The sequence below is a fragment of the Vanessa tameamea genome, chromosome 6, assembly GCF_037043105.1.
Source record: "Vanessa tameamea isolate UH-Manoa-2023 chromosome 6, ilVanTame1 primary haplotype, whole genome shotgun sequence".
NCBI classification, from domain to species: Eukaryota; Metazoa; Arthropoda; class Insecta; order Lepidoptera; family Nymphalidae; genus Vanessa; species Vanessa tameamea.
In genome coordinates this window covers 2,191,522-2,314,801 of record NC_087314.1, presented here as the reverse complement: position 1 = coordinate 2,314,801, position 123,280 = coordinate 2,191,522, and the positions used below count along the sequence as shown (strand labels likewise).

The following is a 123,280-nucleotide window of genomic DNA, read 5'->3' as shown; positions in this document are numbered from 1 at the left end:
TAAATAATATATTAACAATTATGTATTTCAGGAAATCCTCAAGAAGAATCCTTTGAATCAATAAATAATCAAGGCTATTTCCGAAATACGATTGCACATTTAATATTTTAAATATAATTCACTTGCTTGATAAAACATAGATAGAGAAGATATACCATAAATAAAAAACAGAAATATATTTTAATTGCTTTTTTATGTGAAAATAGCAACACTTCAATTTATATGAAATCGTTTCGGCTGGCACTGGTTCCTTGGAAATAGAGACGGGTCTATTGTTGGATGTTAAATGTGTTAACACATTGGCCCCATAATCAGGAACGCATAAACTTAGACTTTGTAGCAATAGTACAAAAGCATTTCTAAAACATATTATTATCATCTGTATATTTTCATTTTCAACCAAAATAATAAAAATTGCGATTCAAATGCTGCTAGCATTTTGTCTAACATACCACGCAGTCATTTGTTCGGTAGATATTTATCTCAACTTAAATAATTCTTATGTAAATAAACGGTAATGTTTCAATAAACAACTAAACTAAACTTTTAAAATGTATTATACTTACATAATTAGAAACGAATATGTGCCTTTTATAGAAAATAATTAATATAATAATTTCGTTAATTGATGTTTGAAGGCAATTAGATAGCTTGGCAATAAAAACGACACAAAAAGACATTCGGTTAAAAAAATGACTGAATGTTATCATCTATTAAATATATAAATATAGCTTCTGATTTACACTCCACCAAAGACAATGTCAGATAACAATAGATTTAAGGAAATAATAAAATATCGTAACATAATATACGATCTAATCACATAGTTAAATATTGATATAAGTACCTATATCGGATCAACACGAACCCGCCCTGCATATTTAACGGCATATCCTGGACTATTGAGACGAAATGGATATTTAGTTTTGTTTCACGAGGAATATATTAATATCTCCGATTAATAATAGAATCCGTTCTATTCTTATTCCATTTTCAAATCGATGGCCGATGTGATTGGTGCTGTCAAACGCTTGTTAAGCTACTATATATTATGAATGGAAAGTTATTGAATATCAATTGCACCTTATGTTAGTCGATATGGTGGAGTTAAATCTCTATAAAAGGTGATCATTCATATAATCTGTTGGTGCTCTCTAGAATCCTGTGCATCAGAAAAGCTGAATTTTTACACACGATGGCATAAAAATCGTTCTACCCTTGCATTGGCAAACATGCACAACATTATATAAACATTATCAATATCAATATTTATCAATATTCTTCTGCTCATGGATGTAATACTATTCGATTCATTAATTATCTAACCAACAGCAGCCACTTTGTTTTTTGTTCTCTCTCTCGTTTTCCCAAATGTGACCTTCATTCCGTAAATTATCTTCTGCATTAGGCATAGATTCTATGACACAGCTTGCCCCATCTACCACTTCTTGTATTGCCACAGTCTTACCAATACTGGTAGTGTTTGCGCAACTTTGGTTTATCAATTCTTTTTCTTTAAATTGTAATTCTTTTATCAAATCATCTAAATTCTGACTACAATTCTTAAGAGAAAATCCGAGTACTTAGTTATCGGCAGTACCCAAAAGAATATTTTGTATAGTTTAAGCAGCTTCCAGCGAGAAGAACCTGCAAGAGACTCGCATAGTTGCTCTTTTCAAATAAACAAATTTACAATGCTGTTTTTTACAATAATTAGTGTCCTATGATGGAACCCGAGTCTAAATCCAGGCGTTTTTTTTTTCTAAAAAGTACTCTTTTAATGAATAATAAGATTTATTTATTAATTTAGTCTTAATAAACTTTTTAAATTTTGTAAATGGTAAATTGATTACATTTCCCGGTATCTTATTATATATGCGTATGCAAACGGAAAGTAACGGAAAATACAAGGTTAATATTATGTATATCAATTTTTATGGAATACTTTTCTTCTGTATAAACATTATACGTATGACAAAGATGTATTTATAACGCTTTCTTTAGCCAAATATTGTTTAACAGAACTGAAGGGTGTGACAAGCTTTTAGGTTCATTAGATAAATTTATCAAGTCAACTTGCTTTATATCAGGACTTAAATAATTTTATTGGTCACTTGATATATATAAATAAATATTTAAAAAAATCAAGATGTGCCGGTGGATAGAAATCGAATCTTAACCGATTTCAGGTTCGAATCTGAGTAAACACTATTTTTTCATGTGCTATTAATTCCACTTGCTCTAAGAATGTGATTATAATTCAAGGCAAACATAGTAAGGAAACTTACATGTGAGAAAAAAATTAATTCTCAATAAACATATTACCAAAGGTAAAAACATCTTTACCCAATGAAGATGCTGTAATACAGGTAAAACCGCGTCACATCGCGAGTATAGTCCTATTATATTAATTATGGTGACACTCCTCGAAATGCAATTTCAAACTATTCCTCTGAAAGAAACTTCGTAAGTCGACCGAGTGACAAGCATACGTGACTGACAATTGTTATATAATAACAGAATCGGTCCGTTATTCTGTACGTTTACGACATCAAAGATATTCATACTACTTTCTTTTGTACATAATTTTATATGGGGACGATGACCTCTTTAACTTTTTTAATAAAATACACAATAGAATGGTCATGTCGTGTTAGCCTACATCCAAATATTCACTTGTTTATAAAAGAGAAAACATAAAACAAAAATTGCCGTTGTTTCTAATCCCAATTTCCAATTTACATATTGTTTTCCTTCCTTCGTCATATTATACGATACTAATAAAATAAGAAATAAAATTAATTAGATTATCAAGACTAAATATATTTAATGTTAGAAACATTAATTATATAGTAATCGCTTTTTTTTTTTTAATTTGCACTAATTAATCAATACAATTTTCATTTTCAGGATAATATAAGCTTAATTTGACTTTATTGATATGGATTCTGTGATTAAAATAAAAGAGTAAGTAATGAGATTTTTGGCGACTCGGTTCGGTCTGATGAACCAGTTTTTGCGTTGATTTTCCGAACCGTTTCGATTAGACTTCCTTCAAGAAAACAGCCTGCACACTTCCTTAAGACCGGCAATGCCCCTGCAAGCAGTATTGTAGCTGTACGGTGGCGGTGGTAGTCACTTTCCATCACGTGGCCCTCCTGCTCGTTTGCCCCTACACCAAAAAAAAAGAATTATACTAAAATTAGTGGTCTTTCGCATTCATTCAATAATGTAACATGATGATTTAAGAATGGTTTTATGAGCATATTTGAATAAAGAGTATTTTGATTTAAAATAAATTAAAATGTACATAGCAAGCATACATGGGAAATATGACATAAAATAAAAGTTGGTGTTCAATTTCGATTCTGACTACGATGCTGTGCGAACCAATGCCGAGAGATGACGTGATAACCAACCAATCAGACGTTGTGCGGAGAAAGTCATTATAACCAAAACTCACACCTCGTGTTGGTTGTAAGAGATTGCTATCAGCGATAAGACTACCTAAAAGTACAATTTCACAGCATTTATTTATAAAATTAATCCTTTTTATAAAATTAATTGCTTTAGAACTTAATGCAATCGATTCTTTGTTTTTAAACATTAATTATATTGTCAACGTATTTATTTATATTCGTATGTCTCTATGAACGATTCCTGCTGAAGTAATAAGTATGAATACAAAAAGTTACATAAACTTTCAAGTCAATCGCGAAGTATTGAGTCCGTCAGAAGTCAATGAATGGATTTATATGATCTCGTGTAGAACTTCTGTGATTTATAAGGTTCTTCTATTGATTAGAATGTCCAGTGATAGAAAGTCCAGTGACTTAAACGTATGATTCTGAACCGATTGCGATCTTGCACCAGGGCACGCTGAGTTTTTATAGGTTTAATTTCTTTCCTGGACGCCTTCCTTTTTCTGGACAAAGAAGGTCGGGACTGGTTATAAAAGATTATATATCTATTTCATACAAATAAAATTGTCGCTCGGTGAAGGACAACATTACGAGGAAAAGTCATGTGGCTGAAATTATGTCAGATCTTGCACAATCACCCAATATACGGCAGAGCAGCGTGGTACCTCCATCCAAACTTTATCTTACCTAGAAAGAGGAATGACAGTATTCTATCAGTAGTTGAACTTTTATCTAAAGACTATTATATATGTATGAGTTTTATAATGTTTTTTTATTAAAGATAATAATAAAGAATACTTTAAGAAAAAATATTGATGTATTTAATACTTCATCAAAATACTTATTTTCTTAAAAAAAACAAGTCAATCGAAATATAAAGTATACACTGATAAATCTACGTCGAACGCCGCAAGTAGTAGAAATCGGTTGAACAAAATGAAAAGAGCATTTTCTGCGTACCAAAATTTAATAGTAAGAAGTCTTTTGAGTGTAACAATTACGAAGTTTAATATTTTATCTGTGATTACGCTTTTTGTTTTTTTTTTTTTTGTAATTCGTGCTTAAGCTGCAATTATTTGGTAATATGAAATTTATTAGCAACATAAAATCAAAATATTCATAAATCATATCTAGTAAAATAAATCTGTCTGATATTTGACGATATTAAGTTTATGAATAAGTTGAAATCCGAAGAATATCAAAGTTAAAAAATTGAGGCATCAAAAATAATAATTAATATTATAATTTTCATACGTGCAGATGTTAAATTTGGGTTTATGATTATATAGTCAAGGTTATTATTATAAGGATTTTATTAGTTATTGCCCTAATATCAAGTCACATCCCAAACAACCATTACCAAATATATAAACTTAAATTTAAAACTTAACACAAAATTGCACTCATATTTGTTTATGGAAAGAACCCATACAAATGGTTATAAAATGGGAACTTATTTATAAACTAAAGAATTGGCAGGCAAAGTTACGGGTCATAACGTAGTCCACAAAATTCATATTTTTCCCATAAAACTGGTAACTGCTCTCTAAAGGTAAAGATTGTAGAAAGTATCAGATAACCTTCACGATGATATCGGGCTTAGAAGTATTTCAGAATTTCATCGTCCACGGACGGAAATCACCGTACTTTATGATTAACCTTCGTGATTAAATCCGTCACTTTTAAAGCACTTCTGATTCGTATATAAGTGAATTTTTCAACTGGTGGATGTCCAAGTCTGAAACTATGAGAAATAGCTAAAAATACTCAAAAGAGGATCCGGCCCAATTTTGATGAATTCTAAAACCGCATCATTGTGTTAGAAAAAAAAATATGCCGCTACATTTATATTATAATTACACATTTAATAAACTCATATTTTGTTATTGTATTCGATTTCATAAAAATATGTGTAATGGATTTCACAACGTCATTCGTATGGCTTTAAAAATAATATAAGATGTTTTCCCGCGCAAAATTAGAATTAAAAAAATTACGATCACTCATGTAATGTGAATAGGAGATTTTTGTCAATTTAGTTTTTATTTTAACTTCAGGATTAAGTATATGATTTATAAAATTTAACAAAATAATAAAAAAAAATATAAATTAGTATTCATAATTTGTTTTTTAGGAAAATCAATATTCCTCAATCAATCAACATTTTGAAAAAATAAAACATGACATGTTTATAATACTCATATATTCGGCAATGTCGCTTATAAGGATCAAATTCTGGAACGTAATAACATAGGCGATACTTAAGAGCATAGTTTGTCAAGCTGGGAATTTATTTTAGAACACACACATAGGTACTTTCCAATAATACACTTGCATTGAGATCTATCTATTAAGATACTGAATGTTTTTTTTCATCCATAATCAATGCTCCAGTTTTAAGATATTTCGAAAACAGTAAGCGCTATTTAGGCGTTCCGCAAGGACTGTCCTCTTAACGAAAATAATGTTTTTTAATGTAAAATGTCTTTGATTCATGCGTTGCCGGTATCTTCTTCGAAATGATAATTTGTATTCATTCCTTTTTTTATTATTTAGTTTTTGTTATTTTTAATTCATTGTTTTGTTATTACTTTTACATGTTATCTATCAAAACTCTGTGTTGCTACTTCTATTAACTAATTAAGTTTCCATAATTCAATGGAAAACAGTAATTGGCTCTATTCTCTGTATACTGTATTATATGTTTATATTTTTCATAATGTGCTGTTGTTTTCCTAAAATAAATAAATAAACGATGCTCAATTATTTTAACACATGCCCGCCGCGCTGTATTCTTTACAAAATTATACTGTTCCAAATTCAAATTTTTATTATTTCTTCACGATCAACGGCAAAGTTCAAATAATAATTAAAAAATATATAAAGAAACTGTCTTAGACTAAAATATTGGATAAAAATATTTATAGTTGTTGTTGATTTTTGTAATTAGTTGTTTATCTAGTTGCAAAAATTAAAAGGTTAATATACCTTTTAATTTTTGTTTATGGGTTGGTTGTATTTTTTATTTCATCAAATTCGGTTAAGCGGTTAGGCCGTGAAAGAATAACAGACAGACAGACATTACGATATGAACAGTCCCTTCCACCAGTTTTTTTTTTTTATTTACGCATATTTGAAAAATCTTCGTTAAAAGTATTTTCAAGTTTTAAAGATAGCGTTGAGAGTCATTACTCCAAGTTCCTACGTCTGCAATAAAAAAAAAACATCCACTTGAGTGTGGGTGTAGTGTCGAAATGGGACTTCACTGTTCAACGTTTACTTGTGATGTTCCTTTTTTAAAAATCTGTCTTTAAAAATTCTTTCTTACGTTTTTTTTTTATTTACATTGAAAAAAGGTTTTGATTTCAATATATTTTATTCAAATGTTATTCGGTTTTCACTCTTAGTGCATTTTTTGATATGGTTGAAATTTAATTTAAAAGCTCTTTTTTAATATCTGAGGAATTAACTATTAATTTAAACTGTTGGTTTTAGGTCTCCTTCCTCTCCATTTTGAAAGACCATTTGAAGATTTATATACTGAACGAGTCAGTGTAACTAGAGGTACGAGGGACATAAGATTGGTCCCAAGGTTGGTGGCGAATTGGAGATATAGGAAATGGTTAATATTTATTACAGCGCCAATGACTTTGGACAGTGGTAACTATTTGACAAATTTATATAGTTTATATTGTATATATATATGTATAATCCCTGGTTCATATTTATAAAAGAAATATATTTATGTAATGTAAAGATTATAATAGTAGTTTAGTGAGAATGTATAATGAATAAGTGTAATATTATAAGGCGTATGAAACGACATACATATTTCAAGCGAGAGAAAATACTAAACACAGATAGTTTCTTCTAAGCCTTATAAAATTTCAAAACAGAACTAATCAGATTTGTTTAAAAAAAATAATCAAGTGAGTTTGTGGCCAGTGTTAATATAAAAAAGTTTGTATATTTGTTAAGATGGGCATGAAGGTCTCTTTCCGCATTACAAACACTGACTGGCTGAGTATCTTCCTTCCGCATGTGTGCTTACAAGCGTGTGACAAGTGAAGTGTGATCCGAAATTGATGAGAGAAATAACAGGATTCATACCAATGTTTTTCTTTAAATTAAATACATATGTGAACGCAAGACTGGGTCACCTGACGGTAAATGATTACAACCGTCCACGGACAACGACAGTGTAAGAAATATTCACCTTCACCAACGCCCACTCACCACCGACTTAGAAATTTTATTGGTAGTCGGACGGGCAAATTTGTCACCTGATGGTAAGTGTCACCACCGTCCGTAGAAATTGGAACTAAAAAAAATATTAACTCATTCCTTACATCGCTAATGCACAACCCACTTTGGGCACTAAAACTGTATTTTTAATACATTTTTTTTTAAGTATAAAGTTCTTTTTAATTTTAAACTGATAAACATTTTTTTAAATTACTGAATCTTTTCATTTAAAAAACAAAAGTGTTTTTAAGCACCATAAATGATGATAATCGCCCACAACAATCAATTTTAAACGAAAATTCCATACCCTTGGTACAAAGACATTAATATCGAAATCCTTTGCTTTACTTCATAGGAACGAGTATATTTTTGGAAGATTCCGTGCAAGGAATATCAATGGCAAGGCACTGCGTGTTTTCCGGCTCAAAATTTTTGGTGAATTTCGCTCTATTTTTAGAGCGTGAAATGCGTTTGGGTATCTTCGACCCATTCTCGCCTTTGTTACATACACAATGCTGTTTAATATGTGCAATGAAAATTTGATTGCAAATATGTTTGTGATCTTTAGAAGAGGCGGGATTATCATTCAAACATTAATTTGTTGCGTCATAATATAGTTTTTAATAACTAGAACTTTTATATTAATTTATTTACAATTTTGACAAAGATATAATTTTGATTGATCGCATTGTCCACATAATGGTTTTTTGCAAATTTTATTGGATTTATTCTTACAGTTAGAAGTAGAACAGTGGCGTCTTTTTCTAGTAGCTACGGCTGACTGCCGCGGTATTGCTGGTTATATTGAACCAATTGTAGAAGAGTCCTCCGACACATTGCCGAGTTCTAAAGCTGGCTGGAGTATAAAATCTCTATATTGTAAGTATAAATATTGTGCTGTGCTCGTCGACCTACTTGACACAGCTCAGTTCGAGAGATTTTTTCCACAATACTCCTCCTGACGACACCATACTGTTATCATCCGCATTATCCGTTGCTTGCATTTCGTGAATCCCACGCACTTGCCTCCTTCGTCCTCTTCCTCTAAATGATCATTGACGTTTTACAGTAGCCGAAAAGACAACGAAAAATATTTAAATGGAATTGTATAATATATCAAATCATCTACGTTGGTAATTCTAGTAATCGATAGATGCAAATATTGTTATCGAATAAGTAAAGAAAAAATACAATAATTACCTAGCGGCATGTTGTCATTTGAGTCGTCACTGCTTGAAGAACTCGTTTCGGATGGAATTATCTCTTCTGAATCGCATTTACTTTCCACATCTTCACCCTCACCGTCTGACTGGTCCTCAGGCAATGATTGTAACGATAATAATATTTGATGGTCGCTCAGCCTAGACATTGTAAATAACATAAAACATAATCAGCCTGTAAATTTCCCACTGCTGGGCTAAGGCCTCCTCTCCCGTTGAGGAGAAGGTATGGAGCATATTCCACCACGCTGCTCCAATGCGGGTTGGTGGAATACACATGTGGCAGAATTTCGTTGAAATTAGACACATGCAGGTTTCCTCACGATGTTTTCCTTCACCGCCGAGCACGAGATGAATTATAAACAAATTAAGCACATGTCAATTCAGTGGTGCCTGCCTGGGTTTGAACCCGAAATCATCGGTTAAGATGCACGCGTTCTAACCACTGGGCCATCTCGGCTCTCAGACATTGTAAAATAACTAAATAACACTGTTTGCTCCAGGAAAGTAACAGTTGGTATGATTCTATACAATTAGTTTCACATGTAACATCCACAGCTATAAACGAATAATGTAAATATTACGACCTGCCTTCAAATGGATACTGTTTATCTTAATAGATGCCGCTTGGGTCAAATGACCCGGCGCCGTCTTTGTAGGTAAATGTTATGTTTATTTAATTCAGGATGATAATATAACAATAACATAAACAGTACATTGAAATATAAACTATTTCGTTAAAAGTCACGGGAGGACGAAGCACCAAAACTAATAGTTTCGAAATTATCGAACGATAAACTTCAAAATGGGTCAAAAAACTCCTGCCCGTCTTTCTAGTGTTAATAGCTATTCTATATATACACATGTATATAAATAGTACATAAAATATAGATTCTGTATATTCGACTAGTACCTATGTACCTACCTATTCAGCGTAATTAAATTACAAACATCTGAATTCTAAACACACCATTTTTTTTTCCTTACCAAGGAAAGCAGTGGAAAGCAGTGAGCCGAGATGGCCCAATGGTTAGAACGCGTGCATCTTAACCGATGATTTCGGGTTCAAGCCCAGGTAAGCGCCACTGAATTTTCATGTGCTTAATTTGTGTTTATAATTCATCTCGTGCTCGGTGGTGAAGGAAAACATCATGAGGAAACCTGCATGTGTCTAATTTCAACTAAATTTTGCCATATGTGTATTCCACGACACACGAACACAACATTAATAATTATTGATGTTTAGCAGTAAAATAAATGATGAGTGGGTAGCACCAATATAAAATTTCACCATTTCATCCACCACACCGCAATAGAGTATCGTGGTGGAGTAAGCACCAAATCTGCCTCTGTAGAAAAATAAAGTCACCTACCATATATACATGAATTTATACGAATATTATGTATGCGACGAAAAGGTGATTAAATATTTATTTATCTTATGTTTCTAATCAATTATAAATTGTCATTAAAAAAACCATTAAAAGCTTAAAGCTATGACGTGAAGCGTGACGCTACATCCTGTATGAGTTGAGATTAGTTCAAAGAGTTACCACTAAGCTAGCCGCCTCATTTTCATAATGCAAAATAGTATCGTATAGTATTGTATAGCGATTTGAGTGTATCTAAACAGATAATTGCGGGTTCAAACCCAGGCAGGCATATTTTTATCTTGGGTTCGGCGGTGACTGCGAGGAAACCTGAATGTATGTAATTTCAATTAAATTCTGCCCCATGTGTATCCAGCAAAGCGCATTGTAGCTGCGCGGTGAAATAAACTAAACCTTGCCCCCCAAAGGAAGCCTTAGCCCAGCAATGGGATATTTATTTGCTGTTACTTTTACCCATATATTCCAATTTGCTTAGAAATGTTAAATTCAGCATACGGATAAGCTTTTTTTCGGTAATTTAATAAATACATACAAACATAAATACATAAATAATTATATACACAAACTCACTATAAAACAGATTCCAACTTAATGGACCTCACAACATACATAATATGTTGATTTTTTGTTAACTTTTATTTATGAAATCCTTAAAAAGATAGAAAGCGAAAACTTAAATTAATTTTGTAAAGAGTAATTACTATCTATGAAAATCTTTTTAATAGACTAATTATGAAAAAAAATGTAAATGCTCCTCGTTTTTTTCCCTTTGTTACGTAGCTAAGGCTAAACTTAAGGGTCTGAAACTTAGTTTCATAAATTCGTGTGATATTGTAGTAAAAATGATAATTTCGTAGCTAATCTACTGATCGAGTCTCAGCTCAACCCTAAGACAATCAACAATCCCGCGGTGTGATACCACGATGCCGGAGGTTAAATTCCGGCAAAGTGCAGTTCGTACAGCACTTCTTTCCTTGGATATTCATAAGTCGAGTGAACCCGATGACATCTCTCCAATCGTGCTACGGACTTGTGCTCCCGAGTTGGCGCCGGTCTTAACGCGTCTTTTCCGGCAATCCTATGCATTCGGCGTCGTCCCGAACTCCTGGAAGACTGCTTTGGTGCATCCGATCCCTTCTAGCATTTGATCAAAGTCGTGATGCAAACTCGTGTATGCTCCGATTTAAAATTCGTCGATGCTGGTGTTCCACAAGGCTGCGTTCTATCACCCACTCTGTTTCTTCTGCATATTAATGACTTGTTGCAAATCCGTAACATTCACTGCTATGCAGACGATAGCACCGTAGACACCCCATACACCGGCCGTGCTAATATTTCTCGGGAAAACGTCGAAGAAAACCGGAACAAACTTGTGTCTGAAATCGAGTCTTCGTTAAACAAAATCTCGAACTGGGGCCGGCTAAACGCCCAAATGGACTAGCCATTTCAACCCCAAAAAGACGCAAGTTTGCGCGTTAACTGCTAAGAAAACACCAATTGACGTATCTCCACGATTTGAGAACATTCCGTTAGCCGCTACAGCTAGTATCGGAATACTTGGCGTCGATATTTCGAGCCTCGTTCAATTGGAAGGCAAAGCCAAATTGGCATCAAAAAAAGCTCGGTGTGCTCAGCAAGGCAAGACAGAATTTCACGTCGGCCCATCGTCTAAGACTCTACAAGGCACAAATTCGGCCACACATGGAGTACTGCTCTCACCTCTGGGCCGGTGCTCCCCAGTACCAGCTCCTTCCATTTGACCGTATCCAACGTAGAGCGTTTAGAATTGTCGACGATTAATCCCTTTCCGATCTGCTTGATCCTTTGGCTTTGCGTAGAGATGTTGGATCGCTCTGCATCTTCTATAGAATTTATCACGGGGAATGTTCGGAGGAATTGTTCGGATTAATCCCGGCTGCTGAATTTCACCTTCGGACATCTCGTCAATACTCCAAATATCACCCGCACCACCTAGATGTCCGAAAATCCACAACAGCGCAATTTTTAAGACATTTTTTGCCTCGCACAACCACTCTGTGGAACCAGCTTTCGCCGGCGGTTTTGCGAACCGATACGACTTGGGAACCTTCAAGAAAAGAGCGTACTCCTTCCTGAAAGGCCGGCAACGCACCTGCAAGCCCCCCAGTGTTGCAGATGTCCATGGGCGGTGGTAGTCACTTTCCATCATGTGAGCCTCCTGCTCGTTTGCCAGCTCTAACATAAAAAAAAAGTGCGAACCTCAAACATCTGTAAACGTATAGTGCAATTGGTGGTGCCTTACGCAAGCCTAGAGGGTAGGTACCATCCACCTATCAGATCTTCTGGCGCCAAATAACAACACTTAATATTGTTGTGTTCCGGTTTGAAGGGTGAGTTAGCCAGTGTAACAACAAATATATGAGGCACAACATCTGCTCCAATGCGGGTTGGTGGATACACATGTAGCAGAATTTCGTTGAAATTAGACACATGCAGGTTTCCTCACGTTTTCCTTCGCCGTCGAGCACGAGGTGAATTATAAACACAAATTAAGCACGTGAAAATTCTCAATCGTCGGTTAAGATTTAGAGAGGCACGCGTTCTAACCACTGGGCCATCTCGGCTTAGTTGTTATTTATTTGGAGGTAGAATATATGATGAGTTGGTGATACCTACCCAGACGACTTACACAAAGCCCTACCACGAAATGTAGTAAGTGTACATACCTATATAAACATGTTTTTTTTGTAGGAATAATTAAATGCAGACGAAATTTTATTAATAGAATTTCGATAGAATTACATTACGGTAAATGGTTTAAATAAATCCAATGTTTGGAATCACTTAAAATCGCAACGATATAAAACATCATTTCCATAAATCTCAGTTAAAGATATTACTCGCTTACGGAATCTCAAGTCGTTTGAATCACTGGAGTAAGGACTGCTCAGACGATGCTCAAACTATTAAGGGCTCGCTGAATTAATTCTGCGCGTTCGATACGACAACGACACGACAAGTCGCTTCCTTTTCGATACAAATTGAACAGTTTTAGTTAATTTCATAATTTTATTTTACAAAAAAAAGAGAAACTATTCACGACATTCCTTAATTACAATACGATTGTGCCGCGTGCGTGTCGTAATGATGTTGGATCAAATATTGTGTCTTATGACAAAAATATGTAGAAAAAAAGATAAATTGCTTGATGTTTTATATATATAGATTATATATAACCTTATTTTTCTTACATATAATATTCCGTACTCCTTAACATTTTGGGGAATCGTAACGGTTTTATGTGATCGTACGAAGAGGTGAAATAAATACATCATAATATTTGTATTCTAAATTCAGTAATTTGGAATAGTAAACTTTCTTCAGGTCAGCGATTCATTTGGTTGGGGGGGAGCCCTACGCTGTGTTTACCGATCCGCGGTCTCCACTTTAGGACTCATCTGCTCCAGCGGTCATGAGTCTTTCGATATTCCTGTCCACTGCCAATTCAGTCTGTTAATATTGTAAGCTGTATACCTAACTACTGATAACTCCGGTTCTTATGCGGATAACCTCACTTCTGTTTTTTTTTTTTCAAAAATATTCCAAGCGGTCAATTCCAATATTCCAATAGCTCATTTCATAGCAAGCTGAGCCCTTCATTTGTGGACTAGTTTTACGCAGTTAATTTTGACGTTTCGGCATCGTATCAAGATTTATTTGTAATTATAATATTATGGTTATATATAATTTATTTATTGGCATAGATTTTATTCTAGCATCTATAATGAATACGTTATACAATTCATGCATTGATGTCGCAAAACTAAAAGGTCTTTATTCAGAGAAAATACGCTGAATCAATTACCTTTATTGATATTGAATCAGAATAACCATTACGTTTATAAACTTCAGATCGAAGATCATAATTTTGCACTCTACCATTGGATTAAAGCTATCGGGGTGATTGAACTCTGACATATATAAAATCACTTTGTTCTCAGTCAGCTAAAGTCAATCTGCACTTCCTATTATTACAAGTCGGTTAATAAAATTGACCAATAAACAATTTTCGCATAATGCTAGATTAAGTAACAACCGGAAATAGTATTTTCGCAAAATAAGAGTTAACGCAATAAATGTAAAACTCATTTCCAAAAAGTACTATTTTAGCACTAAAGATATTAAAGATATTCTACCGCTAAACAGCAGTACCTGGTATTGTTTTGTTCCGGTTTGAAGGGTGAGTGAGCCAGTGTAACTACAGGCACAGGGGACATAACATCTTGGTTCCCAAGGTTGGTGGCACATTGTCTATGGGCGGTGGTGACGACTTAACAGCAGGCCTATTTGCTTGTCCCCCTACCTAAATAATAAAAAAAAAACTTCGTCATATGTTGTTTTTTTATTAAATGTATATTTAAAAGCCAAGTAAATTAGCAGCCTGTAAATCACATGACACGTGACAGACTATCATTCGACGGATGCAGTTTCCTCACGATGCGTTACGTTTTATTTTTACTACACCCCTAAACACAAGATGAATTTTATCAATACGTTAAGTAGATATTTGTTTATTGGTACTATTCATTTGAACCCGCAATAATAATAAGATTTACATGTTCAAACCACTGAACCGTATGAACTCATAAAAATGTTTATCCCGATCAAGTAAATCACCGTAATAATATACAAACAAACGTACATATATAGAACACTCACTTAAAAATCGTATTATCGTATCTCTAAACATAATTCACTCAATAAATAAAATTTAATGTTATAAAGAATAAGAAATGCTCTTACCATTTTTATGACCGTTGCTAGAAATATTAGGATAAGTAAATACGTGTAGAATGTAAATTCGAAGAGATGTCCGTCACTTGGTGTTTTGGATTTCATATATTTCACCTTTATTTTAACAATAAACCTTCTTCGTAAAACTTAAACGATCACCAAAGTATAAAGAAAACTAACTTTTTTATACGTATATTTTCGTAATTTACCTTTACTGGACTGGGCGCTTACTCTTAAACCGTTTGATATTTTCGCTTTATTTAATCTATGTTTTTTTTTTTTTCTAGTGATATATTTTACATTTGTTATTTATTATTATTCACGTGTGTATCCAGCATTTAAACGGCGCGGTGGAACTCCTAGCCTTCAAAAGTTTTTACTTTTTGGTAGGGCTTTGTGCCTGGGTTTGTGTCTGGGTAGGTACCACCCACTCATCAGATATTCTACCGCCAAACAGCAGTACTCAGTATTGTTGTGTTCCGGTTTGAAAGGTGAGTGAGCCAGTGTAACTACAGGCACAAGGGACATAGACATCTTGTCTATGGGCGGTGGTGACCACTTACCATCAGATGGCCCATTTGCTCGTCCGCCGACCTACACCATAAAAATAAATAAATAGAGGAGGCCTTAGCCCAGTAGTGGAATATTTACAGCTATTAGTCGACTAAGTAAACAAAAAGAAAAAGTTACCTCAAATAAACAAGTCTCCTTATACCTACCAAAAAACTCATAATTTCAGCTTATATGCAACAGAATGTACTTAATTTTTTTTCATTTTGAATGAATCTGAATATAATTTTTAGATCTTTGGATATACGCAAATACAAAGCGTATTAACGGATACGATTCGTTTAATTTATATGGTCGTTACAAAGCAATAGTTAACAATTTATCATGGCCAGTATTCGAATTTGCGTTCAATTCTAAATCGACGTTGAGATATGACATGTACATTTTCGTTGCACGAAAATCGTATTGAAAAAGGAACTCATTCTATTGGAACAAAAAAATTGAGGACACTTTACGAAAAGTCCACTATAATATCAGATTTTAGAACTCAATTTAAATTCTACTGTATAATAATAACGCATGAATTATACGTTTATTAATTAATTGTGTAATTAATGAAGTTAAAAACGAAATTAAATATATTTTTATCAGATTTTTTCAAATTATACTTATATTATTGTAAACGTTGTTATAATACAAGCATTTATAAATTGAAAAAAAAAATCCATAAGGAATTACATATTAAACCTATTAGTAAATGCAATTTTTAATTCATTAGAAGGTATAAACCTTCTCCTCAAAAGGAGAGGAGGCCTTAGCCCAGCATTGGGAAATTTACAGGCTGCTAATGTATAGACGAAGATCATGATTACAATATAGTTATAAACAATTTTTAACGGTTAACGGCCCAGTGGTTAGAACGCATACATCTTAACCGATGATTGCGGGTTCAAACCCAGGCAAGCACTACAGAATTTTCATGTGCTTGATTTGTGCTTATAATTCATCTTGTGCTCGGTGAATTAAAACAGTGTGAGTAAACCTGCATGTGTCTAATTTCAAGGAAATTCTGCCACATATGTAAACAACCCAAATTGGAGTAGGGTGGAGAAAATGCTGCAAACCTTCTCCTCAAAGGGAGAGGAGGCCTTAGCCCAGCGATGAGAAATTTACAGGCTGTTACTATGGACGGATAGATGGAGGTTAGTAACTCAATCACACCACTCAATAAAGACCCCCCCCCCCCGTCCATTACACATGAGTGAAGAGTGTTCGATCGTGCTCTTCGCCAATTTCCGAGATTGTTTTTACAGAAAAACTCCACAACCCGACTTTAATAAAGTTCACGGACGAAAGAGCGAGTTAAAAAATTACAGTGATACAATTTAATGTACAATATATTAAATAAACGATGTAAGCGCCGAACAAAAGTAATTTAATTTACTTCTTCTTTTGTCTTTTTTCTTTTTTTGTTATAAAGGCTGTGAAAGTTTTAGATAGTGCTAGATGGAGGCGGAAGGCAACATCTGCTAGCAATTCCCTCAGAAAATTCTAGAACTTTCATAATGTTTTATTTCATAATATAAATTTTATTTATAACTAGCAGAATCCGCGACTTTAACCGCGTGAAAATTGTGAAACCATATAGCTCTCAAACTTTCATACCAAATCTTAATACAACTAAGATTGAACTTAAAAAATACACTATAACCTTTCTTAGGGTTGAAGCTTACTACGTACGAAATTTCATCAAAATCAGTTCAGTAGTTTAGCTGTGAAAGCGAAACAGACAGACAGACAATGTTAGATTCACTTTTATAATTCTACTAAGTATGGATATAAATATTGGATTATTATCATAAATTACAAACGCATTAAAATAACTAGATATTATATATTCATGCGGAAAAATATTTTAATTAATAATTATTAATAAAATCTTAGATAATCGAGTCGAATTCCCATAGCAATGACTTCCTGCCAAATTCCAAACTAACATACAAAAAATTGGTAATCTTTCGTATCTATAAAGCTTTATTTCGCTTGCCTATCTTTATGTCACACCGACTCCAAAATATAACGAATTAGATATTGTAAATATTCAAAGTCTGGAAGGATTAAAAGACTGAGAGAATTAAAATTGATTTTTAAATTAAAAAAAAAATCTTTCACACTTATATATAAATACTGCTCAAATGAGACAGCGACGCTCATATAAACTACGCTTGGTGGTGGAAATCGACATTCTAATTTACATAGATCCTAATAACGTATATTCATTAAAAAATAACATACGATAAATATGAAGGACTCTCGAGCTATAAATCTGTAAAATTATTAATCAAATCAAATAAAATCAAATTCTATTTCATTATAGAAGCATTGAACTTACCTTTTGATTATCAAATTAAACACTGCTTCCGGTTCGAAGAGAAAATACCCTGACCTGAGAATAACCGGCGGTAGATACTCAACGGGTATTTTTTTAATTGTTAAATAAATAATTATTGTTATTTAAGTTATGAAAAACAAAAATTACCAATAATAAATATTTAAATATTAGTTTTTAAACGTTGATATATATATATATATATTATGTCAAATATGTATAAAACATCTCGCAAAAGATTTTATTCGTATGGCAATTTCAATTACTGACAGTTTCCGAAGAAGGGGGGGGGGTGATTTAGGCCCTTGTTACCTTGGTTGTCCTATCGTGTAACAAATCCACCCTTTTAATAAAACATTGTGTTACATAACCTTATTCTACATAAACAATATCACTTTCTATATAATATTATGTCCACAGATTAATAATATTCTGTTATTCGCTATGTCATGATTATATATTGGTATACCTTAGAAATCATCCACCATAATAATATTCTTAGAATATCTATTTATATACTTATTCCGCGATGTGATAAGATTATCATATTTCAATCTATATTTATAAATGGTTGCCTGTAGGTATATGTTTGTTCACCATAAAAGTTCGGACATATAACTATCATTTTTTACGAATAAGGTTTTTTATACTATCCATTTTGTTGTTACTCGCCACTAGATGGCGCTGTAATATAGCAAAGCATTTTTAAAAGCAGGCATATTTTTCCATATTTATTAATTGATTTTGTTTTTATTATAAATTCTGTCTTACAATAACCATAAATGTTCATCTATCCAACCAGTATAATTACTACATACATTTTCTGTCAGCGAAATTATATTTATTATTCCTTAATAATAATATATGTTTTAATAAGAAGCGAGTATATAAGAGGAAGTCTGAAAGTAGCGCCAATAACAGAGAAACCGTTCACTAACCGTTTGAGTCAATATGGACCTGTGAAGCGCAAAAAGGATATGCACATTACTAAAAGAGTGATGATCATGAGCGTAGAGCGGTGGGGAGAAAGAGGATGACCTAAAAAGACATGGATGGAGTTTTTGAAGATGGATGTGAACGAATAAATGACGTGTAACGGAGAAGAATGGAAATGAATGAATCCCAAATAGTTTGGGACAAGGGCAGAGAAAATAATGATATATGTTTTATTTTCATTTCTTTTCATAATATGTCAAAACTCCCCCTTTTGATTGATTGAGTTAGCCGTAGTAATTTGTTGTGAGCAATTGTACCAGTATAAGTAGAAATAAAATAAATCAAATAACGTATTTTTATATATTATATATGTACTTACATTCTTTTGTTTTCACATTTGAATCCAATTAACATTAATCTTAATTGAAATTTTACCTTCTATTGTGGCCAATTCAATCGAATAGATAATTTCTATAGATTTCTACATAAAGACTTACGAAATAGTCGTGAATTTTGAATTTTAGTATAATGAATAACATTTACACTAATTCCAAACTCAAATGATTCGAATAATTTTATGCTTTCGTTGAATTATTAAACACTAATGAAAATAGTATGAAATTTTAATAACCATACGTACTAATAATATTGCTATGTAAAGATATTATATTACGCCTACATCAAACATAATATAAGACTGTATAACGCCTTCGAAATTCGTGAAACTTTCTCTGAATCTAGAGAAATAGTCTTAATTTAACAAAAGTAGCATGAAGTAATTTATTATTTACCTTCATCATCAGCCTACATTCGTCCACTGCTGGACATAGGCCTCTCCAAATGCACGCCACTGTGGTCTTTCTTCGGCAACTCGCATCCAGCTCCTGCTACTATTTACCTATTAGGAACTTATTTTTATATATTTACATGTAAGAATGTTTTGAATTTTCTAAAGTTGTAAGCCTTATAAAGCCAGCCATTTATATTGTTTTTGCAATAGAGTGTAAATAACTCTTGTCTATGAAAATTAATCTGTATTCAGTTACTCTAAGATCAGTCACGTCACTGTAAATATTATAATCATGCACTCGGTAATACAACAATACGCCAGTACAATCAATCATAATCAACTGTGAATTTTTCAATAAAGTAAATAATATTATGGACCGATTTATCAATAACAAGTTAAATTTTATAGTACTCGTATTAGTAATCGTAGTAGTAATATTATATATATATTGATTACAATACAAGTAAATATTTTAATCCAGATTAACTGATTAAGTTACTATTTGTTGAATTTGTTTGTAATAGTTTAATTTTGTAATTTGTTAATTTTTAATTCTATTGTGTATTTGTGTATATATATACATATACATATTATATATATATATATATATTTTTTTTTTTTTTTTCTTTAATTAACATGTGCAATTTAAATGTTTTAAAAAAGAGAGCAATGTCGCTTTATGGGCTGGCCTTAATAACTGAACCACAGTTTTACACTAAAGCAGTTACTATCATTCACATTTTGGTAATTATATAATATGATGCTTAAATAAATTATTATTCTTATTAAAAATACGAGAAACCCTCATGTGCTGGTGAAAGTCTCAAAATCAATTCTCTTTTAATTCGTTATATTTTCGTCATACTTTTTTTTTACTTCGTTTTTTCCCCTATTTTATAGGCCAACATTATCATTAATTCGGTCGACATAATATTCCGCCTAACGCACATCTTGTAGCAGTTACTTATAAAAAAATTACGCTGTTCTTAACAATTTTTACATTGACAGTAATGTTATGATAAATATGTTATTTTTAATTGTGTAATATTATAACAGCAATTATTATATTCCCTGTTTTTAATATACTTTTGAATGACAGTTAGACTTTTGACCTTTGCCCATAGGCACTATAAGACTGAAACAGAAGAATGAAAGAATAATAACAAAATAATTCTTCATATTAAAGAAAACCCATAAAACAAAAAAATTAATGAAACCAAACGTATGTGCAAGGTTTCAAATCAATCGGCTAAGCTAAATAAGATCTCGTAACATTTTTGTTTTCAAGCATTTGAAAGAATTAACACAGATAAATTTCGCGTTATAAATTATTCTGTCGTAACGGGAATAATTATATCATTGTAGTGAAGGGTTTACGAAGATTTATGCGAATTTGTAACAACCAATAGCTGTTATCAACATTAAACTAACCCTTATACTCGTAAATTAAGGTTCTTCTTGCGTTATAAGCAGCCAGTTAACATAGATTATAATTATCTTTCGATTTCCTTCTTGATTCTTATGTAATCAATTCAAATTATAATAGAAAATATATCTTCAAAAACACACTTGAATCAAGTAAAATTTCGATGGTAGTTTTATTAAGCATCATTGGCCATAAAAATTACCTACGTACTATATTAATAATTAATTTAATATTAATGATTCATATAATTTCATCTGCATGAAATTATATGAATCTTCTATTAAGTATATAATCTTATATTGTAAATATTTATTGAACAATGTTAATTAGCTTTTGCCCCAGAAAGAATGTTAACCAGGTTTTTCAAACTTGAAAAGTTGAATGGCGTAGGTATTATTAATATAATTCTTTACATTGAGATCTTAATTATACACAAATATCTAACATTTTATACTGAGTGCGAAATTAAGTGGGCATTTGTACATTTTAATACATCAGTACAAACATACTTATTACATATTTATTTACGCAGAGAATATGGAATTTAACATCATAATATTGACTTCATAAATAAATCTATCGCATTGTACCCGCCATATAAATATTAGGTATACATATAGCCTGAGCAATAAAATAATCATCATTCAGGGTATTTCAAATAAATATATTGAAATGTTATTATGTTTCATTTAATCAAAATACTGAAATTATCGAAGATTTCATGTCTTGAGAGTCTTTCGCATGGTATATTAATTCCAACGTATTTTTTACCAGAATTTTGCCAGTAGATAATATTTTGTATGTAGTACTTAAGTACCTAATGTATTTTTTTAATACAGAGTTATCAAGCTTATGAAATTTGCATTTCAGCCATTTCAAACAATTTACTTTTCCTATTCAGCTTATATTGTCTATGGCACCAATCTAAAAAATACTGTTTATATAAATAATATGTCTTTAAAAATATGAAGTTTAAGTTCAGTAGAGCGATTATGTAAGAAAAAACTAGAAAATCACCGCGAAAAATCGTGTAAGGTCTGAAAGTAGTAAGAGATACTTACTGCAATAATTATAATGTTAAAGGATATAGTTACTGTAGTAATATTTAACCTCCTTGTTTTTATATCATTTTATAACTTATGTCATATGTCACTCTTAAGAACTATGTACTTTTATTATGTAGAATAAAACCGTCTATACGAGGTGTTATCTTATTACAATTTATTCTACATAATATTTTAATGTGTTTACAAGATGGATAAATACTTGAGACCTGATCGCTTAGATATTGATCCCTCCAATAGTTCTGCAGCGAAACATTGGGAACATTGGAAAAGGACATTCGAGAGTTTTCTATCGGCTTCTGATTTTTCTCACATGTCAGAAAAAGTACTGACTTCTTATAAAAAACTTGATTTACTTATAAATCATGTATCTTCTAATATATATACATACATCAGTGAATGTTCCACGTATGAAACAGCAATAGCTATATTGGATAAAATATTTATAAAACCCAAAAATATAATTTTTGCAAGACATGCTCTAGCAACAAGAAAACAACAAATTGAAGAGTCGATAGACAATTATTTACAGGCATTAAAACAATTAGCAAAAGACTGTGATTTTAAAAATGTTGATGCAGAAACAAATAGAAACGATAACATACGCGATGCATTTATTTCTGGAATACAATCTAATAAAATAAGACAACGTCTCCTTGAAAATTTAGACTTATCACTCGATGACGCTTACAATCAAGCCTTGTCTCTAGAGGGAGCAGAAATTAGTTCTCAGCAGTATAATATCAGCGTTAATGCTATTGAAAATAATAAATCTAGAGATAATAGTATGTTTGTACGACCAGAATCATCTGAATATGATAGTAGAAAAAGTTCTTCAGAAGCAACTAATTATAAACGGAAATGCTTTTTTTGTGGTGACCGTATTCATATTCGCAAAAATTGCCCTGCACTAGATGTAACTTGCCAAATGTGTGGTAAGAAAGGCCACTTTGCTAACGTTTGTCGCAGTAAAATATGTAATAATGCGGCAACAATTAAACAATTCGAATCATCTGCATGCATAGTAGCTGCTTCTCCAAGCTCGTTAAAAAAAGCAACGTTGCCTGCCTACATAAAGGGAATTCGAGCACACGCGTTAATTGATACTGGAAGCTCAGTGAGCTTTATTAATGATAATTTTTTTAAGCTTTGCGGATTAAAGAAATTGCCTAGTAATCAAACTATTTCTATGGCATCGACTAATTTCACATCACTAGTTGATGGAAAAACTATTGTATCAGCAAAAATAGGAAATCACGATTACGATGACTTAAATTTATTGATTGTAAAAAACCTTTGTGCTGATTTAATTATAGGTCACGATATACTGGAAAAACATTCATTTTTAGAATTTTCTTTTGGAGGGCCTAAAGAGCCGATAATAGTTTGTAATGTAGCAGAAGCGTCAATTCCTGCCGTTCCTTTATTTGCAAATATATCTGCCGACTGTAAGCCGATAGCAATAAAGTCTCGCCGATTTAGTCAAGATGACAAACAATTTATTATTCAAGAAATTAGAAAGCTTTTAGCTGAGGGTATAATTGAAGAGAGTTCTTCGCCCTGGCGAGCTCAGGTCTTAATAACAAAAAATGAAAATCATAAAAAACGTCTTGTTATAGACTATTCACAAACAATAAATAAATATACGCAATTAGATGCATATCCGCTTCCTAATATAGAAGAAATGATTTCTCAAGTATCGAAATATTTTTTCTTTAGCACAATAGATTTACAGAATGCCTATCACCAAATACCGATACTTGCTAAAGAAAAACAATATACAGCTTTCGAAGCAGATGGAAATCTGTATCAATTTCGACGTATTCCCTTTGGAGTTACTAATGGCGTTTCCAGCTTTCAAAGAATCATTGACTGGGTGTTAAAAGAAGAAAAACTCAAAGATACATTTGCCTACTTAGATGACATTACTGTTTGTGGTAAGACATTAACCGAACATAATGAAAATTTAGAAAATTTTTTAGCTGCAGCTAGAAAGTATTGTCTCACTATTAACAAGGATAAAAGCAAATTCTCTCAAACAACGATAAATATTTTAGGATATAATATTAAAGATCAAGTTATAAGACCCGATGCTGATCGCCTTCGACCTCTAACGTCTTTACCACCACCAAACGATTTACCATCCCAACGTCGGATCGTTGGAATGTTTGCCCATTACAGTCGATGGATACCTAATTTCTCTGAAAGAATTCATGCTATATCTCATAATAAAATATTTCCATTTTCTGAAGAATTAGTACAAAGATTTCAATCATTAAAATCAGACATAATTAAATCAGCTGTGTATGCAATTGATTATAGTCTTCCACTTACTGTCGAGACCGATGCCTCTGACCATTCTATTGCTGCTGTTTTATCTCAAGATGGTCGACCTGTCGCATTCTTTTCTAAAACATTAAATCTAACAGAACAAAATCATTCAGCCATTGAGAAAGAAGCTTATGCCATAGTAGAAGCTTTAAAAAAATGGAAACATTATCTTATTGGTAAACCTTTTCGACTAATAACCGATCAAAGATCCGTATCATTTATGTTTAATAACAAATTGACAAATAAAATTAAAAACGAAAAAATACAGAGATGGCGTTTAGAACTGGCACCATTTAAGTACGATATAATTTACAGGCCAGGTAAGCAAAATGACATTGCAGATGCATTATCACGTATTTGTTCCTCAGCTCAAGTACAACACACAAAATTGATTTCATTACATGAAGCTTTATGTCATCCTGGAGTTACAAGAATGGCTCATTGGATTAAAACAAAGAATCTACCATACACTATAGAAGAAATAAGAAACATGATAAAATCTTGTCGTGTTTGTTCAGAAATAAAGCCTAATTACGTACGGAATCCTATTCCTAGACTTAACTTAATTAAAGCAACAGCTCCATTTGAAAGATTAAGTCTAGACTTCAAAGGACCAATTCCAAGCAATACGAAAAACAAATATATACTAACAATAATTGACGAATTTTCGCGTTTCCCATTTGCATTTCCATGTGCCGATATCTCTTCAAAAACAGTTATTAAAAATCTAAACGAAATATTTCTTACATTCGGTATGCCATCTTTCATACATTCTGATCGTGGTACAGCATTCATGTCTTCTGATTTAAAAGAATTTCTTTATAATCGTGGCATTGCAACGAGTCGAACTACACCATACAATCCGCGAGGTAATGGTCAAGTAGAACGCCTTAATGCTACTTTATGGAAAGCTGTACAATTAGCATTACGTTCGAAAAACATGTCTATTGAGAATTGGGAACTCGCTCTGCCTCAAGCATTACATTCTATCCGCTCTCTTCTCTGTACTGCTACAAATTGCACGCCACACGAAAGAATGTTCACACACACAAGAAAATCAGCAAACGGTGTATCAGTACCTAGTTGGTTGATAAATTCGGAGCATGCACTTATGCGAAAATGCAATCGCACTAATAAATATCAACCACTAGTTGAAGAGGTGGAATTAATACACGTTAATCCAAATTATTCCCACATACGTTTATCGGATGGTAGAGAAACTACCGTTTCAAATCGTAATTTAGCACCTTTAGGCCAAAGTCAAAGAGAATTTGATGTTTTAAGTGAAAATGAGGTACCGATTGATGAAGAACAAAATTCACCAAGGGAAGATAATACATCAGATTCTAATTATGAATCCACCGAAGAGCTGCCATCTGAAGGAAATCGATCCAATTCTATGGAAGAGGAAGCAACTTTGCGTAGATCAAATAGAGAGCACAGACTTCCTACACGACTGCAAGACTATGTTTTAAATTAAAGTGTGGGTGAATGTAGTAATATTTAACCTCCTTGTTTTTATATCATTTTATAACTTATGTCATATGTCACTCTTAAGAACTATGTACTTTTATTATGTAGAATAAAACCGTCTATACGAGGTGTTATCTTATTACAGTTACACATAAATAGCATGAGTTTTTACAGAGTAACATCGCAAAAAATATAGTTTAGTGTACGGTTGTTTTATTATTATATTTATGATGTAAAAAAAACAAAAGTTTGTAATTTTTTTGTTCCAGATATTTTCTATTAATTATATCATTATTTATTGAAGTGGTTTGATTGCGTAGTAGGTACCTAATACCTATATTATATTGTGTACCCCTTAACCGTACACTACAAGCAACAACAATTATTTCAGAAATTACATATCCAATAATTAACTGTCCCTTCTCAACTTCAACTCCTCTATTACTCACGCGGCCACAAGTTATACTGAAGGAATTATTTGAACGTCAACATACTAAGACGCAATTTGTTAATATTCGAGTTGAAACAGTTTCAAGCCATATATCTATAAACTAACCAAATCATGAAGACTTACCATCCTCAGGGCGCGCATTAGAACATACTTATAATTAGTATGCAAGACGAAGATATATTTATGTGAAATTTTGAATCATCATTAAGAACGTAAATGCGTTCTGCAAAAGAGCTAAAATAAAGATTTTAAAAATATTACGACATAATCAATGGAGCAAAGTGGATAAAAAAAATTAGAATATCCATCGCAATAGATACGCAGATCGAAGGCTTAAATTTAGACACACACCGCTGTGGTTTCATTAACGCTTAATGTGTGTTTTTAATTTTTCCTCTGTGAAATAAGTAGGCATCGAGCTATAATAAAATACTAATCTGCAATGGGTAAAGGGGTCTCTTAATACAGTAGTACAAATGTGTGAGTACTAATATTTTAAATATATAATAATGTTTGCAACAGTGACATAAAATAATCTAATTTAAATACTATATTTGGAATAATTATTTATTATATAATTGAGATAATCTTCAAATAAAAAAATATTACGGCACAATCAATACAAATAAAAAAAAAATCTCGAAAAGTGAAGTATAAAATGAAAGGTTATAATACTAAAAGTCATATGTAACTATAGAATAAACTGAGTTTTATTTTTATATGTATGATTCATTAATTTATTAGATGCAAAAGAAACAACTCACAAAAATAATACTTATTTTTGATGTTGATGCAATTTGATGCAACTTGATGCACCTTTGCCAAAAATTGATAATTAAATAAAAAAAGAAAACTTACTGTCAAGTGTCAATGTCACTTGCTCATAGCAAACAGCAACTGTCAGATAATCAAAAAAATATTTCTCTGTTTTGAAAACAATACTATGTCTACCATTAAATAAACCAACAAAATGTGATTGTTAGTGGGTATTGGGTGTTTCATTTTTGAAACATTTTTATATACAGATGTTGTATCCCATTTAAATTTCACAATGAAACACCAAAGCCGATATAAATACAGATATTCGCTTTTGCCATTTGAAAATGGGTAAGTTTTCCTTTAATATTTTACTTATACAATGTTATTAATTTAATATAATCTTATACTGGCTGCTTAAATCCCTACAAATTATACATTTGTACTAATAAATATCAATCTAAGATAAAATTTACTAAGCTGAAAAAAAATGTAAATATATTATTATTGGCTTGTGGCATATGTTATACAACTAAATATTTATCTAAATAGTAAAATTTAATCAAATCTAACTACTACAAAAAATTAAAATTAAATGTATAAATAAATCAACTAAAATTATAACATCAATAAGATTAGTATTTGACATAACATGAAATAATTTAAAAACTAAAATCAAAGTATTATTAACTCAAACAGAGTTTTACAAGATTACTTAAAAGTTAAGGTACCATCGGATCAGAAACTAAAAGTAAAAAATGCTAAAAAGAACATTAAAAAATTCATAAGAATTAGTATTCCAACCATAACAGGAAAAAAGCCAAATAAACAACATTTGACAGCAAATTGGCATGATATCATTGGTCGAGAGCTTGATTAATCTATGATATTCACTATGGATTTGTGAAAAAATAGTGTTTTGTATGTCAAAAAAAACTGTTATTGGAATTTGAAATTTTTGGATGTGCCAAAAAACCCAGGCAAGTTACTGCTGATGGTCAAATCTTGTACCACATGTGAGACGGCCCAGAATTTCTCTTATAAATTGTTTCAAAGTCAATATTTTTATGACAAGAGATAAATAACTTGTTCATCCTGTTAAAATCTCATTACCGCACACACAATTTTGTTTTAAATAACATTCAAACATACAAAGTGCTTGTACATAATACATATGTATATGAGTTCCAGTTACCTATATTTCCATTCTTTTATATATTCTTATAGAGTCTTAAGCTTTAATAACATGTTTAAGTTATCTTAGTGGAAATTCAATTATGATTTTAATGACTTTGTAGGTTTTGAGACAAGTTTAAGGATGTCAAAATAATAGTTTGTACAAACTCATAGCTGGGTATCTCGAATTCCAAGATGCTTACCTAATTCTGACTAAGATGACTGGACTGTTAAACTACAGCACATATTCCATTTAAGAATACATTGCCGTAATGATCACAACCCAGAGTTACATGACCGTAACTACGATTGATGAAAAAAAATTAAAAAAACCAAACTCGTAAATGTTGGGTAATATCGCGTGAAGATTTAGCAACAGTACAAATAATACTAATAATATTAATATTTGGTGAAACCGAAGGATTTGTCTGTGCAATTATGGACGAAGTTATCATGACGAACAATTACCGGAAGTATATTGTGAGGGATGGCACGGTGGACATATGTCGGGCGTGTCACACTCCGGGCGAATCCCTTAGACATATTATTTCCGGTTGTTCTCGTCTTGCTAACGGAGAGTATTTGCACAGACATAATCAAGTGGCCAAGATTATCCATCAACAACTTGCACTTCGATAGGGTCTTGTGGTATCAGAGGTACCCTACTACAGGTATGTGCCCGACCCAGTTCTCGAGAATGGTTGTATCACACTGTACTGGGACCGATCTATAATCACTGACAGGACTGTTGTCGCCAACAAGCCTGATATAGTGGTGATAGATCGGTCAGAGCGCCGCACGATAATTGTTGACGTCACCATCCCTCATGACGAGAATCTCGTGAAGGCTGAGAAGGATAAGCAAATAAAATATCTTGACTTAGCTCACGAGGTTGTCGACATGTGGGATGTGGATACAGCAGTTGTTGTGCCGATAGTCGTTTCAGCGAATGGCCTAATGGCCAAGAGCCTCGATCAACACCTTAAGAGGCTCTCGTTAGGCAGCTGGGTCAAGGGCCTGATGCAGAAGGCAGTACTCCTCGGCACGGCGCGTATTGTGAGGAAGTTCCTCTCTCTGGGGCCCTGACCACTGGTGGCTTGGACCTTGTTCCCGCCACTGGTTGGCCTCTGTATTTTATATTTTTAAATATATTTTATATATTTTGTATTTTATATTTAAAAATCTATTATGCATGAGTGTAAATAAATAAAGAAAATTAATAATTATATTTTTATTGTTGTCGACGTGACCGCTCAGTTATGGAAATTGTAATCTACCCGAAACATGTCGAGCACTTCTCGATAAATAACGATATGACATCGGAATAATTACTTATATTATCAACTTTATTTAATAGTTTATATTATTATGGGCTACAATGTAACTGTAATACTAATAAAAACTTAAGTACAATAGTATTATGTTACAATAATTACCTTTTGAACTGAATAACAGTTGTACTTGTAATCCTAAATATCTACTCTAAAGTATGTATGTTTTGAATCTAATATAGTGAGCGGTGGATAATATATTAAATAGTAGAACCTCATTACTGCAACAATATCAATATTTCTTATCGAGCAAAATATACAAAGAAACTAGGCTGAATTGATAACCTCCCTCACTTTAGATTCGGCTAAAAATAACTCATACTCAAATACGGAAAAAAAGAAAACAATTTATATTTCGAGATATTTTGTAAGATAAAGTTTCGTTACAGTAATAATAAAAAACGTTTGCACCTCGGGACGCCCGACAGGAGTGATAACGTAAACTAATCTAATTAGGTATAACTATTTAATATTGAAATTTAAAGTTACACAGACTGGCGCCGTAACGCGTTACGTAAAGCGGTTTAACCCTCCCATAAGAAGTTATTACTTCAATAAATTGTAAAATTACCTTTTCGTATAATGTATTTTTTATAGTGTATATTTGTCTTAGTTTTACTAGGCTATAAAATAACTTTCAAATTGCCTTATCAACTTGAACATAGTAATTATTTTATACAGTAAATATTTGTAAAGATATAGTGAAACGGTTTTGTGCAAAGCCTGGTTGGGGTATATTTATTTATTTTTTTGTCGCCAAACGTCAATACGCGGAGTATTGAGCCAATGAATTTAGACGCAAGGGGACATAATCTCTTAAATCGTGATCGTAATTGGAGGCATTGATGATATATGTAGTTGTTTATACTTACACTGCTAATGTCTATGTGTGACTATATATATCAATCACGAAGAAAAAAAAGAAAATAATCAACCCTTGACTCGTTGGCTCCCATGAAAAGAAAAACTATAATTGTGTAACGCTATGGTTAATTAACTACCTACTTATATTTTCTAGACAACCTGAGGTTGACTGAAGGTATTAAATCCAATTTGTCTTATTCAAGTAGGCTTTTACAACCTTTGAATCGTCTTTAAAGAATTGTATTAAAACGTGAATCTACCTAACCAAGAAGAACCGACAATAAACTCAGTAGTACCTTTTTTCCAACTTTGAAATACAAACTTATGTTAGTAAAATACAATTATTTATAGTCAATCTTGCCTAAAAGAAAACAAGTGTTCGTTCTATGATTTTTATCGTCTGTATTAAATCTTATGTTAAATTATATGCCTTATTTATTAATGCGTTTGTTTTAAACGATTGGAATTTGTTAAAGTTAAATATAAACGTACTCAGTTTCGTATAATATGGTTGTTTAAAAAAAAAAAACAGAACATTTGCGTTATGTATTTTTATTTAAATGTTTGTATGTGTGTTTATGTTTATGTTTATATGTTGGTGTGCGTATGAGTGTAGTATCGATTTTGACTGTTGAATTCGGCTTCAACGAATTAATTATTTGTAATTGTAAGATGTAGTTACATCCTTTATTTATCCCTCATACATTATCTATATATCTATCCATATATTGCTTAAGATGGCATCTTATCATCGAATTATAAAACGTGTTCTATATTTCTCTGCGATTGTTATGATTATTTATTAGTGAGCACTAATAAATAATCAATAACAATGTATGATTCTCTTTTTAGTTTAATTTAATAATTTGTGTAATTTTTCAGTCATGCCAAGAGTCATTATTTTTCTCTAAAGCTGCGGATTTACTCGCTCGAAATCTGTAAAACATTAAAGTCCAAAACCCTCACTTCCAATTTTGCCCCAAGGAGTGTATTAAACAAGTAGCCTATGTCCTTCCCGGGGACTCAAACTATCCCCATACCATATTTCACCTAAATCGGTTTAGCTGTTTAAGCATGAAGAGGTAACAGACAGATCTACAGTCGTATAAATTATAATATTAATAGTAACAACTTGTAAATTTCCTTCTCCTCCCCCTTTGAGGAGAAGGTTAGGAGCATATTCCACCACGCTGCTCTAATTCAGGTTGGTGGATTCACATGTGGCAGAATTTCGTTGAAATTATACACATGTAGATTTCCTCACGATGCTTTCCTTCACCGCCGAGCTCGAGATTAATTATAAACATAAACTAAGCACATGAAAATTCAGTGGTGCTTGCCTGGGCTTTAACCCGCAATCATCGGTTAAGATGTACGCGTTCTAACCATTGGGCCATCTCGGCTCATTAATAATATTTGTAGGGATTTTATGTTTTTTTGTTTTTATTACTACCTAATACGGTCCAGTTTCACTCCAACAAGTGTATTCTTTCCTCCATACTGTTTCCTATCACCGCCGTGATCACGATCTGACTCATACACCATGTAAGTTACGATATTAATATTGGTTATGTCGTTAAGGGCAGATGTATCGGCATAAAGATCGTTTCAATTGTCTGTTATGTTTTTACGTTTTCCGATGCGATATCGTTGAAAATATCCTTAAAATTATCGAATAATGTATTTTTTTTTTATTAAAAGTATACAGAATGGTAACTGGGCCACATATTAAATGGTCACCGATGCCCAAAAACATGACATCGTAAGAAATCCAGCCTAACATCGCCCACGTGCCTTGGGAACCTTGGGAAACAACCAACCTTGGGAATATGCACCTACATTCACACTCAACCTTCAAACTAACACAACAGTACTAAGTATTGCAGTTTGGTTGTAGAATATGTGATGTGTACTGATATCTACCCAGTCGACCTTGCACAGAACCCTAACCATTTTATATAATCTATTCAAACTTTGTAAAGAAAAAAAATATTTGCAAGATTTTGTTAATGTTCAAGGAGGAACTAGGAAAAGTACCACCCATGCAATTGACTCGAACATTTGATCATGCAAATAACAAGTAAATTCTTTGTTCATTGAATTTTAATTGTATCAACAATGTACATTATTTCACGGAGGATGGTGATAACACGAACGAGAGATCGATGCGCTCGTTAGTCCAGAATGAAATAACAAACATTTTAGTTGGATAATAATCCTATACCTATTTACTTGGTGGTAGGGCTTTGTGCAAGCCCGTCTGGGTAGGTACCACCCACTCATCAGATATTCTATCGCCAAATGACAGTACTCTGTATTGTTGTGTTCTGGTTGAAGGGTGAGTGAGCCAGTGTAATCACAGGCACAAGGGACATAATATCTTAGTTCCCAAGGTTGGTGGCGCATAGGTGATGTAAGCAATGGTTAATATTTCTTACAGCGCCTTTGTCTATGGGCGGTGGTGACCACTTAGCATCAGTTGGCCCATATGCTCGTCCGCCAAACAATGCCATAAAAAAAAAAAACCTGAACTGAAAGTTGAAATTAAAATAACACGTATACATAAAACTGTTAAGTATGATTAAAGGTTATTGGTAAAACGATATGGCCCTTTGGTTAGTACACGTGAATCTTGACCGATCTTAATGATCACTTCATTTTAATGTGTTTGTGTTTATAATTCGAAACATCGTGGCATGTCAAACGAAATTCTTCCGTGTTCTTACGTGTGTCCACTAACCAGTTAAAGAGCAGGGTATTGGAGTAAGCTATAAACCTTCAAGAAGACGCCTTAGCTAACAAGACTGCTCACAAACTGCTAATTTTATTTAAGTTATAGTATATTAAAAAATCTACAGACTAAGAAAAATTAAAAAAATATACATAAGTACCTACGTCCGTATAAACGCATTTGAATTGTCATTGTATAAATTAATATAATATGTACCGGTATACGTCGATTCTACGGAGAAGAACCGACATGAAACTCGGTAAATAACCGTTTTTTTTTTTTTTTCAAATATAAACAAAATAATCATCTGACTTGACACAAACCTATAGTAACTCTTTCACTGTGAAAAAACTCTAAATCCATGCCCATCTTTAAGAATCGTTTTAGAAACTTTATCTATACATATCTAAATAATGTAGTTTATAATTATGTATATATATACATTCAATATATACATTTAATTTTGATATATATTAAAAATGTTATATGTGTATTATTGAGATGTAGTTATGTGTAGTTTATAATTATACTTTAGTATAAATATTATTTTATTATAGTTTTTATCTATTTTCTCTATCTATTTCTGCACTTATCTGTTTTCGTTCTAAGCTTCTATCACCAAAGGTTGTCTGTGCGAGATCGCTATAAACGATAAGACCGCCTCTGCGCACCATTTACCTAATTTTTTTTTTTTTTACTTTTTTTTCTCTTATGTATTCATGTGTTGTGCAATAAAGTAATTAAAAAAAAATGATCGTTGTCTACCTTACGATAAATGCCTTTGTCGTATCATTATATCGCGTAATGCGTAATGTTACTCTTAGAAGTATTAGAAAGCCGTAGTATATAATTCGCGTATCAACAATGCCTGCATAGTGGGGATAAATCGCATGAGTGGTGATTCTAGTTAGTAATACTAACTTAGTATAGTGAGAGGCGCGAGCGTCGAGAGACTGGCCAGCCATACTGAAAATTATACGCAAAATCAAAAGTCAACGCAAAATCAACTCAGTGTCGCCGCGTATAAAACCTCATTCGTATAAACTTTATAGTGGTTGAGAAATAGTGACCCCAGTGTAGTGTAACAATGAATGAAGATAACTCTGTTAGTGATGACTTAAAACGCCAAGCGGCTATGTTTTATAACTCAACGGAAAGGTTTGTTTTATAACGTTTTTTCTTTTTTTAATTATTAACCTAAACGGAAACGGTTTGTGTATCATTCGATATTCATAACATTTTTCTGCTCTGTTTAACTTACGCAATGTTTGATTTATGTCGAAATTATAAATGTATAATGAAGTACAGGTTTATTTTGAACACGTTTTAAGATTGATTAAAAAATAAGTTACTTTCGCTTGAAATTGAAATTGCAGTATACGCTGTTTTTTTAAACATTTATTGATACGTGACATTGGCGAAATAATACAGGCACGGGCACGAATAAAAGTTACAAAAAAAAAACATTTATACAAAGTCATCTATGTTATATCTCGTTCTGGAATCGTACAAACAAAGCATTGTTTAGCTCACATAGATTAAAAAATAATTACCTTAATTGCAATTGACGTTTGAAAAATGCAGATAAAATAATATAGATTAATTAGAAGTTTCTGAATTATGTTATTTATATATATATATATTTATAAATAATAGGTAAGTAAGTTTTATACGGTTACCGAACGTTCGTATTAATGACGAAGTCGTGAGCCGCGTACGAAAACATTAACAACTACGTGAGGAATATGATATGAACATATAAATTACATTAAATAAATAATTATAAACAATGTGTTTTTATATAAGTGCATAACAATTTTTTAGCTTACGCCGTCAAAGCTTCGTTCGAAAACGAGGAACTCGTTACAAGGCCGTCGTCTTTTCATTCTACATAATTTGAATATTTTAATTTTATCTGTGTTCGATTTTTAATTTTATCATTCATTTAATAAATAATATAACCTTAACCATTCAGATCACGAATACAACGCAACTAAAGCACCGATATGAGTATATAAATACAAAATTGTTTGACATTACATTAGGACGAACGGAAATTGTCATATTGTATAACACGATATAGGAACACCGCTGGTTTAGGGTGTCTACGTAATATGTATTTGTTTATCTGTATTTTATTACCTGTTCGGCGATGATGCCAAATTGTCAACTCGATATGATGTCACCGGATCCTCTCGACATTTTATGCTACCCTAGTACAAGCAACCTTTATTTTAGTCGAAAATATGAATATTAGCAATCATTATGTATCCGCAATAATATTAGAAAATGTTTGCTTTTAAATATTATATTAACGCATCGTGATACAATAACGTGGTTAATTGAATTACAAAATCTCCTTTGATATTTTATCAGTACATATTCATTTTGTTTTTATTTAAAAAAAAATACCTCAATTGATATTTCACCATGATTTTATTAAATGAAATTTTAATTTAAACAAAACTAAATTAACTGTGTATTACCTGTATTGTATTTGAGATAACGTCACGGCTTTGTCGTCCACAACAGTTGTTATCGGGGTATATAAAAAGATAGACGGTACAATTTCTAATATGAACATTGATTTAAGTCATCAGTCTCGATGAAATAAAAAAGTCAAAACAAACCCAAACGATTTAAGTTTAGATATGACATAGTAACTGACAGACGCGCTAAAGATTATACTAAAGGTATACTAAAATAGAAGTGTTACAGAAACTTGACTAAGGTTTTCCTTAGTAAAATGAGTCACTATTAAATCTGACAGTTTGTTACAGACTTGATCGTTATAAACAAAAAAATAACAATTGTTTCTTTTTTCAAAGTTATAATCAAGTTTTTATACAACAACCGTGTATTTGATAATTTTCCCAAAACCAACTTCCGTTTCATATTTCAATTACAGTTCACATACTATAATAATAAAATACACGTTTTTGTGGCCGGTTGATTAATTAAAAATGACGTTATGACTCAAAGTATTAATTACACATTTGTTTTTAGTATAATAAAACTTACTTAAGAAATACTACACTTTGCATTCGGGATTAAAATAACATACGTTGTCCAATACCATTTTAATTACTGGTTTAAACTCAGAGGTAGATCTTTGTTGAAACCCGTATGGGTATGTACCACCCACTCATCGGCAATTATACCGCCAAACAGCAATACGTAGTATTTTTGTGTTCCGGCTTAAATGGTGAGCCAATGTAACAGACACAAGGGACACGACACAGCTCAGCTCAGCTTAGTGCATTGGCGATTTAAGGAATCGCAAATCACGTCTTCGAGAAACATAGCATTCGATAACAATAACAACATACATCACAACTGGGTACTATCAATACTAGTATTGTTACTATGTATATGTATAATACATACTGACTACTGCACCAATTTCTCTTATATATATATTTATATATTATATTATAGCGTATGTAAATAATAAATATGTCCTTAAGTACATATTGATTGTATGAATATTAACACAACCAGTCAAACGACCTATCTGCCGTACTATGCTAATCAGCCATAACATAGATATACATTTAACATCTTATAGAGTTATAACCCAAACGAAGAATTTTGATCGCTTACTCGCTAATCAATACAGTTTGACGAGGTATTTTTTTTATGGCATTGGTTGGCGGACGAGCATATGGGCCACCTGATGCTAAGTGGTCACCACTGCCCATAGACAAAGGCGCTGTAAGAAATATTAACCATTCCTTACATCACCTATGCGCCACCAACCTTGGGAACGAAGATGTTATGTCCCTTGTGTCTGTGATTACACTGGCTCACTCACCCTTCTAACCGGAACACAACAATCCAGAGTATTTACTGTTATTTGGCGGTAGAATATCTGTTGAGTGGGTGGTACCTACCCAGACGGGCTTGCACAAAGCCCTGCCACCAGTATATTTTGTTAATTAAATTACTTATTCCTATTAATATAATTTCTTGTGTGATATATAGATTAAAAAAAATTAAATATCAGTTCTCAATCCTCGAAGCTATCTAAGGAACATACATAAATAAATCGAACTGGTCCTTGTTTTTGAACTTTTGAAGTTAGGTATAGTAATAAAAGAAATACGAAGAAATTTATGTACACAACTACTATTACATAAAGTAGTATAATAATATATTTCGGATAATCAATTTACCAGCCTCCCACGGAAGCCCCTGTCGTCAATTATTGCGGACAATTACTTTTCAATCCAGCCACAAATGACTTTAGCGATACAGGGACGGAGGCTACAGACACATTTTATTTCAACAAATCTCTACAATTATTGCTATTTTCTACGCCTTAAGTCATTACTCAGGTTTTAATTTAAGTAGCAGACATTTTGAAAATGAAATCTAGATTTAAATTTTGATATTTACTTCAATGACAAAAACTAACGATGTTTAAATATATAATATGAGTTCGGGGTCGGATAGAACTTTATGCAAAATACACACAAATTTTGTAGTTTATCTAGGAACTTCATATGTAGTACTGCATGTTCGTGCTACATATAAAGTTACATGTTAGTTAAATGTTACTAATTTTAAACTATTATGAATCTACATTATCATCTATTATGATTCATAATAGTTTAAAATTAGTAACATTTAAATAACATGTAACATTTTGAAATTATTTTAAGGGGACTACATGAGCTAAATGCAAGTTTTATAATGCAAAAAAGTATAAGATCCGATGCAGTAAACCAAATGAAAAAAATATATGATAATCTTCAGGATACATGCTAGTTATTTGCTATTTTGAAAACATGATGTAATTAATTTGGTACGATAGAAAAAAATCACAAAGTTACCTCTAAAAAAATCTTTTAATAAATAAAAACTATACTTATATACATTTAATAATTCTGGTTTTTTGTCAGATTATTCTACAAGCAATATATTATTTAACCTCTGCGTCACTTTTTTAATAACTTCAATAGATTTTTTTTAAATCAGATATTCTTATTTTCGAACAAAATTCGTACGCATGTGTGCGTAAACGCCGTGTACAGACATTGCCGGCCGAGGCCTGATGCTATACAGACGTGTCGATCTTTTCGTTACGAGCCTCATTACGTAACGAAATATTTTTTTGTAATTTTAATTGTAAATTCATTGTTTCATGTTTTCTTATAATAAATATTATTCTTTCTTGTAGATAAATATATTAAGTTAAAATAATGTAGTAGTAATTAGGCATTTGTTTTTTATTATATTATTTGTCATAAATTTTAATTGTGTAAATATGGGAAATGAAGTGAAACGCGTGAGGAAAACTAAAAAACGTTTATATAAATTAAGCGCCGAACATACTTATGAACGATATTAAAAGGTAAGAGTATTTTTTTAGTAAACATATTTTTTTTTTATAAATTATGAATATTGAAAACATCTATTAGAAATAATGTGCAATCAGTTCGCATAGAATCAGATTTTTCGAGCTGTTCTTCAAATATTATGATAGAGTATTTGGTGAAAGTAAGGATAAAATCAATTGAGAGTGACTACGTTCGATCCCCATGATCTCGAAGCAATTTGATATTTTTCATTAAAAGTACTATGGGGCATATTTAGATACATATTTTTTAAATACATAATTTTATAATTAATAAAAATATAATTACTAACATATATTTATTTTTTACAGAATAAAGAAAGTCGAAAACAATAACACGGAAGCTATTTATATTGCGTAAGAGTTTAATTTTATCGATTTTGTTTATAATAGGAATTAAAGTTATGTATGAACTAATTTTAATAATAAAAAAAATAATGTAATTGTTGTGAACCAGAGAACTAGAATATTTAGAAGTGTCATTTGTACGTAATTCAAAAATTGTAATTTTTAGTAACGTCCGCCATATTAGATTGAAAATGGAAGCCATTCATGAATCGTGGATTGTCATCGAGACTAAATATGTGTGCCAACTTTCAGCTCCATAGCTTCAATGGAAGTAGGTGTAATATTGATTGCAAGATTTCAGGACATACGTACATACATTCATACATACAAGTGAAATTAAATAAAATATTTTAATAAAAAAATTAACACTAAATGTTTTTTTTTTGTAGTACCAAATCCAAATATTTTAAGTTTAATTAAATCAGTTTTATTATTTAATCATTTTCGAATAACAGTCCAAAGCAAAACAAATAATTCTAATATCCTATCTATTTTTATGAGATTTATAATGAAACCTAGTATGATTAACCTAGTTAACCAATGATTCAACCAAATCGACTTGACGACATTTTTTTCTTGTAAATATTTAGATGTTTTTGTTTTAATTGAATTTTTTTTTTCTTTGTGAACCGATATTAATAAAACGAACAAACACTACGCTATAGGTTACCCCACGGTTACTACACTACAGGTTTCGAACACTTACGATTTTATTATATAAATAGATTATCAAACTTTTATAAAAATATTAAAAATTGGTATGTTTTAATATTTAGTATAAGAACTAATTGTGGTAGGTATAATAATATAAATAAAAGAAAAAAAGGTTAAAACTAACTGTCTATTTTATTGTGTACAAAATATAAATAAAAATATTGTAAGTTTAATTGAATCAGTTTTTTTTATAATCATTCGTTAACTAACATCGAAAGAAATAAAAACAATTCTGTTGTCCTATCTATTTTTTATGAGATTTATGATTGATCTTACTTAGCTCGGTTTGGCGCCATCTATTAGAATATTTGGGCGTAACCTCGTTACCTCGCTTAACCCTTAGTTCACGGGCTTGCCGTTTTTGTCGATTTTGTAAGTGTGTGCGTGCAATTCTCAAGGGCACTTAGCTCTTGTAGTCCCCTTAAATGGCCTTATATTCTGCTTCACTCGTGTGAATGTTTGTGACAAAAAGTTTTTTCTGTGCTTTGATGCAAGGTCAATTCTACTGCCAAATTAACACTCGCAAACGGTTCGAAACGTCATCGTTGCTGTTCAACTGTTTTTCTTTTCTACTAACACAACAATCAAAGTCGAAGTCAAAAATCTTTATTCAATATAGTAAGTGTTGTACTTGCTTATCGATAGTCAAAAATCTACCACCTTTTCGGAAATGAACACCTCGGACCTGAGAAGAATCGAAAGAAACTCGGCGGGATATTTTTTTGTTTTTTAAATGTCAATTGTTCAATTAATGTTTTCATGCACTAACAATAAATATATTTTCGTTACTTGAAACAATGCAATTGTGGTTCGGTCGAATTTGAACTAAAATATAAGCGAAATAAATAAGTAATATTGACTCACAGTTACGATTTAGCTGAGTTTTATTTTTGTGTGAAATTTCGAAATCGAAGTTGGATCGAAAAAGAAACAGGAGCGTATCATAACCGTAATATGATAGTAGAATTAACGCCAGGACGTCATTGCTTATAAACTGTAATAATAATAATTGAATAAGACCATTTAGTATTATTTATATAGAAAAAATGTTGGTGATCACGTTTCATATATATTTTAACATTATTGAAGTTATACTTGTTAATGCGCGTTATGAAAAAACATGCGGACAGCACATGTGATGCAATAACGTGAACAGTCAAACTCTCGCCAAACCGCCAATAAAGTCAAAAGTTAATTCTCTCGAAAAAGTAACTTCATACAAGATCTTATTTTACAACGTTTATTATAACTAAAAAATAAGAAATTACATAATATTATTGTTATTAATAAATTTGCATGCAATTAAAAAAAAAAAAAATTATAATTACGCAGAAGTAAAACTTCTCATGTACCTTATATTATTATTAATTATCAATTTACTTCACTTATTAATCAAAATACCTACATTTTCATAGTCCTAATTACTAATAAAATTAACTTAAGTTATACTTATTTTATGTTCGTTTTAAGGTGGAACCGCATCTGCTTGTTAAGTTTCATAGATTACTAACAGCACCGTCAACACCTCGCTTGGCTATGTTATACGTGGAATTATATTGCATGACATTTTTCCACTAAAAACCGTTGAGACATGCTGAATATAATGGTACAAAGTTCATGTCAAAATATTCAGCGGTTTTTGCGTAACGTGCCTTCAAAAAAAAGCGATCTTTTTATAGATATAATAGATAGACTAGCGTCCCGTCCCGATAATGAGGATTCACTCACGAAGGCGCGCCCCTCCTCGCTAAATTGTCGGTGTGCTTTAATGATGCTCGTGTTCACGAGTTATCTTAGTGTTGATGAGATGACTCATGTCAGAATAACAAATTATATTACTATAAAATAAGAATTTCAATACATTTCTAACAACTAGTATGTTAATTGATAGCACTTATGTTTTAAATACAGTAATGGCAAGAGGACAATTCAATAAATTATTCTGACATCGTAATAACTTCCCTTTTAATGAAATACATATATACCTATGTGCAAATTATATCTTTACAAAAATAAAATACCTAATATGTATTTCAAAATATTAAAGTCATGTTTTAGGTCTATATATATTTATTGAATTACTGACGCGATGAGAATACATTTCTTCATATGTATGTACATATAAATAATCTATGCTAATCAGAGTCGGTTCCTGAAAAAATAGCGCCTTGACTTTCGACGAAATTCTAATCAAAAATTCGCAGGTGAAACGAAACTTGATATAAATATAGCGGCACACATAGCACACAAACCATCAACCACTTTCTACCCCCTCGAGGGATACATTTAAAAAAAATAAACCTTTAAACTATATCCATAAAAAATGTTCATGTAAATCAGTTCAGCGGTTTGGGTGAGAAGAATTAACAGAGTTCCTATAGATTAAGAATCGTCTGTACGGCATACAGCAGATCTATTAGGAAATCTCTTTAACCTTCCTTTGTTCTCCTTAACCGTAAATCAAGATTGCTATATTACTTATAATGTACCAGGAAATCGAATGGACGTCATAATCCTTTTAAGCTATTTACTGACCCAACGAGGCAGCAACGGAATGATCATTGACCATGCGTATAAAATACAATTTATTACTTTCAAACAATCGTTGCATCAACCCATTCGTGCCACCGATGTTGAATGTCAAACGTTTATGTAACAACTCGTAACTGCTTCATTCACTATAAAGGTTTTACATTGTTTAAAATATTTGAGTGTTTTATTTTAAACCAAACGCTTCAACGAGAAATGTTATCAAATATATATTATACGACATACGGCATTGTTCGAGTGGAATTCTGTTTTTGACGAAAATCTTTAATAAACTTATATAACATAAAGAGCCTGTAAATTTCCCACTGCTGGGCTAAGGCCTCCTCTGTCTTTGAGGAGAAGATTTGGAGTATATTCCACCACGCTGCTCCAATGCGGGTTGGTGGAATACACATGTCACATACATGCAGGTTTCCACACACGTGAATTATAAACACAAATTAAGCACATGAAAATTCATGTATTCATGTAGTCAGCTCAAACTTATATACAACCTTACATTTACAACATTACCCCATTGAAGGGTAAAAACAGTTACCTGTCTATCTTTTGATTTCAAACTTGTTTCGTACTTTACTTCTTCAACATTGGTTAATTAGTTTAGACAGACAGAGGTACTTTCGCATTTATAATATTGATCGAGATTTCCATGTTCTAAGTATATGTAATGTGTTAATTGCTTAGGTAAAGCACAGAGACAACATTCTAAAAACAAAAGCGTGATTCTGTGATAATTATCTTTTTATCTCATTCGTGAAATTTTGACATCCAACTTACGGTGATACGCCATTTTGATACGTGTATGCTGTAAATTTTATAATCATTATAGTCAGTATCGCATATCACATTCTGACATTCCACGCTCGTGTTCTGAGGTGAGTTTCGAGTTTCTTCTTACATAATACGTCTAAATCTGCCTATCCATTTTTCATAAATAAAATGTAAGTATTTGTAACCATAATATATTTACCGACTCGTACAGATCAAGTAAAGTTCTACATTAACAAAAGACAAATTACAAGTCGATTGACTTGAAGAATTGGTATTTGTCATATAAATTCGAAGACTCGTAATCTAAATCAAAGTACAGCCATATGTGTACACTGACTGTGAGCACCGTAATGTAATACTAAGCACATATTTAAATAATGATTAACAATTGTTCCACTAATTACCTTAATATATAGTATCTAGTAGTATATAGTATATAGTATCTAGTACTAAAATTTCATCGAAGAATATAAAATTAGTTGTGATAATTATAGGTATGCTTGAGTCTTCTATGATTTTTGTTATGGATCGTAGAACAGGATGATGTTAATCAGCAGTTGTGAAAATTTACCACGTGGTGACCCAGATAAAACTAAATTCTTCAGTTTAATAAAGCCTTTTAACCTTTGACTGAGAATAATTTCGTAATTTAAAAAAAAACAAAGCATATTCCTTATTTAAAATTTCCATATTGTCAACATGATTTTTGACCTAATTCCTCTCGTACAGCCTGTAGATAAGCAACGTCAACTAGAGTTATAGCAGGATTAAACAGGATAAAAAGGGACCGGACCGAAATGGTAGCCCATTCTGTGTGCCAATCGTAAGAGGATGACTAAAAATACTACTGCTTAAATAATATCTGTGTATGGATTAAGTTTACTCTGTTATAAAGGAATTTGGTGTGAGCCGCTACGAATGAGATTTTTTCCTTTTATTTTAAGTAGCGGGACTCTCTCGCTCTTCTTTCTTATCTGCATCGTTTTATTTTTTATTATTAAGGTAAAATAACTCTTAACGCTATAATTTTAAGCTACAATTATATTTCTACCACGAAATTTGAGTCCCTGACTTTTTGATTTACATATTTTTTGTCATATGACGTTTCTTTCTTCAGTTTTAGTTCCAGTTAAATTCTTATTTACTAATTATTATACATACATACATAATTTCAATACTATTTCACAATCACTGTCCTAATAATTACTGGATCGCGTTAGTTAGACCGATAGTTCCGCCAACGACGCTTATTCTAAGAAACATGGCTAACAGTTGCAAGCCTCGATTTGGTCAAATCTATGAACAGGGCGATGTCGACAATATTAATTCTTATAATAAATAACAAATACCTTCACATATGGATATTATGAGAATTTTGAATGAACGCATTAGAAAAATGATGCAGTGTGCGTCATGAGATGTATTAACACATTAAGATCAAAATGTTCACGCATGATTCTATAAAATGTATATAGTAGGTACTAACTTTTACCCACGTTTTCGTTTGCGTAAGAGTTCACAATATTTTTTTGAGAGAGCCAAGATGGCCTAGTGGTTAGAACGAGTGCATCTTAACCGGTGATTGCGGGTTCAAATCCAAGCAAGCTTGTTGTATGTTGTTCAAAATATTTGCAAAGTTTAAGAACGCTAAGGACCGTTTTTGGTACATGCATAATATCAGTAAGAGTGGAACTTCAGAACGTTGGGTAAAAGTACTGGGTCTTATAATATCATTGTATATACTCAATATTTAAAATTTTTTAGACTTTTTAAAGAGGATGTCATACATGATTGTTGCGAGTCTCTAACTGTTTACGCAGCGCACGCAATCTCTCAAAATGAATAATTTTCATCCGTTTTTGCAACATTTTTCATTGATACTCCGCGCCTATTAGTCGCAACGTGATAGTAAGTATTATAGTTTCTTCGATAAATGGACGATTTAACACTGACGAATTGATTTTTCTTGAAAAAATTATTCACATGAGCGTGTTCCACCAACCGTACAAACTCTTTCAAGCTTTCTAATATTAGTATAGATTTTTAGGGCAATTGACTCTGGCCGCCATAACCTAGATTGGTTAGTAGGATATCACCGTCATTAATGTATTGACTTAACCTTAAAATATAATCAGAGAATGGAATGAGTGCGTAGTTACAAGTATACGTTGAAACAGCTTCTGTTCTATATGTATTTCCGCATTTCTATACATACCTTTAATAACATATTCTTTGTCGGGAAATGTTCTATTTACAAAGCCTTGAATACATACAATGACGTATTATATAAATTTATTTTACCAAAAAAATAAAAATAAATAAATGACAGTAACTAGCTAATAATGTGAATATTATAATATTTCGTGATATATATATATATGGATAGATTTCTTAACGTTTGAATATAGTAAACATACTCAGGATACTATAGTATTATCTATTATTATTGACTGACCAACTTCTCTTTGTACTTAATTTTAAGATTATTTGGTAGGACTACAACAAACCTGCGTCAACCTAGTCTAGACAAAGTTGCATATCGATACCTTTCTGTTTTTCCTGACGTTTTGACGAACGCCCTTTTGGTGCGTTTTCTTTTCATCGTCTACCTTATATCTGGTATGGGAGGTTTAACAAATACAATATTTATTTATTCTTTATATAACTCCTATTAATAAAACGGAATTGATGTTGTACATGCAGAAATTTGAAGTCTATAAGTAACGTCATTATTTAAGATTTGAAGCGAACCACAATGTAATTTTCTTCAAGTATTGTCCTTGACTACTGCAGATGCACTAAGATAAGTTTTTATATTTCCTTTACCGAGAAAATTCAAAGAAAGCTTTGGCGGTGCAGTCGTTTTGTTATGGCTTTGGTTGTTTGCCTTGGACAATTTATTTTCTAAGAGTAAATTAAATAAATAAAATATATTTTTTAAATTTCATGTCGACAGGTGGTTTAGTGGGACACCTGATGATAACCGCCCCTGCCCATAGACATTGGTACTGTGAAAAATATTAATCAGTCCTCAAATCACCAGTGCGCCAACAATCTTGAGACTATGATGTTATGTCCATTATGCCTTTACCTACACTGGTTCATTCAACTTTCAAACAGGAACACACAAATATGTATAATCAACTTATAACATTCGTTCTGAAAGTTCTTGGTGGTAGGGCTTTGTGCAAGCCCGTCTGGGTAGGTACCACCCACTCATCAAATATTCTAACGTTAAACAACAGTAGTTAGTATTGTTGTGTTCTGGTATGAAGGGTGAGTGAGCCAGTGTAACTACAGGCACAAGAGACATAACATCTTAGTTCCCAAGATTGGTGGCGCATTGGCGATGTAAGGAATAGTTAATATTTCTTACAGCGCCATTATCTATGGGCGGTGGTGACCTCTTACCATCAGGTGGTCCATGTGCTCGTCCACTAACGTATGCCAAAAAAAGAAGTATAAGCCAATTATCGGCTTGAAACTCAAACAATTTGCTTACAATTTCATTGTTACAGTATTCTCACAATTCGGATCAATACGATTGTATGACGTTCAAATTAAAACCATCGATTGTGATTGTAATTCCTCGTGCGTTGAAATAATATTGATTAATTACCCATAATACGTATTGTGACTAATACAGTCAGTATTTCATATGCTTTATACGAATACAACACAACTGTTGCATGTGGAATATTTTTAGAGCCAAAATTACAACCGACTTTGTCCCGAATATTGATCAATGAACTCGCGTCAGTCTCGACGAAAAAGCGGGATGAACTGCATTGCTTCTATAAGAACTGGTCTTGCATGGCAGAGAAGTAAAAAGTTTTGAAAATACTTTTGCCCAACTATGGAACGCACCAGATTATGATATTTTATTTCTATTTAGGCATCGGCACTGTAAGAAATATTAATACATTGCCTCACGTCAGTGCACCACTAACCTTGGGATCGAAAATATTTTTTCCCTTTTATTTGTACTTACACTGGCTTACTCAGCCTTCAAACCAGAACACATCTATACTAAGTAATTCTGTTTGTATCTACCACCAACTAAAGTAATAATACGAACAGTAAAATATTATTGATTGTTTTTATCATTAGATAAAAAATACTTTTAGTTCACAATGATACGAAAGCCACATCGTACCCATCATAAAATTAACGAGGATTAGTGTCGGGTTATCATTCTGTAGGTATTGAAGTGTTCCAGTTTGAATAGTTTAAAAACCAGAGTTTTTACGAACAAGTGACAAAATCTTTAGGACAACTTAATCATAGCTAAAAAAACCTTTGAGCTGAGCCCATCTGAATAAGTGCCACTCATTCATCATATTCTACCACCAAACAACAATGCTTAGCATTGTTGTGTTCCGGTTTGAAGGGTGAGGGAGGCAAAAAGGACAGGACATCTTAGTTCCCAACGTTGTTGCCGCAGGAATTTTTATATAAACTTAGCAGTGAAATTATATAAATATAATAATGAATAACTCTTAAATACAAAAGCAGTTTTATTGCTATAAGAAACATTATTAATTATGATCGATCAACACTGTATGATAACACGGTCTTGACAAGTTAGGAATAAATAAAGCCATTCTATCACCAAACACCAATAATTAGTATTGTTGCGTTTTATTTTGAAGGGTGCTTGGGCAGGTGTTGACTGCCTCATTGGTTTAGTGGCTAGACATAAGGACGCAGAAGCACCAGGTCGGGCCAATTAAAAGTTATTGGATGTTTTTACCGAAAAATTCTCGATAACAGTCCGGAGGCTGGAAGTAGGAACTGTGTACACTCCCGTGCCTCGGTAAGTACGTGAAGCCCTTGGTCCTGCGCCGAATCTCTTTCTGGTCGTGTTGGATTTACCGTCCCATTGGATTATGATAGTTGGGAATAGATACCTGTGTTTGTGCTCACAATTATGCACTGTTATATGTCCTGCGTAGTGCGGCTGGTCTGGCCGATAGTGACTTCCGGCCGGAATCGGTCAGGACGACATCATCATAACAATATTTTTTTGCAGCTGTATTTTTCTTTCACTCTCTTGGTGTCTAATAAGGCATATATATCTATTCCATTATAAACTAATTAAAAACAAAAATGACCATTAAGAACAATCGAGGCATGCCGAAGATATCACGAAATCATTGCTTCGTTTTATTGCGTCGTTAACTAAACTCCCGATGGTATCATTACGTTGATGGCAACCGTGGGATGGATGTGGATGGTGTCAGCTGACCTAATTAGCCTTTGACCCAATTACGTTTTTAAGAGGTCTATAGGATATTTCAATCTATCAATTTAACTGATCGTTGAAACGATAAAGACTTTCATCGTTTATTTCTGAGCCGAGATGCTCACTGGATCTGAAATGGTTAGATGTGAATCTTGAACCGAAGAACGAGTATTCCAACCTGCCTTCATTATTATTTTCATATATCTTATGTAGTTAGAAGAATTGGTTATTGGGAGAACCAATGGTACTTGGTCACCCATAGACATTGGCGCTGTAAGAAATATTGACCACTCCTTACATTGCTAATGCGCCACCAGACTTGAAAATTAAGATGTTATGTCCCTTGTGCCCGAAGTTACACTGGGTCACTCTCACTTCAAACTTGAACACAATAATACTAAGTTTTGCTGTTTGATGGAAGATATCTCAGACGGGCTTGAGCAAAGCCCTACCACGAAGAAACTGATGAATTTGATATGGAGTGTTAAGGGCATAATGGGATTTGTTTCTTGCCACTGCATTACGCAATCTTGCACCGTTCAACCAATCTCCATAACAATCGGTATAAATACTTATATAAATATAGATACAGGGAAACGTCTGCAGAGTTGTAGGATAATAATATATAAATATAAAGAAACATAAAAAATTATGAAGGCTTACGTTGCTGTTATTCTATTTGTAATAATAATAATAGATTTAACTATTCAATGAAATCACTATGCATTTTGGAAAATGTATCACAAGACAGCTAACAAAATTGAATGTCTAAATTTATGAACCTGTCCTTGCTTTTGTACATAAATGACTTTTGATAATTTCGAACTAAATAATAATTATAGTTACTGAACGTGCAATGTTTAATATATTTCGTATATTTAATATATTGTCGTATTTAAAAAAAATGGTCGGTTGTTGATGTATAACAACGATATAATATAGTTAAATATATAATAAATTATAAAATTAAAATTATTAAAATATAGAAAAATGTAATCAACAAGATTGAGGCTTGAGCCTTTTTTTAGAAACCTCGACCGTATGAAAAAGTTGATTACTAAATTGATGGTCAGTCGTTCAAAGCAAAAAAGTTGACATTACGTTGAAGAATAGAAAATAATTTGCAGGCGATTATTCTGTTCAAATTGACGAGAATTCGTGTAATCGATATAAAAAAAATTTAGATTGAGAATAGGAAAATCTTTCGAAATATGCAAATTCATATAATACTAGTTTACGACCGCGACTTTGTATGCGTGTTAGTGGGAGGGATCGAATCTTTTAGGTATGTAAAATATGCCCATGCCTTTTCTCAGGGTTCAAGCTAGCTTCATGCCAAATTATATCAAATTCGGTTTTGGTTCGGTCAGTAAAGCGTTACGGACAGACAGAGTTACTTTCGTATTTGTAATATCATATAAGTATTTATGTAAGTTGGTCGATTTTCGATCACAGGGGCCAACAATTATATTTATAAAAGGCCTTATTTGATTTAAATGACCCTAATAATAGTTCATTTTAATATAATATTTATTCATAACGTAAGCCGATTTTTGTCCCAGTGATTATGGGACGATAGCTGCACATACAAATTTGGTTACGGTCTCATTTTAAAAAGCTCCAGCCGTAGATGTGCAGAAAAATAAAGAGGATTCTTGATTGCAATTTAGTAATAAATTATTACGATTTAATAAAGAATTAATTTTAGAGAGCGAAAAAAGTTACTGGCCGGATAGAGAGTATGGCAGTACATAAAAAAAAAAAAATTAACGTAAAACGTGCGAACAGGCGTCGTCACCTTAGAATGAAATTAAATCAAAACAAAACTTGACATTCACAGGAGATAGCTGATGTAATAAGGAGTAACTTAGGCTACAACAACAACTTTTTTGTTAAATTCAAACGCGCACGAAGTCGCGGGCCCAGCTATTATTGAATATAAATTATTAAAAAAACAAAAACAAATGAAAACGAGTTACAAAGTAGTCACTGAAATTAAAGGTTTGAAATGTCATGAACACTAATGAAAATGACTGTAATGATCATGACTACAATGGCAGTGTATGACAGGTAAACGCAATATCAAGATTTATTATCGACACACCGCTCATACGGTCGAATATGATAAAAATAAGAATATTCAACTAACATAACTTTGGATTTAGAACTTTATCGAAAGCAAGTAAATTTCACTTTCAAATTTGTAATTAATCAAGTTTAATTAAACCACGCTGTTATTTTTATCTCCGTAGCTAATCGCGTCGATTATTGTACGAATGCCGACGAAACGCTGCGACAATGGACGTATTTGATATAATGTAAGTACTTATAAAACAGTTTAGTTGTGGTTTGCAGGTGTTAGGCAAACAAAACGTTTATACCAAATCTCATCAAAATCGGTTAAGTGGTTTGGTCCTGAAAGATCAACAGAGAGACAGAGTTAATTTCGCATATATAATACTAGCTGTTACCCGCGGCTTTGCTCGCGTAGAATATAAATATATTTATGTAAAACCTCTTTGTATACCATATTGGTGTGTATTTCAGCCCTTCGGGTAGAATATCCAGAAACACTTAAATACGTATCTACTCATTTTTAATCGGTAGCCCAAAAATTAAGTTTCATATTTTTAGTTTAAAAAATGATGAATTTTCAACCCTTATTTCACCCATTTTAGTTAGTTAATTTATAAGTGTACAACCTAAAATATAAGGTTTATGCTTCTAGTCCTAAAATTGACAATACTTTCAACAACTTACAACCCTTCATCCCCCTTTTCAACCCTTTACAGAACTTTTATCCAAATAAAAAAATAGCCTATGTCCTTTCTCAGGCTCTAGACTATTTGTGTACCAAATTTCATTTAAATCGGTCCAGTAGTTTTGGCGTGAAAGCGAGACAGACAGAAAACAGACAGAGTTACATTCGCATTTATAATATTAGTATGGAAGTATGGATTAGTTTAAAAATAGACAGCACTCAGGTATAATGTAGTTTTCTAACAGTGAAAAAATAGAAACTAACAAATTTTACCTTTTCATAATATTAGTATATATCTGTTCCTTTAATCTTTATATATCTTAATTAGTAAAGAGAAAACTAATGCTATTAAATAACAATGAATATTATAAACTTTGAAATAGTATGCGTAACACTATAGTTATACAAATACATTCATAATTTAATAGATTTACTATAACTAAATGGTTTTCTATTATAAATTATAACAGCTTTTATTATATATTATACAAAAAAAAAAAACAAGTTTTACCAGTTTATATTATTAGTATATATATTAAATATAATCTATATTACTTCTGGTTGAAGTAGTATATACTGTATGTGGACAAGTCTCTTTTGGTTGAAAGAATTGTTAACATCGATCCGTTAGTTTCAGAGCTTATGAAAATCAAATCAAAGTATTCTTTATTATAGTAGGCTTTTACAAGCACTTTTGAATCGTCATTTAACAAACTATATTAAGTGAAGCTACCATCTGCATCGGTTCGGAATGTAAATTCTACCGAGAATAACCTTCAAGAAATTCAGTAACTCTTTTTCAACATTTAAAAATACAAAGCAATGTTAGTTAAATACTCATAAAAACATGTTTTGAATTTCTTTTAAATCATCGTGATACAGTGTTGAATCAAATATAAAGCTACCGCCGGTTCGGAAAGTAAATTCTACCGAGAAGAGATGTCAAGAAATTCAGTAGTTACTCTTTTCCACCATTCCAATAATATGGGTATATCAATAAAGTTTATTTAAATTTATGTATGTATATACCCCAAAAAGGATGTGTATAACTTTACTTAATCAATTAGAAACAAACATTTTACATTTTAGTAATATAGATAGAATTGATAGATAGATTACTTATCACTGACAAATGGTCGTAAATACCTAATTTAACAGAGCACATTAAAATTTCGAAAGGATCCCAAAGTGGAAGCGAATTTCACAACAGCGTCTGCTATTTTACTTGGCTCGTTAAACATTATCAAGATGGCAGGAAACATTTAAGTGTAAAGATGTTAAGTATTTCAGAGATTTGTGCCTGTATAAAGTATGTCATATATTAAAACCTTAAGTCATATAGTATGTATAAATATCAGGGTTCGAAAAAATCCGATTTTTATAATAAATATCAAAAATCCGATTTTAAAGAGCCGAGATGGCCCAGTGGTTAGAACGCGTGCATCTTAACCAATGATTTCGGGTTCAAACTCAGGCAGGCACCACTGAACTTTCATGTGCTTAATTTGTGTTTATAATTCATCTCGTGCTTGGCGGTGAAGGAAAACATCGTGAGGAAACCTGCATGTGTCTAATTTCAACGAAATTCTGCCACATGTGTATTCCACCAACCCGCATTGGAGCAGCGTGGTGGAATATGCTCCAAAAATCTTCTCCTCAAAGGGAGAGAAGGCCTTTAGCTCAGCAGTGGGAAATTTACAGGCTGCTAATGCTAAAATACGATTTTTTTATATATGTATATCCGATATATATCTGATATATATCCAGCCTAAGAAAACGAAGCGAATTTCATTCTGTAAACACTTAAAAATGTGAAAGGAATTTGTAAAATAATACAAGTGTCGAAATACACCATTTTTTATTAAAAAAAAAGTCACAAAGGAAAGTGTCTATCTATTTGAAAAAGAAATTTTTAATGAACACTTAAAAAACCTTTTATTATAATACCTTTTATTATTATATCTTCATTTGTTTGTGAGATAAATCAAGTAATTTTCTTTTAATATTAATTTGTAATCGACTAATCATAAAAAGTAATCATTCATAGTCAGGCCTTAAGCATAGATCTATGAGTGTTGTTCAGAAGATAGGAAAAAATCAATTGAAATATATCATGATATATATCCGCGAACCCTGATAAATATAATTAATTTTACTGAGTGGTGGGGCTTTGTGCAAGCCTGTCTGGATGGTACCATACACTCATTAGATATTATACCGCCAAACAGCAATACTTAGTATTGTTGTGTTCCGGTTTGAAGATTGAGTGCGCCATTGTATCAGGCACAAGGGATATAACACCTTAGTTCCCAAGGATAGTGGCGCGTTGGCGATGTTAGGAATGGTTAATATTTGTAACAACGCCAATGTCTTTGATTTAAAATTAAAATGAATTGAGGCGGTTCACGAAAAATTCACGAACGGCCCGATGATTGCGGGTTCAAACCCACGTTAACCACCACGAAGCTTTTATGCACTCAGACGACAATACCTAAAGGAAATCATCTTTGGAAAACCGGGGGTATCGGTTTTTTATCAGCAGAGAGTCATTAATATTACATTTCTATTAAAGTTTTATTTTATAAATAGTTACGAGACAAACTGACCTAAATTTCTCGGTAATCGCATTAAAAACGTTACCTTAACCCTTATGCCGTGTTCAAACCAAACGTATAGTCAGCCGCCGAATGTGAGCAGGCTCACTGTGAGCCCCAATGTAAACGTTCACAATATGCTGACAATACGCTGTAGCCTACAATACTATAGCTATATTAATAGGCCGCCGAATGTCAGCGTCTACGCATAGCGTAAAAACGTATTGTCGGTTAGATGTGTAGAAAAAGTGAATATGTTTGGAAATACAATAAACTTCGTAACGCTCGCTCACTTTCGGCGGCTGACAGTCAGTTTGGTGTGACCGCAGCCTTACGCTACGGACACACGTGGTAGTCCTTATAATAGTTGTAATTAAACTCTTCAAAAATATTAAACGTGACTAGTAATTAAACTGTTTTTACAAGTAAAGCCTTTAGTATTCTATTCGTAAATAAAAAAATGGAACCATAAAAAACTGGCACAAGGGATATTAGTTGAAATGGCCCGAAGGTGATCGCTGTATTCCCAAGGTATGGTATCACCTTGTCATTCGTTTCATTATATCGCTTGCCACACGAACTTTTTGTAACTCTTTTTTTTAAAATAACAATTTTTTAAACGTTTGATAACTTATAGTAAAATAAATTTGGAAGACCGTAGTTTCTCACTCCGTCAGCCCCGACGCCCATGTACCTTTCTGAAAATTTCCATTACGTGAACGAAAACTATATACTGTGTACATGCGCATAAATATAGTCAAGTAGTAAATATCAGTTGTTTCGTTAAATTGATATGAAACTATGTATATGTAGCAGCCAACTGGTTAAATTAGCCATCCAATTAAACGTTTAGCCACTTTACTAAACGGTGCTGTTCAAACAGGGGCCAGCGGCATATTCCGTTCACTCGAGTGTTGTCTCATGTTTTCATGTAAATAAAAATATTTATATGATGAATTCGCTGAGTGTCATTCAGGCCGGTGCTTGAACAGTACCTTTTAATAAAGTGGCTATGCGTTTAATTGGATGGCTAATTAAGCCAGTTGCCTGCGACACATACCTATAACATAATCAAAATGATAATAATACTAGTTTAAGATACGAACTAACGGATATTTAACCTTTTCCATCATTAGATTGACGAAGTGGTCATCAGTGTTTGAATTTATTTCTTCAACTAATTTTACTTATTTATTTACAGCCTTGACAAGAAAACATCGTATTTAACACTTCACGAAAGTAAACCAATATATTTAACATTACATTATAATTTAATTCGTGGAAAAAGTACGGAGTTTCTTTCCGGTTCTTAGCAAAATCTAATTTGCGCACCGCTAGTAGCTTATTTGATAATAATCCTGTTAAATTACGATGCAAAAATGCTCGTAAAAGTATATTTTGCTTGGAACCAACAAATTTTCATAATCAAACAAAGTTTTAAAGAAAACAATGTAGGTAAGAACCTACATTGTTTTCTTTAAAACGGTTTCAAATTTGATATTTATATGCACTTAAATAATATTGTATCAGTGCTATTGCCCCTTATTTACATTATAAGGGAAAAGGCAGTTCGTGTATTCCTGACAAATGTATATACATTTCAACAAAATTTGCTTCTCAAAGAAAAATGTTAATATATTGAAATAAATTTGAAAATCTATCTTTACGTCGAAATTTTTTGTCAATTTTTATGGAGATTATTTAAAAGCGTTTCTAAGAGCCAACATACAAAAGCCGAGATGGCGCAGTGGTTAGAACGCGTGCATCTTAATCGATGATTGCAGGTTCAGACCCAAGCAAGCACCACTGAATTTTCATGTGCTTAATTTGTGTTTTTAACTCGGCGGTGAAGGAAAACAACGTGAGGAAACCTGCATGTGTCTAATTTCAATGAAATTCTGCCACATGTGTATCCACCGCTCCCCATTGCGTGGTGGAATATGCTCCAAACCTTCTCCTAAAAGGTGAAGAGGCCTTAGCACAGCAGTGGGAAATTTACAGGTTGTTTATGTAATGTATGTATGTATGTAACATACAAAAAAGTAGATATCTAATTATACGATCGAATTTAAATACCTTATATGATAGTTTTCTCTTCCGAAAATCGTTACGTTTTTACAAACTTCTAGTTTTTGTATTGAATGATTTCATTATGTACTTATAAAAAATATATATATCTACAAACTCGCTTTAATTATACTTAGTGTAATGTATGACAAACAAACCAAATTATTGACGACCTCCGTGGTCGAGTAGTGTGTACACCGGTTATCATGGGTACGCCACTCCGAGGTCCCGGGTCCGATTCCCGGCCGAGTCGATGTAGGAAAAGTTCATTAGTTTTCTATGTTATCTTGGGTCTGGGTGTTGGCGGTACCGTCGTTACTTCTGATTTTCCATAACACAAGCGGTTTAGCTACTTACATTGGGATCAGAGTAATTTATGTGATGTTGTCCAATATTTATTTATTTATTTATTGAAGTACGAGTTCCACTATAACATGTTAATTGTCCACAATTTTTATGCTTCTATAGATAAAATAGCCTTTTATTTGCGGGGCGTTACGGTATTGTTTATTTGCGCATACTACCATGAAGTCACTATCGATATCAGCTCCGACTAGAAATTTTAATTCTAAATCGATATTCTATACTAATATTATAAAGAGGAAAACTTTGTTTGTTTGGTTGTAATGAATAGGCTCAAAAACAACTGGATCAATTTAAACAAATCTTTCAGCATTCGAAAGCTACATTATCCACGAGTAGGTAACATAGGCTAAATTTTATTTTGGAAAAAATAGGGTTCCGTAAGATATTTGGGTTTTTCGAAAAATTCAAACAAAAAAGTTACTTATTTTGCGTACGCTGCCTAAACTATAAAAGATAGAACCATAAAATGTTCAAATTAATTGTAGATCTTATAAATATCTACAGAAAAGTCCGCGACGTATAGTGATACCTATCTATGTCGAGTGAGGCACAACAACCATTTTTTTAATTAAAAATCTTGAATTTTTTTTGGACTACATTTAAACGCATTTATTTTACTCATGCTATTAATCCTTATCAAAATAATTTCTCCCAGGAATGAAACAGTCAACGAAATACAAAAATTTAATTATGCAGAAAGTACCGGGTGAAGTTAAGTGCTATAAATCCATAGACACCGTCACTAACATCGAGTACGCAGTGCACTACCCCCCGGAATTTTTAAATTATCTCAACCCCGCTGGGCTATAACCTTATGAACTGTCGTTAAAACTTGGCACGCCGATAATGCTTCTCAGAAATTTAAGCCCCCCAACATGTGTAATACAACACGAGACTTCTTATAAAGGAGCTAAAAGATAATTTAATAGTAGCGAAGATTATTATCACCGGCCCTGCAGTTGGTGAATTAGCTCATATACAAAGAATACCTATGATTCCTACTGATTTGCCTATACCCTTCAAAAGGCTACAATTTCCAGTAAAAATTTCTTTCGCACTAACGATAAAAAAATCCCAGGGCCAAACATTCAAATTAGGAATTGATTTACGAAAAGAATGTTTTACGCATGGGCAACTTTACGTTGTCCTATCACGGGTCGGATCAGTATATTTTGTTACCTGAAAATAATTTAACGTCAAATGTTGTTTATAGAGAAGCTCTACAATAATCGCTTTAGTTATCTATCCTAAAACAACGGGTTGCAATCCGGCACTGCCGGCAGAAGTGAAAACTTAGTATTAATTACATTTAAATATTTTCATCATTAACAACTTTAACACCCACATAAAGACAATCTATGCAGCTTGCGGATAATGACTGCGTCGTCGATGTTAGTGTCGGTGTCTGTGAATTGACCTGGGAATCATTTTGCTGACCGTGTCTTTCCGGGGTAAGCTTTTTGCAGCGGTAACCGATATCCACGCGGGCGACCGCTATTAAACATATAAAAATATAATAAGCTTTGAATTTTCAAAAAATATTCAATGTACATCTACAGATTCGGTCGATTTACTCCTTAACTCTATTTATAGAAAAAAGTTGTCGGTAAATAAGTTTACAAAATCAAAAATCAAGTCATAATATAACTATTTACATCACATCCGTGATCTGTATAGTGTTATAAACTTTTCATAATTTTCGCAAAGTTTAAAAAATTCATCTTCTTCTATTTATTTAAAAAAAAAATGATTTTGTAGCTTTATGGGTTACTTTGATTTCCGTTTGAGATACGCAATCCTGTCACTAATCCGAAATCTACGTGGACGAAGTCGCGGGCAGAAGCTAGTTTATTATATAGGAGGGCGGAATAGGCCACTTGGTGATACATGGTCATAACTCATAGACGTTGGCTCTGTAAGAAATATTAACCACTCCTTACATCGCCAATGCGCCACCAACCTTGGAACTAAGATGTAATGTCCCTTGTGCATATAGTTACACTGGCTCAGTCACCCTTCAAACTGGAACATAACAATACTAAGTATGGCTGTTTGACGTTAGAATATCTGATGACTGGGTAGTAGCTACCCAGACGGGCTTGCACAAAGCCATACCAGTAAGTATGATTGTACTCTCAGCAATATTTTATATAAATGCATAGTTTGAAATTAATACGATAATTAAAAGATCTATTTATACACTGATATTGTTATTTACATAGAAGTGGAGCTAATAACCGTATTATTACTAAATGCTATTCGTCTGTAATTAAATTTTACATCAAATATATAATATCGTATAAATAATTAAAAAATATCAAAATCAAATATCTTATGAATAGTTCAGCCTTTTAGGCACCAATGCGCGATGAATTCTAAATTTAAAATTATATTGTTTGTAACTTTCCAAAACTTAAATAATAAAAGAAAATTATTAATGAATTAGCTGTGCGCGCGACTTCGTGCGCGTTTGTATTTAACAAGAAAGTTATTGTTGTAGCAAAAAAAAATATTTTATAAATAATTCTTAAATAAAAGTAGCCTAAGTTATTACAGTCCTTATAACATCAGCTATCGGCCTGTGAAAGTCAAGTCAAAATCGGTCCAACCATTCTAGAGATTAGCCGGAACAAACAGACGGACAGACAAAAATTTTAATTATGTTATTTTGGTATATGTACCGTGTATAAATACATATGCATTTAGTAAAAAGCGGTTATTTAATTATTACAAATAGACACGTCAATTTTATTATATGTATATAGATTGAACGAATTGGAGATGGGCGCTGTTATAAGAAAAATAACTACTTACATCGGTAAACACCGTTTCCTTTGTGATTAATTACACCGGCTCACCATTCAAACCGCAATACAATTGACTGTTGGCTGTAGAAGCCCCATTGAAATGAATTTCATCCGGTTCAATATCCTTATATTACTTTGGAAATTTACTTTGGGACGCGGTTCTTTTACGCAGCTCAGGTACAACAGTAGAGCGAACTGGCAGAAATCTTCACGTAAGGAAAAGCGTTATAATTTTACCTTTTCTTCTCTTTCTGTTGTATACGATTTTAAATAAAATTATTTAAATTTATATTTTGTTATTGTTTTTTAATTTAATAGCGAAAACAACTTCGTAGCGACCAGATGTCAAACGACACATCTCACTTGACAGGCCTGCAAAAAGTCCTACCGCTAAGTTAATCCAATTAAAATAATGAATATATGTATAATATAAAAAAAAAACTTCCGCATGTTGTAGAGAATAGATGGCAAATTGTTAAATATGTGCGTGACATGTTTATTACAAGCGTCCGTACTTAATAGCCCAGTTCATCGTCTACCGGAGACCTTTGTCGACTATTAGGTTCTTATTTACATAATAGAGTGGATGAATATCCGTTTGTATGAGCCTATTATCTAAGTAATGGACGTTTAATATATATTATTCGTACAAATAGACGCTATGTCCGTGTCATTTTCTCAGATTTCAATCTAATTAATTGCAGTCGTTGCAATATTTCTAGGTTATTGTTGGGAATTATTAACAAAGCTTAGTTTCTTGTCAGTATTTTTTTTCAAGGGAGATAAAATGCAATGCAATATTAGATAAAGGAATTTTGCAAGAAAAATACAGCTATGCTGACGATACCTGTAACAGTGCGACCACATCTACGTGAAAATGTCGGAGACTGTTCCCAATAACGCTATAACATAATTGAAATTGCTATAAAATAGAAACAGCACCAAAAAAAATATGTATTTTTTTTTAATTAAACCAATTTGTAAAACAAATTTCAAAAAAATGTTCAGCATTATCGCAAAACTGAAAGCAAGCAATTAAAGTTGATACTGTTATTATCTGGGGAATTTGTAATCAACGCCAGTGGATAAGTGCCATGATAGATCACATCGCTAAACATCCGTATGCGAATGATTTATTCAGGAGATTGATGTTTGACTATATTATATTACAAAATCATACGTTAGGTCTTTCCACGAGTCGAACTCGTGGGGAACAAAATAATCGCACCTCATTGGTCAATGCACTCGGCTAGATATAAGCGAAGACGAATTCTGAAAAAATCATCTATTGAATGTCACGCGTATTAAACAATGAGCTTTCAATGGCAATTTCCTTTGGTAGCTCGTTTCGTGGAATTGACTTTAGTTTCAATATTCTGGGTAAGAAAAGCCGACACTTATTACCGTTTCTTTGCTTATAATAGTGTTAATATTATGTTTTTATATTACATTGTTAAATACGAGAGAATATAATTGACGATATCTTTATGCAGAGCAATCAGCGACCATTCACTATCGGAACTAGTCCACTGCACAGCATTGAAGTGTACAGGTTTGTGCGCAAACATAGGTTCATTGTTTATTTCCTAACTCTAATTTTGAGATATAAGGTGCAAGACCCGGCTTTACGTGAAATGAAATACGGCTTCATATCTCCGGGCTGCTAATAAGAATTTATTGACAGAAAAATCCAATAACAATTGTTGGCTCGACCTGCTATTATAACCAAAGACGTCGGGACTGCAGCCATATAGCCTTGGTTAGACCATCATAATAGCCATTTCAGCAATAAAACGTGTATTGATCCTTCGAAGATAATTCCATATAAACAATAAATTAATGAGCCGAGACGACTCGTTAGAACGCGTGTATTTTTACTGATGATTGCGGGTTCAAGCCCAGACAAGCACCACTGAATTTTCATGTGCTTGATTTTTGTTTGAAATTCATTCCGTGCTTAGTGAAAGAAAACATCGTAAGTTACCCTACTGGATAGTAGGGTAGCTTATTCAACCAACACGCGCTGGAGCATTGTGGTGGAATAGGCTTCAAAACCTCCTCAAAAAGGGAGAAGAGGTCTTAGCCCAGAATTGGGACATTTACAGGCTGTTACTATATACATATAGTCCATCATAATATATTCAAAGAGACAGTTTGAATACCCCTTGTTAGAATTAAACTAGAGTCCGCCACGTAGCACAGGTAAGATAAGATTACTGAAACATTGGAGACTGTAGGCGTTGATTGGAACGTCTATTGATATTCAGACACGTCTTGAATATACGTTGAAATACTATTAAGATGAGGGATAGAGTTCTAACTAAACTGATATAATAGCTAGGCCATTTTGTTCGGCGATTTTAATAAACAGTACCTTCTTCGTACGCGTAGAATATCGACTCAGTGTTATTGCCTCTTATTTACATTGACAGGAAAAAAGTGTGTTCCTAATAAAAGTATATCTTTTAGAAAAAAAATTGCTTTTCAAAGACAAATGTTAATAAATTTAAAAATCTATTGTATTACAATAAATTTAAAAACCTATCTTCAAGTCGAATTGTTTTTAGAATTTTTATGGAGGTTATTTAAAAGCGCTTTAATGCATTTTGCATATTAGATAGCTAATTATGGTACAGCGTTTAAATAAATGTTACGATAGATTTTTTCTTTAACTCTAAAATTCAAAATGTATATATAAATACTAGGTGCGCAGGTACTAGAAGAAGAAAAGAATAATACACAAATCGTCACAATACAGCCTAATGTTGACGAGGTCCTATTGAACGGTTTCTGCTAAAGAATATAATCAGAACGTAGTCAAGTACAACGGCGTAAAGTATGCGACACACGCTCGCAGACCGATGAGGCTGCGATCCGTCATGCGACACGACCGAGAAAATATAAAGCGTATAGCTAACGGATTTACATGATTCCAAGTTATGAGAGTGAAACATGAAACTTCACATCTATCCAGGTCCAGGATGTTCCTGAAAAAAACTAAATAACTTTTGCTGATTTTGATTCCAATTCTCATTATGTTTAGTTACACAGTCCAGCCACTAGATCAACGAGGTTGTACTTATATTTAGTACTAGCTGTCGCCTGCAGCTTCGCTTGTATTTTAGGGGGTTAGACGTCAGGTATTATCGATAAAAAATAGCCTATGTCCTACCTTGGAGTTTAAGCTTGCTTCACACCAAATTTCATTAAACTCGGCTCAGTGGTTTAGCTGTTTCTGGACAAAGATAGAGTTAATTTCTTCTTCATTTATAATATTAAGTATAAATTATACAAAGCTGAATTGTTTGTTTGCGTTAGACAGGACGTTTATTTAAAAAGGTTACAATCCATGTTACGATCGACGGAGCTTGAGCAGTAACATTTAACCTAGGTAAGGCCATACAAAGGCGGCTTTAATCTTTTCTAGGCTGTATTTGTAAAAACATAACTTTAAAAAATATAGGATATTGTAAAAATAGATAGTAAACGAATATTTCTTATAGTAAATAATGTGAAGGAAAAAGTAAAGAGTGCCCAAATAATATCTCTGTATTGTCATAACTGTAGATTTCTCTCTATTATTACGTGAGCAGAATAAATTCATTTTCGACAACTACTGGCGTTCTCCTTCAAGCCCACAACATACACATATAGGCCAGTGTTCATATTTCCGCTGCTGCACGTGCTGCGTATTTCATAGTACACATACGAATGTATATTTATATCTTTCCGCTGGTCGAAATAAACGAACAAAAAAATGTTACCAGAAAAAATTGGTACATATGCCATTTAAATAAATCATGAGTGGAGTTGGATGGGATAAAATATTTGGGTCTCATCAGGAGACTACGGATTCAAATATGGATTTTGTAATTCATTTGTGTATTTTAGGGTTCCGTACCCACTAAGACTACGCTGTCCGGCCGTTCGTCTGTCTCATGACCCGTGATAGTTAAACACTTGAAATTTTCATAGATGATGTACTTATGTTGCCGCTATATAAACAAAAATACTAAAAAACAGAATAAAATAAATATTTAAGGGGGCTCCCATACGACAGACATGTTTTTTTTGCCGTTTTTATCGATAATGGTATGGAACCATTCGTACGCTAGTTCTACTCACACTTGGCCGTTTTTTTATAGTATTGGTCAGAAGAACGGACACATAAGCCACCTGACGGTAAGTGGGCACGATAAACATAGACACTAGGTTCTTTTCGGCAATAACTTGTTTCGTATGATTATAATATTTTATTTCGGTTTCATTCAAAAATTACAATTTATATTGATATGCAACTTTCATTTTTAGATATACATAGATATATTTTAGGTCGGTTTATAAACGTCAATATCTCATTGATTACTAATGTATAAAAATATAATTTTACTCGTACAAAGACTCGCAGGTAGTGGTTGATAAAATCGTAGGAGTTACTATTCTTTGATTTTCACACACTTTATATAAATTAAATTCTACGAGTATATTGATTGTTCCTAAACTTGTATGATTTATTAACAATAATATAAAATAGTAACACAAAACCAACTCAACTTTATTTGCTTTCAATTAAAATGACACGAAAACCTCAAACAAAAAAAAAACTTTCAAATCGGTTCATAAACGATGGGATGTTGAAAAGACTGAATCGATATTATAAGTATAAAGTTAATTTAACCCGAGCGCAACCACAAGACATTGGTAGTTTATAATATGTTGCCACATAAAAATTATGAGAGCGTAGCGTATAAGATAGCCATGAGACCGATTGTAATTAGTGTTAAAGTTTTTATCAATTAAATATATACTCTATGCCATACTGATATGGATTTCTATTGATAGATTATTGTAATTGAGTTTCAAATCCGTTGAAAATTCACATTTTCTACGCTTTTCCCGGTTCCGTTGTTTCATACACATTCTATTGTAAATTTCTACAACGTTTTTAATTTTATATTTCCCTTGAAAATTTTTTAACGAAATATGTAATTGAAAATTATATATTAGCGATCGATGTTGGTTTCGCTCGAAAAGATTTTTTTTTTATATATCTTGTACCGAAGAAAAATACGTACTAATACTACGATACAAGCCGAAAGATGGAACTCCACTGTCTTAGTACGACGTCGTCGTTAGGAATTTAAACTACAGGGACAGACAGTTCCCAAGATTGGTGGCGCTTTGACGACGTAAGGAATGGTTAATATTTCTTACAGCCCCTTGTCTATGGACGGTGGTGATCACTTACCATTCGAAGGCCCATTTGCTCGTCCTCCTATTAATATCATTAAAAAAAATGTTCGAAATTATCATCCACGTTTATTTCAACCATTTTGTAACCATTTCTAGTCCATAAAAGACCCAAGTTAAAAGTGACCTAACGTTAAAATTAATAAGTAACGTATATGTATCACGTAACTGATCACTTTTTTAAATAATACACATTTCAAAACAATACCTATAGTAAAAGATTAATAAATAATATGTAATTCATTAATTAAAGTCAGAAAGACACACTTGATTAAGGTAATAATCGCCATTTGCTAATCCTTAGGGTCAACACAGTGTAACTGCATGACAGATAACCTCTTTGGAAATGATTTTGCTGACGTAATTTCCCGCCATAATATTCGTGGCAAAGGCGCTTCGTTGCTCAATCAAAGGATGTGTTTAACTAACACTCTATAGCTAGCCACTGTCAGAGTGTGTTTGGAATGCTATATAGCATGGAATATTTCCTCATGGAAGTTCCAGACTAAAAGCATTAGCATTAGCAGCCTGTAAATTTCCCACTGCTGGGCTAAAGGCCTCCTCTCCCTTTGAGGAGAAGGTTTGGAGCATATTCCACCACGCTGCTCCAATGCGGGTTGGCGGAATACACATGTGGCAGAATTTCGTTGAAATTAGACACATGCAGGTTTCCTCACGATGTTTTCCTTCACCGCCGAGCACGAGATGAATTATAAACACAAATTAAGCACATGAAAATTCAGTGGTGCCTGCCTGGGTTTGAACCCGAAATCATCGGTTAAGATGCACGCGTTCTAACCACTGGGCCATCTCTGCTCACAGACTAAAAGCACATTGACTATACCTCCATTTGGACGTATGCGCCGCTATTCCTCCCGTTCGTGACCAATAATGTACCGCCTCAACGCCAGAGCATAAGCTGAGACAAAACTCACCAAAAATGGACGCGGTTTTGTCCATTCATTACAAATGGCGTGGCCCACGTTTTTGACATTGACAGTCGGCCGCGAATCCACTTCGATTGTATGAATTCCAAGCTGGACGATATATGTTGTTCTTTATTTTATTTATTATGTAATAGGTATGGGTCACCTGATGTTAAGTGGTCACCACTAATGGTAATTTTCATTCGTATTTAATTTTGTATTCGCTTTAGTTGCTTTACTTTAATTTTCGGTGCAATCCATCTGCGTTTTCATAATCTTAGCTATTATGATCAGAATAACATTTTTTATTACTAATAAAAATTTATTATAACACGAATAACAATATTAAAGGTATATATTATCGTTTCAAAAGTAATTGTATGCAGACACTACATTCGAAACCTTCAAGAAATAATTAGACACGCAGTCAATTTTAACTCTCCCAAATGATTTTTGAGGGTCGCAATAGTTACTTTATTTCACCCTGAGTTCATTGTTACAAATAATGGTTTTTTTTTCTTTATTATTTATTATATCAAAACGTATATTATATGCACTCCAAATTTAAAAATAGTCTAAAATGAAAGCTTTGAATTGATTATATCAATTCTCTATTGACTAAGCTTACCTTAAACTGTTTTTTGCGCGCGACTCTGTTCGGTTTTAATAATACCTATGTCTTCAATCCATGGCTCTTAATATATCTTCAGGCAAATAATTACGTCAAACCGTTGTTACATTTCTGCATGAAAGGACAAACCAACGAACACACTTTCGCAAATATAATAAAAGGTTTGAAAATGGAAGAGAAGATCAAAGATAGTTCAGCGAATGAACAGACGAAGATAGAAAAACTTTCACTAAACACATGCACAGCATTACACACCTACCAGCTGTTATCATCTATATGTCTAGATAGACTTAGAGCTGAAAATGCATCGATAAGTACACGCACACTAGTAAAGATGGAGGCATTTGGCGAGTGTCGAGCGTAGCTGTCACGCACACCAAGATAATAATGGCTCGTTTGTTTTAGTTTTATTGTAGTGCGACACTCTCACTTGATACTTGTATAAATAATCTAGGAAATAAGAATAAATTATATAGTGATTAGTCTATATCAATAAAACTAATATTTATTTATATTATCATGTTATAAACCAATCGATTTATTGGGGATAAAACGGATACATAAAATAACGAAAGATAACTAAGTACATATGTATTTATAAAAAACTTTTTTGGTTGGTGGACTAGCAATAGGCCACCTGATGGTAAGTGGTCATCACAGCCCATACATTAGTGCTGTAAGAAATTTGAATCATTCCTTACGCCGCCAATGCCACTAAACTTGAGAACTACGGTATTATGTCCCGTGTGTCTATAGTTACACCGGCTCACTCATCCTTCAGACCGGAACACATGAATAGTAAATATTGCAGCTTGGCGGTAGAATATATGCTGAGCGGAGATTAACTAACCCTACTTATAGTCTAATTCAATCGAAGTAGGAAAGTAAAAACGCAAACCTTAGATGTATTTCATGCGATTTGTTATAAACTCAGCTATATTGTGCACTACTATAGTTTGTGATTAATATATCTTTATTTATAATACAACACTATTACACTTCAAAAATTATATCCACTTTAATTTTACTTCCATAATTCCGATAACAGTTTCGTCGATGTTTAAAACATTTTTTCGAAAATCCATAGTGAAAATCATAGATTAAACAAGCTCTCGACCAATGATATCGCGTCAAATTGCTGTCAAAAGTTGTTTATTGTGGTATAGTATACCCAGACGGACTAGCACATGGCCCTACCAAGTGCATATCCCTTAAATAAAAAGCAGACACGTACAATCAAACATAAGCCGAAATAGAATAAAGGTTATTTGTTAATAATTATAAGTTTGTTTACAATTACCAGTATTATAACTAAGTCCATATTAAAATATATATTGTTGAAATGATAATGAATCAATTATGACTTCAAGGCATTTTTAATAAGAGCCTATTTCTATATCATATATTATTATGATTGCGTTTAGGTACTTTTTCTTGAGCTTATTAACTTTGACATTTTTAAATATTCACTGTGTTATTTATGTAACGTGGTAATTTCGCGGAACGTTCGCTTTTACCTTCGAGAGCGACCCGCCTTGTTCAAACTTCGGGAGGCCTTGATGTTAAAAAAGAAAATAGTCCACCAGGTGAAATAAATTTACTGCAACAATATACTTCTCCGTTATAATAAATTACATTACTCCTAAGGGATAGCTGAAAATGTCAACGTTAGCGAAAATTCACTCCCTACGTACAACGTATACAATATACGGAATAAGTTAATTTTAATGTGATTTCTTGCAAGGCAACTGGGTCACGTGACCCTTTTAACGGGTCAGAGAAAATCTCATAAGATACGAAGCATTCTTTTTTCGAATGAAAATTCTTTTACAGACCGTACCTTAGTTGCATATCAAAAATCACTCATTACCTTTTTTTTTTTTTTTTTGATAAATATATTATTTTTAACTATTTATCCGTCCCGGGTTCACACGGGAACAATAAGGGTCTATATACAATTTTTAGTTTGAAGAACGATCATAAAAAGAATAATAATTTTTTTTTTTTCCAGATAGGTACGTTAAAATTATTGGCTATTTTCTACTATGATATACAAATCTTATATCGGTTATATTTTTCTTGAATAGCTCTGTTTATTGATGAAAACCGCATTAAAATCCGTTGCGTAGTTTAAAAGATCTAAAGGTACAGACAGCGGGAAGCGACTTTATCTTATACTATGTAGATATTCGTCAAACGAACGAAATCATGCAAATGGGCTACAATACTGGTGAAGGTCATTACCCTGTAATATCTGTATATATTCGACGATTCGCATGTTTTTAAAAACCTTATGTAGAAATGTTATTTAAATTTTAAATAATGCTTTAAATACACTATAAAAACTATCTTACCAAACGAACATTTTATATAACACAAAGCTTTCAACTTCTGCATCCTCAAAATTATTCTTATGATGTTTCAGAGAACGAATACAAGAACCCAGAAAACACAAGACATCATGGCGGTTTTGGGAGCAACGAAGATTGGTGGTCGCTCTGCTGGCTTTCTTCGGCTTCTTCAACGTATACGCCCTGAGAGTAAACTTATCCGTCGCCGTGGTGGCGATGACAGAACCCATGGAAGTCGCACTGGAAAATGGAACCATTGTTTATGTACGTAAAGTTGATTCTTCCCGGCGTTAGTGGGTGTTGCGATGTGGTGATGGTCCAGGCTGTTCAAATTTCTGGGGGCGCCAAGGTCTGATGTCTCCGACTCCCGAGATCATACCCTCAGTACTGTGACCTACATATAGTAGAATTACAGCCCAAAGTTAGGACATTGAACACTTAAGGTCGTAGGACTAATCTGTCTTCGGCGGTGTTGTGTTTCCGTCTCGACTAATTATAGAAGTTAGAAAAGGCTGCGTGATACCACATACTCATAACTTTTGCCACATTAGAAAATAAACAATAATGACACTTAATTTAAATAATTAATAAAAATCTAAGATTCCACAACACAGGTTTAAAACCAAAAACGGACAGAGTAACCGAAACTTAGCTTGCCACTACTAGCAGAGGACTGCATAGCCGATTCACACGAGTCGATTTTATTTGAATATCTCGCTTATTTTAAATCGATTAGAATTTTTCAAACAAATTGAAACAATAAAAGTTTATTCTATGTAACTTTGCCATCTTAAAAGAAATCGATTAAATATGTCTCTTATTTTTATGAATAATGTTCAAACAAAAGAAAAACAAAGCAAACTCTTGTAGCAATGAGATAATTTAACGATGGATGGATAAAAATTAAAATAGTTTTCGGTTAAGCAGATAATCGACTAAATTATTATTATTTTATATTCGAAAAATTCTCGTCACTCATAATGCGTTTCCTACTTCGACAAACGACGAATTGTCTGTCGTACGAAATGTGTTATTTTTATACAGTGTAATCCTGTTTATTAACAAAATTGAAACTGTTAAAGAGCACATGTAAAAATTAATCAAATTGTAAATAAAAAACAATATCTGGCTGCTTTGAATGCAGTGTTGCTATAATAGAAAATTAATATATTTTCCCAACCACAAGTTTTAACTAACATTGTATGTCAAATTCTGCAAAATGTGGTATTATATATGCTTACTTCCTTATTTCTTTGGGATAGTAATTGTAGATGTGATATTATAATTCAATTAATCGAAATAAAACCGCAGTAAAGTGTACCTTCGTTACATCAAAACCCAGAAAATTTAATTAAAGTACTTAAATATAAAATTCAACTTGTTATTCTTATAGGTAAAAATTCTGTTCAGCAAAATTCTTCATGATGTCATAAAGTTTTACGAACTTTGAAGATTTCGTCCCGGACAGACATAAATACATATTAAATGTATTAAAAAATCCCGCAATCGCCTTACGCGGTTTGAAATTAAACTCTATACTTCAGTGCTAAGGGTCACACCACACTTTAGATACTCGTAATCAAATAACCGGTTCCGTCGGATTAAAAACGGAAAGCTCTAAATCGTTGGCATAAAGTCGAAAATTACATGATGTCTAATCGATTTTATATAAGTAACTATTAGAGGGATTATTACTCGTAAAACGATCCGTCGTAATCTTACACATCTATTTTATTAGGTTCGTTTCATAAATGCAGTATTATCTTTGCTATAAATGAAATATATGTTTATTTATTACATGCGAGATAAAAATATAATTATAAAAGTTGTCATGTACGTCTCTTTCTATTTTTTGTTTAACGTTCGTTCTCTATTTTGTACCGTTGAGTTCAGTTTTACCAATACATCCATTGCCATTCATACAGGAGAGGTCCGTGATATTTCAGATCGAATAGTTTGCGGTTAATTGTTAACGGTTACATACATTACATTTACATTAGCAGCCTGTAAATTTCCCACTGCTGGGCTAAGGCCTCCTCTCCCTTTGAGGAGAAGGTTTGGAGCATGCGGGTTGGCGGAATACACATGTGGCAGAATTTCGTTGAAATTAGACACATGCAGGTTTCCTCACGATGTTTTCCTTCAATGCCGAGCATGAGATGAATTTTAAACACAAATTAAGCACATGAAAATTCAGTGGTGCCTGCCTGGGCTTGGACTCGAAATCATCGGTTAAGATGCACGCGTTCTATCCACTGGGCCATCTCGGCTCTTTAAGTGCTATAGTCTATGGGCTTAGGTGATTTTATTTGGTGGTGACCGAATGTTTGTAATTTACAACTGAATTTTCATATACGACCTTCTTACTAGCAGTATCGTAAGAAAGATAAAGTTCCAAGCTGACCTTTAAACATCAACAATAATATTTTCGCCTAAAATGTTTTTAAGTTTTATTTGTTCCTATTAATTTTTTCTCTTTTTATTTTTGTTCTGTTTTATTGGAAGATATTTTTTTTCTTTGCTCTATGAATTTCTAATTTCATTTTACAACGAAACATTTTCTTTTTTCAAAGTCAATATCTTTATTTAATATAAAGGTATCACTTACATATTCAATGTTAATATAACTTCCACGTACATTACCCAATAAAGTTTAAAAAAAAAATATATATATATATATATATATAATTCAATAAGACACCCAAGCATATTTATCTATCCTATTTTCTATTTATTCCAATGTTTTATTTCGGAAATTTAAATGAATTATATTATTGTGTAAATAATACCCGACAACCAACCCCTAAAACTTTATTTCTTGTTTTACAATAGTTGGTAATATTACAACGAAAATAAATAAATTCAAAAATCATTTTTATTAACAAGATTATCTTAGATTATGTTAATAATATATATTTTAAAATATTTCTAAATTAACAGTGTAACCCCGGCTTGGGTAAAGGTCTCCTCCAAAGATGTCCAATTTTATATTATACAATATTCAAACTTCTTAAAATTGATTTATGATTAAGATTTGATGTTTACGTAGCTGACCCAATTTATAGACAAGCCGTAATTACCTATATTTGAATGTGCATTCTATAAGTAAGTGCATGAAATTGTAATTGTTATTTTTGTTGGCAATAATATGGCAACAATATCGATGATGGGTTTTTCATCATCAAAAGGGTCCGATTAACCCACGTGTCTCGTAAACCATTAGCTGATGATGACGATGTTACAGGTTCCTGAATTCGACTGGTCGTATCAAACAAAAGGGCTCGTGTTGAGTTCATTCTTCTATGGCTACATCATCACTCAGCTACCCGGCGGCTGGCTGGCTGCTAAAATAGGAGGTAACAGGTTCGTTCCTTTTTATAGCACAACAAATAAATTATACATGCTCTGTTTTGACGTTGTACTTTACCGTAGGTAAATCACAAATATAAATATAATTCAACACACGCATACGCGCAGATACGTAAACGCATGTACGCACGCACGCACGCACACACTTACACGTATAGAGTAGTCTTAAAACGAGCGAAAATAAATTCAAATTAAAGTTGTCAAAATTACTGAATATGAAATGACTTAGTGAAGGAGGCCAGTTAAAAATGATATAGATATGATCTTAGTCAAACATAATCAATCGTAATCCCTCATATCGTATTTCATTAGTAATACAGATACATTGTCAGAGCCCGTCACGGCTACAAAGCGTACCATTGAAAATCAGCGTTGGGTTATGGAACTTGGAGGCTGATATTTGCGATACGATTGCTGCAATTGTTTTTAATTTTTTTTTCTTTTTTTTTTTTGCTTAGATTGAGTAATGTATACTTTGTATATTTTTGTGTCAGGTGTGTAAGTTTTTTTTTTTATTTTTTATTGTAAAATATTCGTGTCTCAAATAAACTTCTTCTAATTCTTAATTTTTATTTGCACGTCGTATTTGTTTATTTTTTTACTTAGAATAGTAATTACTGTTAAGATTTATAATTTACCATAATTAAAAATCGATTTTAATTAATCATTATTATGACCGGTTGTGTTATTTTTTCTGTTGTGTCATTGGAATTGACTACGAGTATAAATATCATATCATCTTACGTCGGTCTTTGACATTTAAGGGGTAGGTTTATCGGATAGAGCATCGAGTCCATTTTTTGCTCAGAGAATGAGTTTATAAGTGTTTGTATTTATTTATACAGGATGTTCGCGATAGGAGTCGGCGCTACATCCCTTTTGACGCTCTTCACTCCACCACTGGCGCACACCAGCACCGCGTTACTGATCGCAGTGCGTGTTATGGAAGGGTTGTTTGAGGTATTCGAGTCAGTAAATTTAATTATAATAAAAATAGCGTTAGCACAAAAAACCAAGGTTTAGTAAATGAAAAAAAAATGATTTAGAGAGTGTGTTTATATGTTTTTTTTTTTTTTGTTTTGTATCTTACCTTGAACTGTCAAAGTGATTACTGGTTATTACAGCGGAATTCAGTAAGAGACGAAAATAAATCTGAAAACAGCATGGTACCACTTTGTATGGGTTGTTGTAGTTATACTATTTGACATACAAACGTCTATGTGTGAGTTCTGAATGACGGCAATGATACTACGCTAGGGGATCCGCGAGCGCAATGCGTCATCACTAGCTGATGTTACGCCTTTTTTTTTTTTTTTCTCGCTGGAAAAACGCGTTACGCGCTTCCCCCACGTGATGGAAGGTGGGGGGGTGTGGGACTCCCCGGAGCCCTGGACGCCGAGTGCGCCCAGGTACGCCGGGTTTACCCACTAAAAAACCAGCGGTACCCTCTCCGTCTTTCGGTGGGCGCCACGGGATCGCTTGCGCATGCTACCGTGACGCCCTGACGGTCGGCCCGCCTATGCGGGCCTCCAACACCTAGAGGGGGTTGTCGGGGTACTGAGACCCCCCCTAGAGCTGATGTTACGCCTACACTGAAGCACAACTGGAGGCAAAATTCTATTAACGTATAAAGGTTCCGATCCGACCTCTTCTATTCCAACACAAAAAAAATACTCAGATTAATTGTAACTGAGAGCCAATTCTACTTATTTATATAAATTATAGGGTTTATATTCGGATCAAACTACGAGCGAACCGCAACTGGATTGCTGGATCGCCTTTCCTGAACCTTTCAATTCGGTTGCGACAAAGAGATCATTTGTGAGCAGAATTGGTGCCCTGGATGTGTTCTGCCAGCGACGGGATATTAAGTATAATAAAATGTTCGCAGGGCGTGACGTACCCGTGCATCCACGCAGTGTGGTCCCGCTGGGCTCCGAGCGAGGAACGCGCTCGACTCGCGACGTTCGCGTTCAGCGGCAGTTACGTCGGCACCGTTGTTGCGATGCCCATAAGTTCCACGCTAACGCATTACACCGGCTGGCCGGGTATTTTTTATGTCTTCGGTGAGTACAATTTGATTGTTTTTGGTGGGACGACCCATTCGTAATATATATTTACCGCCAAACAGCAGTACTTAGTATTATGTTCCGGTTTGAAGGTTTAGTGAGACAGTGTACCAGCAGGTCCCACCTGTTCCTGCAGGACACCAGGCAAGTGGATGTAAATTCAATATATATCATATAGTTTTCTATAATAAAAAGTTGCATCCGTGTGAAGCCGGGGCGGGTCGCTAGTGATTAATAAATAAGGCTATTTTATTCGTCTCCCAAATTTTTTTTTTTTTGTAAAACTTCTGGCGATTCGATTGTCTTTATGAGGACGAATTGGGAGTAAAATTTTAAGGCCTCGCCTCGCGTAGGCTGTTTCGTTACACGAGCGAGAAGAAAGATATGAGATGGCATAGTAGGGAGAAAGAGAACGAAATATTCCGACACCAATGAATGAAATGGAACGACGTAAAGAGCGATAGAAAAGATCACTTAGTAGGGCTTTGTGCAAGCCCGTCTGGGTAGGTAACAGCAGTGGCTGTTCTTGTGGCTGTGTATCAGGTTGATCTTTACCGATGTAATCAAAATCAAGATATACTTTACTCAAGTAGACTTTTACAAGCACTTTTGAATCGTTATTTAACAAACTATTTAAAGTAAAGCTACCACCGGTTCGGAATGTAGATTCTATCGAGAAGAACCGGCAAGAAACTCAGTAGTTACTCTTTTTCAATATCTAAAAACACAGTCATGTTAGTTAAATACAATTATATATGTATGTTATGTCTCCTGCCTGGAAGTCAACAAGCATAAAAATATAGCTGAGGTAACACGCATCCGTTGTGTTATTTAAAAAATCATTTCTGTCACGTGTACGGTGCAAGCGTGCGATTATTTTCCTCTCATTGTAAATGTTAAAACTGAAATTATTCCAGGTATATTGGGTTTGGTGTGGACGACTATATGGTGGCTCGTTGTCAAGGAATCTCCGGAAAAAGATCCCCATATAACGGCCTCTGAACTGAAATATATACAGGTAACTTACTTTTAGTATATAAACATACCAAATGAATTGGATTCAACTTTACTTAAGCCATTCAGAAAGACATACAAGGTTAAATACCCAGAGTAAAACATTTCAGAAGTTCTTTGAAAGCCTAATTGAATAAAGTTTGTTTTTATTCGATTTGATCTATTTCCAGGAGTCCCGGGGAGCTCTAGCAGTGGAGGGGACACAAATTCGACACCCGTGGAAAGCGATGTTGACTTCTGGACCTGTCTGGGCTATAGTTATGGCCCACTTCAGCGAGAATTGGGGCTTTTATACGCTGCTCACATTCCTCCCTACATTTATGCAAGGTACTGACTAAATATATCAACAAAAGTGTAGGGTGCACTTTGGATTTGTGTCAATATGTTAAGTGTATTTCAATCGAAGGATAAACAAATCTTAGATATACATATTCTAGATCTCTTGTTAGAGATAAGTTATCCTTTGTACACGTCTTTTGTTTATGTAATTGTCTATATATTTGTTGGTACATAAATAAATAAATAAATAAATAAATAAATAAACATATTCCATGATATTTTCTGTATATGTTGATCTATAATGCTAATATTATATATGCGAAAGTAACTCCGTCTGTTACCTCTTCACGCTTAAACTGTTGTACCGATTTATAAGTGAAGTGAATTTTTGTGTGAAGATCGTTTGAGTCCCGGGATAGAAAATGAGTTGCTTTTAATTCACCCCTCGAGGGGGTAAAATTTGGCGTGACGGTTTATGTGCTATCTTATCTTTCACGAATCCATAATGAATATCTACTATATATTATGATTCGAGATCTACGATGACACCGGGTCAGTACTGTGATCGGAATAGATATTGTAACATGGTTATAATTGTAAACATATGAATTTGTTTAAGCCTTGGTGAATAATGTCTTAAATGTTTTGAGTATGTTAAATATACCTGTATTTTCTTCTAACTGTACATTTTATTACATTTTTTTTTGCGAACGGTACCTTCATGTCATAAATTACGGTCATAAAGAGACTATCTTTAATATATTGTATGTGGAAATAGTACTTAATATTTGATAAAATAATAATAATAATAATAAAGTATGAAAAAAACTATTCATTGATTTTAGGCAGAATATACAAAACCATTTAACGTAATATAATCTGTATTAACTATTCCGTCAGCTTATGCCAGCATCATTTACATACTCAAATTTTAGTAGATTTGTATTTAACTAATTATGCGATAATTATTCATAATTGTTATATCCTACATCGTTTATTTTAATTTTAAGTTAACATTTTACACTAAGGTCCACTTTTGAATGTATCATTGCATAAACTGTGACGTCATATTAATTGAATTCATTTTTGTTCTCAGATGTATTTAAGTTTCAAACGTCACAAACCGGTTGGCTATCGGCTGTTCCGTACTTAGCAATGGCGGTGGTACTGCAAGTGGCTGGTCACATGGCGGATTGGCTGCTGAAAATGGAGATTTTGTCGAGAACCAACATCAGGAAATTGTTCAACTGCGGTGCCTTTCTAGCTCAGGTAACATTGTCCTTCAATATAAACTGATTAATTTAAACGCAATTTAAACATAATAAAAATTTACTATAATAAATAACCTAAACTAAAAATATTAGCTCGTAGTATTCTTAAATGTATTTTGGTTGAATGGAACTGGCTTACAAATAACAATGTTATGTTTTTGCGTACTGTCAAATAAAATCAAATATATTTATTGTTAATACATCAAATTACATATATCAAAGAAGCCCTGTACTGCTAAACTAGGAGTCCCCGTATCTTGGGGAGCAGTGACTCTCCAACCAGTGTTTACATCTATTGTACTTATTATGAAGTATAAATTTTATGTATAAATATATTAACTATAATATTATCGTATATATATTGAGACACGACAGTCATTACTTAAAATCGTTTAAACTTATATCTTAATGAATATAGTTTTATATTTTCAGACGATTTTCATGGTAGCGGCTGCGTATGCTCCCTCGGTGTCGGGCTGTGTCGTATGTCTCACAATTGCCGTCGGACTCGGAGGCTTCGCTTGGTCTGGTTTCAGGTTAATATTATATTCAACTTTGTCATCGAAGTTAATTTGTTTTTATCATATTCAATTGAATTTAACGCAATGTGTAAAGTCTAATAAGTTTTTGTAGACTTTTACGGGCTGGCGGTATATTCGACGCTAAATCTTCGTTGATCCTTTGAAAGATTGTACACTTTATAATTAAAATTTACTGTATTGTACATTTTTAATTTATTACTGTGAGTGAGTTTCGACGAACAGAACTGAATTATAACCAAATTGCAACAAACTGTCAAATTGATTGTAATTTTTGATCAAATTTCAATTTATTTCAATCGTTTGAATATATTCAAATTATATGATGTCTTCTGCGGCTTCGCTCGTGGTATAGGGGTTGTTCGTTAGGTGTTAGGTATAAAAAAATTTTTAGGCTATGTCCTTCGTTGGGGCTCAAACTTGTTTCAGACAAGCAAATTTGGCCGTAAAAGCGTAACATACAGATAGATAAATAAACAGATACGAAAGTAATCGTATTTGTAACATTAGTATAGATGTCGCATGAAACCGCAGCAATAACTTTGCTAATGTGATTTTGTAGTTTGTTTTGAGATTTTTGTTTACAAAGAACTTTCCTAGAAATTTACTTAAATGGGTATTATAGTAATATATAAAATTATAAATATTTGAATACCTATCAGTTCTAATATTTGACACCGATTGAGTTTTGCAGGATTCATAAAAATAACAATTTCCATATTTCACGGATAGATGGCGCTATTTAATTATATTTCAATTATTGTAAAAATTACATAATAATAAAATTACATTTAATATTACTAAGAGAGTCAACGAGGCACCGCAATAAAAAAGTATTTTTAGTCGAAACATATGTGTTAATATACATTTTCAGTGTTAACCACCTGGACATCGCCCCCCCACACGCTAGTGTACTGATGGGACTTTCAAATACTATCGCCACGCTTCCTGGCATTATCAGCCCACCATTAGCCGGTTCCATAGTAACAGATAGGGTAAGCACTATATGAAAACGAAACTATTATCAATGATACTCTTAAGTCTAATCATGCGACATAATTTTATTTATTGATGCATTTCAAAGGGAAAATTCTACTAGCACGAACCTAGGTTTGGTTTTTACAATATTTTTTATTCAAATTTACTACTAAGTGAGTCTTCTTTTGTTTTTTTATGATACGTGCAGGCGGACGAGCAAATGGGCCACCTGTTGGTAAGTGGTCACCACCACCCATAGACTATGGTACGGTAATAAATATGAACTATTTCTTACATAGCCAATGCACCACCAACCTTGGGAACTATGATGTTATGCCTTTTGCCTGTAGTTTCACTGGCTGACTCACTCTTCAAACCGGAACACAAATTTACTGCGCACTGCTATTTGGCGCTAGAATATCGGATGAGTAATATGTGGTACCTACCCAGACGGGCTTGTACAAAGTCCTACCACCAAGTGTAGGTGTATAAGTCAATAGTATAATTAATATAAAATATTCCTGTTTATTAACGTTACTTGTCGAGAAATTATGATTTTTTTTTATATTACTTAAAATAAAACTTATATAATTTTAATTTTTATTAACATTATTGAAAATAAAAATCATATAACACAAAGTTAATTAATAACATCTCTACTTTGTTTTTTTTTATAGTATTTACTTAATAAATAATTTTGAAAGTGCCACTTGATAAGTTTTTTAATAATATTTCAGACGGCCGAACAATGGCGAATCGTATTCTTCATATCCAGCGCAATATATCTGCTGGGTGCAATTATATACGGCGTGTTTTGCTCCGGTAACAAACAGCCGTGGGTTGTGGAAGTTGACAGCGACGCAAGCTTCGATACAGATGGCGCCTCCGTCACAACAGCAAGAGGCTACGATAATAAAGCCATGGATAGAAGTTCCGAAATGTAGAATATAATTTCGTGTGATGAAATTTTAACGTAATGATTTGTGGATCTTTTTTATAGCATAAATTGTATTTAGTGTTAACTGTAAGTTGTTGTGCTCAAATGTAAAGAATCTAGAAATATTTCACAAGCACGTGAGAAGCGAATAATAGAAGTCTAGACTTTTTTTTATTTTAGATCGTTTTTTTTTTATTTCTGACTCAAAATGTATGACAAATATTAATGATGGACTATGATCCTCAAGAGCTCGAAATAAAAGGGTTGAATTATTTAAATGCAAGAATAAATGTATTCCTAGCGTCATAAATGACGCAAACTCGTACGAAAATTCTTTGTATTGTAAACGTCAATGTTAATCTGATATATTATTATTTTTTGTATATTAATATTGATAGTGATTTTTTTGAATAAGACAATTTTTATATTAGATATATTTTATAATTATGACACACAATAGCGCAAACATTTTAAATATCTGATGACGCAATTCGGCACATGTGCGAATGCGATAGCAATATTATTGTATTGTACGCAAATGACAGAGATAAGTAGCAAATGACAGCTACACGTACGAAATTCTTCTCGTTCGGAATATATTTAATGAACCTCAAATTTTGATTTAATATGATTAACTTATATGTAAGATTTGTCAATTGACCTATTTGTCTACATACCTTATTAATTCCAAGGAGTATGCAATTGAAAGAATATTATGAACATAATTATTTCTTACTAATATTGGTCTGGTGCTAAAAGGGCCAAAGTACATTATTGAGTAAAATATAAACCACTGTATGACATTTGCCAAATCATTTTAAAAATAGTAAATTTATTTGTACTAAAACGGCACTTAACGTTAACAACATTACTAATACCAAGAATATTACGCAGAAATATGTTATATGAAACAAAAGACAACTATTATTTTTTTATTACCAAAAGTAAATGTAATTGATACTGGCCATTTTAGCACGAGACCACAGGTAATATGTAAAATTGTATAGTTTGAATTTAAATTTGTTTTTTTGTGATATTTATTATTTTAGCCGTCCTTTACTTTATTATTTATGACATAGTTATTGTGTTGGTGTCATAACAAATATATTTTATCTTGCTATGCTTAAGTAAAAGTGATTTATAGGTAATATTTATAATTTTTAATATTTATTTTAATGTGAAATTAAATTAAAAATATTATAAAGGAATTATTTTAAATTTATTATATATCATAAGGCATACAGCAAAGTGTTTTGTATAATTGAAATTGGTCACTGGATACATCAATTCTATTCGTAAAATATGTTTGCTTTACATAACCCGCTTATAGAGAAAAACTACATAACTATAGTCTATTCCAACCACAAGAGGACAAAAGTCAAATAAACAATATTTGACATCGAATCCACGCGATATCATTGGTCGAGAGCTTGAATAATCTGTGTTATTCAATTTATCACAGATTATTTTTGATCTTATACAATGTTATGTCAATGTCAACTCGAGATACTTGATGACCAAGTATCGCGTAATGTACGAAGTAACAATAATTGTCAACCAATGTGTCTTTAATATATGAACATTTTATTTATTATTATAAATTAAACGCGAGTAAAACCGTGAGGCATGTCTATTTATAAAGTTGCTTGTTATAATCAACGGCATTTTAAGTACTTACAACACCGAAATCGTCCAAGCCCGATGGGTAATTATTTATAAGTGAAATTTTGCTAATATAATATTACATACAAATGGATTATATACAGTTAAATCAATTATTTATATGCAATTCTGTAAATTTATATATGATTATTAATGTTATCGATAAATAAAAACTCTATTTCTTGTCTATGTAAACGCTTATTGTATTTAGTGAGTATTTATATGTGCTGTAATTTTTATCAACTGTGATTATTAAATAAATATATTTGAACTCATACATACTATTAATATTATTGAAAATATATATTAAATTAACAATATGAGAATCTGTAGGTTTCGAACATTCTTTTTTATAAGCTATTCTTTGTTGTTTTTGGAACGAAGTTACTTTTCAGCTTACACTAGAGGGAACTGGTACAAATCTTCATGTGAGCAAAAAGCGTTACGCCTCCTTCGGGTGACCTTTCGCAGTCTTTCTCTATCTCTCTGACTCTTCCTATTTAATATACAGTTTTATTTAATATTACTAAAACTTATTTTGAGTTATTTAATTTTTAATAATAATTTTGTCATTGTCATTTCATTATTCTCATACTTGTAAATTTATTTCATGACTGTTATTTAATACATAATATACGGCGAATTCAACTTCGTTCCAATCGGCTCTCACGGCACGTCTCGTTTTTTTTTTTTTTTACTTAAAATACTTAAAATCTTCAGTAGCTACATAATAAAAGAAAATCGATTGACAAATAAAGTAAATAAAGGTACTAAATTGTTCTGCATTTTGTACCGTAATGCATGAACTGTCAAGAAAAATACTAACATTACATATGGCAAAAATATATTCACAATCGTTTTCATACTGATTGATACGATTTGAATGAAAACTCAATAGCCTCATGGGTCTACTGGTTAAATTATAAAGGCTGATCTCAAAGTCCTAGAACGAACCAATAAAGAGTTCTTTTCAGTCAATATTTTCTAAGCCGCTGACCGGTGCTTGGAATTAGCTAGTATTCTATCCTTGTGCCTCAAATCTATACTAATGTTATGAAGAGGTAAAACTTGTGTTTTTGTATGCAGGTGTGATCACAGGAACTAATGACTCAATTATTAAAAAATCCTGTTTGTTATATGATATAAATTATATTGATCGATACGATAATTTCCTCTATTAATAAACCAACCCGGGGCGGTTTGTTAGTTGCATATAAAGTCAGCGCCTGAACACAACAGTCATGTGGAATGGCTGTCCCATTGTATAACGATTGTGTGGGACCACGGAATGGAATGTGCATATACTTGTGGAATATAATATATTCTATGCAGTTGATTAGTCTTTGAAGATCGCCGCCATGACTGAAATAGGTCAGGAAGGTATCGTGATCTTTAAATCATCAAATGAGTTTCAAATATTATTATTCCAAATTTAAGTACCTAAAATGCGATAAGTATTATAATTCAAATCAGATGTCTACATCGATTATTGGTAATGAGTTCAAACACTGGCGCCATCTATGCTTTACAGATGGTCTTTATTTTGGAACTTTGTCAAAACAAGAATATTTAAATTTAATACAAATTTCAAAAGATTATTTCATTTGAATGATTAATTAAAATTCATATTTATAATAATTAAATGCATATAGAATGTCTGCGTAACATTTGGAAATATTAAAGATATGAAACTTATGCTAAATGATTATTGATGCTTTACAAATTTCAATTATTTACAGGTTTTAGTACAATATTATATATTTAATATAAAGTTTAAAATTAAACAATTAAGGTCGTTGTTTGTTTTACTTATGAAAAGCTGAGGTTCATTAAATAAAGCTAATGAAATATTTTTTTCGAAAAGAAATAAATATCGACAAATATAGTTACATAAACATATCAATTATATTTAGAAACTAATTAGAAAATATTAGTTTTTTTTTAATATTCATTAACTTTCATTAATTTTCCACGTAATTCTTTTTGTAAAAAATAATTTGACTAATCCTAATAGAACGATCTTTACTCAAAGAACTATCTATTTTAATATGGTTTTTTAAATAATTAAATTAATTGATTTTAAAAATCACTAAAGAAGTTCTAATTGAAAAATAAGGGTAATGTTTTTAATGCATATTTGTATAAATTAAAATTACTCCTTTACTAACTTTTAAATTTTTTGACGTCATAACCGCCGGTACATTTGTCGGCAAGTATAAAGAGGTAGGCCGCTTTGAATCGCCGCTCTAGTTCTGTTGTTTGATTATAAGCGAACGTTCGTTGAGATATTTGTGATCAAGTTAATTTGAATTAAATCATGGCTGAACAGAGTAACCAAATGACGTACAAGTTGCTGGAGCTGATGCAGAATACGGGGTATTCCATTGTCCAGCAGAACGGCCAACGGAAATTCGGTCCACCGCCAGATTGGGTTGGCCCGCCTCCACAAAAGGGATGCGAAGTATTTATTGGAAAGCTACCTCGGGAAATTTTTGAAGACGAGCTCGTCCCTCTTTTCTCCCGTGTTGGTCAAATATACGAAATGCGACTAATGATGGACTTTTCGGGATCCAATCGTGGATATGCCTTCGTCACCTATGCCACACGGTCCGAGGCAGCTGCTGCGGTGAGGCAACTTAATGGTTACGAGATTAGACCGCGAAGGCAAATTGGTGTCGTAAAATCTGTGGATAACTGTCGGCTTTTCGTTGGAAACATCCCCAAGACGAAAACTAAGAATGAAGTGATGGAAGAACTTTCGAAGAGGGTCACTGGAATCGTAGACGTGATCTTATATGAATATTGTTTTGATCGTAAACTTAATCGAGGGTTTGCGTTTGTGGAGTTCACATCACATAGGGCTGCTGCGATGGCTAGGCGCGCGTTGGTACCGGGCTGCGTCAAGCTGTGGGATCGGGAAGTTATGGTAGATTGGGCGGAACCTGAACCAGATATTGACGATGATCAGATGAAAAGGGTGAGTATCCATCTCCTACATAGCTTGCGAAATCTAAACTTTTTACTATGTTTCATATTTATGGCTGGTTTGTTTATTTAATTCAACATGCGACTGTTATCATTATCGTAATTGAATACGTAAATATTTATAACTCGTTGTGTTCATTTATTGTTTAGATGGTATTGTAAATAAAGGTGCTTTCTCTGTATTACAGGTTAAAGTGCTTTATGTACGTAATTTTGAAATACGGACTACTCCAGATACAATTCAAAAAGTATTTGAAAACGCAATAAATAATAAAGTTGAACGTGTTAAAAAGATTTATGACTATGCTTTTATTCATTTTTATGAAAGGGAACATGCTGAGCTTGCTATGTCTAAGTTACAAAATGCTGACATCGATGGTAGTAATATTGAGATACGCTGGGCGAAACCTGTTGACCGTGATCTATATCGGATACAAAAGTTAAATAGAGGCAATGCGAAATTTAATAACAGCTTGGATTTGACACAAACACTGTTACTTTATAAACAGCACCTTGAAAAGAAAGAGTATGCCAACAGTCCAAAAGATGAAGGCATTGGATCGGCATGTGCTGGGGAAAGTCCATGCTACTCACCATCTGATTTAAAATCTCCTGCTTACTCGTACTCTGCACTGCAAGTAAATTACACTTTGGCTCCAGCTAAGCTTGAATCAATGTGTAAGAGGTAAGTATTCTTCACAATTAAATTCATACATATCAGTTCTTACTATAAATCAATCATAAACATTAATAATTGATAAATTATTTAATTTTAGATATATGTGGCCACAACCAACATATCATTTCTTGAAGTATGAAGATCCGACTGGAGCAGAATTATGGGTGTGCAATGTAGAGCTGCCGCAAGTTGGACTTCCCTTGCTGACTGTACCACGTCGCATTGGCCCTCTTTCTACGAGGGCTTGCTTCTCAGACCAACAAGCTCATGTAGAAGCAGCCGAAATTGCTCTGCATACACTTAAGGTATTACCAAAGTCAAAGTCTTAAGATTGAATGTTAATAAATAAAATTTAATTGCCAAAAATTATACATTTTGTTTTACAGATGTTAAGAGTAGACCTGATTCAACAATCTACCCCTGCTCAACCTATTTACTCCTCCATGCCACCGATGCAGAGCTGCGTGAGATTGCCTTATGACTATCCTACTATATATCCTCAAACACAGCCAGTTGTGCCAATGCCCACAGTCTGGCGTACAGTTTAAACACAATAACAATTTTCTGTTAACTTTTTAAAGAAAAAATCTGTTCTTTATTGTTGAGCCAAAGAGATATGATTTTTTATAAACATGTTAAGACTTAAGAACTATATTTCTGTTGTGTTAGTTTTAAGCTGGTAATGACAACACTTTGAAACAATATTTCTATTGCGATAGTGTTGTCGTCATTGGCATAGTTTATTCTCTAGTTGTTCAATTGTTTCTTTTTTGTAATTGTTTCATTTTAAATTTGCATTTGTGACTCTTGTTTACTACTCAGACTTTATCCTTAATATTGACTATATAGTATGTAAAGTATTTTGACTAATAGAGTATGAGACAATCATTTTGTTTGTAATAAGACTTAACTATTAAACTAATTAACGTAGCTAGTGACTTATATTTTCTCTTGATATTCTTATTTCAAAATATGATTATTTACTTGTAATATTTGGTGGCATAGTTTACAGAGAAATGTAAAGCCACATTACAGTGCTTCCTTGTGCTTATATTTTAGTATATTCAGAGAGAATGCACTGTATATTAGAGTACAATTTTGTTAAAAAATAAATAATAAATACACATAATTATTAAAATATGCTTTCTTTTTTTAATACCTTTATTTTTAATCTTAATTTCAAAATACACGTTTTAGTTGAAATCTGGCGAATTTGCCAATTCTGGACATAGATTAATTGCCATACATGGTTTGTCGAATTTCTTTCGTAAATAGCCAGACTTACAAACGCATCCTGGTGCACATGCTGCGTTGCTGTCACATTTAAACTTGGCTACTAGTGATAAGCAAGTATCTGGTGGACAGGTTCGTTTACACTCTTGATATTCTTCATGTTCCTCGCACAAAGTATCTTTGAAAGTAAAAAACATTTAAAAAATGGAACCGACGCCATCCGTTTTCAAATAATAGGACTATACTTTCTACTATATAATAAAAAAAATAATAACACCTAGGGTTACTCATCAAATACGTCGCATCTACCCGCGCTTTTTAATTTGACCGCGCATCTCGAAATGCAAGAATGGTCATTCTTGATGCCTATATCCAAATATGGACTTTAATTATTGCAGTTTACGTTAATTTGGGTTGTGTAAAATGCATTTGTCGGTGCTTTAGATTTTAATCTTATGAATAGTGTGTGCATGGCCCTGCCATGATAAAACACGATGTTTAAAAGTGTTTGAAATCAGATGATTGATTGGTTCGAAACTTGTTACTTGATAAAGCACTACTTTAACTGAAATAATGCTAATTACTTAATAATACATTTTATAAACTATAAATGTTGTAACCTGTCTACGGCTCTAGAAGGAAGACGATTTAGGGGGGGAGGGGGGGTCGACCATGTTTTATGTTTTCTTACAAGGACCCCCGTTGTTTAGAGAAGGAAGTTTGGGAAGGAGTTTCGATAGTTCTTACGTAAGATCAAAAAAAATTTGAATTATTGAAAAAATGCGGAAAATCGCGCGATTGCTGAGGTTCGCTCGGATGTGTACTTTTAGAACCTTTGAAATTACAAATAAACACATTTCAAAAGTTGTTACATTGTAAAATAAACAGTGAAATAAACCAAACTTGTATTCATTTTCTTCTTTAGATTCTTACGTTATAAATATTAAACAGCGAGGGAGGGGGTCGGCCAGTTCTTATATTAGGGGGGAGGGGTTCAAAACCTAGCGAAAACAGTCTTACGTAATAAATGAATGGTCCCTATTCGTCCTAAACTTTATCGTGAAGTTATTGTGATTCATCGACAACTATTTATTTAGCATGATTATTAATTATTAAAAAAAAAATTAAGGCACTCAAATCGTACATAGTGCATTTAATAAGTGGTTTTCCAAGGTAATAAATAGGAAGAACAAAGGCGTCGCAACAACAAATAACCCCAGATACATACATAGCTTTTCGGTCATTGAGGTCTGTTATCGACTAAAGGGGAGATGAGTGAAAATCAATTTATTTTTTATTATTAATTACTTACGTAATAATTATATTTAAATGTTTACTCACGACACTTATTGAAAGGAACGCAAACGTTATTTTTATTCCTTGCATAGCCTTCTTTACAATAACACTTTTCGTTACATTTTATGTTTCTAATAGGACAATGTGTTTGGTTTTGCTTATGTAAATCTGCACACACATTATCACAGGCACCGCCACAGCTATAATATTCGTTGGCTTCAGGACATTTATCTAGAAGTAAACATCGTATTAGGGAAGCGTTGATATTAAAGTTAAATTGTATTACTACTTATTATATCACATTTTGATAGTTGCTGTTCAATTTATTATATGTATTATATATATATTATATATATCTGCTTCTAAGGGAACCGAAACAGAAAAAATGGTAAAATCTTTGCTTAAAACAGTATCTCTGCCTAATCATTTTAAACAATAGAAGTACAGTTCGATTGATATTAAACTCTGATTTAATAATTAATATATTTTTATTCGTTAGTTTATTAATATTATTAATACGACATTGGGTTAGTTGGTTAATATTTCTTATATGTAGCGTAAGAGCGTAAAAAAATTGCTATCAAGCGGTCTTAGACCGTTGAAAAATATACATTATACCGTTTTTCTCCAAAATATTAGCGGCTCCCATGATATTCTTGTAAAAATGACTCGATAAGATAATAATTTTTAGTTTATTTTATTCCCAGCAAAACAGACAAATTTATTATTATTATATACAGGTTACATTAAAATAATATAAAATTAAACTCACCACATAATTCACTAGCTATACATTGTCCTATTAAATTTCTATAAAAACCTTTTTTACAGACGCATTTCATTTGACATCTTTTATTATTTAGTAAACAATTAAATTGTATGTCTTTCGTTTTGCAAGTTTTCTCAGGAGGACAATCTCCAACACAGTCAATCATTTCATTTGGGCCGGAACATTGTAAATCTAAAACATTTCATTTTGAGATAGCAACATTTTGTCGAAGACAGGTTATATGTACATTCTGCTGATTGTCAATAATTGTCATTGTCATTTGTCACTGCCAAATGATGTAAATACTAAATAGTTAAATACAAAGATTGCAAATTTGCAAACTACAGAGTTCATTAAACTATACAAAAAAATATAAATGTAAATAGGACATTTTAAAAGAATAATTTTCACTGTTTAATATATTGTAAAGTTTTTAATATTAATAGATAGTTTCAAAATGTGGAGAAGAAACTTTATGCATTTATTAAATTCAATAGAATTAAGGACTTGTAGATATATCTCGTCTGTAAGTACATCCTATACTAGACATTGTTTCTTACTAAATAATAAACAAAAATTCCATCATCAATGGCTGCTTAGTGCAAAAAAACATGAAACGAAAAGTAAGCACGTTAATGACCTAGATATAGTTGATCAAAACACCTTTAGTTATAGAACCCATACCTGTGGAGAGTTGAGATCAAATAATGTCGGACAGAAGGTTTTACTTTGTGGGTGGGTGCAATTTGTGCGTTTATCGAAATTTTTGCTTATCAGAGATTCATACGGACAGACACAATGTATAGTAAATAATTCTGATATTAATATTAGTGATATACCATTAGAAACTATAGTTATGATAAATGGTACAGTAGCAGCAAGGCCGAAAAGTATGTATAACCCTGAAATGGAAACTGGAGAAATTGAGGTTATTATTGACAAAATAGATATCTTAAATGAAGTTGATAAGTTACCATTTAATTTAAGAAATTACCAGAAACCAAAGGAGCAATTAAGACTCCAGTATCGGTATATAGATTTACGATTTCCGCAGATGCAAAGTAACTTAAGGCAACGATCATTATTGTTGCATAACATGAGAAAATTTCTTGTCGAAAAACATAGATTTGTTGAAGTGGAAACACCTACTTTATTTTGTCGGACACCAGGAGGAGCTAGAGAATTTATTGTACCGACTCATTACTCCGGTTTATTCTATTCTTTAGTACAAAGTCCACAACAGTTCAAGCAAATGCTCATGGTTGGTGGTATAGATAGGTATTTCCAAGTTGCTAGATGTTATAGAGATGAAAGTACAAGACCAGACAGACAACCGGAATTCACACAACTTGATATTGAACTGTCATTCACTAATTTAGACTGTATCATTAACATGATCGAGCAATTACTCCAAGAAACATTTTTGGAAGATCTACCAAAATCTCCATTTAAAAGAATAACATACAAAGAAGCCTTAGAAAACTATGGTTCAGACAAGCCAAATTTGACTTATGAATGGAAGTTAAATAATATTAGTCATTTATTGGAACAACATTCTGCAGACCCCAATTTTGGAGCATTTTCTTTAGCATATTCCAGTTCATTAGGTAAGCTCACCACTAAATATAAAGAAACAATAAATTCCTTAAGAAAGAAGTATAATGTAAGAATAATACTCAATGAAAATATATCAAGAGATATCGGCCAAGATATAAATAATCAACTAAAAGGCATCACTGGTGAAGAAAATGACAATATTTTAGCTTTAGGTGATAAGGACAATGCATGCCTATGTTTAGGTGATATACGTGAATTGCTTGCTCCTCTATTAAAATCAAAAAATCTTTTATCATGGAAGGATACCATCGAACCATTGTGGGTGGTAGACTTTCCCCTATTTGTTGAAGGAGAAAATGGTTTACAAACGTGTCATCATCCATTCACAGCTCCACATCCTGAAGATTTGCATTTATTGGATAGTGATCCCCTGAAAGTTAGGTCACTGGCCTATGATATTGTTTTCAATGGTAATGAAGTAGGTGGAGGCTCAGTGAGAATTCATAATGCAGAATTACAGAAAAAAATACTAAACATTTTAAATATAGATTCAAATAATTTGTTACATTTTATTAATGCTTTAAAAAGTGGATGTCCTCCACATGGGGGAATAGCTTTAGGCATAGATAGACTTATGGCTATTGCCTGTAGAGCTGAGTCTATTCGGGACGTTATAGCATTTCCGAAAACTCACGAAGGTAAGGATCCATTGTCAGGTGCACCAAATGAAGTAAATGATGAAGACAAGAAGTATTATTACATAAGAAGTATTGAATAAAAATAGTCATATTTTCATGTGCAAATTGTTTACATATTTTTATATAAGGAAACTTAATATACAATTTCTACATAAAACTAAGTACTTTTTATTTATTTCGTTTTAGTTATATGAAAAATTACGTTTTGAACGTCGACGAAACTGCTATCGAAATTTTGGAAGTAAAATTAAAGTCGAAAGAAGTAGTTAAGTGTAATAGTGTTGTATTATAAATAAAGATATATTAATCATAAACTCTTAGTAGTGTACAATATAGCTGAGTTATTAACAAATCGCATGAAATACGTAAATCTAAGGTTTGTTTATCTTTTTTCCTATTTCCATTGGCATAGGCTATAGAATTTTTTTCTGTATCTCTATCTAAAATTAATTGTTATTATTTTAAGCAGTATGATAAGGTACAAATAAATTTTATTTAATATCAAAATACAGTATTAATATAAATAGGTTAATTGACTTCTATTACAGTTTGAATGCTGATTAAACTAACTTTAAACACTAATTTCATAACATAAGGTAAGTATCAAATAAACTTTTTACCTTTTTATTTTTTTAAAAAGCTTGAGCAATTTTTGTTTTATTTTGCCGTTCTTGTAATTGATAAATATATAATTTAAAAAAAAAAACACCAATGAATTAAAACTTACCAGATTCACACATGCACAGGAAAATAAAATACGAAAAAAACAAAATGAAGGTCTTCATGTTCACAAACTAACAATGAGCCTCCACTGCGTTTGAGATATTATTTATACCCTGTATGACGAGTGCGTGTGAAGAGGGGGATTTCTAGAGCGAGTTTATTATAATTGCGAATATTCATATGTTATAATAGGTTAGATTTGGATAGGTTAGGTTGGAAGTACATTTTTCTAAATTTTATTCGCATTCTCGCTCCCAAAATTCTGGAAAAAAATACTTTATTAGTTCCTGCCATTACAAATATTTTATTCATAGTACACTTTCTTCTATCTCCCGGTTTTGCCTGTTTTTTAGCTATTTTTTACGTTTTTCTTTGTTATTTTATTCATTTCTGTTCCTATCTTTTTTCCGTGTTCGACGCAATTGTGGGGCCCTCTGCCCTGCATCCGTTGACGCTTCAATCTCCCGGATCGGCCTCCCCGTTCGGGAGTTATTGGTGAAAAACCGAAAATTTTCGTTCGCATTTTTCCTTATATTTTTCTGTTTTTTATTTTTAACTCGCTCATTTTTTATCGTATCTTGTTTCGCTCTTTGGCACAATTGTAGGGCCTTCTGCCCTGCATCCGTCAAGGCATCTCACTCCCGGATCGGCGTCTCCGTTCCGGAGTTATTAATTTTTTAAACCAAATCTGTATCGATTATTCGTTAAAAGAATCGGATCGCCCTTGAAAGTCTTCTTAAGCGATTTGAAACTTAAAATAATCGAAGTACATTTTTCTAAATTTTATTCGCATTTTCGCTCCTAAAATTCTGGAAAAAAAATGCTTTATTAGTTCCTGCCATTACAAATATTTTATTCATAGTACACTTTCTTCTATCTCCCGGTTTTGTCTGTTTTTTTAGCTATTTTTTACGTTTTTCTTCGTTATTTTATTCATTTCTGTTCCTATCTTTTTTCCGTGTTCGACGCGATTGTGGGGCCCTCTGCCCTGCATCTGTTGACGCTTCAATCTCCCGGATCGGCCTCTCCGTTCGGGAGTTATTGGTGAAAAAACGAAAATTTTCGCGTCAATTTCAACGAAAAATTTTTTATCGACTTACCTGAGTGCCCGGGCTCTGAGGATCATAAATACTGCCTTAGAGCCACCCTCAGCCACGTACTTCCTGAGGGAAGGGCGTGTTCTGTGCGACGCACTGGAATTCCTCGGTGCAAGGCTTCGGGAGCTGTTCGACGAGTGTCTGTGCAGCGGGCAGTTTCCGAAGCCTTGGAAAGAGGGTAAATTGGTCCTGTTGCCGAAGGAAGGTCGGCCGATGGATTCCCCTTCGGCATACAGGCCAATAGTGCTGCTGAACGAGACGGGCAAACTCTTCGAGAAGGTCCTCGCAGCCCGTCTCGTTCAGCATCTCGAGGAGGTCGGTCCGGGTCTCTCAGAGGCTCAGTACGGGTTCAGGGCGGGCCGGTCGACGGTCGACGCCCTGGACGCCCTGAAGACTCGGACGACAAAAGCGGGGGCCCGGGGGAAAGTCGTCCTGGCGGTGTCGCTCGACGTGGCGAACGCCTTCAACAGTCTCCCTTTCGAGACGATACGGGAGGCACTCCGATACCATGGGGTGCCGACCTATCTGAGGAGGCTGCTGGAGGCGTACTTCCAGAACAGGGAGATTCTCTGGGCGGGGGTCGATGGGAGACTGGTCCGGCGTCGGGTAGGCTGCGGCGTTCCACAGGGTTCGGTTCTCGGCCCAATTCTGTGTAACGTCGGTTTCGACTGGCTCCTGCGAGCTCCCATCCTTCCCGGGATGGGGGTGTTGTGTTACGCTGACGACACCCTCGTCACGGCGACTGGGCGGGACTTTCGGAGGCGGCTCGCCTCGCCGAGGTCGGAACGGCTCTCACCGTGGACCGTATGGGCATGCTGGGCTTGAGGGTCTCCATATCCAAAACGGAGGCCCTCCTCTTCCACGGTCCACGGAAGGGACCCCCACGAGGGGCGAGTATCACCGTCCAGGGGACGGTGATCAAGGTGCAGGCCCAGATGAAGTATCTGGGCCTGATCCTGGACGGACGATGGAGCTTCGGGCAGCACTTTGAACATCTCGGCCCGAGGCTCCTTAACGCCGCCGCCGCCCTCGGTCGCCTCCTTCCGAATGTGGGGGGGCCAGGGTCGCTATGCCGGCGTCTATATTCCGGCGTAGTGAGGTCGATGGCGCTGTACGGTGCCCCGATCTGGGTCCACGCCCTCACCGCTGACAATCGGGCCCTGCTGCGGAAGCCGCAGAGGGTCATAGCGGTGAGAGGCATCAGAGGGTACCGTACGGTGTCGTGGACTGCGGCGACACTTCTCGCGGGCGATCCGCCCTGGGAGCTCCAGGTGGAGGTGCTCGCGGAGGTGTACCGGTTCCGGGTCGAGGCGAGGAACCGCGGCGACCTTCCAGGGTCGGCGGAGGTCGGGCGGATCAGGGCTCTAGCCCAGCAAGCCCTGATCGCCCGATGGCAGGAGGATCTGAGGATCCGTCCCCACTTGAGTCGCTGGGTCGAAAGGATGAAGGGCACACTCACCTTCAGGATGACACAGGTACTTACCGGGCACGGATGCTTCGGTAAGTACCTGCACGGAATAGCGCGGCGGGAGGTGTCACCCTCCTGCCACGAGTGTGGTGCGCCAGTCGACACAGCGCACCACACCCTGAGTGAGTGTGCTGCGTGGGGGCCCCAGAGGCACACCCTGGCGGCGACTATGGGCGGAGACCTCTCGCTGCCGAGCATCGTCAACGAAATGCTCGGTAGCGAGACGTGCTGGTCGGAGATGCGCTCCTTCTGCGAAAACGTGATGTCGCAGAAGGAAGCCGCGGAGCGGGAGCGGGAAAAGGATGCCGCTGCAGACCCGCTCCGCCGAAGATGACCGGAGAGGAGGAAAAAGCGCTACGCGCACCTTCTCCCTCCGCCTCGATAGGCGTCGCAGGGACTAGGGGGGGTCTCAGTACCCCGAGAACCCCCTCTAGGTGTTGGAGGCCCGCATAGGCGGGCCGACCGTCAGGGCGTCACGGTAGCATGCGCAAGCGATCCCGTGGCGTCCGCCGAAAGACGGAGAGGGTACCGCTGGTTTTTTAGTGGGTAAACTCGGCCTCCAGGGCTCCGGGGAGTCCCACACACCCCCCCACCTTCCATCACGTGGGGGAAGAGCGTAAAACGTTTATCAAGCGAGAAAAAAAAAATTATAGGTTAGGTTAGGTAGGTGCTACTGTAGGTGCCTACTTGGGGTACATGTCAGTCACCTCCTCGTGGTGTACCCTGGGCAACGGGGCCGGCTTGAGCTTGCTCGTCGGCCACGGCTAAGACTGGCGGAAGGGATGCCGCGGGGCCGCTCCTGGTACGTCCCTGATCGGCGTCAGGGCGGACCATGTGAGTGGCCTCGTTGGCTGGGAGGGAGTGGGAGGGCTCGCTACTCGAGCCTCCCTGGTGTTTTACACCGGCGGTCAGCGGCGGAGCCTACCATCTTATCCGCCGCAGGGCGTCAGCTTCGTTGACGCCCAGCCTCCAGTGGCGGACTCGGGGGAGTTCGTCACATTCACACGTGGAGGATGAGGGGGAAGGCGCGCACTAGGCGCGCTTTCCATGTATATTCAGCCGCCTTACGGCGGCTGCCGCTGGTGGGGTCGCGGTTGCATGCCCTTGGCGATCCCGTTGCCTCACCACTCGGCGGCATGGTGGAAACCCGAGGATGGTTTTAGTGGGTAGGACAGGGCATTAGCATCAGCGTGCCCTGGCACGGGGCATTAGGCCCCGGTTGAGTCCCACATACCCGTCCCGGTCCCCCGACCGGGCGGCATGCGTAAATGCATTTCCTCCTCGTTAAACAAAAAAAAAAAAAAGGTAGGTGCCTACTTATTTTGTAGTTATACTTTTAAAACTAACTAAAAAAAGATACTGTCTTATTCTATGAGATGGCCCAGTGGTTAGAACGCTTGCATCTTAACTGGTGATTGCGGGATCCAACCCAGGCAAGCAGCACTGAATTTGTATGTATGCATTATTTGTTTATAATTCATATCCTGCTCGGTAGTAAAGGAAAGCATCGTGAGGAAACCTGCATGTGTCTAATTTCAATTAAATTCTGCCACATGTGTATCCACCAACCCGTATTGGAGCAGCGTGGTGGAATTAGTTCCAACCTTCCCCTCCAAGGGAGAAAAGACTAGCTCATTAATGGGACGTTTAAAGGCTGCTATACTTTACTTTTTTATTATTCCATAAGAAACTATAAGTACCATACTTACCTATTAATATAATAAATAAAAATATGGAGTTGCTTTTAATTTTTAATAATTATTAACTTAAAAATTAACTTAAAATTTTAAATATTATTAACAAATCAAAGATTTAGACAAAAAATGTGTTTTACTTGGGGGTAGGGCTTTGTGCAAGCCTGTCTGGGTAGATACTACCCACTCATCAGATATTCTACCGCCAAACAGCAGTACTCAGTATTGTTGTATTCCGGTTTGAAGGGTGACTAAGCCAGTGTAACTACGAGCATAAAGGACATAACATCTTAGTTCCCGAGGTTGGTGGCCCATTGGTGATGTAAGGAATGGTTAATATTTCTTACAGCGCCATTGTCTATGGGCAGTAGTGGCCACTTACCACCAGGTGATCTATTTGCTCGTCCGCCTACAGATATCATAAAAAAAAATGTGACTCAAGAAGTAAAGCCGTTAATTCTGCATCGATCTCATCCTGGTCGTGCAACTATTTTAGTGTATCTACTAGTTGTTGTTTTCTTGTTTTGCACTATTATATTATATTCTGCACACAGTAGACAACTTCATGAAACTTGCTGCCGTAGCCAGATTCTGTCAGAAGACTTCATTTCTATTTGCTAAGAAAAGTGCAACGAACCATGACCAAATTTCAACTCTCACGCTTATAATTATGTAATAAGTATGACCTTCATTTTATTATTAATAATTAGAAATTTTGTAATAACCTAAGAAAAATATTTAACACATTTCGCTCCATGGAATTCAATGTGAACCATTGCGAGCATAATCAAATTCAATGAGCAAATATGTAAACCACGTAACTAACTAGGTACCTAGTATTTTTATTCAATTATATTATACCTACGTATAAATGAAATGAATGTATTGAAAGTTTATATTTGTATTCTATCCATCTATCTATATCCGCATGAAAACACACCAAAATGAAAAGATATAGAAACTAAGTATATAATATAGTGCAATGTATTGAGTCAATACACGATAAGTATCAGGGTATTCCCCGTTTCCGTAGATAACGTCTATGAGCAAATCGGTGATGTTTATTTATAAATGCCACAAATAATAAATTTACACAATATTAATATTTTGTTTTGTTTTTTATGAGACATTCAAAAGTTGTTTTTTTTTGTGGACACAGTACCTAAACACAGGTAGGTGAACTTTTAAATAACATAAGTTTATTTACACTTCTAATAAAATAAGTATAAAAAATTGTACGAAATAAAATAAATATTTTTCGATATTTAAATATTTATACATAAATTTCAAATAAGGAGTCGCAATGAAACCATAGCACCACAGTGGGTCTATTACGGTTATAACATAACAACTGTTGCTATCAAATATTTGTTGTGGATTGATGAATGTTGTAGTCGACAAATCAGTATTATGGAGTATTATAATTTTTTGATTTGATTTGATATCAATCTACCCGCAACAAATATTTGATATCAACAGTTAACTAACCTAACCGTAATAGCACCACAATTCACCAACACTTCATGCATGAAGGAATCTGTATGTGTTGGATCAAAATATTCAGTCTGTGTCACCGACCTGCATTAAATTCCGAACCTTGTCAAAAAATGTATCCTTAGCTCAGAAGATTATTGATAGGTTATGTTTAAGTTTATAATTTTTTTTGTTGTATTATATTACATAGCATTATTGGTGTAGTTGTGGTGGGTATTTCATACTCCTAAGTTTAATTATTTATTATCAGTGAGGCTATCATTAAAATCGAAATAAATTTGTGTTTCATCAATCTGCAATCATGTTTTTTAATACTGCGACTTGAAATTTTCAAGGAAAAAGGAAAAATAACACTGTTTTAAATTCTTATTCAATGTATTTCAGTGTAGTCAACTAAATACCATTAAATAATAAGAGACCAGTCATTAAAGGTCAAGAAATGCAAATGAACCGATAAGGCTTTTAAGGATTTTTGGACGGTGTTGTAGGAGGGGCTTAGAAAAGTTTAATTTGAAATTGTCGACCACGGTTTCCAAAAAACCTTCGAGTGAAGTTATTTATGTTTTGCCTTTATGTCCCGTTGTGATGTAATGAAAGGCAATTGAGTATAGATATATGTATTGTAATACAATTTACAATGTTTAATTGTTACGACGATATTACAGTGCGAAGTTAGAATGGCGACTGGCGACAGAACATATAATAACGTATTAATTGACAATGTAGCATATCGAATATCGACTTGTTTCTAGGTGCCATTATGGACAGTGATTTTTTCTTACATTAATAAAAGATAATACGTAGGCACAATGTGGTTAAAAAGAGAGCTGTTTAGACTCTTGAACATAATATAAAAAATAGATATATATATAAATTTGGCAACAGAGAGTGATTTAAATTAATGAAATTAAAATAATTATATTGTTGTTCGTTAGTTTAAATTTTTGCCCATCGTAATTTTCTAACATATTTTTAAATTCATAAATATAATTTAATTAATCTTTCCTTATAAATATAAATAATACAGAACATATAATTCGTTTTCCTTATACAATAACACGCACTTGAAATAATAAATTATTCTACTATTGTTTTACCTATTCTGTTGTCCTTTACGTTACTACAGTTGGTCGTTGTTACTTGTCACCGTTGCTTTATAAATAAATACTTTGACAAATAACGCTGCAAATCCCGAGGTCCTCGATTAACACCCAGGTAGTTAAATAAATGTTTCTTCCTCTTTTTATCAAGGAATATTCATTAGCAGAGATTCGAAGTAGTGTTTAACCATTAAGCGCTTTAGAAAGCGTGAAGTAGATAAAGCGCTTGACTCTTGAATTTTCTGATCTCCACTTTCATAATTGGATAGGTCATGAAATGTGATATTATCTGAAAGACTATGGACGCTTTCTGAAGTATGGGAACACTGTGAACTGCCAGACTCCAGTCCGTAACTTAAAAAGTTAAAAACAAAATATCTTATAAGCGCACGATCTGGGCCGTTAACCGAGGAACTCAGGGGCCCATGCGGTAGCCACTAGACCATATGCTTATAATATTTAATTCTTTGAAACGTTTTATAGTTTCCAGCGTAGATCATATTATATAATTACTTATGTACACAACTTATTCTATATCAGATGTTCATCCGCCTAACAGCAAGACTCAGTATTTGTTGTGTACCGGTTTTAAGGGAGAGTGAGCCAGTGTAACAACAGACACAAGGGACATAATTATTTAACATCTTAGCTACCAAGGTTAGTGTCGCATTGACAATGCATTATGACTAAGATACTTATTTGTTTAATATGAAAAAAACAGATGTTATTTGACTTACAGAAATGATATCGAAGTGACTTATGAACAATTGAAATTAAATTATTGACATAACGCAAAAAATGTTTTAGTTATATTAAAACATTTATTTTATAAGAATAAGGCAAACTCATTATGTACAGTAAATTATTTTTCTTTTGTTATTACGTTATTTTATTTAAAGATTAATTTAAATAAAAAACGATGCGTCATACATTTTTAGTATCAAATAATAGCCTTCTTCGTGCACACGATTGGATCATAAAAATATACTCTACTTATGTATGTATGATTTTAAGGGTATGTATGATTTTGCCCGAAATATTTTTCAGCATTTACATACTAATAATCTCAAAAGCATAGTCATCTATCTTATATATGTATGTATGTCTGTATGTATATATAGTAAATTCTACCTTTTAAAAATTAAGTTTGGAACTTGAAACCTCCTAAAAAGATGGCCAATTGCACTCATGAACGTTTTCTCACGACGTTTTGTGTCACCTTCAAGCACTTAATGTTATGATTCTGTCTACTGGGCATAAAATCTCGATAAACTTTAAGTAATCCTAATGATACTGACGTTTATTTTTATTATTATATACAAAAACAACAGTTTGCAGTCAAGTGTATGTCGGAGCTGGTCTGTTATAGGCATAGAGTTGTATTACAGATCAGCAGGTCTTCAACTCTTTTGATACAGCTGTAACAACACAGAACTTATGGCAAGTCACGTATGAAAAATGTGTTTTTTTCTTCTTCGTTCGTTCTCCACGATTGTATCATCTCGTCCATATAATGGTTACTCTCCTTCGCCAAACTTTATTTATGCAACGTTGGCTATCCCGGTCCATTATCGGATGTTCCTAAGCCTCGACTTTCTTCTTCTGCCAATGTCTTTCCCTCAATACCATCAAATTGACCATCATGGTGATCTGAAAGAGACTGTATCGAACATCTCTAAGGACATAACCCATATAACTAATCTATCTGTAATTAATGGTCAAAATGAAGTCGTAAATGATAATGACATTCTATTAGTTAAAAAATCAGTTTGTCTGTTCGAAAGACGAAATGTATGATTAGCGTCAGATCATTTTATGAGATAAACGTACGAGCACATAGACAATGAGCGTGTGTTGTGATAATAATCTTTAAAATAACATAAATATGAAATAAAATATCAAGTTTTAGAAAAAATATTTATTGAAGCTTACACTTTTAACAACCAGATTGATTTTGAGCTGAAAATAGAAATAGAATAAATTATTATAATATGTACATTAATATTTAATTTTGTTGTTTCGACTCCACTGTGGATATCGGGAATTAATCGATAAAGTAACTAACGTGAAACCTATATTAATTTACTATTGTTAGTGTTTCTATTTAGTGTAAATTGATAATAGGTACTCATCGATAAATTCTCGCTTACTTTAGGTAGGTTAGGTTAGTTGTAGGGCGATAGGCGTGATGACTTGCACCGACTTGCGACTTTAAGTTTCAAATTATGCTTGGTAGCAGTCCGTCTGGGTAGGTAGCCCCCACTCATCAGATATTCTCACGCAAACAGCAATATCGTTGTGTTCCGATGGGAAGGGTGAGAGACCCAATGTAACTGCAGGCGCAATGGACATTATATCATAGCTCCCTAGGTTGGTGGCGCATTGGTGTGATGTAAGGAATTATTAATCTAGGCAGTTAGCACTTACTATCCTACCTATTACTAATATATGGAACGTTTTTCGAACCATTATATAAGTAATAGTGTTTTATTAATCACCATCATGCTGGCAAGTGTCTCATTAATCAATTGCAGAGATAAGTTATTAAGAAATTGTCGTTTTCGGTTTGTATATACTAACATTTTTTATCCCCAGTGACCACTCGCAACGGAGATTAGTTATCTGTACGGGGCAAATGTGTGAGCAGGCAAGACAAGCACTCTCTGTTCCGTCACTGGAACGGGACAGGAATATCCGACAAGAACGGAAACAGTTTAGGCTCAGGATCACTGGCTTTACGTGTTTTCCCGAGCACGGGATTGTGAACACTGTCAACTTCTAGACTCCGTACTGCTGCTGAAGTTTTATCGTCAGGAATACCCAATGACATTTTTAATGGTTCAACCCGATATTCATAAAGTTAAAACTAGGCACTACACGAAAGAGACAGTCGATCTGTAATGGCAGTTGAATTATAGAATACTTACTGCATTCTTCGTAGGTAACGCATTTATTTGCGTCATTCCTCCAATAAAAGTCGATACAACGACATTTTGGGTCACATATTACTGTTATCCCTATTCTACCTATCTGCCTGCAGCGTTTTCCACTTGGCGCGGCATTAGCACATGATTCTGAACAGATGGGGCATGTATCGTAGATTTCATTCTCGCCGCACGGAATTGGAGCTGAAAATTTTAATAAAGAAAACTTTAAGTGACTTAAAATGTTAGAATTCTTATATCTATAAGATTTTTTACCCTATTTTTGTTTTAATTTGAAGGGCGTTTGAGCTAGTATAACGAGGCATGATGTCTATGGACGTACGTGACTTAACATACAATTTGTCTTTTGTCTAATTTAAAAAAAATATATACTAAAATTGTTTTAGCTACAAAAGCCAGTCTATTTGTACAGTACGTTAAACATGCGTATTGACACATTGTGGTTGTTTTTCGTGGTATACAGTACAGTATTTTGTTCAAGTGCAAGTTTTTATTTATACATAACTAGTTGTCGCTCGCGGCTTCGCTTGTTTTAGGGGATGGCCGTCAGGTTTTAGATATATGACTTATATTCTTCCTTGGACTTCAATCCTAAAATTTCATCAAATTAAGTTTGCAGTTTAAGCCGTGAAACTAATGTTCCTTTCGAATTTATAATATTAGTATAGGTATACTTACGACAATCTCTAGTAGATATACAAGTTCCATTTGCAACTCTTCGAGAATTAAAACTGCATTTACAGGGCGCACAGGGATCGCGATAATGTGTGCACTGATCTTCAGCACCAGGGCAGTAGTCGGACACACAGTCTGGGGTTTGCTTCAGGACTTCATTAGTACCACACTCGTCATCAGCTAAAAACATTTTTATGACTTGTAACATATAATGTTTATAGCTATTTATATGATATCGTGATGCTCTAGTGGTTGAAATACCTGACTCTTAACCAGCGATTTTTTCCATTAACTTATTCAATCGAAATCAAAATATATATTTTTCAAGTAGGCTCTTACATGCAATTAATGTTTTTGGTTTTTTATTTTTTATCAAATATATTACATTAATAAAGTATTCGCTTCAAATAACTAAATTATGAAGTTGTTTTAAGATCAAACAATTGTTTTCAACGCGTGTGTGAAACAGACTTTATTCAGAAAAATCATGTGCACGTGTGTATATAACTGATCACGGAAGGTGGCGCTTCGATCGGAAATTAAATTCCAATTTTATTCCTCCCGGACGAAGTCAGGACAGGTATCTAATTGTACTTACCTATATTATACACGTAAGTAAATTGATGCAATTATAAATATATGTTATGAATTTCAAATATTTATCAACTCATAATTTAGTCCAATAAAATAAATTAATAAAAAAAAAAAAAACTCAGCACGCAATTATTTTACCTACAGGTAAGTTTAATAATTAATTTTAATTACCTGTTGCAAAATGAATAAGGAAAACAAACACCAAATTAATGATAAAACACGACATATTGCCTCAACAAGTCGACTTATAATGATATGTCTTTTCTCTTTTAGTAAATTTATGTACAAGTGGTACTATTGTCTCCGCACCTTACGTATTGTGCTTCTGTATTTAAAGTCTATATACTAGTGACACGCCCCAGCTTCGCACGGATACATTGCGTATTAATAAAAAAAATGACGATTGGTTATCAAAAAATATTAATTTGATAAAAAAGCATTATTCTTAATCCAATTAAATACATTGTGGATTTCATGTATATCAATATAGGCCTTTACAGCATGTAATTGAAATGAATATTTTCGAAGATATTACAGATTTAAAATGCAGGCACATAGCGATTTGTATGGTCTAATGACAAAAAAACTGTGAACGTTGTATATAAAGGCAATCTGTAGTATATTTAATTTTGTGTCAGCATTGCACCCGTGCGAAGCAAGGCGGGTTGCTAGTAAACTATAAACTGATTACTACTGCAGAGTCCAGCGGCAGAGACTCTACTCTACCGTATCCTTCTGGCGTACTAATCAAATACAATTTAAACATAAACAATTTAATTACTTTTGACTAGGTAATGTTATATATTCCTACCAGCATACAAACTTTACTAGTTTCTCGCTCTTTCGATTAGTGCAAATCAAAATGTGTTTTTTTGAAAAAGAAAGCAGAGTTACGGACAGAAGCAGAACGCGATATTGTTTCCTATGATATATAGATATAGATAAGTTACAAGAGACACAACAAATGAAAATATCCAACACGTTTTAATGTGAAACATTTATGAAAAGTTCCGCAGTGTATATCGATTCTTTGTTTGTATATGAAACAGTTATTGTAAAACTAATAAAACGAAACGTCTTTTGTTTTATTTTATTAGCGACGGCTGGGTAGGTAACATCTACTCATCATATATTCTAACGCCAAGCAACAATACTTATAATTGTGTGTGTTATGATTTGAAGGGTGATTGAGCCAGTGTTACTACAGGCACAAGGGACAAGACGTTTTAGTTCCCAATGTTGGTAACGCATTGGTGGTGTAATGTAATGGTTAAAAAAATTATGGCGTCAATGTCTATCGGCTGTGGTTACCACCTACCAGGGGGCGATTATTACACCCGCCTACATTAGTCATAAAAAATATTTATTTTAAAAAATATAATAATAAAGTCAATTAAAGCGTTACTTGCGCTGTAAGATATATAAAAAAATCATTATGATTTTATATTAAAAAAAGAAAACAAATGTGCTTTTTATGTATTTTATTATGATTTTCTCGCTTAACGTACGCTATTATATAGTTACGGTAGGAAGCATAGAAAATACTTATCATTACCTACATATTACATAACAAAGTCCCACTGCCAAAGCTACCGAACGGATTTTCATATGGTTTTCACCGAAAGTCACGCGAAAAGTTTAGTTGGATAATTTATTAAGAATTCCGTTCGGTAGTTTATGAGTTAGCCGCGTGCAGATAGGCCGAAGCGGCGTGATCATGGTTCTATATATATAGCGACAATCTTTGGTAGACAATACAATATATACTTTATAATTAGGTATTATTCCGATGTGACGTAATCAAATCCTTGCGCCGTTGACGTTTCGTCTAATACGGCTTGGTCTTGGACGTTGGCGCTAATGATGTTGGCTGTGGAATAGAGAAAAATATATCATGAATTTCATATTAGGCTTGTCAAGTAATCCCTGCCTGTCTGCCTGTAAATGTCCTACTGCTGGGCTCAGGTCCCATTTTATGTAGAAGGTTTATGGGCACGCTGATCCAATGCGGGTTGGCGAGTAGCAGATTTTATCGAACGATTCAATTTCCTGATGATGCTTCCGTGTAGGTTTATAAAGAGTATATTTAGGTAAAGCTCAAATTGAGATGGCCCAGTGGTTGGAACAGGTGAAGCTTACTCGTTAATTGCGGTAACAAACCCAAGTAAGCACTACTGAATTTTTATGTGCTTAATTTGAGTTTACAATTCATCTCGTGCTCGACGGTGAAGGAAAACACCGTGAGGAAACCTGCATCGGTTAAGATGTACGCGTTCTAACCATTGGGCAAACTCGGCTCTTTCAAAGACAAGTGCACACTTTATTCCTTCCCCTACTGTTTTAAGGTCATGGGATAGGAATTCCGACACGACCGGTAGGAGTTTAAGCGCATGACTAATGGATTTACTTGTTTTCCGAGGTCTTAACATATAAGTACTTACGGCACTCCGTATAAGGGACACAAACTCCATCTTTCCTCCAGTAATTTCTGATACATTTGCAAGAGGGGCTGCAATTTATGACAATGAGCAGGAAAAAAGGGCATTCCCCAGAAGGTGATGCGTCGTCACAATTGTCAGAAGGACAATAGAAAGGGCACGGATTGAACTCTTCATTGACGCGGGAACACTCAAATGGAGCTGAAAAGAGCAAGCGGTCAAAAATTTAGTAAAAATATTTAATATTAATATGATCTAACATTCTTTATATTGTAACTCTCAATTTGACCAAATTGATCGGGTTTTCAAATTTTGAGTAAATTAAAAAGAACTACATAGTAGCTTTAGTATGTATACATACATATACATATTTTAAAAGACAGTTGTCGAAGTTTCTTTGTCTGTATATTATGTATCAAAAGAAACAACGAAACACACACACAGAAACATTTAATATTTAACTCAAAAATTAAGTGTTTAAGCCGTATACTATAAAGAAACAACGCTTTTCCTTACGCGACGGTTTCGCGACTAAGCCGCGTAAAAGAACTTCGTTCCAATCTATTTTACATATAATAAAATTGGAGTGTCTGTTTGTAATATTAAAATAACCGCTTTTTACGAAATGCATATGTAAATAAAAAAAATTTCAAACGCGCACTAAGTCGCGGGCACAGCTGATACAGATACAGTGATATAATATATTATTTCAGTTCCCCGTATAGCGTCACCAGTAGGAAGACTTAGTTCTAAGACTCAGCCGAAAAAAAAGCTACTTTGTCCGACTAATTTTGTAAGATTAATTAATTTTCGCTTCGTCTAAATAAATTTGAAACTCAACCCGTATGATTATAATAACGTTGATATACAAAGAACAATTTTAATGAAAACAGGACAATTGAAATAGATATTATAACCTTGTTTAATCATGTTTTTAGGTTGTGGTTGTTACTTACGACATTCTGTAGTGGGTATGCACGTGCCGTTTTCAGCTCTACGATAGTTGAAGCCACACTTGCAAACTGGTGGTGGACAAACTTCAGGTTTAGGACATGGTGTTCTATCCTGGAACTCGTGCTTGGGACAATGGTCGTAAGCGCAATCTAAAGGACATTCATCTATTATCTCGTTGATGCCGCATGAAAGTGTCCCTGTAACAAGATAAGCCTTATTTAAAATCAAGAAATTTAATGTCACTGATTAGAACACGTGAATCTTAGCCGACGATTGGACGTTTCAATTTGAACTTTTATTTTGAAAATTTGAAAAATTCAGATATTCTTCACAAAGCGTAATATATATTTTTTAACATTAATTAATCAACAACATTGCATTTATTGAACATGATCTAAAAATAAATAAAACATTAACTTTGAAGTTTTCAATAAAAAAGGTATTATGTGTAGTTTCATTAGCAAGGTGGAGGAGTTGTTAGTATCCTAGGTCATAATTGAAGGCCCTCAAGCGCTGTTTGACTAGTATTATATATCCAGTGCAAATAGCTAGTCTTTGTAGATAATGGTTAGCAAGAAATCGTCGTAATCATCATCAGCATCATTATTATCATCAAAAGCGTCATCATAATCATCATCTTCATCGTCATCATCACCGTTACCTAGATCATCATCGAAATCGTCGTCATTAGCATCATCGCCATCGCAATAATCATCGTCATCATGATCATCACCGAAATCGTCATCATAATCATTATAGTTATCGTCATCGTCATCATCATCACTGACCGGTTAATCGGTAGAATCAATATTCCACACAGATGTTAGCCTTTTATTCTTCTATGAGCCTACTTGACATTAAACTAGTGGTACAGCTTTGTACAGGCCTTTATGTAAGTGTGAATACAAACACAAGCGAAGTAACTCAGTTCTTAATGTTGTCCGCGCAATGTATTTATAAAGAATGGATAATATTTCTCACAGCGCCATTGTCTATGAGAGGTGGTGACCACGTATTAGAAAATAGCCCATTTTCCAGTCCGCCTAATTATTACAAATAATGATTTATTAAACTTTAAACTTAGATAAATTTTATTTACCTAGATTTTAAATTTAATATAAAAATAGGTAATACAAAATATATTTGATTTGGCTGGACTATATTTCCTAATAAAAGACACTTATTTTGATCGGAAATAATTCACCGGTCGATCAAATGCTATTTGTAAAAACCCATCATACAACATGTATTAGGGAAATACCACAAACGATACACCGTTTAAGAAAAAAAAAAATACAGGATAGAATACACGAGTGACCACGCGATAAATAATGGTCAGCGGCGGGGTATGACTAAAATTTACGTGTGTACAAGATTAATTATGCGAAGGCCTCTAATGATGCATTGTTGCAACAATTTTTTATTCAGTTGTCAAAAAAGATTTGTGATAAATTGTTATTCGTTAATATTTCAATGTTTTCACTTTAATATGGGTAAATAACTTATGATTTCACGCATTTGTATAATGCAAGTCTATTGATTTACTTGGCGCATGCTAGCGTTATATTTTTGTCCCACATTTCCAACAACCATCGTCAGTCAATTTACAAAATACTTAATAAATATGTCATCTAAATCATCCTTATGGAATACTCTGTCCATTGGTGTAATCCGTCTTAAAATCCCATCGTTAATTTTATCGCGTTTAGACAGACAAACCGACGCGGCGGGAGGATTTTGTTTTACGATTTGTCCGATATTATATTTGTTAACATAATATCGGACAAATTCGCATATATTCGTAAATAAATAAAGACATATTATGTCATCGATAAGAGACAAGACAATTTATTAATATAATGATTGTATTCAAAATAGATTGTCATACCCTACTTTATATTAGTGCTTGGATCGCAATTTTATTCTATAAGCTAATAAAACAATTCTTAAAAATAAAAAAAAAAAACGTGATTGTCTTCGATGAATTAATAAATTGGGTTTCCCAATAATATTTAAGAAAAATTTACCCATAGCGTAAGATAGTATGATATTGTATAAGATTATTTTAATGAAGCTACAGATATGTGCCAGTTAGTTATCATCATTACTGAAGAACTAATTACACCTCGTTTCTGACTTCGCAAAGTTAGTATATCCTTCCTGGGACACGGTATTCGTTTCTATAATAAGATTCCACAGTTATTTTTAACATGGCCTATTAAAAAATTTGAAGTCCATGTCAAAAACATTGATATATAAGACATATTATTCAATACAAGATTATATTATAGGTAAAAAAGCATGGACCTAGTATTCGTTGATTTCTGGGCAGGATATATAAGTTTAATACTTTACTGACATAGTCTGTAATTAAAATGGGCGAAAACAGCAAATACTCAGTTGCTTGCCGGATCTTCTCGGTAGAAACTACTTTCCGAACCGGTGATAGTTTTACATTTAACTCTACCCTGACATGACGATTCAAAAACGCTTTTATGAGCCTACTTGAGTAAAGAATATTTTGATTTTAATTTTGATACTGTCATTGCCAGGAGCACAAAAATAGGATCGAAGATACGTCCCTTGTACTTGGAATTACACTGAGTCAATGTAACACACTCTAAAGAATCACAGTAATATGTATGGAATAAAGTAGAATAATTGCTGAATGAGTAGTTTACATCTGCATTGCACAAAGTCCTACTTCCGGTAGAAGTAAATTCGGTATAGGACTGTGTGAAAACTATATTAATTTGATACATTGTCAGTCTACCAACACTTAATAGTTAATTGTCTTCATTAGACAATCTATGACAATCTACCAACAGGTAATAGTTGGACAACCCAGGAGTATTCATGAAATTTTGGGAGCCTGGACCAGATTTGCTTAACAACATTTTAAATAGTTATACCTACAAATTTAGACATATATTGTATATGTTTAAGTTTGTAGATAGTATATATGTATAGTATTATGAAAAAATGAAAAACAAAAAAATTTTTTTGGTTTTCATTTTTGTTTATCACTTACTTTTCACTTTAAATATATTATTTATATTAAGGATAATAAATACTTCTAGAACTTAGAATGAAACATGAAAATGAAAAAAATACGAGATAGATCCTACGCAACAAAATAGTAATCTTTCTTAACAAAACATTATAAATACATTTTTAAACTACCTAATAGAGATATCATTTCTAATAATAATAAGTGTTTACAATAAAATATTAGGTAGTATACTACCTACAAACTTACCTGAGGACAAATTAACTAAAACTGATAACAGCACGGCAGTGGTCGTCAAACACGTCATTTCGCGAGTTAGTTACAATTCTAAGTGATTGGTGGATGTTGGACTACAAATTATCACATTTTCGCACGAGTTACGATTTTTATACTTAAATTTATATGATATACTTTGAATTCGTACAACTAACGCCATCTGTGTTTGATGCTCAAAACTTGATTGTAATTTTGGTAATAAATATATATTATTGTAATAGTTATTTGGTTTTACGATAGATGGCACGGCACTTTAAAAAAATAAATAAAATTTATAAAGTGTATTAGAATCAGGGCCGGATCTACCATATGGCTTTTTGGGCTTCAGCCCAGGGCCCCGTGGATTCAAGGGGGCACTATTTATTTTATTTAGGAACACCAACAGTACACATATGCAACATTTATATTAAATATACAGTCAAAAGTATCAGGTCTTCATATGTACACCAATTACAGGTATTCACAACATTGTCTGAGAAGTTTTATAACAACAATAACACCTTAATCTAAATTAAATTACTACTAAAAAAAAAAACAACATTATATATATATAAAGTTATGTAAACAACTACACATAAAATTAAAAGTGAAACAGTTACAATTTTAGAGAGTAATATTTATGCAGAGTATGTTTGAATTTTGAAAATGAATCATGAAACATGTCCAAATCTGTTATCTCTTTATTTAAGAAGTTGTATAAGTTGCACATCCTAACAAGTGGAGAATGCGCACCTAGATTTGTACGAACTCTTGGATGGTAAAAAATTTTAGTAATGCGTTGACGAGGAATTTTATTAGGTACTGAAATAGAAAGCTGATAGTAGATGGCTGCTATCAATGTTGCTATCAATGTTGCCATTTATGATATTGAACATAATGATTAAATCATGAATTGAACGTCGAGCATGCAGGTTCTTCATGCCAAAATGAATTAAACGTTGTTCGTACGGGCATCTGAATGATATTTTATGAGAATGAAAAGCTAAGTAACGAGTAAACGCTCGCTGGACTCGTTCGATGCGCTGACTGTGTATACTATAAGTTGGATTCCATATCGATGAAGCATATTCTAACCGACTGCGTACTAATGCGTTAAACAATGTAATTTTGGTGTGGGGATTTTTAAACATCTTTGTATTGCGTCTTAAAAACCCTAGCATTTGAAAAGATTTTTTAGTTATATGGTCTACATGGGACACAAATGTCAGTTTTTTATCAATTGTAACACCTAAATCGCGAATTTCGTTGACTTTTATAAGAGAAATTCCATTAATTTAGAAGATAAATAAGTTATTAACGTTAGTACAATATGAATTTTAATTGTCAGGACCGGACCGTAAGTTTAGGGGACCTAAGACATATCTGAACGTAGACTTGAATTAAATTAATTGAATGGGTTTGATTAATTACTGGACTCGCAGGGCTGTAAACCATACGATCTGTTTAATTTAATAAAATTATGGATTATTTCGCATTATTGTCTATTTTGACTTTGACTTAACTTAGCTGGGGCACCCTTGAATTCACGGGGCCCTGGGCTGAAGCCCAAAAAGCCATATGGTAGATCCGGCCCTGTTAATTGTTATTAACGTTAACTGTGTTTTTTCGACTCTTTTATTTAACCTTTTATTTATGTATATATGTATATTGTCCAAAAGGTAGGTATAGATAGTTCATCATTCATCGTCATTTGGTGTGGACATCAAATAATATTAAATAGATTATATTTAATAAGTCTATTTGAATAAAAATCACATAATTGTCATGATTGAAAATACCTATAATTAGTTAAAGACAGATTAAATAATTAAACTTAACATGAAAACCAATAGATTTAATTTTACTTTGACTCCTGTAATATCTTATTTACATTATTGAAGTTTTTCTTGAAGCAAACTGTTGAAATATACCTTAAACAGCGTCCAGGGCTCATTTCCTATTTCAATTTTGATCCAGTGAGGAAAACGAGATATAAGGCGTAATCAATTTTGCCTACAAATAGCTTCGCAACCTATCGTTCAGAAATTTTCTGTAGATTTTTCCTTTGGACAAGATGGATATCCGTTTTGAAGTATTTCTTTTCTTGTCATGTATAATTATTGATACATGTTATATACATATAATTTATAGTATTATGTCAACATTACTTAAGACATATTTTGTTTTAACATTTGCATTATTTCTTTAATAAACAGTAAGGATTTATCGTATTCATTTTGATATGAAATATCTTGCGGCTCGAGGGTTAGTTCAAGTTGTATGCCGTGACGGTACGCGGCATGTCGCTTTCTCGTACCGTCACGTTCCCCCTCTCCACATCATATTTATTTGCCTTTGTGTGTGACTGTAGAGTATAATTCGTTGTTATTGTTATCCGACCGCCTTGTCTGTCTCGTCGCTAGATATGAAGCCGCAGATCCCGAAGTTCTGGATTCAAACCCAAAGTCGTGCCGTTAAAAAAATATTGGATTTTTCTATCGAAAAATTTTCAGTTACAGCCCGGATTCTGTTGGTAGTGTATACAATCGCGTGCGCCGGAGAGCACGTAAAGCCATTTCCAGTCGTATCGGATTAAGATTAAGATTAGTCGCCATGACTGAAATCGGTCACAACGATATCATTATCATATATTATTATAGGTAATACGAAAATAGACTTAAACATGGACTTGGATGTATATAGAGAAGGGGACGACCAAAGAAACAATGGATGGATTGTGTGAAAGACGATATGACTGGAAAGAATGTTACTTGTGAGATGACGTCAGACAGAGAAGTATGGAAGGAGAAGACATGCTGCGCCGACCCCAAAATAAAATTGGGATAAGGGCAGGAGGATGATGAAAATTATTGTATGAATGAAACCATGTTATGATTTATTTTACTCCATATAATTTTATTTATTTAATTTTAAATTATTTCAATGACTTACGCAACGGCCACTCTTTAACAATAAAATACAAAAATATAATAGATAAAAAAAAACCTATAACTATTTTGTTGCATACGAAAGGTAAAATATTCGTTTTAGATATGATCTTACAAGTACATTTGTTATATTATATATTTATTACAAATCGGCGAGGAGTAAATATTACATTGTCTAGAACCTTGTAGAACCACACGTGACTTTGATCGAAATTATATTCGTCGAAATAAAAGTAAGCCAAGGCGATGCGTAAACATTTTTCTCATATTTAAGGCTAAAGCGTATATCGTTATAAAGTAAAGTCTTGTATGTGAAAAAGATGCCTCCTTAAAAAATAAATATAAAATAGACAATTAAAAGATTAAAGTATCTATCGCCCTAAAAACACACAAAACCAACTCGGAATGGGTATGAATCACGTATATTTTCTATTAATACTAGCAACCAACAGTTGATAATAACTCCGAAAATATATCACTTTAAATTAACTATTACGAAACCTTGAAAAGACACAAATTTCTTTCCAATAAATCTTTATCGCTGAAAGTCGTGTCCTCGGAAATGTGGACTGTTTCTATTTTATTTGGTCTAAGTATCGTTTCAGGGCATTTGCTACAGTGAGATCAGTAAGACAAATACCAACGGCTAGGTGATCTGCCGAGATGTCTATTTCCCTCTAGCTCCAGCTTGCTTGCCAGTTTGCCAAGCTTGTCTGGACTATGTGAATACCGATATCTAGCCAACCAACTACCGAAATATCCAAGGTTCCATTTTTTGGTTAAAAGTCGTAGAGAGTCATATGTAATTTTAGTTAGAGTCAAAGGTCTAATGTTTTAGGAGTTGGACTTGCGTTACGATTCTATCCAACATATTAATTAAATATAATTGATAAAACATAACATTTCCGATGTTTTTAATCTTACGCGAGGGTATACACTATTTTATTACAAAATATTTAAACCAAGTCGTAGAGTCGAAATAATGTAGGTCATGTGTCCACAACAAAAACCTTATATAAAGAATTGTGTTGAGTGAATTATATAATTAAAAACTAAGTAAATTTGTCAGTTTGTCATTTTAAGTTGACGTTTTGTCATGACAATTAATTAAATTAATGTTTTTTTTGTTTTATACATAATTATATTATAGATACTAGTTGTAGCCCGCAGCATTACAATAAAGTAGTATATAGGTACTAAAATTATCTAGAGATCAAGATTTATACAATAAAAGCGGAGGGTATAAATATACTTGGGTAGGTACCACCCACTACTTGGTGGTAGGGCTTTGTGCAAATCCGTCTGGGTAGGTACCACCCACTCATCAGATATTCTGCCGCCAAGCAGCTTATGATACAATACTATATTGTTGTGTTCCGGTTTGAAGGGTAAGTGAGCCAATGTAACTACAGGTATGAGGGACATAACATTTTAGTTCCCAAGGTTGGTGGTGCATTGGTGGAATAAGGGATGGTTAATATTTCTAACAGCGCCAATGTCTATGGGCAGTGGTGACAACTTATATTATTATATATATTACATATTATATATATATTTCTCTTCATGAAAACAATATATATGTGCCAATTTTCCGAAGAATGTAAGTACTTGTATGAAACAAGCCCGTAATTTAGTCTCGACCGATCTGTTTTATCCGTATCTTTTCCATCGCACGTGACATTGGTAAAATAATCCATGCCTAAGTAAGTAGGCAACAGGTAGCCCAACTGAAACTCATAAAAAACCATTTGTCAATTTTCATCGTGATCGGTCAATGGCGACGTCTATTGATCATAGTCGATTAGGCCGTAATAAACATTGAAAATCTGAGTAAGCCATTCATCATCATGGATGCGCGTGTTTCCAAATTTGAGTTAAACATAAATAATTATGAATTTCCATGTTTTCCAAATTTGAAAATTTGTGTTTAACATATAATTATAAATTTGCCTGTTTCCAATTTATTTAAATTATGGACATTTAAGCTCTATTTTTTTCATTTGGTGGTTTGGAAACAAAAGATGAGAGAATTGGCTAACAGAGGACATAATGGTACTGTAGAGGTATTCTGTAACAAGAAACTCGAATCTTACTGCAGAAAACGAGCGTGAAATGTGAGAATGCTATATGTGACATCAAAATGGCGTATCACTGCGAGTCGGTTGTCAAAATTTGCCGTAAATTAACTTCGTATCTCACTCGTGAAATGTTGACTTACGATGACACGTCATTTTCTCACAAGTGTCCTTTAAATTGTATAATTATTTTACGCTAGTGTCTTGCGGTTAATTTCGAGTTTCTTTTTATATAATGATTATACTGAACTGAATTGTCTTCGTATTTACATAAATATCGAATATCGATTGCATAAAGTTGCCAAATTAATTGTAACAAAACAATTGAAATATTAAAACATCCCGCGTAATTACGTATGACTGACGTAAGACATATACAAATTAAAGACATTTAAATACGTAAATTATATTATACGGTAACTACAATGTGTAATACAGTAATAAATTTAATATATAAGTACTCATGGGCATCCTCGTCTTAAGCGCAACAATGGCTGCAACCAGTTTTCTAGAGGCGTTCAAAATGCGACGCCCGGGATAAGACGGACTTGTCTTTGGGACGTGGAAGACCAGAGCCTCATTCTGTGAGATCGTCATGGTCGTCGTGGCATCGTCGTATTTGGGTAGTTTTTAAGGGTAGGCCGATATTCGGTCAGCGGTATTCTTTGTAATGAAATTAGATACTAATCAAAACATTGTTTTGTTAAATATATTTTTGAAAAACTTCGCGTTTATTTGCTATCGGTATCACAATTTACATGACAATTAAAACAATATTGGAAGTCTGTGTACACATTACTTGAAATAATTTGATTTTAATTATCATAAGTATAGCGACAGTCTACATCAAACATAATAAAAGCTAATTTCTGTTATTAACTAAACTTGTCCAAACAATTGGTACAATGTTGTGCGGTTGTTGGTAATTTCTGAAAATATGCAAAACATGTAGACATACAGAAATTGTTTCTGAAATACAGTTTAAATTTAGTGTAAAATATACAAAGCTTTTCATATGAGGAATTTCGTAAGAACGAAGTTAAACTCACCGCAGAACACGACGGTTAAACGGCAGAAGGTGATATGTGACATTGATTACCATTATTGATTTAATATACGCATTGGAATATCGTATCACTGTATGTTAGTTTTCAAAATTACCTGAATTTTGTATAACATGGCTGGACGGGCTAATTGATTGTAAGTGGTCGCCACTGTCCGTCTACATTAGCGCCGTAATGAATTTTAACCTTTCAAACCGGGACACAACAGTACTAAATATTGCGGCTTGCCGTTAGAATATATGATGTGTGGGTGGTACCTACCCATAACACCCAAAGCACTAAATATCTGTCATCTTAAGCTATTACTGAAATGTTAATAAATAAAATCCATTTGTATTTACTTTGAGTTGATTTTATTTTTTATGATGCAAGCTTAAACCCAAAGGCAGAACAAAGGCTACTTTTTATACCTAACACATATTGACCAACCACTAGTACTTAAATGTGTTTTTGTTCATAGCCCCAAATTCAGTTCTGTGTTCCGGTGAACGCTATTTTAGACTGACAAAATTAGCCAAAGGTACTCAAAATCAAACAAAAATATATTTTAATTAAGTATACTCCTGCTGTAAATTCTGCAGAGAGGAACTGGCAGGAACCGTGTTAGTTATACTTTTTTATCAATGAATAAAACATACATGTAATAATCATATACAATTATAAACATTAACGACCACTAACTTCAAGCTCTCTTATTATTTATATAATCCTATACGGTGAGCCTTATTATTACTACAAATGCATAATAAGCCTTAAGTATTGAAGGCTATATATATACTAATTTTGTACTTTTAATATGAGTAAAAGTTAAAAGGGACTAAAGCTTTTATTTTCACTTGATCGAAAAGCCGATATAGTTTATACTGTATATTGTTTTCCTATTTTAGACTAATATAACCTCACAAAAATATTTAGATAGGTAAAAAAGGACATCTTCGAGGTCTATTATATACATTGGAATAGCAACTTTGTCCACCTAGCTACGAGTTCGATTTGTACTAGGTCAGATTTTTATTATCAATAGGATCCCATATACTTGTGTGCCCTAGAGTCGTGAAAGGTGCTAAGGCGGTAAATTCATCTACAGAAATAAAAGTAAAGCAACCTTGTCTATCTATCCTTAATCTTCTTTTCGAAAGAGAGAGGAGGCCTTAGGCTCAGCAGTGGGACGTTTACAGGCTGTTACTTTAATTTTTTCTGTATCATTAGTCGAAAGTATGTACTTTTGTTCTTGTGTCAATAAGTATGACTGACCAAGAGAATAGACTGTGACATACTTATATATAAATACGGGTACGAAACGATTTCGTTTCGCTCTTTTTGTACCTAAAACATCATTCATAGTATTTGACGCAATGTTGATTTCAATTTACGTTTGTGCAAACATTGAAAATTCAGGTAATGAAATGCTTCGTTAAACAAAAGAGATGTATGAACAGCTTTTCGGTATTATTTGTTTCACTCGTATTTATAATAAAAGGCACCTCTTTGAAGCCTTTAGAACTGTATGGATTCTCCAACGAAAATGAAGATTTTATACGTGTTTTGTGTTGTGTTATATTTCAAGTGCGGAGGTTTGTACTTTAATGAAATAATAATTTGTTCCATTTATAACAATTATCGGTCGGTCGGGTGATTAGAAAAACTTAGACGAGGAAACAGATTATATAAAAGAAAATTCATATTTTAATTTTTATAATTAATTACTAAATTAATAAAGACTTTCTAAACTGTAGTTTAAATAAATAATTCTGATCGTTTTATATTTTAGCTTGTTTGTATCCTGCTATTAATGGTAATTATCAAAATCAAAGGAGTGCGCAATACAATGATCAAAGAAATCATTATATAAATTCCAACTTACCATATAACTTTCATAACAATCCATCCGAAATAAACTACCGAAATGTACCACAAAAAGTAATGGAGCAACAATTATTACCAGTGAGAACTATAAATGAAGCTTTAATACATGGAAAACGAATCGGTTTGGGAGTGCAACAGAATTCTCCTTCACTACCAAAAACGCAATTACTAGAAATTAATAAAATAACTCCAAACATAGAAAATGACGTGCTAAAGAAACAAGACGTTCGTTCTACATACTTGGGAACGCCACCGATTAGAGAATTAAATAAAGAAACATTTCGAAGTGAAACAAATATAAAGCAAATTGTTCCACTTGAGTTCTCAAGACCTTCAACTGGAAGAGTAAATAGACCGCCAATCAAATCAAATGATGAAATAACATTAGAACTACAAGGAGTTTCTCCTGAATACATACAATCATCAGTAGGTAAACAAATATCTAGAACACAAAATGAACAAAATCCTTCGCTGATAAATAACTCGTATAAAAATATTCTTGTTGACTCAAAATATCCCAAACCACCTTCACAACCGCTCCATCAGCCAAATCAATATCCAACAGCAAGCTTTCAAAATCCGTCAGCAGAATCACTTTATAAATTAAAACAAGCTTTGCCTTATAGAATAAACACTCAACAGTTTTCAAATACACCCCAAGGTTAGTAATTAGGAGTACTTTATTGACTCCTATATATTTTTCTTATTAGCTAATACATTATACAACGTATATTTATGTGTGTCTTTTATGATATTTTAGAAAACATGTTTTTAAAAAACATTATTAACAATTCAAGACGTATACAGGATATTTATAAATCTGAGCAACCATTGAAACGTTATACTGTTATACATCCCGATGGAAGAATAGAACATATTGATCAAATCGATGGAATACTTGAAAAGTATCCAAACTATTTGATGGTCAAATCTCAAGATGTAATGAAACATGTTGAAGGCAGACCAATTGCGTTTTCCAAACCACAAACACCAGTTTCACAAAATCCAACTATCAAACCAATTACGATTCATAATCTTCAATCGAACGGAGGACAAAATAGAGGCAATAGTACTATTTCCGATACTAAAACGTCTATAACGTTACCGGTTGTAACTAATCCAATATTTATTAAAGACAAAAAAATACCAAAATTGCCTGAAAGTCATTTTAACGAGACTGTTATCAACAAAATAGGTGACAAAACAGCGAGTGATCCATCAACAATACAGAAAACAAAAACAAGTCCATCAACTCTTCATAAAACGACATTGAACACAACCCTAAAAGAAACAATTGAAGAAAGTCCCACGTCGGTTAATGTTACCGAAACTATTGATAAAACTGTTGTAAATATCCAACAAAATCAACCACAAAATGATACTGAGAAAATATCACGAATTGAAAATCAAAATGTAATTGGACATAATGTTTTATTAAACAGCTCAACTACAGCCGACGAACCGGTTAACAATGGTAAAAACTTCACAGAAATATTAATAAATACAACTTCGACGCCAATTTTAAATGAATCTCATACCTTAAAAAGTGTACAAGAACCTAAAATAAATAGAAGCGATGCTTCTCATTTGGAAATAAATAACGAGAGCCACGATGTAGCTAGTTGTAAGTTATTTTATATCTAAATTAGATTTCTTATATGATAGTATTGATTTGGTGTTAGAGAATAAACAGATCTGAGCTGAATAAGGCGTATGAGCTAGCTAACTAGCTATATATAAGCTATATAAGCAACATTGAGTTTTGATGTGTCTTTATTTGTCTTGAAAACATTGGCAGTACACTTGTATGTGTCGAATGAAATTATATTTTAATCAATGCATTTTCATCCTACCTGAAGTGAAACAGTATAGTTAAATATTTGTAAAAACTTCTTTATGTGAGAGAAGATCTTTGCTTAGCACTGAAACAACAAACAATCTTTTATGTAACCTTTACACTTTATAAATTAAATGCTATTTAATTTCTTTTTTAGCACTTTCCAGCACTCCAACGCCAAATACCGAGAATACTACAGAAAATTCAATGTTTTGGTTTAAAGCCGATGATGATTTCTGGAAAAAACTTATAAATGGAAATAATACACAAAATTTAATATATTTTCTATTTGTTCCTCCCAAAACAAACCCGGAGAAAGAGACGAAAACTACCATATATCCCAATGGCACCACAGTCGAGGAAGTTATAGAAAGAACAAGCGCTGATGGTAAGATTTTTTATTATTTTGGTGCATATATACGATACGTACCTAATAATATGTTGGAAATAATTAATAGTGATTTAATAAATCATGTTAAAATAACAGTTGTAAACTTTATTACAGATGGAGAACCTAAAATAACAAAATCAACAACAATTACACATAAAAATACTACTGATGTTAATAAATAAATAAAATCACTTAAAGAACTTAAGGATCAATGTTAGCAGGATATCCATATAAGGAGATTTGTTGTATTATTTAGAGCACAAATATAACAATATATATATATATATTATAAAAATTATAAGCGCAAGAATATTCAAGACGACGAATAAATGATATTTGTTAAAGCGATGTACCGCTCTGAGTTGACGACCGGCTGTAATAGTCACTGAGCGGCGAGCGTTTCGGTATATATGATAAGTATTGATCATTTTTTATACTGATAGGATTCAAGATTTATATATCTAGAGAGACCAAGATTTATAAAATCTTAGTCTACGTCACATGGTTTTTGGTAACAACGCTGTGATTTACAATAAAAATAACATTACTAAATAATTTGCTCACGTCTATCTACCTCCGGGATTGGTGTAATAGTCTTTAAAATTCAAAATAATTATTGGCAGGTGAATGAACAAAAAAGCATAGCTTATTTAAATTGTAGACCATGAACCTCAGAGACAGCCAACCAGCTAACCATATAATTATTATGCCTTTTTTAACAAATACGACGCGCTATCTATTTGCGTCATCAACTACGTCATTAACAGATGCAGATTGAGTTCTTAATGTTTCGTAAAGTACAATAACCGCTGAATTAATAAAGTCAGCCAAATAAGTAAATCAAATAACAATTTTTCCTGTTAGCTCCCTTACCATAATAACTAATAGCGGATGTCATGACTATAAACTATATATTATGCGAAACAAATAGCTTCGGGTACGAGAGCTCTTGTAAATTAATGCTTTTGATTTACAACATGTAACATTATGTTTATATTTATTTATAGTGCGTTTTGGAAGTTATTAGTTTGTGGAAATGAAATTTTCGTCTTTAATATTTTAATTTCAAATATGAATTCAAAAAAGGAATTGCACTTTTGTAAAGACAGATTCTGTATTGGACACATTAATACTGAAGAACAGTAATTCGAGTGAATATTCATTTCCATGCCCAAAGTCAGTATCCAGTTTTTTTGGATCGGTTCGATACTGAACTCATTTGTCACTTTTTTTCTTTTTTTGTATAAATGTGTCACTTTGAATAAAAGAGCGAAACGTACTGCTACAAGAGCAAAAAAAAACGAAATGGATCTGCCCGATTCCACTATAAGAACTCACTTAAAGCTTATCGCGAAACCCTATAGTGAAATGTCAAAAAGTGATATGAAATATATTTAAAGAATTTCAGAACGCATCAAAACAGCGTATCGAGGTGGTTATCAACTTTCGAGTTAGTTCTTAATTTAGTTGCAAGTGCTTTGTTTTTTAACCGACTTCGAAAAAAAGAAGGAGCTTATCAATTCTGTTGTATTTTTTATCTTTCTTTTGAATTCCTTTTTTTTTGTTTTTTTTTTAATTCAAAAATTTACACAAGTACAGTTTTGGAACAATTTGCTTATTAATAGAGTCAAATGCGGGGTCCAACCGACTCAGCCTGCATAGCTAGGTTGGGCTAGATAGCCGCCTAGGTATTATTTTAAGAGCATAATGTCGACGACATGCCCGACATCCCCGACTTTTGTATGACACTTGGATTATAGCAATCATGAAGTTACTTATTTCCTGCTGCCGACACCTACTCGTTACTAGATTAGATTGTAGCCTTCGACAACAGCGGCCGACTCGTGTCGCAGAGTCGGCGGATTTGGTGTTAACGCTCCTTACCGAAGATTTATTTATTTTATTGTATTTTAGTATAGTTCATGCTATTGTACAAACTACACTTAAATACATTAAATATAAAATACTATTGTAAAAGTTATTTATGTCATTTTAGAAGTAATCTTGACAGTGACGAGATTAATAATGCGTTTTAATTCTAAGTATTGTAAATAAATGAACTTTATATACGAAAATATATATCTTTTGAGTATGACGTTTATTTTTTATTCCTATATATCTATCCGTAGACGCTGTAAAGTTTAAACACCTGTTTAAATAATTGCGTCTATGTCGTCATGGCACATTTATATACATAAACATATTTCTTACTATATACGTATAAAATTATAAGTAATATATAATATTTAGTGATAGTTTATATTGCACTATGAAAACCAATGTTTTAGAGGTATTGTGTCTGTGATGAAGTCATCCTGATTTTGGTCTCTGCGGCGAATCTCAAGCGAGACCAGCCAACTGCGCAAGACTTTTTATAGGACACAAATGTGTGCACAAACACAGGTAGACTCTCTTTTTCCATCACTCTCATAATCTGATGGGAAGGCAAATCCGATACGACCAGAAAGAGTTCAGGCAGAGGGCCAACGTTCTATGCGCTATTCGTACAAACCTCCAAACTGCAAACTCTAGGCTGTTACTAATATTTCGACAGAAAAACCCAGTAACCTTTTATCGGCCCTAACTTCTTTGGATCCAGAACATCGAGATCTGTGTCCTTAGATCTAGCCACTAGTCTATATCCCGGATCCCGGATAAATGCATTTGTATAAAAGACGGTATTACTGCTTAAACAGCAATTTCGTCCAGGCAACATTTGCATAGAAAAAGTTCGCTTTTAGGCGGAGAAAGGTATATTAATGAATAATTATAAAAAAAAAATAATAAACACAATATGTAAAAACACATGCCCTTATAAATACATACAAATCATAAATACATTATTATTAAAGCACTTAATGTTATCTATTTTTTTTAAATATAATTAATAGGGAAGAAAATATATGATAATTTATTACATGTAACATAAATGATTCATAAAAAATAGTAATTAGTACGTATCTCGTATTATATTCTAGAAGAACCTATTTTTGTTTTAGTAATTTTTAGTTTTTGATTGTATAATTTATTTTTATTTATTTATCAAAACTATACACATATCATTACAGGACATGGTTGTCCTATATCGATAAATGGTTGTTCGATAATACAGCACCTTTAATAACAGTTTTTCAAATAAGTTACTATAATGGCTTGCATATATTTTTCTTTTACGAGATACGATGGGCAAATGGTCCACCTAATGGTAAATTGTCACCACCATTATTATTATATACGAGTTAAATATATGGCTCATCTAGTGTTCGGTGGTGAAGGATAACATCGAGAGGAAACCTGTACGTGTCGAATGAAAATCTTATGTATCCCCCAAACCAGATTGAAGCAGCCTTGTTGAACGAGGTCCGAACTTTCTCCTCGTAAAAAAGAAAAGGGGGAGATGTCTTAGCCCACCTATGAAATATTAATATGCTGTTACATTACTTAATAATATGCATTTACTGACTGAAAAAAAATCTTTGTTTAAAATGCTCGTTTTTCGAATTTCGAAAATGGAATGAGTTTTTTTTTAATTTTATTTATAATAGTTAGGCGAACTGGCAAAAGTGTCACCTCATGGTAAGTAGTTATCAACGATCATAGATATTAACACTATGAACAATATAAGCCTTTTGTGCAATGGAATTAATTAAAAAGTAGTTTTAGAGATATTACAAAATATTAAAATGATAATTAATAAAATAATGAATTGTAAAAGATAACGTACAAGTTGTTAGCTCAGCAAAAACAGATTTAATTCAATAATCATTAGCCATCATCTGCTGAACATAGACCTCTTCCAAAGTGCGCCAAAGCTCTCGGTTCTCTGCATTCTGCATCCAGTCAGGTCACGCCACCTTCTTAAAGTCAAAATGCCTGAAGGTCCGATAACTTTGGTTCAGTTTACGACTTTTTGTTTTGACTATATAAGTACACACATACCCATACATTATTTCAGGCTGGAATATTATATACTATTACTGAATTATACTATACTATTATTACTATTCCTAATCCCATTTTTTTTGATAAAGTGACTTTCTAATGGTGAAAGTATTATTAAAATCAGCTCAATAATTTCATAGTTTATTAATTAAAAAAAAAAAAAAATCTTTATAATATTAAAATTCATTACTCAGAGATTACTTAAAAAAAGTTTAATGGTGACCTTATACTACAAACATATATGTATATAAAGGTTGTTTCAACGTAATTTACAAAAAAATTACGTAACGTCTAAGCGTCACATTAGTTCTCGACGACTGTTGCAAATACAGATTTCAGTAACAAGATAAAGGCGGGTCGTATACTCTTCAAAGTCATCGGATAATGATAGAGAAAAATGTGAAAGAGCACTTCCCTTTTGTACCAAAACTAACCTAAAAGTGGATATATGTTTATGTGTTTGAATGTCAGTAACATTCAAAGGAACCAGTTAGAACTAGTTTTTGTTATCTAATTTAATAATTAGATACGAAACCAAATTTAACAAACTAGTTCTAACTAGTTTGTTAAATTTCAAAAATAACGACCTGCCTATAAATTATTCTGAAAAGTGTTTTTTTTTTTAAAAGGAGCGATATCTTAAATGAAATTATTTATATTTATCGCAAATAAATAAAGCTTATTGACAGATGGGTAGTTAAAAAAGTCCATGTTTAGAAGTTTTTTTAAAGTAAGATTAACTAGTTTTATTAAAATCTGATTGTTATTGGTCGATGGTAGTCGATGACGTGATATGTGACCAATGAGCGTTCAATATCAATATTATAACTTAGGTTAAGAATTTGAAGGCCCATAGTATTTTTTTTTAAACGAGCAGGAGGCTCACTTTATGGATAGTGCCTACCACCGCCCATGGACATCTGCAACACCGGGGGGCTTGCAGGTGCCTTGCCAGCCTTTCAGGAAGGAGTACGCTCTTTTTTTGTAAGTTCCCAAGTCGTATCGGTTCGGAAAAACCGCCGGGGAAAGCTGGTTCCACAGAGTGGTTGTGCGAGGCCGAAAATCTGTGTGAAAAGCAATGTGATACATACAGGTTTTTACAACTCTATTAAACTAAAATAAATTAGTAATATACTCTTAAATTATATATAATCACTGGCATAAACATAAAACAAGATAACGGCTAAATATATTAAAACAAAAACAATAATTCCGATTCTCTAAATATAAAAATACAACAATAATGTTACGCTACTCAATTACAGCGTAATATAATTATACCTTAAAGCAAAAAAGAAAAAGAAATCACTATCCAAACGTCACAGCAAACAATACGGCGGCATGACGCGGCGCGGC

General features: G+C 33.3%; 7 protein-coding genes across 8 annotated transcripts; 4 read left to right on the top strand and 3 right to left on the bottom strand.

The window, feature by feature from the left end:
* Nucleotides 1-27,342: 27,342 nt before the first annotated feature.
* Nucleotides 27,343-78,855, top strand: LOC113393185 (vesicular glutamate transporter 1). 2 transcript variants are annotated; one of them, XM_026629934.2, is made up of 11 exons: nt 27,343-27,528; nt 68,094-68,283; nt 71,264-71,382; nt 72,234-72,348; nt 73,280-73,454; nt 74,375-74,475; nt 74,642-74,798; nt 75,847-76,019; nt 76,454-76,557; nt 77,435-77,555; nt 78,276-78,855. In XM_026629934.2, the coding sequence occupies exons 1-11, from the start codon at nt 27,473-27,475 to the stop codon at nt 78,480-78,482; spliced, it is 1,518 nt and encodes a 505-aa protein (XP_026485719.1). In that variant the 5' UTR covers nt 27,343-27,472; the 3' UTR covers nt 78,483-78,855. The 2 variants fall into 2 exon arrangements, with proteins under 2 accessions (XP_026485719.1, XP_026485718.1); XM_026629933.2 differs by lacking the exon at nt 27,343-27,528 and adding an exon at nt 34,222-34,437 and having other exon boundaries at nt 78,276-78,853.
* A 3,304-nt stretch (nt 78,856-82,159) lies between these two features.
* On the top strand, nt 82,160-84,405 carry LOC113393186 (probable RNA-binding protein 46). Its single transcript, XM_026629935.2, has 4 exons — nt 82,160-83,114; nt 83,311-83,807; nt 83,899-84,106; nt 84,188-84,405. The coding sequence occupies exons 1-4, from the start codon at nt 82,455-82,457 to the stop codon at nt 84,347-84,349; spliced, it is 1,527 nt and encodes a 508-aa protein (XP_026485720.2). The 5' UTR covers nt 82,160-82,454; the 3' UTR covers nt 84,350-84,405.
* An 83-nt stretch (nt 84,406-84,488) lies between these two features.
* Nucleotides 84,489-90,222, bottom strand: LOC113393187 (inducible metalloproteinase inhibitor protein-like). Its single transcript, XM_026629936.2, has 4 exons — nt 90,082-90,222; nt 87,103-87,291; nt 86,376-86,561; nt 84,489-85,212 (listed from the first exon to the last, which is right to left on the bottom strand). The coding sequence occupies exons 1-4, from the start codon at nt 90,137-90,139 to the stop codon at nt 84,995-84,997; spliced, it is 651 nt and encodes a 216-aa protein (XP_026485721.2). The 5' UTR covers nt 90,140-90,222; the 3' UTR covers nt 84,489-84,994.
* LOC113393184 (aspartate--tRNA ligase, mitochondrial) lies at nt 87,418-89,511 on the top strand. The gene has a single exon (XM_026629931.2). It carries the CDS (start codon nt 87,557-87,559, stop codon nt 89,432-89,434), a length of 1,878 nt encoding a protein of 625 aa, XP_026485716.2. The 5' UTR covers nt 87,418-87,556; the 3' UTR covers nt 89,435-89,511.
* An 8,611-nt stretch (nt 90,223-98,833) lies between the features above and the next one.
* On the bottom strand, nt 98,834-101,449 carry LOC135193284 (uncharacterized). Its single transcript, XM_026629939.2, has 4 exons — nt 101,316-101,449; nt 100,554-100,730; nt 99,858-100,058; nt 98,834-98,889 (listed from the first exon to the last, which is right to left on the bottom strand). The coding sequence occupies exons 1-4, from the start codon at nt 101,368-101,370 to the stop codon at nt 98,867-98,869; spliced, it is 456 nt and encodes a 151-aa protein (XP_026485724.1). The 5' UTR covers nt 101,371-101,449; the 3' UTR covers nt 98,834-98,866.
* Nucleotides 101,450-102,629: 1,180 nt separating this feature from the next.
* On the bottom strand, nt 102,630-107,898 carry LOC113393188 (inducible metalloproteinase inhibitor protein-like). Its single transcript, XM_026629937.2, has 4 exons — nt 107,796-107,898; nt 104,539-104,733; nt 103,586-103,783; nt 102,630-103,014 (listed from the first exon to the last, which is right to left on the bottom strand). Exons 1-4 carry the CDS (start codon nt 107,851-107,853, stop codon nt 102,926-102,928), a joined length of 540 nt encoding a protein of 179 aa, XP_026485722.2. The 5' UTR covers nt 107,854-107,898; the 3' UTR covers nt 102,630-102,925.
* Nucleotides 107,899-113,148: 5,250 nt separating this feature from the next.
* Nucleotides 113,149-118,263, top strand: LOC113393372 (uncharacterized). The gene is made up of 5 exons (XM_026630219.2): nt 113,149-113,153; nt 116,298-116,415; nt 116,515-117,378; nt 117,749-117,979; nt 118,097-118,263. Exons 3-5 carry the CDS (start codon nt 116,520-116,522, stop codon nt 118,162-118,164), a joined length of 1,158 nt encoding a protein of 385 aa, XP_026486004.2. The 5' UTR covers nt 113,149-113,153; nt 116,298-116,415; nt 116,515-116,519; the 3' UTR covers nt 118,165-118,263.
* The last annotated feature ends 5,017 nt before the right edge of the window (nt 118,264-123,280 follow it).

Coding starts and splice junctions, on each gene's coding strand:
- LOC113393185 (XM_026629933.2), top strand. CDS start 34,367: ATGAATGAAGATAACTCTGTTAGTGATGACTTAAAACGCCAAGCGGCT. Junction 68,284..71,263: donor AAAATGGAACCATTGTTTAT/GTACGTAAAGTT, acceptor ACGATGTTACAG/GTTCCTGAATTCGACTGGTC. Junction 76,558..77,434: donor TTCGCTTGGTCTGGTTTCAG/GTTAATATTATA, acceptor ATACATTTTCAG/TGTTAACCACCTGGACATCG.
- LOC113393186 (XM_026629935.2), top strand. CDS start 82,455: ATGGCTGAACAGAGTAACCAAATGACGTACAAGTTGCTGGAGCTGATG. Junction 83,115..83,310: donor ACGATGATCAGATGAAAAGG/GTGAGTATCCAT, acceptor TCTGTATTACAG/GTTAAAGTGCTTTATGTACG. Junction 83,808..83,898: donor CTTGAATCAATGTGTAAGAG/GTAAGTATTCTT, acceptor ATTTAATTTTAG/ATATATGTGGCCACAACCAA.
- LOC113393184 (XM_026629931.2), top strand. CDS start 87,557: ATGTGGAGAAGAAACTTTATGCATTTATTAAATTCAATAGAATTAAGG.
- LOC113393187 (XM_026629936.2), bottom strand. CDS start 90,139: ATGAAGACCTTCATTTTGTTTTTTTCGTATTTTATTTTCCTGTGCATG. Junction 86,562..87,102: donor TATAGCTAGTGAATTATGTG/GTGAGTTTAATT, acceptor GTTTACTTCTAG/ATAAATGTCCTGAAGCCAAC. Junction 85,213..86,375: donor CGTTCCTTTCAATAAGTGTC/GTGAGTAAACAT, acceptor TTACTTTCAAAG/ATACTTTGTGCGAGGAACAT.
- LOC135193284 (XM_026629939.2), bottom strand. CDS start 101,370: ATGTCGTGTTTTATCATTAATTTGGTGTTTGTTTTCCTTATTCATTTT. Junction 100,731..101,315: donor CCTTATTCATTTTGCAACAG/GTAATTAAAATT, acceptor AAATGTTTTTAG/CTGATGACGAGTGTGGTACT. Junction 100,059..100,553: donor TATATCTACTAGAGATTGTC/GTAAGTATACCT, acceptor TAAAATTTTCAG/CTCCAATTCCGTGCGGCGAG.
- LOC113393188 (XM_026629937.2), bottom strand. CDS start 107,853: ATGACGTGTTTGACGACCACTGCCGTGCTGTTATCAGTTTTAGTTAAT. Junction 103,784..104,538: donor CATACCCACTACAGAATGTC/GTAAGTAACAAC, acceptor TGCTCTTTTCAG/CTCCATTTGAGTGTTCCCGC. Junction 103,015..103,585: donor TGTCCCTTATACGGAGTGCC/GTAAGTACTTAT, acceptor TCTATTCCACAG/CCAACATCATTAGCGCCAAC.
- LOC113393372 (XM_026630219.2), top strand. CDS start 116,520: ATGTTTTTAAAAAACATTATTAACAATTCAAGACGTATACAGGATATT. Junction 117,379..117,748: donor GAGCCACGATGTAGCTAGTT/GTAAGTTATTTT, acceptor TTTCTTTTTTAG/CACTTTCCAGCACTCCAACG. Junction 117,980..118,096: donor AGAAAGAACAAGCGCTGATG/GTAAGATTTTTT, acceptor ACTTTATTACAG/ATGGAGAACCTAAAATAACA.